Source organism: Trachemys scripta, chromosome 4 (assembly GCF_013100865.1).
Source record: "Trachemys scripta elegans isolate TJP31775 chromosome 4, CAS_Tse_1.0, whole genome shotgun sequence".
NCBI lineage: Eukaryota > Metazoa > Chordata > Testudines > Emydidae > Trachemys > Trachemys scripta.
Window position 1 is genome coordinate 5,757,760 of NC_048301.1, and position 143,996 is coordinate 5,901,755.

Below are 143,996 nucleotides of genomic sequence, written 5' to 3' on the forward strand. Positions count from 1 at the left end.
TGGAATGCCAACCATTCCAGGCGTTGCAGACCCCCAGATCCTTCCAGCTTGCATGTCACATCCCATTACAAAACCCTGGCTTCAGTTGCTTATTATTTATAACAATTTCCCCATTTGGGCTGAAAATTTCCTGGCAGGGTGTCTTCCTCAGGCCGAATGTTCTTTGAAAATTTCATCCAAAACCGTTCCGCTCTTTCCAAGGACAAGGCTAGAGAAAAATATTTTGCATAATGTGTGTTTAAAAAATCCTGGTGACTTTTTCTTTGGGAACCTGTAGCACCCCCTGTGCCTTGAAGCAGGCATTTGAGTGGCCTTTGTGTCAAGGGTATGACTTGCCAAGCCCATGAAATGCCAGCGAAATGTGACCAAGTTATAAGCCTTTGAAAAGTCACAATATGTAGAGACCTGTTAGAGGTTCTCAGGTAAATTGTCTGAAGATTTCATCCACACTCCATGTGCTTTACGCCAAGACTGAGCAGGGCTGGAATCGCAAGTTTAGAGGGGCCACCACTGCAACCCCATCTCCACGCACGTGCCGCCACGTCCCGTCCCAGTCAAGGAGGTTTATTCTTTTATAAGAAAGGTTAAGAAAGGAACAGAACACAGGCTTAAGTCAATACTTGGCCCCCAGGCTTCAGGGCCACCCCTCCCAGGGGTCTCTGGCTTTCCTGCTCCTGGCAGCTTCCTTGCCTCCTCCGGCCTCACTCCCTTCTTGGAGCAGCAGCTGTGAGGTTGTTTCCTTGATCCCCCAGTCCCTGGCCCCTTTGCTCCAGGGACCCACCACAGGAGTTAGCACCACTCCAGTGTGGCCTCTGCTGACCAGAGCTCAGCCTGTCCCGGTCCTTCCTCCCCAGCTGCCTTCTCGTCGCCCTTTATAGGCCCAGGTGTAGCCCCACCCTCTTGAATTAGCTGGGTGAGGCTCAGCTGCTCCAGTCCAGGAGCGCTGGGCTCAGCCTATGCAAAGGGACCTGCTCCCCTGTGACAGAGCTGCTGTGGGCTGGGCACTGGAGTTCTACACAGGCACTGGGCCTGTGCTCTCAGGGACCCTCCTGCTGGGCCCAGGGTGGAGGAGGAAGCCACCCGACTCTAATGCAGAAGGGAGAAGTGCTGGATCTTGAGGTGGGAGGAGTAGACTAGGACAAAGCATCTAGGAGGGAATCTGGGACTGATTGAGCAAGGCTACTAGGACTGGGGTATTCGAGGGCGGCGGAGTTGAGGAATAGCTGAGAGCTTGGGGCTGCAGTGAGGGAAGGGGGTTATGGAAAGGGGGTAAATGGGGATGGGTGGTAGGGGGGTGGAGAGAGGTTGGGGATTCAGGTGAGGGAAACGGGGTTGGGGAAGTGGCATGGTGGGACACTGGGAATGGGGATGTGTGGGTGAGTTGGCTGGAGACTGGGGGAGAATAGGGCAGGGGTGCCTGCCAGCTCCACATTTCCCTCTTATCTGTGTGCCCAAATATTGGGGGGCTCTTGCCTCTGTAGGGACATCTGAGCCCCTTTCCCTGCCCCCCTCATGTGAGCAGGGTTATGGGGGATTTGCACCTCTGGTGTTGTCTGAGCCCTTCTTGCTGCCCCCCAGCAAAGGTTCTGGAGGTCTGGAGTTTTGACTCCCACACCTAACCCCCAGGTGAGCCAGGTTCTGGTGGGGCTTTGTGGACGCTCAGAGACTCCCTTCCTGCTCCCCATGTAAGCCAGAATCTGGGGAAGTCCTGCCCCTTTGAGTGGTGAGGTGAGGATAGGCATACTTCATGCATATCCCAGGCTCTAAAGCACTCAGGAGGGAGATGGGAACACTCACTGAGGGGAATGGAGCAGTTCCCACATCTCAGAGCTATCCTGTCAGGTTTCTTCATCTCCATGGTGTGTTCTCATTCTGCCGAGAACATCCCATTGGACTGAATGGGGCACATCACAACCTTCAGCACCCCCTGCACAGCAGATGGATGTGTAGAGATCCCGTTCCCTCCAGCATCCCTTTAAGCTTCCTGTTTTACACTACACACTTGCATCAGTGCAGCTGCATCGGCAGAGCTCTCCCGTCGGCTTAAGAACTCCACCTCTGTGAGAGGCAGTAGCTATGTGAGTGGGAGAAGCTCTCCTGCCGACATAGGATTGTCTACACAGGGAGTTAAGGTCAGTGTAACTATGCCACTCAGGGGTGTGGATTTTTCACACCCCTGAGCAACGTAGTTCTACCGAAGTAAGTGGGTAGTGTAGACCAGGTCTAAGTACTCGAAAATCCTCATGCTTGCATGGATTGTCTTGAAATTTGCGGTGCCTTGTGAAAGTACAGAGAAGGGTTAATAACCCCAAACTGGGATCATTTGAGCTAGGAGTTCCAGAGATATAAGTCCCCCCAAAATAACCATTTTTAAAAGAAGTTTCTAGTTGGGGCTTTTTTGCTCAGAACTACAGATCAAAGTATTGCTGTGATGTCGGTCAAAATGGTCTCAGCGGGTCAGTTTTTAGCCAAGAGGGCGGGGGGGGGGGGGGGGAATGAGGGTTTCTATGCAGCCACTTAGTGCTTGCGTGGGTAGTTTGAGGGAATGTGTCGATGCAATTGCCCTAATGAACACTCCTCCATTGATGTTTTGTACATTTGTACACCTGTGCAATAAGGATTTAATAATTCAAGTTGCTTGCTACAAGTTGTCTTTGTTGTAACATGATGTGTTTTATGGAGGCGTAGTGTGAATTCAGCAGAATACTCAGCAGCCAGTCTAACAAGTTTTTGTTATCTCAGGTTGGGAGAAGCCAGAGGACTTTGTACATGGTTGGTGGAGGGTGGGACAGGGGGAAGACAGGGAGAGGAAGAGAGGTGGCAGCTGCAGAGGGGGAAGAAATGAGGATGGGTGGTAGGCAAGCCTTGTATTGGTGGTTTGAGAAAATCTGTAGCCAGTTTGAATGTGGTGTTTCCAAAGATGCCAGTTTGAAACTCACGGTGCAGGTACCTTGATAGCTGCAGAAAGAGAAGTTTGTGCCATGCCAGAGTTCCCAGTGTAGATTCTGGGTGATTCCTGGATCACAAGATTGCAGAAATTTGTAGGAGAGCAAGGAGAACATCAAGACTTGGGGACTTCTGACGACAGCCTGATTTGGGTGGAGAGACGTAGCCTGCATTACACTGTCTAACTGGTGACCTAAGAAGTTGAGATCTACCGGATGTGTGGCGATTCATTCAAGACTTATTCCTAGTATACACCTCATTTAATATATGAAAGCAGACTTGGACCAAAGAGAGATTTGTGTCTCGGAGCTGTGAGAGTTTTTTCTAATTTGGCTGATTATTTCTCTGAACTCTTGCTACAGCAACAATATGAAAGCAATTAGCAAGTGTTGGAAGAACATAACATTGGAAGGACTCATAGGATCATAGAGCCGCAGGGTGAGGAGGGGCCACATGGGTCATCTAGTCTAACCCCCTGCCAAGATGCAGGATATGTTGGGCCTAAACCATCCAAGACAGGTGGCTATACTGTCTTTTTGAAAACCTCCAGTGAAGAGATTCCACGACTTCCCCTGGCTGACCGGAAAATGTGTACTGTGTGGCACAGAAACATTGCAAGCTCTGACACGTTGCTGTTTTTCGGAGATGGGGTCCCTCTGTCGGAGAGGGGTCAGGACCTTTCTCTCAAACATACAATTGTCAGCATTTTGGAACGGAAACCCTGTCTGTGATTTCTCTCACCAGCCGTGCCACAAACACCATCCTCCATCCATGGTGAAACACGACCAGGAACACCGTTCCAGTGTAACCAATTGTCCTTCGCTCCAGGCACCGCATGTGAATCAGGTTATTGGTGGGGAGGTGAAGTAACAGCAATAGAAGCGTTTGTAGACAGGATACTGGTCTAGATGGACCCTTGGTCTGACCCAGTAGGGCCATTCTTATGTTCTTGTATGCTAGGAGTGAAGACTTCAGGGAGAGGCATTCCCTGCTTGAGGTGGGGGGCCCTGGGTGTAGTAGCAAGGAGGGGCCAGGTTGGAGAGGGTGTCACAGTGAATGGGTCAGGAACATAGCTGGGAGGTGTGTCAGTGCAGGCCTGGTGGGGCCCAACTGGTGTGTGTGGGCAGGAAGGGCTGGCTTAGTATGCTAATTGTGAGCCACGATATGTACAACTGCCTAAGTGACTACTAACTCCTGCCAACAACGTATTGAAAAAGAACTAGGAAATTCAGTGGCAAAAAACTTCTAGCACAGTGGTTCTCAAACTAGGCCCGCCGCTTGTGCAAGGAAAGCCCCTGGTGGGCTGGGTCAGTTTGTTTACCTGCCGCTTCTGCAGGTTCGGCCAATTGTAGCTCCCACTGGCCGCGGTTCGCCGCTCCAGGCCAATGGGGGCTGCAGGAAGCAGCGTGAGCCAAGGGACGTGCTGGCCGCCCTTCCTGCAGCCCCCATTGACCTGGGACGGCGAACCACGGCCAGTGGGAGTCGTGATCCGCTGAACCTGTGGACTTGGCAGGTAAACAAACCATTCCGGCTCGCCAGGGGCTTTCCCTGAACAAGCGGCGGCCCTCGTTTGAGAACCACTGCTCTAGCAGAATATTGAGTTGAGCAAAACTCAAACTTGTGAAAACTTCAGCTCTGCCCCATTGATACTCACACCTCTGCCTACCCCACGGCTCTTCACCGCCTTTTACAACCCATTCACTCTCACTGGCAGGATTCCCTCTAACACTATTCAAAGGCAAAAAGGGAGGAAAAGAAGGTTGCCCAATCTGTATTTCCTCTGTTGCCCTGGAACGGGCAGTGACCAGTGGGTATTTGCATACATGCCAGGTGCAGCCAGTGTGTTAGGTGTACAGACGCTCCCTGACTTACGCAATCGTTCCGTTCCAGAACGCCTTGCATAACCCGAATTTGACGTAAGTCGGAAACGTATATTGTGCAAGCATAAAAAACAATTACAACAAAAATATTGCAGTTCCCTTACTCCTATTGTTATCCTGGCACACTGAAGGCTCATTTTGGTGGTGGATGACAATGGGCTCAATTGGTAGATGAGGAAGGAGAGGAGGAGACAGGCATGATTTGAATGAAATAATAGGGTGAAATAACAGAAATACAGTATCACTGAAATTACACGAGATTGAGAGGCTGTGAGAGAGCAAAGCCTTCCCTTGTAGGAAATGCTACTGTTGTATTCCTCCGCACACCGCACTACAGTACTTTGCGTTCCTGTATGCAACGCAATATTTTCCGCAACTCAAAAATTTTATTTATGCCTTATGAAACTTTTTGCATAAGGTCAAATTTGCGTAAGTCGGATCTTGCATAACCTGGGGAGCATCTGTACCTATACTAAATGATGGAGTCAGCTATTGGGCCTGCATGGTAAAGGTGTGTGTTTGACCCGAGGACAGGTGCGAGTTACTTTACAGTGTGCGGCAGAGCTGTGATTGTGATATGAGGAGATCGGTGTTTTGCGCAGTCTGACGTGTGTGAGCAAAGAGAAGGGTGGCGTGTGCACTGTCAGGAGCCCCTGTGCATTGTTTCATTGCAGAATTGTTTGTTAAATAATGATCAGGGCACAGGGGGTTATTATAAAGGGTACTGTCAGTAGTAAGCTGGGATATGAGAGCAATTTAAGCATTTTTTTTTAATCTGCATGCAGTCCGGGTAAAGTGAGTGCGCTCAGTGTGAGAAGGAGGAGCTGTAGTGAATGGCGGAGGCCGTAGTTCCCTTTGCTTGGTAGAGGTGTATTTGCAAGATCTGTAGATTACTTTGCAGTGTGTGACAGAGCTGCAACTGTGATACGAGATCGATGTTTTGTACCCTCTGCTGGGTGTGAGCAAAGGGAGGAGCTGCACATGTACCGGCTGGACGCAGTATGTCTCGTTTCTACACAGAACTGTGTAGGTTATGTCAGTAGCAGGGCCTAGTGTGTTAGACTGCAAAGGGTATGGTCAGCTGTGAGGTGGAATACCAGAGGATGGGTAGGTGACCGTGTAGGTTGAGATGGTAGCCTGTCAGTAAGCGTAAGGGGGCTGTAAAGGGCTGTGAAGTGGTTCTTAAATTGTACCGGTGTGTGCTCCTTTCTGGGGAGCGCTAAGCGTGCAAATGTATGCCCAGGATCTGTAACCTCCTCAATCATACCGGGCCCAGGCCAGCATGAGAATGTGCGTTCTGAGGTAACTTTTTCTGTAAACAGGAGACAACAAGCTTCTCATCTGTTCAGATAAAGGGTAATTCATGCTGACATTGATGGAACTTCTAGGATTGGCACACGAATACCCGAGAGTTATCCAGTGTTTTATTATTTGTGTTGTGGTTGCGGCCTTGGGGCACTTCTGCATCACAGCACGGGTCTCTTTGGGCTGGCCATGCTGAAGCCTAAAGAAAAGACAGCCCCTGCTCGAGAGCACTTCCTAGCTGTGTAATGCTCGTGAACAACATGACTTCACAAACCGTCGTTGCCTGAATGTGTCACGTTGTATCCCTAAAAAATTCAACAAATAATTGTCTTGCTATCTAAATGGGCCCAGTGTGTTAGACTGCCGTCCAGTCTGACTCCTAAATAATGATAATTGTCTGCAACAGGAGTGAACCATCCTCAGCACAAACTATAAAGGGTTGATTGGCCACGGACTTATTCAGAGAGAAGGTTGTGAACAGTTAAAGCACTTAGAACACGTAAAGACAAAGATCACTTCCTGCACTGTCTTGAACCAGAAGCTAGCAGGAACCTCCTCAGAAGCAGAGTCAAATGTTCTACAAACTTTAGTCCTGACATGGGATTTGCTCCAGTGAAATATGGCGCAGAAGTCATCACGTCCATCTTGTTGATTCGGAGCTGACCACAACCACCTGTTGTCTTAGCCACCATTGCCATTAATTCATGTGTTGACTCATATAGCTCCCTCAAAACTTTGAGGACCTGCCATCAGCCTTAAACCTGCATGGATGTCTATAACCAAAAAAAACCCAACTTGCAACTTACCAGGTTGAAAAAGGTTCTAACAGGTGCAAATACGCAGTGCATGCGTCATATTCGGACCAACAGCTATGTCCTCACAGGCGTGCTGGCAAATTTCAGCAGTCCTGATTTACGTTCACTTATTTGCGGCCTGGGACACAGATCCGGGATGAGGCTTAGCAGGCTGCTGACTGGCATAGCCAGCATAGCGGCTGCACTGCAGAAATTTGGCATTGCCCCATGTTCACAGTGTGACGGCAAGGCAGCAATGCAGATAGTCATACACATGAACAATTAGACGATTGGAGGGTGGCTTGCAACATCTCGCTACCCTCCACGCGGCGTCAGTCAGATGGCTGAACAATCCAGATATCGACTTGTGACGCGTACGGAAAAAGATGCCCGACCACCTGTATTAGTGAGAGGCCCTGCGGACCTCTCGGACTTGAACCTCTGAGTGAAACTGACCAAGTGACTCCCTTTCACACCCTGGTGTCCTGAGCTTCCGGGGTCTGTTTCCAAACCCCACCACGGACCAACAGCTGAAGACTTCTGTTTGCTCTGCTAACTGCTGATTTCCGTCCCTCCTGGTGCAGTGACGCGAGGAGGGACGGGGGAGTGAGTATAGCCAGTTATCCAATCCAATCCACTCAACCCCCAGCGTGCTCAGTTGGCACTGGGCTGCAACTGACCTGCTCCCAGCTTGCCCTCCCCAGTACGAGGCCCGCCTGACTGTCTGCCTTCATTAATGTAGCAGGTTCACTCCTGCTCTAAAATGCCTTCTGTTAATTGGAACAGCTGCATAATTGGGATGCGAGACTGTCTACTGGGGCTTCCTTATTAAGTGGATTCCACTGTGCCCATGTTGCGTATCCCTGTACTATTTTAATAAGAGATTTAAGAAGGCATTTAATAGCTGGATTTGTTACCTTGGGTAGTTGCTTTCTCTGTGGGTCAGCCGTTGACTGCATCGCTGTTATGCAGGTCAGAGTATCTCCACTGCAAATCCGTTTTTGTTAGAAGAGATTTTCTTTGGCTATTTCATGAAATCCAAACGATTCCCCTGTCACAAACAAAATCACTGCATTGCATACTAACCCGAGCCTTAGACTCTGCCTTCCTTAAGTCTTCATTTGTAGCTTGGCATTTCTGTGTTTAATTTGAATTTATAATAGCTTCATCCAGGATCCATTGTATGGATTACAGTTCCATTTGGAATCTATTCAATAATATCAAAATAAACACTGGGCCATCCTCACAAGAAACTTCCAAATGAATATATCTGCCAAGCTCTGACTGAATACAAATAGCTTCCTAGTACTGGAAATTATGAGGCTTTTTTGTGTGTGTTTGTGCTTTGCCATGTAACAAATGTGGTTGGTTCCTGGCAGCAACAAACCGTACTTTGCTTGATATCCTTTTTCTTTTGCTATGTATTTTTGTAATGCAGACTATTCAATAAACTCCCTTTTGAACAGCGCTAAGGTATGGTGGGGAAGAGACCCTCCACTAGCCATTTCCTTGCTTTCAAGCCTTTGTGCGGGGTCAGGGGAGGGGTTGCCAATGAGCAAGCGCAACTGTCTTGTGTCAGTTTGTTTTGAGGCGTCACCCTCACATACAAGTGGTTTGTCCTTAGCAGAAGGCTTTGCATGCTTTCTGCAAATTACACAAAACATGTAGGGGCAGATCCTCCGCTCCATTGAACTACCTGACTGCAATGGAACTGTGCTGATTTTACAGGAGCTGACGATCTAGCGCTTAACCTTTCTGGCATGGAACGCCTGGATATTTAGCTTTCCGTGAATTTTGGGAAGTTTGTCTGTATTTCTAGAATGCCTCAGCATACTCTTCTGTTCCATACGTGCACTTGGTCAAGGGCCTACAGTTATCCCCTCTGCTGTGTCAGGCAGATTATTACTATTGTTTTTTTCTTTCCAGAAATACCTGGAAGAGGGTGGTTTCCACTACAAACAGTTTAATTTTTTTTTTTTTTAATCAAGCAGATCTGTGTATAGATAGTTTGTGTGCAAGTCAAGGATTGATTCTGGCCCTAACAACATCAGCAAAACATGCAGTTTGCAAGGCTTTGCCCGTAATGGACCACTTGAGAAGGATCGTCTTCCTCCTGAGATCAGAGGAAATCACGTTTTGCTGCAACAGCAATCAATCCAATTGTAGGAGTTTGGGGTTGGTTTTTTTTACTCCAAAACTTATGCTGGGTGGATTGATAAATTCAATGATCACTTGCCTTTCTGGCCAAGTTAAGCACCTTTCAATAACCTGACGGCCAATGAAAGGCCAAGCTCCAACCTTGCTCTTCTCCAGCGACCACAGGCACTAACAGACAAACCGGGGCTCAGCCTTTGGCATGCTCAGCTGTGCGTTCCTCCCTCGTCCCATCCTCTTCTCTCAAGGCAGCTCCCATTTGGCAGGTGTCAAATAGGCCCGTTCCCCTCTGACTGGCCGCTCAGCTAGAATGCTCTGTTCTCCTCTTCCTCCTCCTTTTCCCATGAAGTGGCTCAGTTCTCTTTGCTACGCTCTTGCGCGGCCTCTCTGGTGACCAGCTGGTGTCCTGCTGTGTTTAATGCCACTCAGTCCACTCTCAACCTCCTTTGTCCAGCAGGCAAGAAACATAACACGCTACTAGGCCAGACAGCACTTGGCCTGTGCCTCTGTTAGCATCGTTGTTGTTATCCCAGTATTGCCACCCCCAAGCACCCAAAAAATCCTAAATCATGCCCTGAAAATCATGAGATTTAAAAAAAATAATACATGTGGGTTTTTTTTAATTAGCTTCTAGGTTCTGAGCTGTTAAGGGTGCACTAGAATGATGTTTTTCTCTGCAACCATGAGGACTAGACACTTTTTTAAAAAAGGAAAACTGAGATTCTGATATAATCCCTTGACTCCTGGAGCTGGTGCTTTGATGTTTTTGTGTGAGACAGATGGTAAAATTCTAAGAATTGGCCACACCAGGAACCCACTGTGCTAGCCTCTGTACACAGTTCTGAACAGCAGGATTTTTCCCATCCTCTCCTGTGCTCTCCATCAATTAGCAAACACCTTATTACTCTTTTCCAAGAATACTTCTGTTGATCTGAGATTGTTTATCCTCCTTTTGGCAGGTGAAAATGCTCTTGTGACCTCACCCAATCAATCACTCACATTCTTTGATTTTTGCCAGCACTTCAGAGACCATCCACAATAATACCAAACTCATTAGCGGAAGCGAGGATTAAAAGATAAATCTTGAGTCTTCACATTTTCAGATGTCTTATCTGCTTATGATCGGACCATACAAAGGTAGGGCACAGGCTAGGAATGTCCCTACGCTAAACAATCACAATTCCAGGTAATATAGTTGTCACGCTTCTCAAATGCCAAATCTAAATTTAACAGTGAGATGGGGTTTATTATTTTTTCATTTGCTATGCAAATCAGAGTGAAGTCATCAGAAGGAACAAAAGAACTGAGGGGAAATGCCGTTCAAAAGGCATTGTGGGCTAATCAAATGTCATTCTTTGTTCAACATTTCGTTTTAAAAAAAAAACCCTCTGTCATCCTCGAACTGCATGAAAACACAAAGTTAGACAAGACAATTCCCCTCTGAGTCTGCAGGAACAGATGCAGAGCTGTATATTATCCGCATACAAATGCTAACCAAGCCTCCATCCATGACTGATGCCAGCAAGAGGCCTCTTATTCTGGAAGTGGCAAAAGGAATGGCGACTAAGAGCAGGAACCTGCGAATCAAGAGGCGAATTCAGATGAAAGCCTGCTCTGTAAATCTCACTGCTGCATTTTAAAATCACTCTTATTGTTAATGACACATTCGGCATTGGTTTGTCGTGACCCCTTTATAGGGAAAGTGGCAGATAAACATTAGAACAACCCGCCTACTGCAGTGCTGATCTATATTGTTGTCCTCGGTTGCACAAACGAACCAAAAGACCTAACAAGTAGCAGCCTGGCCACAAGTCCTCTGAAGCCATCTCCCCACCCCCACGAGGTTTCGGACTGTCTGAGTTCATTAGGGCCAGGCTGAGTCCAGAATTTTATTTGAAATGGTGTTGGTGGATCAGAAGGTAGTGGTCTCTCTGAGTCCATACTGCCCCACAGTTCTGCTGAATGCATTGGGCCCAATTCTCCACACCATTGAGGTGGTGATGCAACATAAAGAAACGGCCCATAGGCTTTTGCTACTGGGGCTGTGAAAATGTACTCCTGCCTATTTCTTGTCATGATAGATTCCACAGCACTGTTTACAAAAGGTTCTACGGTCTGCTAAATTCTACCTACATTCCCCATGCAGTTTTAATTATATAGGGTTTTCATGACTTCCTGTCCTAAACTGGTGCAGTGTGCCATTACACATGTAATGCAACAGCTGCAGCAGGGGTTGTCAGTGGGGCTAGCCGGAAAACTGGAACTCCAGTGTGTGAAACATTTTGAGGTTTCAAAATCTGTTTTTGTTCTGCAGCGGAAAACACAAACAAGAATTGGCAACTCCTGACAAAAAATATTTTGTCCAAAAGTTTACAACCAACTTTGGCGGCAGCAGGAATTGAACCTGGGACCTCTGCTTCTAAAAGTATGACCTTATCCTCCCTGAGCTAAAAGGCATACCTTTGTGCCCCCTTTAGAGGTAAGTGTATTACATTAGTTTGTGTGTTTAGTGTGGGTCTCTATTCAAGGCTCCTATTCAAGCGTATTCCTGCTGTTATTAATTTATTAGGTTCCACATAAAGTTTATTTTCAGATCTTAGGAAGCCCTGACTGGGGTGTTCTCAACATGATGAAATAATCGCAGGAAAACAGCTGTATGTAGGCTGGCTTAGAACTGGCTGTACTGGGAAAATAGCTTGCCAAGCTCCTCAGGCTTTTTAGCCTTCATAGACCAGGGTTATTTTAAGTGTTTGTTGAGGGGGAAAGGCTGTCGAGAGCTGGAGCGGCCAAGAAGAGGTCAGAGCGGATGGAGATCTGATGTCTCAGAGGGGCTTAAAATTACTGAGCTGAGAACGGGCTGTGGGAAGATGGGGAGAGGCCTAGACTGATTGTAGTGGGGAGAGAGCAACAATGTGACTTCTTTGGACATGTTTGGCTGCTGTGGTGATAAGCATCCTAGAAACATTTCCTCTGCTTCCACCTCTGGGGGAAATGAGCTGGGGCTGCCATCAAGGGCTGCAGAGAGGCAGGAGAGGCCACGCAGGCCCCTTCTCCTGATGTCGGGAGCCCCAGTGCACTGGTAAGAGTGTTGTCCTCCACTAACAGGAGGACCAGCCCTAGCGACCAGCAAAGGGGCCGTGACACTCCCCAGGAGTGAGGAACCTCGCTTAGCATGAGGAAGCCATGGGTCAGGCACTGCCTTCCTGCTCTGCAGCCCCATTCTCCCTTCACAGGTTAGCGACAGGCACACTCCAACCTCCGAGCGTTCCCCTGGGGCGCCCAGCCCCAGATCCACTGGATACTCGCAGAATTCCCGGATTCTCTGCTCCCGAAGGACAGCACCCCCCAGCTGGCCAGTTACACCATCGGTCACAGCTCTGCGTAACACCCAGCACTTGGACGCATTTAGAGTAAAACCCGGTATGAGTTTATTTATCAAAGAAGAGAGATGCCAGTGGAAACAAAGGGCTACATACAATTACATCATAACTTGCATACTAGAGCCTAAACTTAACTGACAAGACATTCCCCTATCTCAGAAAGGTTAACTCACCCAACGTTTCTCTCCCAGCATCTAACAGCCAGCCGGGCTGTGCTCCTACGTTCATAAGACAAGCCAGCTGGCAGCTTGTCTCCTGGCTGAAGGATAGCACGGTTTCCCTTTGCAACCCCAGATATATCAAAACAGTCCTTTGATCGTTAAACCGAACCCCCTCCTGCTGTGTGTTCCTCTCGATAGATTTTGCAATTTCTTAATCTTGTTAAGCTGGTGGCTCAGAATGCAAAGAGGCCTTCATTGTGCAGTATACAATACACAATTTGCATTTAACCAGACAGATAGATAAGCATCTCCTGCCTGTCTGAAATGACCGTGTTTGTCACCCCCAGTGACCTGCTTTAACTCACAGACTTTAAGAACATAATTTCCAGTCTAGGCACATAACTCCTTCAATATCATCCTTGCCTACCTTTTGCAATGGTTCTGACAACCCGTGGGCCACTAGCTTCCTTTAGTGAATTATTATGCATATAACTGAGCTAGGGATCCCTGTAACTCTCTATGCACCCACTGTGCGCTCCACCAATTGGCATCAAGAAATGCCTGGGTCACAGAGGCTGGAGGGGAAGCTAGACATATTGAGTAGCTAGAATGGGTTGCTTCCATCTCCACTGGGCCTGAAGCCATCTCTGTGGGTTGGGCAGTGATAGGGCACATTGGATAGTGGGGAGAGAGGGAGAATATGGTTTAGGACTGTTTATATTGTAAGCTTGTCAGGGCAGGGGCAGGGCCTACCCATGTGTTTGCACTGCACCTGGCACAACAGGGCCCTGATCATGACCGAGAGCTCTGGAATATCAATGCATTGCTGTAACAACAATTAAACAAATGAAATCAGAGAGTGACAAAGACTCGTAGCAGCATCCCTCAAAGATCAAGATAGGAAGGAAAGTATGGGACAAGGCAGGGCGTGGGAATAAGGTTAAAGAAAGTCTGATGGGAAGGAAATGAATTATTTATTCAGAAGCCCTTACACAAATGTACCAGATGAATGAACTCGGAATCACCATGCTTTTTTCTAGCTTGCCAGTGGAGCAAACGTTCTGTGGCCTTCCTAGGGCCTGATCTTGCAAACTCTTACACCCCTGTGTAAAATTATTCCACCAGAGTCAATGGGTCTCACTTCGGAATGAAGTTATATGTTCATGTGAATGGCTGTAGGTTCGAGCCCCTCGTTTAGACTGGCCGTTACAGCAGACAGCACGTCGCTATCACATGGCAAAGTTGGCACATCTAGAGAAAATGAAAGGTTGTGTTAAAAAAAAAAAAAACAAACAAACAAACAAAAAAAACCCACCGCCTTCCTGAGGTTTAAAAAGCAATTGTGAGCTGACAATTGCATTATGGCTTAGGAGGAAAGTATCATTAATGACTATCTCAGTAGTGAGATTTGCACTAAATCTCCTCTTTTTGATGTACTTCTGAGTAGGTATCTTGAAGTCCCACTTCCTCCCTCATGTTCAAATCAGTAAATACCTATTCCACTTGGGCTTTCAGTTTAAAATAGAATTTCTCCAATAGCATGCCGTTCTGTGTCACGGATGCGATATTAGGGAAGGAATCTGTCTCAAACTGCAGCAGAAGAAACAGCCGATTCTTATTAAAAGTTTAAGCTTAAAAGAAAGAAAAGACCTGCATGTGGATTTTATGTGTGCTAATGCATTCTGTTAGATGACACCTGGTACTGTGTAAGTGAATGGTAGCAGCATGTAACTACAAAAAGAAGAACAGGAGTACTTGTGGCACCTTAGAGACTAACAAATTTATTAGAGCATAAGCTTTCGTGGACTACAGCCCACTTCTTCGGATGCATATAGAATGGAACATATAATGAGGAGATATATATACACACATACAGAGAGCATAAACAGGTGGGAGTTGTCTTACCAACTCTGAGAGGCCAATTAATTAAGAGAAAAAAAGCTTTTGAAGTGATAATCAAGCTAGCCCAGTACAGACAGTGTGATAAGAAGTGTGAGAGTACTTACAAGGGGAGATAGAGTCAACGTTTGTAATGGCTCAGCCATTCCCAGTCCTTATTCAAACCGGAGTTGATTGTGTCTAGTTTGCATATCAAGTAACTGCATTTCACAGGACCAAGTAAATACAATACCATGAAACTGCATAGGAATTGCATCTTTCCTGCAGCTCCTTTGGTAATTGCTTTTAGTGACAATCATAAGAACATAAGAACGGCCGTACTGTGTCAGACCAAAAGTCCATCTAGCCCAGTATCCTGTCTTCCGACAGTGGCCAATGCCAGGGCCCCAGAGGGAATGAACAGAACAGGTAATCATCAAGTGATCCAGACCCTGTTGCCCACTCCCAGCCTCTGGCAAACAGAGCCTAGGGACACCATCCCTACCCATTTTGGCTAATAGCCATTGATGGACCTATCCTCCATGAACTTATCTAGCTCCTTTTTGAACCCTGTTATAGTCTTGGTCTTCATGCAATCATGTGATGACAACATTATTTAGGAAACAGAAATAGCTCTATGTTTTTCCTGGGATTTTTCCCTTCTCCTGCTTTGGAATCTCTTAGCAGGGACACCTGCATCCATACAGAATCCCAATCCAGGATCAGGGCTTTTGTTTGTTTAATTAGCTATTGAAATATCATGTTTGGAAAGATGCCCAATGCTCTAAAAGATGAAGTCCTTTAACCCCAGAACAGAAGAAGCACAGGCAGTGGTTAGTATAAGCCACCCCATTCCCCACACTACCTTGCTGATACTCGTGAACCCTGGCGGACCAGCTATGGAGTTTGAGAAGGCCTGTCGCTCAGGTTCCATGCCTGTTCAGTCCTCTGCCTTTCTGCACCTGATGCCTTTATAGGTGCTAATTCCTGCCAGGTGAGGTGGTTGTTTTGTGACTGGGGAGATGGGGGAAACAGCTCTACTAGGAATAGAACTAAAAGCTGGAGCTAATTTCACACAGGCACCTGAGCAGCTGTCCAATGGACTCTATGAATCACATGTTAATAACCTTTGGTCACTGCTGACCTGGGCTGAATTTAAGCCTCCCATGCAGGGGATAGAATCCAGGGACCTTTCTCAACCCCAAGAGCCACCTTGGTTCTTGCATGTGAATTTCCTACCACTATCTAGAACCGGCTCTCTGATATAATCAAATAATTTCACGTGATGCTAATGTAGCTTCTTCCCATGGCCAGCCAAATGAGCGTAAGTGGGGAGATTCCAGGAGTGAATTCCAAAGAGTGGCCAAGCATTTAGTTGTGTGATTCCCATTAGAGTTATTGGAGCTTTATCATTATACAGTGCCAGGAAAATGTGGCCTCTGCAAGAGATCATAGGCAATGTGAGCACTAAATGTCCCCAAGTCATGATCCTGGTACCTTCTGATACAATTGTCACAATACCCCTGCTCAGGTCTTCAGTAGGAAATTAACCTCAGAGGCAGAAGCGTGACTCTTTATTGCTGGAGCAGCAAACAGGTCCAGTGGCAGAGGGTCTCATGTTGTGATCGTATAGTTGTTAGTACGCTGCATTGTGCTCACCTTGGCTTGAATCGGAGTCAAGGCAACCTTTTCATCGGCTCCAGACTTGGCACTTGCCTCTTCCCAGCCATGAGCCACGAAAAAGGCTCTTTCTTTAACAAGCACTCGGGGCAGTTCTCTGACGTGTGTAACGCAAGAGGTCAGACAAGATGATCACAACTGTCCCTTCTGTCCTTGGAATCTATGACTCTAAAGGACGGGCTCCATAGCAAGGGGGCGAGTAGTGAGCTCATAACCTTCTTTACATGCTCAAGACACTAGAGGGGGATAAAGACACACCTGGCCAGTAGGTTACTACAATACTTCTGTTCCTGGGTTTCTCTAGTAATATATTTACACAAGGCTTCAGTGTAAAATGGGTCTTTAAGCACCCCTCACCCTATCACGCCCATCCAGGCTGGTACTATATGTCACGTTTTGCTATTTGCTTACATTCTCTGTTTTTAATGCTACCTGTTGAAGACAGACCTTTGACAGGATGTTCTGTCAGGTTTGACCATTGTGTCAACGGACGTCCTCACGGTGGCAAAGCCTGGGAACAAATCCTCCCCCGACAGGAACGCTCCACTGAATATTTCCCTCAGTGCCAACGAGAGAGGCCAGGAGGACGTGACAATGCCAGCACTGTTGGCTCCTCACGCATAGCAGCATTCTGAGCTCGTTGCTCACGGGGAAAGCGGGTTTCTAATGCCTTGGCTGCCTTCCTATCATTTCTGTGGCTCCATGCCTTCCCCTTCTGGAGCCCTGCACACGTTTTCATGCTCAAATGGGCCTGCACAAAGCTTTCTCACTGTGACATTGTCACCACATGGCGCCTTTTGAATTTTCAAAGTGAATCATTAACAGCCATTGGGCTGGCTGTAGGCAGCAGCTTTAAACCGAGGCGATTTAGGGATAATCAGGGGGTGCGGGAGGGGCACTTTCCTTTCCTGAATTTTTGAACATGGCTGAAAATCCCTAAAATGGATGCGGGTGGGGGTTGGCTTAAAATCAACTAGATGCTTATGTACAGATACTTTCCATGAATTTTGGTTTCATCGAAAGTCCCAATTTTCCATCTGAAAAAAAGTTTTGATGGAAAATTTTCAACCAGCACTACAGCCAATGAGACATTCACACCACTCAATGCACCTTGTCCCAGTATGGGATGAGTGCCACACCAACGGTGAATTGACAGTGCGGGGTGGGACGGGCGAGCTGTGCATAGGAGAGAGGGTGCTGTGAAATGCTCTGAACAAGGTAGGACGGTTTAAGGCTATTTCTATGGTAACAAGCATAGCCAATGTAATCATGCCACGGGCGTGGAATTCCATTCCCAGTTCTGCGGCAGGTCCCCTGGAGGAAGTCACGTAGGCCCAGATCCTTAATGGTATAGAGGTGCCAAACTCCCATGGGCATTCAGAAAACTCATATGGGAGTTTGGCACCTACATACCTTTAAGGATCTGGACTTCAGTCTCTCTATGCTTCAGCTGCCCACCTGTAGCATGGGAATGAGAGAGCTTCCTGACCTCCCTGACCTGTAAGGCTAAATCCATTAATGCCTATGAAGCACTTACCACCTATGGTGATGAGGGCTGTATGGTTATTTAGATATAAGAAGGCAGCATTGAGGAGGAGAGAGCTGACATGGGCGTGGGACGTTCTGTGGCTCTGTTCTAGAGAAGAAACGGTGCTGGTAGAAGAAAAGGAAACCTTGGGTCCCAAACCAATTTACTTGTTTGAGCTGTAAAGAGATTCCATTTGGAGGTGGAAAGTGGATGCCGTTGGGCCTAGCAGATTATCAGAACACCTTGTGTCGGGTTCAAAAGGACCTTGGCAGTGTCCGGATCAGATTTTTAAATCTCTTTTTTCTATATTTGGCTAACTTATTAACAACACCTTCCCACCTCCCCAAGATGCAGTCTATCTCCACTGTGAACGTGTGCTTCTCCCTCCGGAACTTTGGGGGAAACACGGCAGAATTGTCGGTATCTTGGCATTTCCTTGTTCCTAAGCAAAGAGACACTCCACTCCTCCGGCACTGATCTGGAAACCTATAGGATTTACGTCTCTCTTTCTACTTCCTGCGGGGACAATGGGCATGATCCAAAGGCCATTGAAATGAACAGACAGCATAGTGTTTATGTTACATATGGCTGCAATGTTGAAAGCTATGTTCTTCCTACTTCACAGCTTTTCCTGCAATTCAGGAAGGATATTTTGCTGATTTTTTAAAAAAAATATTGACTGCTTTCTTTTTATGAATCCAAACATTGTGAAGTTAGCTAAATGAGTGGGACCTGTGTAGTCATGTGGTATCTGAGCACCCCCCAAGCATGAATGAGTATAACCGCGCCACCCTCTATGAGGTGAGGAACTGTTACTGTTCCCATTTCACAGATAGAAACGGCATGGCTTGTCCAAGCTCACACAGGGAATCGGTAGCAGATGAAGGAATTGAATGCAGTTCTCCTGAGCCCACGTCCAGTGGCTTGAACCTTAAACCCATCCTTCCTCTGTATTCACCAGCAAATAGGACTTTGGAAAACAAACCTGCCTTTTCAGTTATCTGGACACACAAAACATGGGCTGTAAAGTAGGCAGAGCAAATTCAAACGTTTTTAAAATGTGGCAAAATATTAACGTTTTTAGGCTGAAATCAACCTTTATTTTCCAGCTATTGAGGGTCAGACTCTACCATCCTTACTCACATTCAGGAGAACCTTCCTTCGGGAGTAATCCCATTCATTTCAATTTGGCTTTACTTGCAGAGTAAGGTATTTCTCAGGGGGAGCGAGTGCAAGTGGCTGACTCTTGTCCTAATTGATCATTATGGAGGATGAGCTGACGCTGCTATTTTAATATCACTGACATTACAGGATAGGAACCTCTATACAGAGCCACACAAACTCCAACACTGACAACTTCTATAATGGTCCCTCCACGGTCTTCTGCTTTTAAGTTGTTTTTTAGGGTTGGCCTAACTTGCAAAATTGTATTCCTGTTGTTGAACATTTAGTGGCTGAAGGCCTCAGCAGGTTTAAAATAAACAAAAGGAAGTATTTCTTCACACAACACACAGTCAATCTGTGGAACTCCTTGCCAGAGGATATTGTGAAAGCCAAGACCATAACAGGGTTCAAACAAGAACTAGATAAATTCATGGAGGATAGATCCATCAATGGCTATTAGCCAGGATGGATAGGAATGGTGTCCCTAACCTTTGTTTGCCAGAGGCTGGGAATGGGTGACAGGGGATGGATCACTTGATGATTACCTGTTCTGTTCATTCCCTCTGAAGCACCTGGCATTGACCATTGTCGGAGGACAGAATACTGAGCTAGATGGACCTTTGGTCTGACCCAGTATGGCCGTTCTTATGTTCTTGTGTTCATGCTGGACCACATTGTGTGAAGCACTGTGCAGACATCTAACAAATGACATTAACTGTCGAGTCTCTGCTCCCTAGCAATACTGCAGCGGCTGATGCTTTGAGCTTCCGCTATTAGGACAAGTTCAGCCCATCCAGAAGAAAACAGATTTTTTTTTCTACAGCAGTAGGGGATTGAGGGAGCTAGCTGGGGCTGACCTCTTTCCTCCCAGAGCTCAGATCTTCCCCCCGCCCCGTAGCCTAATGCTACCTGGGGAACCCTCCTGGGAATTAGAGCCAGGACCCCTGGGAAGAAAGCAACTCCCTCCAGAAGCAAACATGGACAGATCCAGGGTCCCTCCCCTTTGACATCAGAGATGGTCCAGTGGTAAGGGTGCTAGCCGAAGACATGGGGATACAGTTAAACTCTCTACAGGCCCACCGGCCAAGGGTCTCGGAGCCCAAGGAGGAACAGATACACTGCTATTTTGAGTGCTAGCGTGTGAGCCTGGGTCAGCAGGCAGGGCTCTGAGATTCACTGCCATAAGATTATTTTTTTTACAGTGTAGCTGTACCCTTGGAAACGTGAGTGCAATTCCATACTCCACAAACCCCTTGGGGGACCTTGGGCAACCAACTTAGCTGATTCGTGCCTCAGTTTCCCCATCTGTAAAACGGCAATAATACCACCTTCGGAGGGGTTGTGAGGACAAATCCATTAAAGATTGTGAAGTACTCAGATACTGTGGTGATGGGGCCACATACATACAGGTAGAAAGATAGAAATCAGTGGATAGACCTGCATGAAACTAAGTAACACAGCAGCGAAGAAACGTTTGTAGGCTTAAAAAAAATTCCATTTGATTTACATATCTCAGCTGGATATCCCCCAGGCATCTTTTAGTGCCGTTGCTTGCCGATCAGCCATTGCCTGCAGATGGCTTAGACAGAGACACAACTGTGCAAAAGGTTGTTACTTGCGTCTCGGTTTTTTGGCATTTAAAATAGTCGATGAAAATTATTATTTTCTTTCTGCAGCACCTGGCTGTGCTGCTCCATGGTGGCTGTGCTGCTCGGATAATTTTATTTCAAAGATAATGAACTGTAGATAGTCTGTGGAATGGTTTAATATGTTATCTTCAAAGCGAACTCCTTATACATTCCAGTCCCTAGACAGCCTGGGACTATTAGGTCGTTCTAAGTTGAATACATTACATGAAAACCTCTCCTGTTTCAAGGCTGTGCAAAGGTGAAATCAGATACAAAACCATTAGATTTAAGGACCAGGCTTTTTCCAGCTCTTAAACAGACATATAACAATCCCCTGGCTCCTCACCTCAAGGGCTTGGCTTCTCTTAATTGCTGTTTCTATGTGTATTTGTAACTGGGTTCATGCTTGAAAACAGGCTTCTCTTTTGTGCTCTGAGAGTGTATAACACCATATACCTACCTGGTTAACAGAGATCTCTCCCAGAGAAAGAGTGACAGGTTGATTATTGAGGTTTTAATTGGATTTTCAAGGTCATTTAGAATTGTTAGTTAATTAGGTGGCTGATGAGAATAGAGAACCCTACAGCAGACTCGGCGCTCGGAAATACTTCTAGGCTGGAATTCAGTCTCTGCAGCAACCCAGCTAAAGGCCTACACACCACCTAAATCCTCAAAATAGGTCTGAAATTACGCCCGTCCTTTGGAGTGGCCCCTCTATGCTGGAGTGAGTTTCACCCCCACACTAGACCCTCAGCTGGCGGAAATTAGCGTAAGAACATAAGAATGGCCATACCAGGTCAGACCAATGGTCCATCTAGCCCAGTATCCAGTGGCCAATGCCAGGTGCTTCAAAGGGAATGAACAGAACAGGCAATCATCGAGTGATCCATCCATCCATTGACAGCAATGGGTCGCAGTCCAGTACCTTAACCATAAGACGATCCCTCTTCTGCATGTCCCCCTGGGGGGAGGGATAGCTCAGTGGTTTGAGCATTGGCCTGCTAAACCCAGGGTTGTGAGTTCAATCCTTGAGGGGGCCACTTAGGGATCTGGGGCAAAATCAGTACTTGGTCCTGCTAGTGAAGGCAGGGGGCTGGACTCGATGACCTTTCAAGGTCCCTTCCAGTTCTAGGAGATGGGATATCTCCATTAATAATAATAAATGTCTGCCGTAACCATTCTACAGCTAGGATGGTGTCTCAGGCTACATCTACATTGCACTGTAGACCTGGGTCTGTGGGACCTGGGCTTGTGGACACGGCGTTTCCAAGCCCATGCTTGAGCATCCACACTGCATTGTAGACCTGGGTTTACAATTGCGGGACCCAGGTCTCACAGTCAAGCTAACGTGTCCCTTCTGACGCGGGTCTGCGGCTTGAGCTATGTCCACTCAGCAAAATGCCAGTATTTGGACTTGAGTCACACGGGGCCCCAGGCTCTGATCCGCTCTCTTCAGCAGGGTCTAGGACCTGGGTCCTGAGCGCTTGCTGACCAGAGTCAGACTGATTTGTGTGTGAACAGAAGGGGCACTTGGGCTCAAACCTGATACAGAGCCTGGGCTTAGTGTGCCTATGTTACACAACCCTTTTCATTTCGCACCATTAGCAGTTGAGACGCCATGCACAGACGCCTGGCGTCGGGGTGAGGAATAAGGCGGAGGGAGTTTAACTCTTCTAGAAGTATTTTAGCAGAATGGTTAATCCCTTAAAATGTAGCACCGATATTGTCAGCACCGATAAATTCATTAAAACTACTCATCTACATTTCAACCTGTGACTTATACAGGGGGAAATAACACTTTAAAATATGTTTTTTAAAAAAAATGAGTTCCTGGGTGTCCCTTAGCTTTGTGCCATTGTTTAACAAGCGCATATATTTAATCAATGAAATCATCCACTTGTAATTAACTACTAGGAAACATCATCCTTGTCAACTGACCTTTCTGTTTGATGGGACAAATATAATTACATTGTCCCTTCCATTTGGTTTAGCAAACAACCAGAAAATGTTCTTTAATAAACTGCTACATTGAGATGGCAGTTTATGGTGGTTTAAAAGAATGTTTAATCTTAGTTAATTAATACTGTCTAATCTACCAGAACTAATGAACTTTCCACTACAATAGTAGGTCACGGCCATTGTCTTCAATGACACACAAACATTACTAGTTGCAAATCCATCAGAATTTAAATGACACAGGATAGAAGTCAATGTTGACGTTTACTAAGTGTATTTTTTTTTAATGTTTGTTCATTTCCCTATAATGACATAGTAGGGATAAGAAACATGCTGACCAAGCTGGTATTCTGTAGCTCCACAGGAAACCGCCAACGTGGGACCCTTGCCAACGTACGGGAATAACGCACTGAGATGGTCAATCTATAACACAGTGAAATTATCAATCATGATAATTAATTAGTATTATTAATTATTATGAGTATTTACTATTTGGATTACAGTTATGCCCCAACTGACAGCAGGGTCCCCAGCGTGCTAGGCACTGGACAAACACATCATAAGACAGCTTTCAGCACCAGAGAGCTGCCAGTCTAAACAGCCAAGACAGATGGGAGGGGAAACTGAGCCACGGAGCGATGCTGAGACTTGCCCGGAGTCAGACAGCAGATCAGTGATAGATCTGGAATTTGAACCCATTTCTCTTGATTCCTAGTATAGACTAATGAACAGTCCACTAGACCACCCTGCCACCCCACTAGCTGTCAACTGTACTTGAGCCTATATGTTTCCTCATCTTTATTAACAGAGGCTAAAACCCTGATCCTGCAGCTGGCTCCATGGGGGACAAAACTCCCACACCACAGATCCAGTTGCTGGACTAGGGCCTGATAACTCTACCCACTACTCTGTCTCCTACAAAATTCAACACTCTTATTTATTGAGAGAATTATTACGGAGTTCTGTAACTGGAAAGGAGCAGGATGATGTCCTTGTAGCATCTGAGGATGAGGAAGTACCTTCTTGTCCATTAGGAACAAAGGAGGATGTTAAACATGTAGCAGGCATAAACATCTATAAATCAGCAGGCCTGGATAACTTGTACCTAAGAGTTCTAAAAGAGCTGGCTGAGGAGATCTAGCCCACTGATGTTAATTTTTAATAAATAATGGAATACCAGGGAAATTTCAGAAGACTGGAAGTATGCTAATATTTTGCCGATATTCAATTGGGTTAACCCAGGTAACTACATGCCGGTTAGCCTGACATCAATCCCATGCATAGTAATGAAAGCTGATATGGGATTCGATTAATAAAGAATAAGGAATACAATGGCAGTCAGCATGGTTTTGTGGAAAATTGGTCTTGTCAAACAAACCTGATTTGGTTGATAAAGATAACTACGTAGATGTAATGTAGTTGGACTTTTGTAAGCATTTGACTAGGCACCCCATGATAGTCCAATTAAAAAAATAACACTCTATCAATAAAGCATGTTACATGGAGTAAGCACTGGACAGCTGACAAATGTCAAAGAGTAGTTGTCAATGAGAATCACTATCCAATGGGGATGTATAGCATGGCAGGCACTCACCGCTGCTGCACCTCCTGCAGGTCGTCCAGGAATTAGCTCAGTTCCAGCCTCGAAGCACCTCCTGCTGGCCAGTGTCTTCCTCCCAGTGCCTGCTTCCTCCTGATCGCCACCATTTATAGCATTTCAGGCCCCGCGTCCCTCCTGGACCCCAGTGCCCCTTACCTTGGGGTGCTGCCCCACAGCAGTGCCCCCACACTTTGGGTCTCCCCTTCCCTGGGGAACCCCAATCCCCTAAGCCCACCTCATCTCAGTAACCCACTGCCAGTTCTCATCTAGTCCCTTCCCTCATGGGCAAAATGCAGTCTGAAGTAGCCACTCATCGGCCAGGGGTCTTGGACCTGATGCCTTTCCAGCCCCAGCTGCCTCTTTGCAGCCCTAGTACCTCTCCTGGCCTTTAGCAAGGCCTCAGTTGGGGACTCACCACGCCAGAGTTCCTCAGCTCTTCCTGCCTTTCCCCCAGCCCTGCTCTGCCCCAGGTACCCTGCTTGCTCTCCTAGGCAGCCTGGTCCTCTCTGCTCCCCAGCTAAAACAAGAGTCTTCTCACACTCTCCCAGCCTGCCCTTTTATCAGGGCCAGCTGTGCCCTAATTGGGTGTAACCACGCCTGTGGCTTACTTACCAAAGCAGCCTCCTTTGGTTGCTTTTAACCCCTTTCTAATCGGAGTGGGGTAACCAACCTGCTACAGGATGTTTCTAGTGGGGTTCTGAATTGATCAGTACTATGCCCAATGCTAGTCAACGTTGTCATGAATGATCTGGAAATATAAAAATCATGGCTGATTAAATTTGTGGCTGTGCCGGTGTGTAGAAACCCCACACCGGAAGTGAAGGGGTTAAAGAGCAATGCTGGGCCCAGATGGCCCTGCCCAGCACCTACAGAGCATGCTCCAGCTGAAGGTGGATCTTAAAAGGGGGGAAAGGCAGGGCAAGGAGACAGACCCAGAAAGCTGCTGAAGGAGGATGCTACAGAAACCTTTTCCTGGTAGCAAGAGCTGGCCTGCTCAGCCCAAAGAGGCTGAAGATTCAGTTGTTCTCCTTTTCTTTGCAACAGTGACAGACTGTAGGACTTTGAGGGGGCAGTGAGTGGGAGAAAGGGGCCTAAGGAGGCAGCCATAAGGCACTGCACATTTTTGCTTCTCACGCGGCCCTAGGCTGGGGTCCACTGGTGTGGGAGAGCCAGAGCGCCACTACCAGCCACCTTTGTTAAGGAGGGCACAAAACCCCTGTCTTCCAGTCTCCCCCTTGGGAGACTCTACGGCTGGGACTGAACAGCTGCGGGGGTCACTAAACAGACTGAAGGTCCTCCTTTCCCACCTCAGGGAAGGCCTGGCACCCGATATATTCCTTGGGACGCTGTTACCCCGGAGAGGGATACGGCTAATCGGCGAACTGAGCGGAGAGTTGGGTCAACACCACAGGATGCGACAGGGGCCAGTGAGAGACAGTAGAGAGGGGATAGGTAGAGTCAGAGAACCCTAACCACTAGGACACACTGCCAGTGAGCGCTGTCCATCCCCGGCTGACACAAAGATTGGTGGAGTGGCAAATAACGATGGCAGACAGGGCAGTCAGACAGAACAATCTGGATCACTTAGAAAGCCAGGCCCATTCAAACCAAATGTGTTTTAACACAGCCAAATGCAAAGTTATCCATCTAGGAACAAGGATTGCAGGCCATACCTACAGCATGGCGGACTCAGAAGAGTTAGGGGTCATAGTGGAGAGGTAACCGAACCTGAGCTCCCAGGCAATGCTAGGGCAAGAAGTGATAATGTGATCCTAGGAGGTATAAACGGGATAGTAGTAAGCAGGAGTACGGAGATGATTTTACCGCTGTATATGGCCAGGCTGAGACTGATAATGAAATACTGTGCACCATTCTGGTGTCCTTATTTTTACAAGGATGTTGGAAAATTGGAGTGGGTGCAGGAAAGAGCCACAAAAATTATTTGAGGACTGAAGAAAATGATTCACAGTGAGAGACTTAAAAAGCTAAGTCTGATTAGCTTAGGGCTTGTCTACATTACCCGCAGGATCGAAAGACAGCGATCGATCCAGTGAGGGGTCAATTTATCGGGTCTAGTCTAGACGCAATAAATCAACCCCCGAGCGCCCTCCCGTCGACTCCAGTACTCCACCAGGGCGAGAGGCGCAGGTGAAGTCGACAGGAGACACTGCAGTAAGTAAAGTAAAGTAAAGTACGTCAACTTCAGATAGGTTATTCACTAGCTGAAGTTGCATAACTTAGATGGAGTTCCACACCGTCCCCCAATGAAGACCACGCCTTAGCCAGAAAGACAACTAAGCGGTGACTTAATTTCAGTATGTTGATACCTTCACAGGGAGAAAATACCGGCTGTGGAAGGACTCTTCAATCTACTAGAGACAGGCAGAATAAGAAGCAGTTGGAAGCTGAAGCCAGACAATTTAAAATTAGAATTTAGGCACAGATTTTTAACAATGAGGATGATTAAGCATTGGCAGAAACTACTGAGGGAAACAGTGGAGTCTCCATTTCTTAATGTCTTCCAATCTGATGCCTTTATGGAAGATGCTTTGGTCAACCACAAATCAATACAGAGGGAAGTGGGTGAAACTTAGGGGATGTCTACACTGCAGTTAGACACCCACTGCTGGCCCATGCCAGCTGACTCAGGCTAACAAGGCTCAGGTTGTTTAATTGTGGTGTAGACATTTGGGCTCAGGCTGCAGCCCGAGCTCTGGGACCCCCCGACCTTGTGGAGTCCTAGATCCTGGGCTCCAGACCAAGCCCAAACATCAGCACCATAGTTAAACAGCCCCTCACCCCAAGCCCCGTGAGCAAGAGACAGCTGGCCTGTGATATGCAGGAAGCTAGACTAGATGATCTAATGGTCCCTTCTGCCCTGAAATTCTAGGTATCTATGAGTGCGTAATGCACATGCTTAAGTTCTATTGAAGTCAATGGGTCAGAATCATGATTTAAGTGCTTTCCAGAGCTGAACCCTTGATGACTATTGAAACGCTCTGGATGTAGCTGAGGTATTGGCTGTTCAGCTATCATTGCTCATATGAATCCATGAAATACGATTATTTATCACTTGTATTACCATCACCCCCCATTGTGCAAGGCGCTGTACAAACACAGGAAATGAAGACCATACTTGTCATGCCACTTTTTGGCCCTATTATGAATCTGAAGATTTTTTTGATAGGGAGGAATTTAAAAATGGACCATCTGGCTTGGCTGAAGTAAGCACCTTTACATATTCTGTAAACAGAAATTATGGGCTTAATCCAGGTATTACTGGGTGGAATTCTCTGGCCTGTGTTATACAGGAGGTTAGATTAGATGACCCCAATGGACCTTTCTGGCCCTAACACATATGACTGTGTGCAAAACAAATGTCACCTGTATTGAACTGGCAGGCTAAAGAAAAAAAAACTCTTCTTGCAAGATTTCCAGCCAAGTTTTGTAGACCTACAATAAATAAACACCCAAATCCTTTCAGCCAAGTGCTTTTCTTCACTCAAAGCTGTGAACCTTAAAACTTTGCCCATCTCTTGTTGATGTTCATCTGCTTAAACACCTCTCCAATTACTAGACACAAATATATAGCAGATGCAAACTCGATGAAATTAGGTTCTGGACCAGTTTGTGAGAAACGTGAATATTTGGAACCTTTCAGCCAGTTGGTTTTATGATTCTTTTCCCCATTAAAACTCTTTTCCTGGCAAACAGAATATTCTCTACTGGATTTGGCTTGTGCAATAAAATAACTCGTTAGCAGAATTACATAAGTGCCCGTGGCTATTTATTTGCAGTCATGAATATAAGGTAGGATCAGAAGCTAAAATAGGGAAAAGGCAAGTTAAAAATTACTTAGACAAGTTAGATGTCTTCAAGTCACCAGGGCCTGATGAAATGCATCCTAAAATACTCCAGGAGCTGACTGAGGAGATATCTGAGCCATTAGCAGTTATCTTTGAAAAGTCCTGGAAGACTGGAGAGATTCCAGAAGACTGGAAAAGGGCAAATAAGGTGCCAATCTATTAAAAGGGGAATAAGGATAAACCGGAGAATTACAGATCTGTGCGCTTAACTTCAGTACCTGGAAAAACAATGAAGCAAGTAATTAAGCAATCAATTTACAAACACCTAGAAGATAATAAGGTGATAAGTAACAGTCAGCATGGATTTGTGAATAAAAAATTGTGTCAAACCAACCTAATAGCTTACTTTGACATGGTAACAAGCCTTGTGGATAGGGGGGAAGTGATAAACATGGTATATCTTGACTTTACTAAAGCTTTTAATACTCTCTTGCATGACCTCCTCATAAACAAACTAGGGAATACACCTAGATGGAGCTACTATAAGGTGGGTGCAGAACTGGTTGGAAAACCATTCCCAGAGCGTAGTTGTCAGTGGTTCACAGTCAAGCTGGAAGGGCATATCAAATGGGGTCCCACAGGAATCAGTTCTGGGTCCAGTTCTGTTCAATATCGTCCTCAGTGATTTAAATAATGGCGTAGAGAGTACACTTATAAAGTTTGCAGATGATACCAAGCTAGGAGAGGTTGTAAGTGCTTTAGAGGACATGATTAAAATTCAACATGATCTGGACAAACTGGAGAAATGGTCTGAAGTAAATAGGATGACATTCAGTAAGGACAAATGCAAAGTACTGCACTTAGAAGGAACAATCAGTTGCACACATACAAAATGGGAAATGACTGCCTAGGAAGTAGTACTGCAGAAAGGGATCTGGTGCACGACAGGCTAAATATGAGTCAACAGTGTAACATTGTTGCAAAGAAAGCAAACATCATTCTGGGATGTATTAGCAGGAGTGTTGTAAGCAAGACAAGAGGAGTAATTCTTCTGCTCTACTCTGTGCTGATTAGGCCTCAACTGGAGTATTGTGTCCAGTTCTGGGTGCCACAATTCAGGAAAGATGTGAACAAATTGGAGAAAATCATTTTTGTTGGTCTTTTCTGGACTAAAGGTCTAGAAAACATGACCTATGAGGGAAGATTGAAAAAAATGGGTTTGTTTAGTCTGGAGAAGAGAAGACTGAGAGGGGATATAACAGTTTTCAAGTACATAAAAGGTTGTTACAAGGAGGAGGGAGGAAAATTGCTCTTCTTAGCCTCTGAGGATAGGACTAGAAGCAAATTGCAGCAAGGGAGGTTTTGGTTGGACATTAGGAAAAACTTCCTAACTGTCAGAGTGATTAAGCACTAGAAGAAATTGCCTAGGGAGGTTGTGGAATCTCCATCATTGGAGATTTTTAAGAGCAGGTTGGACAAACACCTGTCAGGGATGGTCTAGATAATACTTAGTCCTGCCAGGAGTGCAGGGGACTGAACTAGATGACCTCTTGAGGTCCCTTCCAGTCCTATGATTCTATGATTTTTAAGAGCAGGTTAGACAAACATCTGTCAGGGATGGTATAGATCAGTTTTTCTCAACCAGGGGTACACATACTGCTGGGGGTACGCAGAGGTCTTCCAGGGGTACATTAACTCCTCTAGAAATTTGCCTAGTTTTACAACAGGCTACATAAAAATCACTAGTGAAGTCAGTACAAACTAAAATTTCATACCATGACTTGTTTATACTGCTCTGTATACGGCACACTGAAATGTAAGTACAATATTTATATTCCAGTGGATTTATTTTGTAACTATATGGTAAAAATTAGAAAGCAATTGTTCAGTAACAGGGTGCTTGCCACTTTTGTATTTTTATGTCTGATTTTGTTAGCAAGTAATTTTTAAGTGAGGTGAAACTTGGGGGTGTGCAAGACAAATCAGACTCCTGAAAGGGGTATGGTCATCTGGAAAGGTTGAGATCCGCCGATCTAGATAATTCTTAGTCCAGCCATGCGGGCAGGGGACTGGACTAGATGACCTCTCGAAGTCCCTTCCAGTTCTAGAATTCTATGGTCCTCGCTGCTAGGAGGAGAAATGGCATCTGCTTCAGCCACCCAAGGAAAAAGAGGAAGAGATTAAGGCTCATTTGTGTAAGTGTTTCTCTGATGCTCTATCCCTCCATGCACACATTGGCCAAATAGGACCCCTGAAGACCCATTAAGCATGTGACAGGGTGCTCAGGTCCTTTGGCATCTCCTACCCTGCCACAGCCTGCTGCAGGTTGCCCCACCAATGCAGCCAACGTGGGGTTAGTTCCCGGGCAGGATTCGGAGACAGCTCCAGGAGTCACTGTAGGCTGGGAGTTAAGGTAGTGCTGTTGTGCCTGTTTAGACTCTACACTTGAAGGAACCGTGTGCCCTTCCCTGAAGGGACAGAGATACAGGGGTTGGGGGTGTAAATTAGAAGCCAGAACAGGGGATCTGGGGGAAATGCAAGAGCTGCCCTGGATGGTTTGGGTGTCTTGTTTGCGTCCAGCTTTCCCAGCTGGGTAGCAGGGATGTGCAGTGCTATAGTAATGAAACCTGATCCCTTGCAATGAGCCCATGCCCAGAGTGGGCGAGCTTGTATTCAGATCTGGGTTCCCCTCTCATCACTCCGCCCTGGTCCGTCTACATTATCCTATATCCATCTTCTAACTTAGCACCCATCAGCACAGTGCCTGATCCCCAGTTCTTTGTCCCTTCCAGCCTTCTACGCTGGCTTCTGCAAAAGCCTGGGGAAATGGGTGAGATTTCCAGTGTGTCCTAAACGATTGGAAAACATACCTTACCGTGATAGATCCAAGGAGCTCAATCTATTCAGCTAAGAAAGGGCAGGTTAAGGGGTGACTTAATTACAGTCTATAAGAACCCACCCACTTAAATATTTAAATCTAGATTGCATGTTTTTCCAAGAGATCTGCTCTCGTTCAGACAGAAATTAGATCAGGGAATTCCTATGGGCTGTATTATACAGGAGGTCAGACAAGATGTTCATGATGGTTACTCCTGGCACATCTGGTCTTGTGGGGAGCAGGAAACCATGCCCCTTAAGGAAACATCAAAATCAGTACCTACAACTCCACTTGGCACTCAGTTGTCAGCCCGCGCCCGCCACCCAGCACAGGTACCATCCACTCTTGGGGTGGGACACGGCCTGGCACGTGGACAGCTGCATTCTGCGCTAGCTGCAATGGCCCAAATGCTCTGTAGGCGCAGCACTTTATCCCAGTCCATGTTGAGATGACAGAAGCAAGGATAAGGTCTGGTGAAGTCTGCACGCTGAGAAAAGGTCCTACCTCCCGGATGGAAATGAGCCAAAGTGAGCCGGGCAGTCAGAAGTCGCTAGGGGAAAAGAGGACAAACTAACCTGCCCAACACACTGGAACAGTATCACCTCGCAGTCCAGGGAGATGATTGGTTTTTATTGCAGCAGCACTTAGAGGACCCTGTCAAGCACAAGGTCCCTCTAGGCTGGGCTCTGCACACGTGCCTAATAAGAAACAATCCCTGGCCCACTGACTTTACAATCTAAATAGACAAAGACTAGATTATTATCTCCATTTTACAGAGAGATGACGTGACCTGTCTGAGGTCACCCAGGGACTCTGTGGAAGAGTTGGGAATTAAATCTAGATGTCCCACACAAGTCCATCCTCCAAGAGTTATTAATACAATATTTACCCATTCTATTTGCTTCCCCCCGACCTATGCGCTTTTGACAAGAGGACTAGGAAGATGAGGGGTTTGCTCACTAGGCAATCTTGATCTCTCTCTTTTTTGGGTTTTTCTTTTGTTTTGTTTTTGCATTCTTAAAGTTCAGGCTAATATAAAGTTTTAAATCTAACCGGTGTGATCAGGTCTGGTTATTTTCATTTGATTTCCTCGCCACATCTTTTCCTCTCCATTTCCCTTGTTCATTGTGTTCATTACGTCCTTAAAAGATATTTTAAATTAATTTACAGCACGGTGTGAACGCTAGTAAAAATATTAGCTTTCAAAGAGTGATGTCAATGAAGGAAGCATGCTCATTCTTCCTTGAAGAAAGTATATTATAAAACCTATAACCCATAAAACAAAAGCTAACTTGCATTTTTCTGCTCTTTAAATCCATTCCTGAGCTAATGCAGTGGATTTTAGCACTTAATTTATAATAAATATGCATGGAAAAGCCAGAACACCTAACCAAACAGGCTTAGTTACAGTGTTACCCATGAGGAAATTATTAGTATATCAAAAGTAATAGTCACACTCTGCAGCAAATACAAAAGGGGCTCATGCCAACTCCTGTCGAAATGATTTTTCTGCTTCTGAGTTACGGGGGAAAGCCAGGCTGCTGGAGCTGACCGTGCCAGTGCAGCGATCATTCTGATGCAACAACAGGTGACTGCTAATGGTATTTGGTTACTAGGTTGTAAACCTCTTTCTGCAGCACAATGTAAGAGCTCAGAGGTCCTGCAGCCACCTCACCTCTGTGGTGTATTGAGGATGCCGAGCGAATTATTGGGTGCGCTCGTCACATAGCGGTGCTATGCGGAGGGAACAAAGGGCCATCTTTCTTGTCCACTGCCCGCCTTTTGCACAGCCTGTATATTCAACAGAGCAGGGGGACTTCTGCCAGATCACTCCTCCGCCATACCTGGAGGAACTCACCAGAATAGGTGGCACCACAGCCACGTTGTGGGGAGCATGCTGCACCCATGGGAGAGATGTCTCAGACGGGGCTCCCACAAGTGCAACTGCTGAGGTGGATTCCCCGCCCCCACAATGCTCTGTACCATGGGCTGTCCTAAAACCATCCTCGAGCCCTACACAGGGGCAGCTTGCCACATGCTGCAGTAATAGTGCTTATTGAGTGGCCAGTTACAGTAACTCAATAAAGAAGAAAAGTTTTTTGTATGAAACACCTAAGCAGACAGGAGAGCACTAGGTAAAAAGCAGGCGGAGGATGGCTCCTGGAGAGTGGTAGAGAGTCTGCATGACGAAGAAGTTTTCTAGGAAGGTCAGGGGGCAGGAGATGATAGTTACGATCCCCTAATTTTAAAGAGCAGCATCGTGAAAAGCCAACAGGTGAGAATGTTTGGAGTGAAGGATCTTTGGCCGATGGCAAAGTTGTTGGTTTTTTTAATGCGTGTGGGGGGGGGAGGTTGTTTTGGTAGCAAAGCACCAGAAGACAAAAGATGAGTCTTGTGGGAGATCTTCTTCTTCGTCCAAACTGTAGGGGCTCCAGACATTTCCCAGTGATCCGAACTGCTTCCTAGAGCCAATCATTTTCTCTGCCCTCGCTCTCAGAATTGCTGTCACTTTCACCCTTCACCCGTCCCACCTTGTAGAGTCACCTGGGCCCAGGTCCAGAAAGGAGTCCAGGTGTTGTGATGTTGAGGGTTGCAGCCCCTAACTTTTAGGCACAAGAACAACCCTGTAACTCACAGTGCCCGAGTTAGGCATCTAGGCTGCCTGTACAACCAATGCCTGAGAATACAATTGACAAAGTCAGCATGCTCGGCGGGGAGCCGCCTGCACTAGCCAATGATCATAGAATCATAGATTTATAGAATATTAGGGTTGGAAGAGACCTCAAAGCAGGACCAACACCAACTAAATCATCCCAGCCAGGGCTTTGTCAAGCTGGGCCTTAAAAACCTCTAAGGATGGATATTCCACCACCTCCCTAGGTAACCCATTCCAGTGCTTCACCACCCTCTTAGTGAAAGAATGTTTCCTAATATCCAACCTAGACCTCCCCCACTGCAACTTGAGACCATTGCTCCTTGTTCTGTCATCTGCTACCACTTTGACCAGCCTAGCTCCATCCTCTTGATTTAGTTGGGGATTGGTCCTGCTTTGAGCAGGGGGTTGGACTAGATGACCTCCTGAGGTCCCTTCCACCCCTGATATTCTATGATTCTTTGGAACCCCCCTTCAGGTAGTTGAAGGCTGCTGTCAAATTCCCCCTCATTCTTCTCTTCTGCAGACTAAATAACCCCAGTTCCCTCAGCCTCTCCTTGTAAGTCATGTGCCCCAATCCCCTAATAATTTCCGTTGCCCTCCGCTGGACTCTCTCCAATTTGTCCACATCTTTTCTGTAGTGGGGGGGACCAAAACTGGAGGCAATAGTCCAGATGTGGCCTCACCAGTGCCGAATAGAGGGGAATAATCACTTCCCTCGATCTGCTGGCAATGCTCTTACTAATACAGCCCAATATGCCATTGGCCTTCTTGGCAACAAGGGCACACTGCTGACTCATATCCAGCTTCTCATCCACTGTTATCCCCAGGTCCTTTTCTGCAGAATTAGCCAGTCGGTTCCCAGCCTGTAGCAGTGCATGGGATTCTTCTCTGATTCTTCAACCAGAGGGATGTGTCAGAAGCCCTGCCCCCTCACAGAGATAAGCCCAAAGTCTGCCTTGCAGGGAGATGCCTATCTCTGCTTGCAATCTGCAGATAGGCGGAAGATAGGCATTCAGCCACCTGGGTTGTGTGTGAGGCCTGAAACAAAATGGCTCAGAGAAGGAGGCCCTCCCTCATAACTTTTAGCCCACTGGGTAGGGTATGCCCTCAGTGTGTGGGAGACCCCCAGTTCAAATCCCCCCCTCTCCTTGAGGAGAAGGGATTTGAAACACGGATCTGCCACCTCTCCAGTGAGAACCCTACCATCTGGACTATAATGTTTTTCCAGCTCTTTTTTTTCTGACCCAATTAATATTTAATTCTCCAATGAGGTAATGAAAGAGCTGATCCCCTGCAAACAGTAACAAGACCAGAGAAGTCCCAGAAACTCTAAAAGGTGGGGAACAAAACCAGCACGACTTGCTCGCAGGTGGCTCGCCGTTGCTCAGGCTCTGAGGCTCGTTAGGAGGGGTTGAGTGTGGGTGAAGGCAGGAAACACGACCTCTGTGGCACGCTCTCATTTAACTCCAGCAAATACACAGCAGAAATGAAGGCTTCTCCTTGAAATCAGTCAGGTTACAGCAGCTCAAATAGGAGTAATGCATTGGTAAATCAGGCTGCCAGTGTGTTGTGTTACTTGCTAAGTAATTTATAATGATCTATAGAAAGACCATGGTTCAGATACGTAAGGAGAAGGGGCAGAGTTAAGGTTACATTTGCACTTTCTACCTCAGTCCTCTATTTCCTGGCTTTTGTGGCTTTCTTGAACTTGACTTTGCAGTGACGCTAGCGTTTTGCATGGAGCAGTATTTTATGCAGGTAGCAAACAGCTGATCTAAAGTGGAATGAAAGCTAAAGTTACCTTCAGCATATCTGTAAACTAATGGATATTGTGACTGACTCTGGGAATTGCTTTCAGCAGGTTCCACTCATAAAATATCTTAAAACCTATCAATATAATAAATCCACTCTCAAGTTCCTATTCATAGCCTAATAAAGCTGTCAGAGTAAAATGTTTGCAGAAGAAATTTCCATTGAAAGGTGTCTTCTGCCAGAAGTTAAAAAGTACAATTGTTTTATCTGAGTCTGTGGTAGCCTATGAAGTGAATCCAAATTGATTTGGAGGGGAAATCTGCCAAGATTGTAATTCCCCCTTTTCAAGTAGACAGACTTCCTTTGAAGAGGAGGACAGTTTTATTATTATTAATTAAGACATTGCAATCAAGAAAGGAGTCGATTCTTTGATCTCTGGATCAGCTACAATGCACTAGACATGGCAGAAATGACTAGAGGCTTCTGCAAGTCTCTTTGAAACACATCATTGTGATTTTCTTTTGTAACAAAATAGGTGTTATACATGCTGAAATGACAACCTTAACCAAGCTAAGGAACATCTTCCCGACCTCCCTTTGCACATTGTGTTCTTTTCATAAGTACAAATGAAAACACAAGTGGTAACAGAGAAACGTGCAGAAACAAAAAAGACACTTTTCTTTGTTGAGCTTAAAAGGAACATTGCGGTACTCGTGTTTGTAAGAATACAATTGGGTCACTGGATGTAAAACATCGAGTCTACCCAGTCGTTATTACTTAGATCAATATGTTGACAGGGCTTTCCCAGTACTGACTAACCTGAAAATAAGAGCATGGCCAAAGATATTTTAATGTAGTAAATCAGAGGCTGGGCTCAGAAATAGGTCTAGTCTAAGTCGAATACCTTGGTGTTCATCTCAAAACAAGGAGAGGGTGAGAAACATAAGCACTATATCAAGTGTAGCTAAAAACTAAACTGTACTTCAATGGTCAGCTCTTTGGAACATGAACTGTCTTTTTTTGTTATGTGTTTGTATAGCACCTAAAACAATGGGGTCATGGTCCAGAAATGTGACTTCTAGGCACTACAATAATACAAATAATTAATAGAAAAAAATGATATTAGAATTCAACAATATAATATTCAGGACTATTCCAATTATTTTTGATTGAATTATCTATTTGAGTTAGTGTTACCAATTCTCCTGATTGTATTGTGATAAATTGGGATAGGTGGTGGGATGGGGGGTTCTTAAAGCTTTAGCTCCTGGAGTCTTGTGATTATGGTAGAATCTCAGCTTTTCTATACAAATCAAAGTAAGTTTTCTGCCCTTGTGGTTATGGAGAAAAGTTGGGAAATGTGACTCCTAAAGGCTGAAAAACCAGAAGGGAAATAATAAGAACCTACAAAGTATTGTTTTTTAAATCTCATGATTTTTAAGCCAATCTCCTGATTTTGGGGCCTGTCTCTCAATTTTTGAATGCTGCTGAGTTGAGGATTGATCTTTCTCCTGTTGGCTACCAGCTTTCGAGATCTAGACGTGGTCTGGTCTTACATTCTTCCTATGTTTTAGGTATGATCTATGCAGCTATGGCCAATCCAGTTGACCTGTAAATTGACTGACCTGAAAATAAAATTATGCATCCACTCAGGTTGCACATATTTTTTTCAAAACAATGCACGTGCGGGGTGGGTAGCAATTTACTGAAAGATGGATTAGCCCACCTGTTACTGCTAACCCCAGGAGCAAGGTGGAAGCAGATGTGTCAATCATGTGCATGCAATTTGAGTGCTTTTTTTTATTTTTTGCAAAGCACATTAAATTATTGCAAGGGCAACCCCTGAATTCTCCCAGGCGACCTGCATTTTCAGTTCTTTAGCATTCCACTACCATGCATGGTTTTCAGCTGCTCTCATTCATGCTGAGTGGCACTTGACTCCACAATAAAGCAATGACTCAGCATGGGGGTTGGGTGTTATTCACTGGGAGTAAGACGATCACAATATAGCCCTCAGAAAGCAAGTCAATATTAAGCATTTTAAATCCAAATTATAGATTCAATGGGCCATATTGTTCCCTGGTGCTCAGCACTGTGACATCAGGGAAAAATTTGTCCCTGTAGCCCAAAGCCAGAATATTTCCTAGAGCTAAGTATTCTATCCACACCCAAACAGCCTCTGTGGCTGCAGGCAGGCTCTGGGAAGCTTTTTGTGTTTCTGTGGATCATTATCCAGGAGGGTAACTTCCAATTCCAATACATTATTTCACCTCCACGGCTGTCTCTGGCTCTCAGGCTCAGATATGCCAGGTTGGTTAGTATTTAAGCAGCTTCCAGATCAGAGTTCTCTCTGATTCTGTCCTCTGCCTCCCCAAAAGTGCCGGTGGGAGAACATCACAGCATTAAATTATGCTGATTGACTCAGCCTCTGCTGTTTAGCATAGTGCACGATGCTGAAATGGACGTGCTGCTCAGCATTGGCCTGTCATTTGCAGAGCACCCACCGTTCCATCTGAAATCCGTGGGATCTGGAGGTACCTTGCACCTCTAAGAAACAGGCCCAGCATGTTTATTGCCAAGTAAGGCTTTTGGTACTCTCTCGTATGACCTCCTCATAAACAAACTAGGGAATACACCTAGATGGAGCTACTATAAGGTGGGTGCAGAACTGGTTGGAAAACCATTCCCAGAGAGTAGTTATCAGTGGTTCACAGTCATGCTGGAAGGGCATAACGAGTGGGATCCCGCAGTGATCAGTTCTGGCTCTGATTCTGTTGAATATCTTCATCAGTGGTTTAGATAATGGCATAGAGAGTACACTTATAAAGTTTGTGGACTATACCAAGTTGGGAGGGGTTGCAAGTGCTTTGGAGGACAGGATTAAGATTCAAAATGATCTGGAGAAACTGGAGAAATGGCCTGAAGTAGATAGGATGAAATTCAATGAGGACAAATGCAAAGTACTTCATTTAGGAAGGAACAATCAGTTGCACACATACAAAATGGGAAATGACTGCCTAGGAATCATAGAATCATAGAATATCAGGGTTGGAAGGGACCTTAGGAGGTCATCTAGTCCAACCCCCTGCTCAAGGCAGGACCAATCCCCAACTAAATCATCCCAGCCAGGGCTTTGTCAAGCCTGACCTTAAAAACCTCTATGGAAGGAGATTCCACCACTTCCCTAGGTATCCCATCCAGTGCTAAGGAAGGAATACTGCGGGAAGGGATCTGGGGGTCATAGTGGATCACAGGCTAAATATGAGTCTACAGTGTTACACGGTTGCAAAAAAAGCAAACATCATTCTGGGATGTATTAGCAGGCGTGTTGTAAGCAAGACATGAGAAGTAATCCTTCCGCTTTACTCCACGTTTATATGGCCTCAACTGGAGTGTTGTGTCCAATTCTGGGCACCACATTTCAGGAAGGATGTGGAGAGATCTGGAGAGAGTCCAGAGAAGAATGACAAAAATGATTAAAGGCCTAGAAAACATGATCTGTGAGGGAAGATTGGAAAAAATTGGGTTTGTTTAGTCGGGAGAAGAGAAGATAGAGAGGGGACATGATAACAGTTTCCAAGTACATAAAAGGTTGTTACAAGGAGGAGGGAGAAAAATTGTTGTTCTTAATCTCTGAGGATAGGACAAGAAGCAATGGGCTTAAATTGCAGCAAGGGCGGTTTAGGTTGGACATTAGGAAAAACGTCCTAACTGTCAGGGTGGTTAAGCACTGGAACAAATGGCCTGTCAGGGATGGTCTAGATAATACTTAGTCCTGCCATGAGTCCAGGGGACTGGACTAGCCAGAATCATAGAATATCAGGGTTGGAAGGGACCTCAGGAGGTATCTAGTCCAATCCCCTGCTCAAAGCAGGACCAACACCAACTAAATCATCCCAGCCAGGGCTTTGGCAAGCCTGACCTCTCAAGGTCCCTTCCAGTCCTACAGTTCTATGATTCTATGAAGTACAGTATGTCAGCAAATCTGCTACATCACATCCCCACAACCTATGCCATGCTAAATGTGTTACACCCCTGCAGGTGGGCTCCTAGCCTGCGTGGCAGCAAATTACTTATTTCATACACAGATCCCAACATAGCACTGGGAGCGTGGACCGTTTTGCTTCTCTAGTGGTGCCTTTTTCATACCACGTTTCCCTTCAGCTTTCTATCTGTTTGTGGGAGACGGCCCAGCCATGCCAACCCACACTGGAACTGAACTCGCAAGCTAGCAAGGTTATGCCTTTTCAGGACTTGAAAAGATCCAGGTGCGACGGGGACTGGTGCTGACAACAGAGCAGATGGCTCTCTTCTGATTTGCTATTTCTCCAATGCTCCAGCATAATGGTTATCCATTAATAAGGTACTCAGTTGAAAACACCAGAAGAATTGACAGGGGCAGATTATATTTAGCCCAGTGTCATGACCAGAATTCCAAAAATGTAGGTAATTTTCTGCTTCCCTAAATTCCTCTATGATTAACAATGTGAACCTATTGTATAAAACTTGCATAAGAAGTTCCCAGGCTTAATGCTTTCCCCCCTTCTGCACTGCTAAGCTGCTGCTGTTTCACACTAGAGGTAATTGTGTTTTTAATTGTGGATAAAATGGTCTCCGTATATAGCATTTGCAAAGCACTTTAGGATCCTCTGAATGGAAGGTGTTGTGTAAGTGTGAGTCATTCTCCTGAACTAGAGACACCGTACTCTGAACCTTTGCATTGTACCTTCAGAATCTCGGCCGTTTCCTTCCTGTAGCAATATGACTGCTGCATCTCTAGTGCTTCCTCTCCCGTTACTGTGTGGGGCGCCTGTGGAAATATTGATAATGAAAACGTTAAAGCAAAAATAAAAATGAATTCTTGCTCTTTCTAGCTCCCTTTTATTTCCAGCAAAATGCTCCTTCCCTTGCTTTCCATTCCGGAATAACCTAAGAAACACTCTTGATAATTACTTGGGACGGAGAGGGGGGAATTTCAGTAATTTACCATGAATAATTTAGGTTAATGTTCAGAAAAGTGGGGAACAAGCAGGGCCGCCCAGAGGATTCAGGGGGTTTGAGGGTCTTCGGCGGCAGGGGGCCCCCGCCGCCGAATTACCACCGAAGACCCGGCACTTTGGTGGTGGGTCCCGGGGCGGAAGGATCCCCCGCCGCCGAACTGCTGCTGAAGACCCGGAGTGGAAGAAGCTCCGGGGGCCCGGACCCCGCGAGAGTTTTCCGGGGGCACCGGAGCGAATGAAGGACCCTGCTCCAGGGGCCCTGAAAAACTCTTGTGGGGGGGCCTGGGGCAAATTGCCCCACTGCCCCCCCCCCCAGGTGGTCCTGGGAACAAGGCCCAGATCTTCAAAAGTATTTAGGATCCTAACTGTCCATTGATGTTTGTAGGGTTCTTTGGAGGATCTGGTCCCAAAGCCCAAAAGAATCTTGAACTATTGGCCTTCCATTAGACTGTCACGGATGTCTGGCCCCTTTAAATGGAGTAGGTGCAGCATCCCTGATGACCAAGCAGGAGCAGCCAGTTGGTGGCCTGATGGGGGCGGGGGGACACCTGGCTTTGAGAGTCAGCAAGGACTTGCAGAGAGGAAAGAGAAGTTCCAGCTAAGCAGCGACAAGCAGGCTGGAAAGGGAGCCTGTAGAAAGGGTCTGCGCTGGAAAGCTGCATGAGATGCCTTCAGGGTGAAGGAAGACCTGGGGAGGGCAGTGACATGAGCCTGAACCAGCTGTGAGTCCCTCGAGGTGGAGGGCGCAAAGCGCAGTGGGAGAGAAGGTGGCCCAGGAAAGACTGTGGTATGAACTCTGAAATACTATGATTATCACCAAATGGGAGGACATTAATTTGGGCTGACCATGGGGGGAACCTGGGGACTGCTCCCCCAGGAAAAGATCATCAAAGCCCTGAAGAGCCTGGTGCAGTGGAATGGGATTGATTAAAAAAAACAAAAACATACCGGCAATGGAGTTGCTTAAAATGCTAAAAGGAATCTGTGAAGTTATCATTAAGGGACCAGCAAAGGGCGTAATCCTGGCAACAACTGTGGGTCAAGACCTTGGCTAGCAGAAGATGCATTTGGATGAGCCAGACGTAGACCCAGTGCCACAAAGGGTGTGTCTACACTGCAATAAGACACCCGCGGCTGGGCCGTGCCCGCTGATTCAACTGCAGTTTAGACATTTGGGCTCGGGCTGGACCTTGCAACGTGGGAGGGTCCCAGAGCTCAGACTCCCGCCTGAGCATCTACACTGCACTTAAACAGCCCCCCAGGTCCGTCACGGGTGTCTCATTGCAGTGTAGACCTACCCTCGCCGACTAAGGCAGTAGGCTGGACTCTGACCTAAAGTCCAGTGAAGTCAATGGAAAGTCTCCTGTTGATTCCACTGGGCTCTGGACCCAGCCCCTGTAGAAAGCAGATAAGAGCGGTAGTTCAAGTTTTGCTATCTTTTTCCCTTGTCCCTCTGAAAAACCCATCCTGTCTTTCTCTATTTTGAGAGACATTCTGCTTCAAGTTGCAATTATTTTTGTTTATACATGTAAGTATTTTCCAGGTTTCTGGCCAGTTGAGCAAAAAGATTAGATTTAATTGGCACGGTCATGCATGAAATTATTTCTTTTCAGGCAAGTAATGTTACCAATTGACATCAAGTGAAGAAATGATTAGCTTAATGCTAGTGAAATGTATGAAGTTAAAACCTTTTGACTCAATATAACTACGGAAGTTCTTTGACATACTTCTGGAACTTTAATTTTCTGCGTGTGGGTTGCAAGAGCAGTCTACCTTTCCTAAGAAAGCCATGGAAGTGAGTGCATCTTCTGCCCGAGATGGCAAAAATAACACTGCCCAAAGATTTGTTTTCCTGTTGGAGCATTTGATAATATGTACGTAGTTTACACTCTCCATCAACTACAAGACTTGGTCAAAAAAATGGGTGGGGGGGAGGCATGAGGTTCTTGTGATTATGGAATTCAAGAATAATGGGTCTTCCCCACCTGCAGTAGCTCTGGGTACAGGTGGGTGTGGATTGAGAAACACTGTCCGTTCCGCAGCCTGACAAAGTGTTCTCTCTTGGGGGCTGGTACCAGCTGTGACAAGCTTCAGAAGAGGCAGGTGCTGCCATGTGAGGACTTTGGCTCCCTGGAGGTTGGGATTTTTTTAGACACTCTGGCATCATTCCATTAGTCTGGTAAATCGGCTTGTGCCAAACATTCATAGCAGGAGATTCTGGGGGGAGCAAACCTCTGCCAGATTTCCCCAGGGGATTTTCCCCAAATCAGACGTTCTGGGAGGTGACAATTCACCCCCAAGGAATGGCCAGCAGTTCTACCCACCTTCCCTGCCCCCTGCAGATTCCCCAGAATCTTAAGGAAACCAGAAGAAGCCACGCAGACACCCTAGGGCCCTCCACCACTTCCCCAGCTGCCTGGCAGGTTTCTCTCCATTGTCATCATGCTGCTAGGCCTGTTACCTAGCTGCAGCTGCCTCTAGGCATACCACCGTACTTCCCGCTCTGCAAATGGGATTCCCCAGTGGGCAGGGAGCTGTGGAATAGTCCACACAGCTATCAGCTGCATTGATTTCCACCCACTTTTCCATTGGTCGCCAGCGGGATTGATGTATACCTCTTCCTGACCTAAATATCCCTGACCTCAGCTGGCTCTGGGTTGGGGTGGTCCTACAGAGGAAGCTGAGTCTGGGAGGGATGACGAGGATCCACATGAAGGGTCTCTTCCCACATTGGACATAGTGAGGAGGAGACTAGGCCCCGTTACTGAACACTCACATGCAGCCCTATGAGAATGAGTGTGCTGAACGCTGGGGAGAGAGAACTGATCCTGCTGTCACCAGATGCACCTGCTGCGAGAGGAATGGAGCCCAGTGGCTTCTGCTTTGATCTATCAAAGTGTTAAGTAAATTTTCAAGAGACAATTCTGCAAATCAAGGCAGGGATTGGAGCTCTTGGCCTCCCTTCACCAGAGGGCTACAGGTGCATTCTGATGAATTTTAGCATGATTTTTCTTGGTCCTCTTCATCCAATTGCTTCCCTGTAGGACCCAGAGGGGGCTCAAAAGAACCATTCCATCCCCGTGTCTCCCCACCCCCATCTTGCAGAAACATCTTGCATCAAATTAACAGCAGATCCGGGACTTGTGCTCAGGAATGCTGACACCCCCTCCTCTGCCCTACTCACTCTACAGACACAGCCTGCAGTTCCCAGCCAAGGTCCGGAGGCTGCATCCATGGGGTTCCGGCTTTGTCTTTCTACAGGCAACCGTTCAGCTAATAAAAGTGGCGGATCTCAAAACTAATTGGGAAATTGATTCATCAATTACACTAATTGAATGGATAATATGATCTGATTCAAAACATTAGCGATAATGCAATCTGTCTAGGCATGCCTCAAACACGTCTGAGTTGCCAGGGGCTGTCCTTACAGTGATCCATGAGTTGGAGAATAGACTGGAAGTAGGAGGGAAAACATTCAGAAGTGTAGCTGTGTCCTGATGGCAGCTGAAGGACCAGAATGGAAATCTCCCAAGAGAACTCTTTGTGGAGGGATCTATTGTACTTCCGGATTATTATTTTTTTCTGTGTTAGTGATATCATGAAATACAGTCAGAACCTCCCACCACTTCCTGCTAGAGCCCCTATGCACAAAGAGCTACAGCCTTCGCCTAGCAGCCTACATTTCCAGAGGACCCGTTGTGACAATCTGCAGGGGTTCCCAGAATTGTGAGTGACTGTGCTACCCCTTTCAGCCTCGGCAAGTGGGAGTTGTGCGTGACAGCGCCCTGACACACCAGCTCGTATGCCTTGCCAGCAAACTCTTCAGGACTCTGCCAGTCCAAACCGTGCCTTGCGGGTAACCACCAGCGAACCCCCAACTCCCAAGTTCTCCAGAGATGTCTCCCTGCTGTGTCCAGCCCCGTTACTGAACACTCACAGAAGTTAAGTCTCTTGCTTCTTTAACGAATGCACTGGAGCCTGTTAGCTAGACAGGGTTAACACATCCTCCCCTTCAATCAGTGCCCTGACTGATTGATAGTAAAAGTAAAACAGGTGCATTGAAAAGGACATAGTTATTAAGTGATACCAAGCACCAGGGATAAAGATAGAAATGGTTACACACAAGCAAAAGTAAACATACGCTCCTCAGACTAAAACTTGGTTTAACAAATTAGCTCCAAATTTGTTCAAAGACGTGTTTCTCGCCACAGCTCCTGTCCGCGTGGCTGACCAGACTCTCTTCACAGAGCTCAAAGTGCTCAGTTCCTTTGGCCCTTCGGATCAAGGATGCCAAAATGGCTTTTTCTCTCCCCTTACGCCTTCCCAAAGTTCATTGACCCTGCTTCAAGAGGCAGGAGGGTTTCCTGGAGGCACAGTCTCCATCCCCCGTGAAGATTAAGTGGTCATCTTTCCCCATTTGCTCTCCTGATAGATTTGCTTACCTTGCATGTAAATGTACTTTCATTGTCTCTGACTGATGAACAGGCTGGTCAGACAAGCAAATACGCATTCCTTTGTCTAGGGCAGACTGGGCTTGTGCATAGCTTGCCAAACACATTTTAAGAAAGTAATTCTAGCACGTATTTTGACCCTTTGTACACACCCCACATATACACCTGTGACATGCTCAGGGCACAGTCTAGACTGATAAATAGCTGTGTCACCCCAGACTTCTTACCTGGGGTGCTCTTTACACTGCTTTGCTGCTGTGGTCGCCAGGCTAGATGACTCAGAAGCAGCCGCCAACATGTAAGTCACTCTCAGCTATGCCTGTGTGTGAGCTGCAGGCTGCCAGCTCCACGTTGGCTCTCATTAGCCTGAAGTACACTGCAGGGTGACCCCAGCACACCCCCAGTGCCAGACTTTTCCCCAGAGGTATACATCTTGTACTGGCCAGCCCTCTCACCTGTCACCTGTCAGGGATGGTCCAGATAATACTTAGTCCTGCCATGCATGCAGGGGACTGGACCAGATGACCTCTCGCGGTCCCTTCCAGTCCTACCATTCTATGATTCTCCTGGACAATACAAGCTCATACAAAGTCCTCAGTCTATTCATAGAAATGATATGCACAAATCCTGATACTCCAAATGGAATTTCCCAAGCACGTCTATCCAAACACCCTGGTTTAGATAAACCAATAAAACGAGTTTCTCATCTACACAGAGAGATTTCTAAGTGAATACAAGTAATGAGGCGTAAAAGTCAGAAATGGTTACACGAGAAATAAAGATAAAAACGCAACTAATGCCTAACTTAACAAACTAGGTTAAATTCAAAGTAAAGTTTCTCTCACCATCTGCTCTTGATAGTCTGACTGGCCGAACGTCTAGGCCAGGACCCCTTCTTCTGTGTAATGGCTGCTTCCTTCGTTCCCTCTGGTGCAGTGAATCGATGGACAAAGAGTGAGAGAGGTGAAGGGGAGCCTTGTGGTGTTTGTTCTTCATTTTTTATTGTGGCAGCCCTTCTCTTAGAAACTATTTCTAGCTGAGTTTCAGGAGCCCAAAAGTCTACAGCGCAGCATATCTCCTGCTGGTTTTCCCACCTGTTGCAACTCTCTTTATATTTGATGACTCTATTTACTGCTTAAATGCAAATTAAGCTGAGCACACATTCCTTTGTTTGAGACAGACCCGTTTCCCAACGTCTGTTTGGAACATGTGTTAATAACACCCTACAATGGAATCTTATAACTTCCCCCATATAGCGTTGCCACACGTATTTTACCAGGACAGTATTGCCCAGCAAATCATGAGTTCTCCAATGATACTTCACAAGGCATGCTTGGTACAAAGCTTATTACAATAGGGTGCAAGGGGTGAACATAGGGTAGAGACTGTCACACCACCACAGCTGGATTTTCGGGAGCAGTGTGTTACCAGTTTATATATGATGCCTTATATGACCATATCTTGTAGATACAGCTTACGACAAGAGTGTGTTAGGTGTAGCAAGTATGTCAGGCCTGACAAGAGTTGCTGAGCCAGAGAAGTAAACCGCCAATGGGCCTCTGCATCACACCTGCCTTCTTTTTTATGGATGCAACTGAAAGTCAGTTGGAGGCAAGAATCTTCACACTCACCCTTCTGACTCCCTAACTGCATGCATGTCTTCTGTGTGTGTAAAGTTTGAGTTACAGAGAGGGTGGGGAACACACACACTAAACAGGTAAGGCAGCCTTAAAAGCCAGTTCAGATTTTGTTCTATCATCCACCCTGCGTTTTTTTTTAATCAAAATTGGAAAACATCATCATCAATTGCTCATTCTGATCCATTTGGAAAACTCCAGCCAGGTTTTGGAACATACCACTGCCGAGAAACAGCATTATTGATGGTGTCTAATGATTTACTCGTGGCCAGAGATGGAGGATCTTGGCCACTTTTAGTGGCACTTGTTCTTTCCGCTGCATTTGATGCGGTAGGTCATGGTTAAGCTGGGTGATTGGTTAGAATAAATTGTACAATAATTATAATGTGGTCTTGGAGGAGGAAGAAGACAGAAGTCACAAACGTAGAGGAAAAATAATGTCCGGAGTCAGAGATTGCATTATTTTATTCAAAAGATTCTTCATTCTTCAGCTAAGAATGAGTGAGGAGTTCCACATATTTAAAAAAAAAGAACCGTAGGCTGGAGTTAACATCATAAGCAACCTGAATAAGTTAGCATTAATATTCAGCTGAAATAGAGACATGCTAGGGAGACAAAAATATACAGTCAAAATGGCAAGAGTTGGAATAATTTTTGAAAAAAAGCAACTAGGAAAGGAGGTTACATAGGATGTTGCTTAGCACAGCAATGCCTCACTCATCCCCTATAATCAACATTTTCTGACTGGCAAAACAAAACAAAAAAACCCACAATAAAATAGAAACTTTTTTGCAAGCCTTGTAGAAAAAAGATTAAACAAGCTGCAAATCAACTGCTGCCTTATTGATCTACACGTCTTGAAGAACTTGCAATAATTGAAAAAAGTTAAAGTTAGAGTGGAGGTGCGTGTCCTCTGTGTTTGTCATGACAGTCAGACCTATATTTAGATATATTCTGATTAAAGGGAAAGCTTTAAGTTTAGCATTTTCCAGGAAATCTGCACTGATTAGCCAGTTGGGAGACCTTAGCTAAGGCCCAGGGCTCCACGGATGTATGAGGTGGTAGAATGCCTGAATATAATTCTGCCAAACTAATCAACTGCCTTGTTTGGTTCATATTCAGAGTCTCAGGATTGCTGAGTCACTTCATTTCCCAAGCTCTGTCTTGTCTATGGGCTCTGCCACCAAACTGCCGTGTATTTATGATGTGTTTTCAGGGGTGAAAGTAACATAAAAGTCTTACCGGTCCGGGGGCGGGGCATCGGACGGAAGGGGCGGGGCTGGGTGTCAGCCTCCCCCAGCCAGCCCTTCAGCACTGCCGGGCCCGCGCCACCCTGGGGTCCAGCAGCGATTTAAAGGGCCCAGGGCTCCAGCCTCTGCTACTGTAGTGGTGGCAGCAGCCAGGAACCTGGGGCCCTTTTAAATTGCCGGGCCCTAGGGCAGCTGCCCCTTTTGCCCCCCCACCCCACCCCGCGGTGGCCCTGGGGGGCACAGAAGAAGCAGCGATGTTAAATCACTGCCGTGGCAGTGCTTTAAGGACCCTACCAGCAGGGCCGGCGATGGGGTGGGCAAAAGGGGCAGTGATGACAGCGCTTTAATGTGGGCTGCGTATGGGCCTGTACCGGCTGCCACTTCTTACTGATACGCCATCTCTTGGGTAAATTAAAGGCCCACTTTCATCTCTGTGTGTTTTCCTTCAAAGCGTGTTTGGAGGCTGATTTAGTGTACAATGATATATTTCCCTGCCGTTCTGAGTTCTAGGTGCAATGACAACACAGTAGAGCAGTTCGATATCAACTCAGTTTCACAGGTTAGCCTGAGTTAGGGGGGTAGGGGAATTCCATGGGTGATAAACACGGGTAATGCAGCAGATACCAGCTACGGAGAATGTGTCCATTATTTGGATCTCTTGTGCAACATCAGAAACAAACTCAACCAACTCCGCAGGGGAATCCCACTGGCAACAATTAATGCAACCATGGTACTTGCAATGCAGTCATTAACTGTGATTAGTTGTATTATAGTAGTAACTTCAGGTAGGCCCCACTCCAGATCAGGGGCCTGTTGTACCAGGGCAGGGGTAGGCAACCTATGGCACGCGTGCCGAAGGCAGCACGCGAGCTGATTTTCAGTGGCACTCACATTGCCCGGGTCCTGGCCACCGGTCTGGGGGGCTCTGCACTTTAATTTAATTTTAAATGAAGCTTCTTAAACATTTTAAAAACCTTATTTACTTTACATACAACAATAGTTTAATTATATATTATAGACTTATAGAAAGAGACCTTCTAAAAACGTTAAAATGTACGACTGGCACGCGAAATCTTAAATGAGAGTGAAAAAATGAAGACTCGGCACACCGCTTCTGAAAGGTTGCCGACCCCTGTACTAGGGGCTGCTGATAGTAAGAGACAGACCCTGCCCTGAATTGCTTGTAATCTAAATAGACATTTTATATATGGGGAACTCAGGTGCAGAGAGATTGACTTGCCGGAGGCTACATGGGGCTGGGAATTGAATCCTGGTGTCTTGAGTCCAGTCTAGTGTCTTAAGTGAAAATCTCTCCTTCCTTTTTATTGCCGCTTCCTTTATGAACTCTATTTTTCACTGGTTTGTAGCTCAGACAAAACTATTCCCTTTGAATTGAAACCTGCTTTGAGCTCTCAGCTAGGGACATTCTAGGACAATCTGAAACACTAGATAAAGATAATATTGCATAGTTTTTCACATGCATTTTTATATTTAAGTGTTTTTCCCTATTAATTAAGCTGTTATTTTATGTGTTTGGTCACGTTGCAATAGCAATGTGTGTCATGTCTGCTTCACACACAAAATTCTACTGGCTTGTGCCAAAATGTGACTAGGGAAAAGGTCTCTATGCATAGTCCTTAGAATATAAACATCATCCCTCTGTTTTTAGAACAGCAAACCACACGTGGTAATGCAGGAACAAATTTTCTTTCTACTATTTGGGGAACGAGAAGGAAGAAAGTGCAGCAGAAATCAAAATCTACATAAATGGACAAAATTAAAAAGCTAACCTCAAAGTATGAAGCCATTGCAATATATTTCTTCCTCTGCACCAGCCCGATCACAATTCTTTGCTCCCTAAAGCTTGGCACAATTAATCAGCGTTGTTATAACAGAATTACATTAACTTTTTACAACTCCTCCCGCTGAACCATTGAACGCAAGAACCCTGCAAAATGTCAAGTGGAATAGACAAAGCAGCTGACTTGGGCAATAGTTAGCAACATCTTGTAGAATACCGTCTCCTATAAAATGCCAGTAATTGGACCAGCTGGTACAAATTGGTATAGTCCTTATTTTGATGGAGCATTGCTGATTTACACCTGCTGAGGATGGATCCATTTTCTTGACCTGAGAAAAACGGGCTGCAATTAGGAACATAGGAATCGCCATACTGGATCAAACCTAGGGGCCAGTGGCCAACACCCAATGTGTCAAAGGGAGGTGCAAGAAATGCCACAGTAAGCAGATGTGGGTTAATCTGTCCTCCCCCCACACACACACACACACATACACCATGAAGGTCTCACACTAATCCCCAATAGTTAGAGATTGGTTTACACTCCGAAATATCAGATATCTCCCTCCCAGTACTTTTTATTATCTTTAGCTATTATAACTCTGGATATTCTTGTTATTCATAGAAATGTTCAATATCTCTTTGAATATTGTAAAGTTGTGGCCTCTATGACATAATGTGGCAATGAGTATAGTCAGTCTATAAGCATTGGGGGGGGGGGGCAAAAAGCAGTATTGAATTTCTCCACACTGTCCGCTTGTCCTTGTGTCTCCTTCTCATAACACTGGAACTAGGGGTCACCAAATGAAATTAATAGGCAGCAGATTTAAAACAAACAAAAGGAAGTATTTTTTCATACAACACACAGTCAACCTGTGGAACTCCTTGCCAGAGGATGCTGTGAAGGCAAAGACTGTAACAGGGTTAAAAAAAAAAACTAGATAAGTTCATGGAGGATAGGTCCATCAATGGCTATTAGCCAGGATGGACAGGGATGGTGTCCCTAGCCTCTGTTTGTCAGAAGCTGGGAGTGGACGACATGGGATGGATCCCTTGATGATTACCTGTTCTGTTCATTCCCTCTGGAGCACCTGGCATTGGCCATAGTCAGAAGACGGGATACCGGGCTAGATGGACCTTTGGTCTCAGGGGCAGCTCCAGGCACCAGCGCAGCAAGGGTGGATCCATTTTGCGGGAGGCGCCCTGCTGGTCACTGTGAGGGTGGCAGTCAGGCCACGGTTGGCGACGTTTCTGAGGGAGGTCCACTGATCCTGCGGATTTGGCGGCAATTCGGCGGTGGGTATGCCGGCGCGGGACCAGCAGATCACCCGTAGAACCACTGCCGAATCCGCGTGACTGGGGTGGACCTCCCACAGAAACGCTGCCTGACTGCCGTGCTTGGGGCGGCAAAAAACACAGAGCTGCCCGTGTTTGGTCTGACCCAGTATGGTCGTTCTTTTGTTCTTATGTTATGAGACAGGGAGACCAGAAGTTCCTCTTCCCCCTTCTCTAGATCATTCATTTTAGAGACTTTTATCATGTCTCCTCTTGTTTATTTGCTTTCTAGGATAAACAATCCCAGTCTTTTCACTCTCATAGTTTTTCCAAGCCCTGATTGTTCTTGTTACCGTTTTCTGTACCCCCTTCTTGAGGTGGGGTGATCAGTGTTCCATGTGGGATTCCCAATGAGGCCACACCATTGATTTAAATAAAGGCATTAGGATATCCTCCATATTATTCTCCGTTCCATTTCTTATGCATCCTCGCATCTTGTTTGCTTTTCTGACCACACTGAGTGAAGGTCTCCATTGTATTGTCTACAATCACACGCAGGTCCCTTTCCTGAGTTAATTCAGGTAGTGTAGGGCACTGTAGGGAGTGCAAGTTATTCAGCAATTTCCCTCCGATCTGAATTACTTTGAACATAAGAATGGCCATCCTGGGTTAGACCAAAGGGTTAGACCATCTAGCCCAGTATCCTGTCTTCCAACAGTGTCCCAATGCCAGGTGTCCCAGAAGGAATGAACAGAACAGGTAATCATCAAGTGATCCATCCCCTGTTGCTCATTCCCAGCTTCTGGCAAATAGAGGCTAGGGACACCATCCCTGCCCATCCTGGCTAATAGCCATTGATGGACTTATCCTCCATGAATGTATCCACATCATTTTTTAACCCTGTTATAGTCTTGGCCTTCACAGCATCCTCTGGCAAGGAGTTCCACAGGTTGACTGTGCGTCGTGTGAAGAAATACTTCCTTTTGTTTGTTTTAAACCTGCGGCCTATTAAACATTGTATTTATTAACAATGAACTTCATTGGCCATCATGTTGCCAAGTCACCTCGCTTGGTTTGACCCCTCTGAAGTTCCTTACAGTCTTCTCTGGACTTGACTAACCTGAATAACTTGTGTCATGTGCGCATTTAACTACTTCATTGATCACCCTCCTATTACCTATAAACATATTTAGAAAAGCCCACAGGACCTAGTACGGAATCCTGAGGCCCCCGCTGTTAATCTTTTGCCATGATGGACCATGTATTCCCACTCTTTTGGCCCCAGGGCCAATGGTTCTATGTCGGTGGGGCTCCACCACCCCCATTCTCTTTCTGGTCTCCTCCGAATCCCCCTCCCAGGGTGAGGAAGGGCTCCTTGTGGAGCTGTGGAGTCTGAATCCCATGCACAGACTTCCCATGTCTTGGCCCCCTCTTTTGCTGCATGGCTCCTGCTGCCTTCCCCATGCTGGAGAAGAGGATGGGTTTTGTCCCGCAAGCTAATAGTGAGGTGTTGCTCAGTGCCCTGATTAAGGAGTGATGCACAGCAGAACTGCCTCAGGGAGGAATTATTACGCAGTCACAATTCCTCCTTTGCTGCCTCTTTGCTCCTGGGTGGGGGAAATAATTTGCTACAGCCCTTTCCTGGGTCTAGTATATCCCCCACCTTGTGCTGGCTCAGCTCTGCTGAAGGCCCCCTCTCAGCCCACTCCATCTCCTTCCAGCCCACCTGCTCAGGGGGGAGTATCAGGTACACAGCTGCTGACCTCCCCTTCCCTGTGCCTGGACCCAGGTCTGGACAGCTGTACCCGAGCTGCAGAAGGGGCTGGGGACAGGGGCTGCCTTTCTCCCCTGGGCGGTACAATCTGTCTCTACATGGTTCCCAGCATTGCTTACTGAAGACCTGCTCTTTGGCTCTGGGTGTCTAATGGGAGACACCCTAGCTGACTTTCTCCAGTGCGGTTGCCCTGAAACAAAATCACTTTTCCTATTGATCTGGAGACAGTCAATTATTTTTCCTGTCGGCAACCAATCTGAAGCCATTTGAAAAATGAAAAAATAACCCAAACCTGGTATTAGGCGCAATTAAAACTGTCCCTTTCTGGTGTAGACGGTAAAATATTGGTTTCTTAATAGCAAATTCAGCCCCTTCGAAGCCAATAAAGTGCTATGCAGATGAGTGCACTTTTTTCTGCAGACCTCATGGAAAGCGGTAAAAGAGAAAGAGACGTTATGTGGTAAAAACATCAGAATGTTTGAAATATGAGAATATTATAATTGTAGTTTAATATGCTAATGGGAACTTAGAAGAATTAAAGTAATTTGCCCATATATTACTAAATCCTCAGTGACAGGTAATATGGGAGTCTGGACACCATTATTAATTGGAAACATCGCCTAGAATTTATTGGACATCATTATTGAATGGAAACATTGCTTGGAATTGAGGGCAATAAACTCCCCCAACTACAGTTTATTTTTTCCAGTTGTTTCTTGAAGCCATTTCGAGCACATGAAATGTGTGGTTTCTGCAAGCAGAGTTAATTGAAACCAATAGTTTTTCATTTTATGTCTTGAATCCTTTGAGGTTCGGGAGCCGGAAATTAGAGTCAAAGAGTAATTGCTGGCTACTGAGATTGGGTATATGCTTGGGCACGTACATTGAGACCTGCAGCTCTACAGCAGGGAGATCACGCCACGGTAAGTTTCGCCACTGGGGGCTTCATGTAGCCTGACTCTGTTCTATGAAGGTTCTTGTCCCAAGCTCTTCACCATGGTATCTGGCGCCCAAATCCTCAAAGGGATTTAGGTGCCTAACTCCCATGGATTTTAATAGGAGTTAGGTGCCTAAACACCTTTGAGGATCTGGACAAGTGTCTAATCCCTCTAGCTGCTGAAGTCCTGGACTTCTCTACATCCAGAACTCCACCGGTTTCATTTAGGGAATGATTTTAAGCAGATTCAGTTAAACCAGTGCAGGAGGCTGTCTGGATCGTCTTCATTCAGTTTCAGCCCCAGCTTTATTTTGGTTTTGCTTACGCTGATTTGGAAGAGGTTTACATGAACTGCAGCGAGCCACTTTTATATCAACACAAGCGTCCACATTAATTCAACCAGTGCACATTCGTGTTTTCTAGACAAGGATTGGAGATCGCTGAGCTGCTTCTCTGGAGCACAGGGCTTTTCTCAGTGCCCATCGACGTCCTCACCCCCGACTCAGATTTTAAAGGCCAGAAGAGGCCAGTAGAGCACCCAGTCTGACCTCCTGCTTAACACAGGCCCGTAGATGTCGCCCAGTTACATTGAGCCTAATAACTTGTGTTTAGCTAAAGCAAACCTGCCAGAAAGGGATCCAGTCTAGATTTGCCACTTTGCCCCAGTGATTCAGTGATAGTTCAGTGATGGAGAAGCTGGGCTGCATGGTGGAGTGCAAAGGGGAGCGGGTGTTACATTGTCTGCAAAGGTAGCATGTCTAGCAGGCTTCCCCTGCGCTCCCCAGAGCGAGGTGACATTTTCCCTCCTCCAGATACTTACTTCTACATCACCCCTGCCATGCAGAGAGGCATCGGCCATGACGCTGTCCAGCCTCTGGTGTTTTGAATAGATCTGGTCAGGATTGACTCTTCCAATGGAAATCTTGTCCCCCTGAAATCGCTGATTCCCCAAACCCAAAACTTTGCAGAGAAGGGTCAATTTTGATTAATCTCCTGATTAAAATAAAAATGGGGTGGGCAGAAGGGGGGATTCGTCAAAATGTCCTATTTTCCTGTTTTGGTTTGAAACAAATTTTTGGTTTGAAACTATAGTTAATTTATACTTAAAGTTGGGGGGAAATGAAAAAGTCAAAACCGAAATAACACATTTAGAAATGATCAAAATGAAATGTTCTGATTGACTCAATCTGAATTTTTTCCCCCTACTTTCAGCTGATGACAACTTTTGCAATTTTGACTTTTTGTCCCACTTTGGAGAGGGGGATTTTTTTTCAAAATCTTGAAAATTCTCACAGGATGGGAAAATTGTTTCCCATTTGAGACCTACATTCATGTGGCCTTTCAGAAGCCATGGCCATGTGAGGAGGCTGAATTTGAGACAGCCCCTGAACATGATCTTTATAAAGGAACTGAACACATTTGGGGAGTTAAAGTTGCCAGAATCCGACAGCCTTCTTGAAGTGACCCCAGCTCTCGAAGTTGAGCATCTGTCCTGGCTCAAAGCAATCATAGTAACTCCTCGCCTGGTTCTGTGAGATGATGAAACCAATGTTCCTGTTGGCTCCTACGGGAACTCTCAGCACACCTGAAAATCAGACCATCAGAGCATGCTGTAAATATACAGAAACAGGTGAGGAAGGAATATCCTGAGTCTATCCCAACAAAGAAATAACCCAGTCCGGTGTCAAAGTCCTTCCTGACCCCTCCAAAGTGATGGAAATTCGGTGGGTTGTTTGGTGTCTAGTTAGAACGTTGGCAGTGTTGGAGAAAGGACTAACTCTGACTGAACAAGGAGCACACACCTCCGGAAGCATTGATGTGCTGCTTTCTAGCTTGCGGTTTCAATTAGTGGCCAACACCTGGGTCATTAGGGGAAAGGGAATGGCTCAGAACATAGTTTGGATTTATACTCTGGGCAAGAGGCCACACTCCTAAAATTGATCAAAGCAGGTAGGTATATGATTCAGAGGAAAGCTAATACACAGATTTGTACTCTGATTTGCTAAGAACTTGAAGAGTGGCAAGAGGCATGATCTGCTTTAGTGATTGTGTAGCTAGAACTGCTTTAGCTTTGCCTTCTATTGTCTTGTCTCTAAGTGACAAGAGCTATGTAGTATCAGTAATTGCATATAGGTGCTCCCCGTGGTTTATGGGTACCATGATAAATCTCTTCCCCATTCTCCATGACTGCACACGAGTTAAAGATACTTCCCAACGCCCATCAGGGCTGAGGAACTCTAGTTCCAGGCATCTCCCAGGCAGCTCTTCTTACAGGGATGCACAAGGTAAGGAGAACATCTCCATAGCCCAAATATGCAACATATAGCAGCACCGAGGAAAAACACGGGATGAGATCTATGAATGTACTGGGAAACGGGTCTTGTAGGCTATGACCATGAACTCCTAAAAGAGTACCCTTCCTCAGTGCTCTGTTTATGGAGGGGATGATAAGATGACATTGCCTACAATGGCATGCGGCCCATTGGCGAATGTCAGTAGCAAAAATCCCCAATGGTCGGAGATGGGACACTAGATGGGGAGGGCTCTGAGTTACTATAGAGAATTCTTTCCCAGGTATCTGGGCCCACATGCTCAGGGTCTAACTGATCACCATATTTTGGGTTAGGAAGGAATTTCCCCCCAGGTGAGATTGACAGAGACCCTGTGGATTTTTCACCTTCCTCTTCAGCTTGGGGCATGGGTCACTGGGAGGATTAAACTAGTGTAAATGGTGAATTATCTGTAACTTGAAGTCTTTAAACCATGATTTGAGGACTTCGGTAACACAGCCAGAGATTAGGAGTCTGTCACAGGAGTGGGTGAGGTTCTGTGGCCTGCAATATGCATCAGGTCAGACTAGATGATCACGATGGTCCCTTCTGACCTTCAAGCTATGTATTTAAGAGTGCTCTGGTGGGCAGGAGGAGACCAAAATTCAGCAAAGTCTCTATCTGATAGCAAGAATTGTCACAGTGAAACACCTGCCATAACCCAAGATCTCATTAGTGCCCTGGCTAATTGTGTGTATTTTTCTTCAGTCCAAATCTGGATTTCTTTGACTCTGGTTAGACACTAACTAACGGAAAAGCAAATGCTTTTGCATGTGTCCTGATTTTATTTTTTTAATTCTTGGACTGTCTTTATTTATTTTTCATTGCTGCTTCATGTAAAGGAATCTGGATCCTTCCCAATCTGGGAGACTTCGTTAGGGGTCATCAGATCCCTGGACAATGTCAGTGAAATATGGAGGACAAAATCTAGCAAAATTCTTCAGAGATATTTTTCCATTGTTCAGCCAGCTCTGCTGGTCATACCCAAACCCCCTACCGTGAGCTCATGTGCAGGCCTGCACTACTATTGTCAGTATTGGAGGCATATTACTGCTAGAAACGGGTTGCTTCCTGGGAGCCTGATCAACGATGTACTAAGCACCTTCCATTCCTATTGACTTCAAAGGGAGCTAAAATAGTTTAGCAGCCCTCACGATCAGACTTTGGTACCCAGTGCATCATATACAGTAACCAGTTCAACAACCATCAGGAAATGCATGGGATTGATCCATCCTAGAGTTACCTATATTATCATTCTCCCATGTTTTCCCCTATGCTGCCTTTTACTTGTGGGAAAATTGCCCATCAAAATCTGGAAAGACAACGCTTTCAAATCCCTCTGAAGACTCAACTTTGCCATGATTCCTACACAATCTCACCTGCTCACCCTGGCTAGGTGGCTCAGACTACTCCCTATTATCACAGAATGTGCTCATTTTACTGTTACCTTGTCCTTGCTACACTTCCCATGCAGCCCTCGTTCATCTGCCTCTTGTGTCCTGTCAACAAAACTAAAATGGGAGCCAGGGTGTCACAACAGGGGTGACCAGGGTGGCCATGCCCCTCCCACTTTTTACCAGCCATAAGGGCGAGCGACAGGAGGAGGGGGCAGAGAGGAGCAAGTGGGGGGCAGGGTATTGGGGGAAGAAGCAGCATGGGAGCAGGGCCTCAGAGAAAGAGGGGGAAGGGGTGGCGGGAGGGGAGGAACTCGGGGAAAAGGGGTGGCACAGCACAGGGTGGGGCTATGGTTTGGTCGCCTGTGGCCCTCTCACTTGTAGGGCGTTTCCACCACTCCTGATGTGAGCTCTCTTGGTCAGGGACTGTATTTTTCATTAGTTGTTTGTACAGCCCCTAAGCACCATGGGACCCTGATCCTGGATGGGATCTCTCAGCTCTATTGTAATCCAAATAAATAATGCTGCATGCAGTAATTACCTAGCCCCTCGTTAATAATCCCCTTCCTGAAGCAATTGTCATCTGTGAAAGGTCTAAAGCTCTTTTTGTGTGGTGACGGTTTCATGAAAATGTCTCTAGTCCTAGTCGACAAGGTGGCATAGGGGTAAGTGCTGGTGACCTGCCTTGCTTTCATACACACATGGAAGCAGAGTCATCCCTGATGTAAGTCTGTAGTGTTACAGCAGGGATCCATTTGGCCCATGTTTGTTTAAAGAACAAGGGTGGTAAATGTTTTGCAAGAGGAGAAGGAGGTAATTATGAATTGCCCATCACGGTCTCCTGACAACCGTATCCTAAATGGAAGAAAAGCCTGTTTCATTAAAAGCTGTTTCTCAGGAAAGTGAATAAAAGATTGTAGCTAGCAATAAAAAAAACCCAAACAGGTGTTTTTATAAACTTGATTGCCCTCAAGCCACATGATTAAAATGTACTGCGTCTAAAACTGTAGAAAAAGACAACGAGACGAATCTCAGGCCATGGCCTGGCATTGTGCCCAGCACACAGAAAAACTATAGGAAATTCACGTTTCCCTAGTGATGAGAATCTGAGCCAAACCAACAAGTCTGGAGTTAACTTATGAAAGAGGAACAGGACAAGCCACTGCTCTCAAGAGGCCGGGGGGCCATCGGTGGCTCTGCGTTTGCCTTGGGAGTGTTTTCTCCTGTCTCCCTCTTCAGACATATGCGCTGCTGTCCGAGAGAGCAGCTGCAGTGCTGCCTTCTCCATCTACTCAGCTCAAGGCTTGCAACACTGAGCCTGATCTGTAGTGTGCATGTGCACAAACAGAACATGGAGGAGGTGCCGGGCCCTCTCTGCAAAGAAACGCCGTGCCCAAAGCTCTTGCCAGCAGGAGCCATTACAGGAGAATGGGGGAAGAGTTAGCAATGCCCGATGGCGTCATGGCCACCTGCCCTTCCCATATTGCTAAATGGGACCTGGCTGCATCCTGGTGAGATGGGAGAGGCATCCAGGGGACAGTTCCAGTATGGGAAAGTCTGAGACCCTCTGGTTTATGTAAGATCGCCAATGCATTTGCAGGACAGAGATTTCAATTTCTTTGTATATGTCTCCCTCCTGGGAGGGACAGCTCAGTGGTTTGAGCATTGGCCTACTAACTCCAGGGTTTTGAGTTCAATCCTTGAGGGGGCCATTTAGGGGTCTGGGGCAAAAATCTGTCAGGGACAGTACTTGGTCCTGCTGTGAAGGCAGGGGACTGGCCTCAATGACCTTTCAAGGTCCCTTCCAGTTCTAGGAGATAGGTATATCTCCATGTTTTTTAAAAAAAATGTGTTGCAGGGGATTAATGTGGTTGGGGAAGAGGGCTGGATGAAGTGTGTGTGCATGTGTATATATCTATTGGATGTAGACTTGCCCCTTCACTTTCTCTCCATTTGCTTTAAAGCATCCACACACTTGCTGGGGTACCGGTGATCTAACCAGCAGTAGTGTAAGTCAGTATATGCCATCACTAAGGTACAGTAGTAAATGAAGCATAAGGTAAGTGTAACAGGGTGGCTTGTCTCTTAAGGGCTGGAGGCCTGGGGCCAGCCAACCTTGATGACTAAAGAGGCACACCTGAGCAAGAGCAAGTGATTCTCCTATCAAAGCAGTAGAAGGCTGCAGTGAAGGGAACTAAAGGAGACAAGAGACTGTTTCTGCTGGAGCTTCCTCACTCCTGGGTCCGGGAGCTGGGACTGACATTCCAGCCAGGTAGGGCCTGGGAGTGGCCTGCCAAAGCAGGAAAGCCCCAGGTAGGAAGAGACACTTGGGCTTCGGGTGGATTTTTGTTGGACTTGAATTTGGGGCTTGGAGTTTTATTTAGATTTTATGTTTATGTTCCAAAGCCTAGACCCCTGGGAGGGGTATTTTTGGCCACAGAAAGAAGTGTGGTGTTTATTGAGCAGTCCAAGAGGGGAGACTGAGGCCATAGACTGCTTGCAGGACTACATGGAGGCTACCACGGCTTGCCCAGCAGTGGCCACTCATTCACAATAAATAGAGCCCTACCAAATTCACAGCCATGTAAAATGTTTCACGGAGCGTGAAATCTGGTCTTTTGTGTGCTTTTACCCTATTCTATACAGATTTCATGGGGGACACCAGTGTTTCTCAAATTGGGGGTCCTGACCCACAAGGGAGTTGCAGGGGGGTTGCAAGCTTATTTTAGGGGGGGTCACAGTATTGCCACCCTTACTTCTTGCACTGCCTTCAGAGCTGGGTGGCCGGAGAGCGGCAGCTATTGACTGGGCACCCAGCTCTGAAGGCAGCACCCTGCCAGGAGCAGTGCAGAAGTAAGGGTGGCAATACCACACCATGTCACCCTCGCTTCTGTGCTGCTGCCTTCAGAGCTGGGTGGTCGGAGAATGGTGGCTGCTGACTGAGGGCCCAGCTTTGCATACAGCCGTGCAGCAGTCAGGGTGGCAATACCACACCAGGCCATCCTTACTTCTGTGCTGCTGCTGGTGGCGGCTCTGCCTTCAGAGCTGGGCTCCTGGTTCGCAGCCGCCTCTCTCCAGCTGCCCAGCTCTGAAGGCAGCGCTGCTGCCAGCAGCAGCACAGAAGCAAGGGTAGCAGTATCACGACCCCCCCTATAATAACCTTGCAACGCCCCCATAACTTCTTTTGGGGCCAGGACCTCTACAATTACAGCACTGTGAAATTTCAGATTTAAATAGCTGAAATCATGACATTTATTATTTATAAAATCCTATGACCCTGATATTGACCAAAACGGACCGTGAATTTGGTAGGGCCCTAACAATATGTCATTCCAAGGAAAGGTACTAGTCACTCATTCTTGGTCACTTTTCCAACTTAGCTCAGCCTGGGGTTGGCTGGCATAAAACATGGTCGCCTCCCAGAGCAAAAATGCTGCTCCCACATCCATCAGAACAACAGCCAGGCCCCATTCCAGCTCCACTCTGTGCTCACCAAGAAGGAGACCACGTACTGCCTGGGCGTCCCACCATCTCCATTCTGAGCAGTGAGAGCCAACCCATAGCTCTGGTCTCTCTTATGGCAGCTCCCGTCCAACAAGCCATTGGAACAGTCCATTGCTTGTGCACTTGCAGTGCAATGGTACGTTCGCCATGTGTGGAATTGCAATGAAATGGGAACCCTTTGAACAAAAATGTCTTGGCTTCAGTTCCTGAGAGCCTCACTCCCAATTCCAGTCTTACCAGGGGCTCCCTCCACACAATACTGTGTGAGTATATGCAATATAGAAAGCAACTTTTCTCTCCTCTGGCGCGACAAAGGTTATATCTCAGGCCAAAGGTCTGACTTTCTAAATATATTCCACTCCAGTTAGTAACCTTTCATAGCAAATAAAGCAAGAGAGGGATCAGCTGTCAGTCATGTCAGCTGTTGTTAGAAAATGTGTCAATACGGGAACGAACCAGCAGGTAAGACTGTTGTAATACTGTGCTCAAGACAGAAAATGTCAAGGGATTGGAAAGACACATAGGAATTGACCAGTGACCGTAATGTTCTACTCTAAGGAAGACATTGTGTTATTTTCAAGTAAACTTTTTCTAAACTGCAAAGCAACTATACTTGGCCAGATCCTCAGCGGGTGTAAATCACTTCAGGAGAGCAGTGGCCATTTAAACCAGCTTAATCTCTGGCCCACTGTGTATACGTACCTCAGAAAAACCAGCTACGTAGGGATCCAGATCTAGGACATTGCTAGGGCAGATCTCAGCTGGTGTGGCTTAGTACTTACCAACTCATAGAAATCGGTTCCTGCTGGAGGTTAGCTGAGAAGGGTTAACGGAGTCACCTCCCTGGATGCAAAGGCGCCATGGCTTAGGAAGAATCGTGCTTCCATGCCAAAGCATGTTTCTCTTCTCCACACTCCCTGGCAAGTCATGCCCTTCACAGATAATAGACACTAGGGGTACAGCTGCAGTGTAATCCAAAACCTGCGGCACCAAGTCTCAGAGCCTGAGTCAATGGACTTGAGCCTGCAGGGTTTGGGCTAAATATTGCAGGGTAGACTTATGTGCTCGGGCTGGAGCGCGGGGTCTGAGATCTTCCTCCATGTGGAGTTTTGGAGCCCAGCTCTAGCCTAAGCCTGAATGTCTACACTGCAAGGTTTAGCCTTGAAGCTCCAGCCCCGCAAGCCTAAGTCAGCTGACCTGGGCCAGCCCTGGCCATGCCACAGGTCTTCTATTGCCGTGCAGACGTACCCTAGGAGACCCAAAGCAAAACGAGTGGCTCACTAGGAAGTTTGAAAAAAAGTCACCCTCAGTGGAACTTCTCTGAGCTGCCACTGCTGCGAGAGAATCATTCTGCACCCACCACTGTGATTAGGGTGACCAGATGTCCTGTTTTTAAAGGGACCGTCCCGTATTTAAACCCTCCAGCAGGTGTCCCGACTTTTTCTTAAAAATGGACAAATTGTTCCGTATTTTCTGTCTCCCGCCACCCTCCCCATCAGTACTGGCAGGTACTGCTGCTGGCCGGGTCCCGCCCACCCATCAGTGTTGAGTGGGTGGGTGGGGGTCCAGTGGCTGACGATGAGGAGATCACTATTATGCCCCCCTTAATCTCCTCTTTTCGAGTCTAAACATACCCAGTGCCTTTAGCCCTTGCTCGTATGGCTGCATTCCATCCCTTTGATCATCTTTGGGACTCACCTCTGGATCTTTTCCAGTTTCTCTACATCCTTTCTATACCCGGGTGACCAAAACTGGACACAGTCCTCTAGCTGAGCTCAGTAGAGTGCTCCTATCACCTCCCGTGACTTCCACACTATGCCTCTGTTAATGCAACCTACAATTACATTCGCTTTTTTTGCAAGAGCATCACATTGTTAACTCGTGTTGAGTGATCCACCACAACTCCCAGATCCTTTTCAACAGAGCTGCTGCCAAGCCAGTTATCCCCCATTCTGTATCTGGGCATTTGGTTTTTCTTCCTTAATTGTAGCACCTCGCATTTGTCTTTGTTGAATTTCATTGTGTTGTCTATAGCCCAGTTCTCCAATTGATCAAAATGCCTTTGAATTTTAGATCTACCCTCCTAACTGTTTGCAACCCTGCTGGCTTTGGGTCATCTGCTAATCTGATCAGTGTGCTCTCTATTCCTAAATCCAGGTCATTAATAACAATGTTAAATGACACCAGACCCAGAACAGATCCCTGTGGAACCCCACTTAAGACCTCCCTCCAATCTGACATCATTCCATTAATAGCTACTCTTTGTTTGCAGTTGTTTAACCAATTATATAGCCACCTAATGGCAGCTCCTTCAAACCTGTATTTCACCAGCTTACCTGTCAGAATGCCATATTGGACTGTGTCAAAAGCCTGGCTAAAGTCCAGGTACATTATGTCCACCACATTCCCCCTATCCACCAAACCAGTTGGCTTGTCAAAGAAGGAAAACAAGCTGGTTTGACATGATTTGTTCTTAGTAAATCCAGGGTGGCTCCTAGCGATCACCCCTTCATCCTCCATGTATTCACAAATTGAGTGTTTTATTCATTGCTCTAGTAGCTTCCCAGGTATTGAGGTCAGGCTGACTGGTCTGTAGTTTACCAGCTCCTCCTTTCCCCCCTTTTTAAAGAAAGGCACTACGTTAGCCCTTCTGCAGTCTTCTGGGACCTCTCCAGTTATCCATGAGTTTGTCAATACTATTGCCAGTGGCTCCGAGATTTCTTCAGCTAATTCCTTCAGTATTCTTGGGTGAATATCACCCAGCCCTGTTGATGTGAATTCATTCAAATTGGTCAGAAGAACTCTGACATATCCTTTACTTATCCCAATCTGTATGGGGGGATAGCTCAGTGGTTTGAGCATTGGCCTGCTAAACCCAGGGTTGAGAATTCAATCCTTGAAGAAGCCACTTAGGGATCCGGGGCAAAAATCAGTACTTGGTCCTGCTAGTGAAGGCAGGGGGCTGGACTTAATGACCTTTCAAGGTCCCTTCCAGTTCTAGGAGATGGGATATCGCCATTAATTTAATTTTAAAAATCCTTTCCCTTTCATTGTCTGTAACTTTGCTAGCGTCCGGTCACATATTATTTTTTGTGTGAAGACTGAAGCAAAGTAGACATCGAGCGGCTCTGCCTTCCTGTGACTTTTCCATTACCAGGTCTCCTTCTCCATCGAGCAGCAGGCCCACCCTGTCCTTGATCTTTCGTTATTGTCTGATGTATTTGAAGAACCCCACCTTGCTGTCGCTAACATTCCTTGCCAGCTGTAACTCATGGTTTGCCTTGGCTTTCCTGGTTTTGTCCCTACACGCTCGCTCTATTCCCATGTCTACTTCTTGTGACATGCCCCTCCTTCCATTTCCTGTATTGATCCCTTTGGGGTTTTAGATCACTAACAGGCCCCTGATGCAACCACATTGGCCTTCTGTGTCTCTTCTTATCTCTCCTCTGCATTAGAATAGCTTAATATTGAGCCTCTAGTCTTACAGCTTTTAAAAACTGCCAGCCTCTTTAACTCCTTTTCTTCCTAATTGGGCTTTCCATGGGACCTTGCCTATTTCTCTGAGTTGGCAGAAATCTGCTTTTCTGAAGTCCAATGTCCTTGTTTTGCTGTTCTCATGTCCTCCTTGCAATAGGCCCTGGGTATATTACACAGCTTCATATGTGTTCGTTGAACAGGGACACTTGTGGTGTGAAAAATGTTTCTCTGGAGTCTGGGTCTTGACAAAAAAATTGACCACCCCCAGGGTCAAGAGTCTAACTGTCTTGCCCAACTTAACACAGGAAGTTTATGGTGGCTCAAGGAATTGAACTCTGGTCTTCTAAGAACAAAGCTAGGGACCTAATCACTGGACCATCCTTCTTCTCTAAATGAGCTGCCTAGGACAGCCATCTTGAAACTAACACATTAGTTTTCTTTTACCTGACGGACTTTTATATTGATGAGCTTTTTTGACTGAACAATGCTTCAACTGGCACAGCAGCCCAGAAGTGATTACAAATTACTGTGACTTCTTTCTGTGTGCTGGGGAAGGCGTTTTCATTTCATACCTCATTACAGCTAGCTGCAGCCCCTACAATTAGCCCGGCATCCTTAAGACAAAGCTAAGGAAGTTGTAGACGCCGTGGTTTGTTGGTTTCAGTGCGGATCTACCGTACCTCAAAAATGTAATTGGGGGGAGAGGACGTTCACACTACTGTTGTATTCCATGCCTTCGTGAAATCTCATGGCTACAGCCCACAATTTAATAGCCCGTTTAAAAACATTCAGTATGGAAAAAATACCAAACCGAGCGAAATCCTTGAACAGAAAGTTGGCCAAAGATATTCCTGTGCAACGCACACACATTCTGTAGAAACTTCTGATTAATCAACCAATTTTAATATAGAAGGACGTTACCACTTGTTCTTCCGCCCCTTCCCTGTCCAGAGTCCCATTGATCGGAAGGAAGCCCCTTCAAGAACAGCATAGGTTAGTGCTGGCTGACAACCGCACAGACTTTAAGGTCAGAAGGGACCATCATGATCACCTAGTCTGACCTCCTGCACATAACAGGCCACCGAATCTCACCCACCCACTCCTCTGATTATTAAACACCCTCAAGGGCCTACTGTCCTTCCCTCCTATCCTTCTCCACTGTCAAAAGACTAAGCCCAACAACTGTCAAAGAGCACATGCAGATGGCAGTCCCATCTGTGTCAGCCTAGTGCCAGCTCAGGCAGTCTGCCACTTCGTTGAGGGGAAACACAGCGAGCTCAAGAGTGACTCGAGGTTAGGTGGGGCTCAGCCAGTGAATTTGTGATTGTGAAGGAGGATCGTTCTGTTTGTCACAGCTCAGAGCCAAGTCCATTCTGTAAGCTGCATCTGAGGTAAAGAAAAGGTCAGAGTCACTGAATTATTTCAACAACAATTGGGTCCCCCATGTTGGATAGCATGTTCCACCAGGGTCTGAGGGCCCACATGTTGCTGATGTCTCATTCAACTACACACCAGAGCATATCACATAGCTTCCCTTAGGCCCCCGAGTCGCTATTCTTCTCTGCTCTAGCAGCAGCCTTCAGGGGAGCGACTTCTCCACCAGCCAGAGAACAACTGAAGGTTGACAGATGGTGATGCCCTTATATGGGAGAATATGGCACCATCAGAAGCTTTCCTGTTCTGTCTCCATCTTCTGACCAGAAGAAGATAAAACCCCAAGAGTTTAGGTTGGAATAGACCATCAAAAAGGGATATTCCAATTATTCTCAGATAAGAAATGGGTGCACATCACCCTAGAGAGGAGCATGTCACAAAACAAAGAATATTCACATAATTTTCAAATGTATGAACCCAGGCATTGCCAGACTGGATCAGACCCATGGTCCAGTGTTCTCTCACCAACAGTGGTCAGATGCTTCAGAGGAAGGGGCAGGAAAGCCCACAAAAGGCCAATGTGGGGTAATCCTCTCTCCGTGAAGTTCTCATCCCAATCCCTACTAGTTAGAGATTGGCTTTAAGGCCTGAAGCACCAGATTTACATTCCTTCCCATACTCTTTGTTAGCATTAACTGCGTGATAAATCTGGATGTTCTGGTTATCCGAACAAACGTCCCATTCCTCTTTGAATCTTTGCAAACTTCCTGGCTTCAGCGATAGCCTGTGAAGCCAATTTGCTCTGGCTGTGTTTGCCTTCTTTTAAGAATATTTTGCTCACTGGTTTGCTGGTGGTAATGTTCACAATCGCAGCACATTTTAAGCAAGTCTTGCAGAACATTCACAGACAGCAACATTTTCAACTAGTAAGCGCTGTTTGCATGGGAGACCTATTTCTCAGAGCGATGCCCATCCAATGGAAGTCATGGAACAGAAACATACAGTGGGACCAAAATGTGCAATCGCAAAGCCTGAAAGTGGATTAACAAATACTTGCAATGATCAAAAGTTCACCATGGAAATTATATGATGAAAAACTGTGAATAACAAATAAATTCAAGAAAAACATGATCTGGACAAGTTGTGAAAATAAAGTTTTCATCAAACCAATTATTTGTTAAGGATTATTTGCCGATCTTTAGGTGGTGCTGTGATGCAGAGCTCACTGGTCAGTGTTGGGTTTTACTCCCTGTTTCCAGCTAAAAACATTACAGTCTTTCCTAATATTTATTTTTTCATGAAAAAACCTGCCTGGTGGTAGAATATTCAAAAGCACTCAGTGTTGGCCTAACTCAGGTCCCCTCAAGTTAACGGGAATTTTGCCTTTGACCCAGGTCTTGTGCTTTACAAGGGTGAATTCCACCCTGTGTGATCAGTCACTTACATGATCTGGCATTGATTGTGCTTCTTAAACCTTCTAAACTACTGCTCCTGCCCACAATTAATTTTATTTTGTCCACTCTAGTGGACCAAAGTTCACTTTCTGAGAACATTCATATGAAAACTTGGATTCCACAAGCATTCACATGACTTGACGACACTTCAGCTCATCTGTCTCCTTAGGCTTGTTGGTGCTTCCTTTGTAGTGTTGCCCCCTGTAGCCATCTAGAACACACCTCGCTGGAAGAAACCTGTGCCACATACCCTTGGACTGAGATTGAAGAGGTATCTTTGATCTCATAAAGTACACTCTCCTTCAAGGCTGAAGTGTCCTTATCCCCTTGGAGTGAACTGCTTGGAACTCTCACACAACTGTAGAATATCCCGTAAAACAAGATTTTTTTTAAAAAATGGAGGGAAATGAGTTTAAAAGTTTAAAAGAAATTCTAGATTTACACTTCCCATAAGCTGAATAGATAATGCATCCTCTGTTGAGTCACAGAAAGCAGAAATAAATCTTACATGTTCAAAGAGGAGGTTCTGCCTCTGACCTGTCTTGTGGGAGTTCCATCTCTCCCCACTCAACCTGGTGTCCAAGCCTCAGGTGTTAGATGATTTAATCTAATATGGTAATGGACTCTTTCCCCCAAAACTGATCTTTTTTTTCAAAGCCGCCTTCCTCTCTCCTCAGCCAAGCTACTTACACCCCATGGGAGATCCTCTAGTTCCAGGAACAGGTATGTCCCTCCCCAGCTTGTTCTGCCTAACCCATCCAATTGACTGGTTTCCGGTTCTTGAGGAAAGTAGTTCCATCTGGCTGGGTGGAATTTTTTTCTAAAACTAAAACTCTCCTCCCTTGGATCTGAAATATTTCCTGGTAGACCAACGTCAGTCTCTTGCAGTTCAGAAAAGCAAATAGAAACATGTGCTAACGCACAGTCAAAGCAAACTCCTATTTAGCAGCCGTGAAACTACTCACAAATAGTTCTTCAGACTATTCACTCGGTTCTGCTCTGTGACTTCTTTTAGAATAAGTTGTCATCCAAAGTTCAATCCCTATGTAATGTCTAGCCACACTTGCTTTAAACCACTGCTGATCATTTTTCTTCCCCACATCCCTTGAATTTAATTAATAATTAAATTTTAACAAATGCAAAATCCTGCAGCTTCAAAGGGCACGGTGATGTGTGCAAGCATTTGCAGGTCATTTGAATTGCAATTCAAGTGTATTCTGCTCATTTGCAAGCCTTCCGAAGATCAAAGAATCATTTATAACCCTGAGCTCTGTCGTTACCCAAATGACATTAAGGGTTGAAGAAAACCTTTTCCAAATGGCTGGTTTTATATTGTCGTTCTATAACATTATGATTGGAGGCAGCAGAAGACCCAGCAAACCTTTTCGTTCTGTGCTTGAACTAAAAAACCAACTACATAGCTAATACAAAACCATGGGCCGGTGCAAAGCTACTGATGATCTAGCCACTGAATTAGGCTCATAAAAGTAGACTGTCTTAGGCTAGTTTGTGAGAAAAATCCATTGAGTAAAAAAAGGGGGGAGGGAGCCCATAGAATAGTTAAAATAAATCATTATCCCAAGTTTTTCCTGTATCCTAATAGCGAACACCTTTGATTCCCAACTATGAAAAAACAACATATCTAGGGGAAAGAGTGACAGCTCTTGTTTGTATTTAGTTTCCAAACAAATACAATTGGTTGTGCATGAAAACCTGCACTGGAAGTAGTTTGAGGGGCATCTCTTTAGCTGGTGTGAACTATGTAGCTCTGTTGACAAATGGAGGGTTCAATCATCTGAAAGTGCCCCCACAAACAGTTTGTATGTTCAGAAGTCAGTTGTCCAGCTGCTCAGAGAAGAAGCAAAAAGGGGATGGAACTATATATAGGGAGCTAGATTGGTTGAACTGTTACCCAGGGTTTTCGGAACCCAAAACAGTGGTAACTTAACTATGTCACTCCAGGCGATGTCAGGAATAAATCAGTGGGAACACAGCAACTTCCATCTGATAAATGATTGATACAAGCAAGCCTGCTCTTATCTAAAACTACTATTAATTAGATCAGTGGTCCCCAGCCTTTTTCGTCTGTATGCAGCTGTCTGACCTTGTCTCACAAAGGCGTAAGATTATTCCTAGCTATGTGATGTTTGGTTTTCAGTTGGCAGTGACAGAACATACAAAATGGCTGACTGCAGTACTGTCAAGTTCTGGGGTTCAAGCAGGAATGTCAAATTCCGGGGCAACAGAAGCAGTTTGGGGATATCTTTTCCCATCATTCCACCATCTGTAATTCTCAGGGACCCTGTAGGATGAGTACCACATCGCCCTGCATCTGGAGGTTCTCAAACTGTGTGGTCGATTTTTAGTCTTCATTGTTTATTCCAGATTTCAGTAAAGTTTTACAGTTTACAGAGAACAAGGAAAGTTGTCCAGGCAGCCTTTTAATAAGTGAGAACTTTAATTGGATGATGGAAGGAAGAAGACAAGTTTAATAAATGTTAGGCCATTTTCCAGACCCGGGGCACTAATATACCTTCGGATTCCATTTATTTGGTGTATTCATATCACGCTTTCGGCTGTCCTGACATGTTTCATTTGTCTAGCTGTTGTTTTTTGTATCATCTGTCAGTTTATCATCCAGCCACAAATTTATTACCAATTCAAATCTCTTTAAGGAATTGGAGCAGAATCCTAATAATGAATTTGTTGCTAACTGGTGCCTGATAGAATATCTCCTGGTAGTGATTAAGCATGTTAGCCTGGCGGCAAGCTATCTACCAGTATTGCTGCTCCCTGTGAAAGGCATTTCCCTTTTCCTGTTAGCTGAATATCTACTAAAGCCCTGCCAGCTCCTTTGAAAAACCATAGACCCAGGTAAGAGGAAATAATGTCTCTTCTCCAGCCAGTCCTAGCTGATCTGCTGTGCAGTATGTACTGTGTGTAGGGTGATGAAGTCAGTACGACTGGATGTATCAGTTCACTGCAACCAGAGAATCGACCATGCAGAAGCAAAAGAAGGGTTGTGCGCTTGGGTTTCAGAGCATGGGTTTAGAAGTAGGTAAGCGTATCCCTATTCACTTTGTATGATCACAAAGTACACAACACTCCTCTGCAGGAGCCATATACATATACATTGGTTAAACCCACTCTCGCAGTCAAAGATTGTGTGCCAGCCATTTTAGGGAGAAAGAGTAACACCTATCACTCATTTCATCAGGAACACAAGGGTGAAGAAGTATAAGGTTGGCCTCAGGTTACAAAATCTAAGCCACCAGTCAATGATAATGGAATGGTTAGTTGATTTCAATAAATTGGCCAGTGCATTTCACTTTCGGAGAGTGTCTGGTAGCCAGTGTAATCTATTCCGCCTGGAGGCACTGTGTCAAATCCATGAAAGAGCTTGTGAAGCATCAAGAGGGATTCTTATTAAATTGTAAGGGTTCTTTGTGCTGGAGTCAGACTTTCAATATTTCATGGCTGAAGTTCCCTTTTTTACCTGCAGTGCACCGTAAACCAATGCAGCCAGGAAGAAAAGATGGATCTCTGTTGCGACAGCTATTAGTCTTGAAGTTAAGAGTGGTTTGTTTTGTTTTTCCCCACAGTGCCTCGATGTCTAAAGATGCAGCTGAAGATAAGAAACTGCATGAACTGGGCCTGTCCTTTTGGAAAATGGGCCAACTTTTGTATATACTCAAGTAACACCTAATTTGTGTATCCAATGCAGGGATTGGCAACCATATGTCATTCTGTATGTGTGTGGATCTGTCCATGCAACCTTTACTGGTGCACGCAGATCAGGTGTTTTGATCACACAGATCAAATACACCCTTTCTCCCCTCAACTAAAAAACATGCAAATATTTAAGTGTTGGACCTATTCTTTCTTTCTATATACCAGATGCTTGTGCACCAACTTTAATCTAGAAGACAGGTGCATAATACGTTTTAATGGCTGGAAGTTGAAGCCAGCGAAGTTCATACTGGAAATAAGATGTAAATTTTTAATGCCAGAGTAATTAACCATTGGGGCAGCTTATAAAGGGAACTGGTAAATTCTCCATCAGTCAGAGTCTTTGTATCAAGACTGGATGTCTTTCTAAAATACACGCTCTCGTTCAACCAAAAGTTATTGGGCTCAATGCAGGAATCAGTGGGGATAAAATTAAATGGCTTGTGTAATTCAGGAGGTCAGGAAGGACGATCTAAATAATTAAAATCTAAGTTACTTGAGTTCCTATTCCAGTTTGGGGACCACAGAGGGTTTGTTTTTTGAAAAAGGCCTCTCTGCAAAAATCAATTCTTCATAGATGACTGAGTCAATTTTTGATTTTTTTCACCTTGTTAAAAGCTGTGGAGGTTTTACACTTAAGGAAGTAGATGCAGCCAATGGAGCCAGTCAGTTTCACTTCAAGACAAGAATGATTCCAGGTTTGGAAAACATGCCTCACAGAGAGAGACTTTAGAAGCTCAGTCAATTTCATTTACTCAAAAGAAGGTGAAGAGGTAGCTTGGAAATGATCTACAACAGTGGTTCCCAAATTAGGGGCACGGCTTGTTCAGGGTAAGCCCCGGTGGGCCAAGCCAGTTTGTTAACGGCCGCGGCCGCAGGTTTGGCTGATCACAGCTCCCAGTGGCTGCGGTTCACTGCTCCAGGCCAATGGGGGCTGCGGGAAGCGGCGGCCAGCACGTCCCTCGGCCCGCGCCGCTTCCTGCAGCTCCCATTGGCCGAGAACGGCGAACCGTGGCCACTGGGAGCCACGATCGGCCGAATCTGCAGACACGGCAGGTAAACAAACCAGCCCGGCCCGCCAGGGGCTTTCCCTGAACAAGCCGTGCCCCTAGTTTGGGAATCACTAGTCTACAGGTACCCACATGGGGAAGAGATTTCTGGTAGTAAACCAGTAGCCACAGATGGGCCATGGCCCACCCACTTAGCATCCAGGCCCACACAAATCGCGCCTCAACCCTGCTCCCCAGCAGGAGCGCTGGGCAGAGTGGGGTTGGAACCTGCTCCGCGGCAGGAGCACTGAGCAAGGAAAGCCCCCACACCTGGACCCCGCTCCCTGGTAGGTGCGCTGGATGGGGCAAGCCCCTGCACCCCAACCTCATTTCCCTGGCAGGAGCATGGGGGGGACTGCAGTTGGAAGGGGTGTGGAGGGACCCCCCACTTCTCCTGGTTCAGGGCCCCACAAAACTGTAATCTCCCTCTGTGGGACGAGGTGGGCCCCCTGTCATTGCCTGCACACCTGAAAGCTGGGGCCTACCCAGTTCTCCTATCCAAGCTATGCCACTGTAGTAAACAGCTCTTTAATCTAACATGAAAAGATATAAGGAAATCCAATGGTTGGACGCTGACGTAGATAAATTCAGACTAGTAATATGGTGCAAAATTTAGGTGTTGGAAACTAATCACTTGGAGTCTTTACATCAAGACTGGATGCCTTTCTAAAAGATAAGTTCTAGCTCAACCACAAGATATGGGCTTGGTGCAGGAATTACAGGGTAAGGATCTATGGTCCGGGCTATTAAAAGACCAGACTAGATTATCACAATCAGCCTGTCTGCTCTGGCAGGACCCAGGAAGTGAGTGCACCACGGATGGAAATCGTATTCATACAAAAATTGCTACAGTGTCTTGAAATAACAATTGTAGAAAACGTTGATCCTGGAGTCAATATCGGGGCAAGCAGAAATATTAATGGTACTGGCCTGAGAGATGAAAAAAATAACAAGGGGCCAAAAGACAAAAGGGCAATGAACATTGCAGAAAGTGGTTTATACAGAGCTAGAGAAGAGAGGGGCACAAACTGCATAAAGTGGTTCTGGAACAAACCTCCCCGAGATGCAGGTATTTGGTTTGCCCCATTATAAAAAACAGGCGATATTCAGGTTTGGGTTTGGACTTCCAGCATTTCCCTAATTCTGTGGGGTTGAGTGTGTGTGGGGGGAGAGGGATTTCAGACCTTTTCCAGTATGATGCTATTTAAATGTTATGTGCCAATATCTCTCCTCCTCCTCTCCTGTCCTCCCACAGTATTAATTGTCGAGGTGAGCCCAAGTCACGTTAAGGTAATTCCTGGAATTAGATGCAAATCTGGACTTTCACAGCTTGGGCTTATCTCTAAATAAATGCTTCTGTTCATTTTAACAGGAATTCAGTACACGTGCCCTGTGCGGGTACCACACCAGATCTGCCCTTTTTTTCAGAAGAAAAAGTAGATTTTCTATGAAAAGAAATCTCTCCTAGAGGAAATAGTAACTATTTTCACCCTGAACTGAAAAAAAATTGCCAGCTGGTAGCATCAATAGTGATTCCTACCGTCATAGCCTATTATTGGCTCCAATTATGGACATTCAGGGTGTGTCCCACTCCCATTAGAGTCAATGAACAGACTCAGGCCAGGTCTACACTAACCCCCTAATTCGAACTAAGGTACGCAACTTCAGCTACGTGAATAACGTAGCTGAAGTTTGAAGTACCTTAGTTCGAACTTACCTTGGTCCACACTCGGCAGGCAGGCTCCCCCGTCGACTCCGCGGTACTCCTCTCGCCGAGCTGGTGTACCGCAGTCGACGGCGAGTACTTCCGGGTTCGACTTATCGCGTCCAGAGAAGACGCGATAAGTCGAACCCAGAAGTTCGATTGCTCGCCGCCGAACTACCGGGTAAGTGTAGCCAAGGTCTCAGTGACCTCAGTGGTAATTGAATCAGGCCCTAAATGATGTAGACCCAGCACAGCAGTGGGGCTCTTGTCAAAATCATGCTGCTGGCTACAGCAACCCAGTGCACGGTCCTCCATTTCCCCCCCTCCTAAGTAGTTGATCTAATGTCAATAGGGAAAAATCCTTTTCTGGTGTCCTGGGCATAAGAACAGAGTTAGCAGTTCAGGAATTAGGTGATGGACCATTACTAGGGCAATTTGTGTGTAAAAATAAAGCACAAGATAAGGGATCTCCAAATCATACCTCAGACCACCACTGATAATAACTAAGCAATAAAGAGCTTGTATTTGGCACTGATGCGAACACTGCTGGAAAGCTGTGTTCAGTTCTGGTGTCTACAAGTTCAAGAAGGATGTTAAGGGGTTCAGAGAAGAGCCATGAGAATGATTAAAGGTTTGGAAACAATGCCTGATCGTCAGAGACTCCAGGAGCTCCACCCGTTTAGCTTAACGAAGGGAAGGTTAAGGGGTGACTTGATCACAGTCTGGAAGTACCAACATGGGGAACAGAAAATTGATAATAAAGGGCTCATTAATCTAGCGGAGAAAGGTCTAATAAGATCCAATGACTGGAAGTTGGTGCTGGACAAATTCAGACTAGAAATAAAGCACAAATATTCAACAGTGTGAGTAATTAACTGCTGGGACAATTTACCAAGGGTTGTGGTGGATTTCCCAACACTAGAAATATTAAAATCAAGATTGGATGTTTTTCTAAAAGTTGTATGCTTTATTTCAAACAGGAATTAATTCAGGGAAGTTCTCTGGCCTCTGTATACAGGGGGTCGGACTAGACGCTCCTAATGGTCCATTCTGGCTTTATATTGATGAATCTATTTTTTAAAATAAAATCTACCTTCCTAATTTCTTAAGGGATGGGTCCAAGCATCCCTTTGTTTAGCTTTATTTCTTCCTTTCAAACAGTAACAAAATGCTTAGGACTTCTTTTGCTGCAGTTCACACACAAAAAAAGCAGGTGTCAATTATGGACCATCTAATGAACTTGATGAAGGAGAAACGAACTGTCAGTGAATCACTTGCTATTACTCTCTGTCTACAGCTGGGAAGGAATGCTGCTCTGTTTATATGGCTTGTGTTTCTTTATGCACAGTGTGGTGTAATTTAGAGACTTTGTTCCTACTGTTTGCTTTTCCTCTAACTGGTTAATGCTGGGGTTGTGTATGATTCCAGCAGCAAGCCCTCTTAAATATCTCTCCGGGAGTCATTCTGTCATGTAGGCTTGTTACAGAAACTTTGCACACTTGACTACAACCATGCAGCAGCATGTGGGAGCCAAAGCTTTGTAAGGGAAAGTCAGGGTGTCTGTATGTCTGAGCAGGTGGGAAAGCTGCTCTTTGTTCAGCGTGGGATCTCTCTCCTTAATGCAGCCATGCATACGTAATGCAATCGAATAAGTGGAAGGACTGAGAGTTCAAAGAGATTGGCCCAAAGCCTCCCACCCAGTACAAATCCCCAGTATGGGAGGGGCATTGGGTACCTCCAGAGTGAGAGGGGGCTGGGGAAGAAGAAACCCTCCCCGAAGCTGTGGAGCAGCGGCACTTGGTTTTATACGTCAGTATAGGGGGAACGTGAACACAGACTGAGGCAGCACGGATCTCCCCACTCCTGCACCGATGCAGGACTCAGCCATCTCCAGGCCAGTCCCTCTTCCCCTAGGGCCCACTGGAAGGTGATCCCCAGGACTGAGGAGCTGTACGGGGGCAGAGAGCAGGCCGGTGCAGGTGCGGGGAAGGGCTGAGATACGCACATCGTCCCACTTCTGGCTTGGCAGAGACCAGACAATCAAGTTTGGAGGCCCTTCAGTGCTGAGGATTTTCATTACAGAAGGTCCCCCGAAGAAAGTCCTTGGTAGCTGCCAGGGACCTGAGAGTGTGTGTCGGGGTTACGTAGGTCCGAGCTGCACCAGAGGAACACGGTTGTAACCTCCAGTGTTTTCCAGGACCCTGTGGATTCCCCTGCATGGGGCAAGCCCCTCTCTGAAGGAACAATACGTGGGATCTCTGCAAAGGGACTTGGACAGTTTCCCCCTCTCTAAACCAGCTCCCCTGGGTTTTGCCAGGGAACCATTTGGACTATCATCCAGCTACCCTCTACCTATCGTACTTACACAGCCCTCGTTATCATAGTATGTGAACGCCTCATCAGGGTCAGTGCAAGGAAGTTTCATGTCCTAGACAAAACTTCCACCTTGCGCCCTCCCGCCCCTGAGCCCTGCGGCAGCTCCCCCCCCCCCCCCCAGCCCTGAGGCACACACCCCCGTGGCACTCCCCCTCCCTCTGCCCTGAGGCGCCCCCCCTGTGGCAACCCCCCCACCCTCCGGGGAGCTGTGCGGCAGCTCCCCACCCCAGCTCACCTCTGCTACGCCCCCTCCCCAAGCGCGCGGTTGCCGCTCTACTTCTCCTGCCTCCCAGGCTTGCAGCGCCAATCAGCTGTTTGGCGCCGCAAGCCTGGGAGGGGAGGAGAATTAGAGCGGGGGCGGCGTGCTCCTGGAGGAGACAGAGCAGAGGTGAGCTGGGGTGGGGAGCTGCCGCACAGCTCCCCGGGGAGGGGGTTGCCATGGGGGGGAACGCCTCAGGACGGGGGGGGAGAACTGCTGCAGGGCTCCCCAACCCAGCTCACCTCTGCTACGCCCCCTCCCGGAGCATGCCGCCCCCGCCGGCAACGACAATAATTGCATGGAGCAGCCGCTGCGCTGGGAGTCTGAGTCGCCCGTGTCAGCGCACTGCCAGCAGCCCAACCCAGGAACGCTGTAAAAAAAAAATTGGGGGCACCGCTTTTTGGCGCCCCCAAATCTTGGCGCCCTAGGCAACCGCCTAGTTTGCCTTAATGGTAGCACCGGCCCTGTGCCTCATGATCTTTAATGTATTTCATGTGCACATGCTTATTGCGCATTTTAATCACAGTTTATCGGAAGCTGTCCCTAAGCCTGCTGAAACCTTTGGTAAACTCTCCTAGATTTGAACAGGGAAAGGACAGGGCCGGATTTTGCTTCAGCACTAAGTGAGAAGCAGAGCGTAGTGTTAGAAACCGGCTCTGACATAAACCGCAGGCAGAAACTGATCAGAAGAGAAAAGGTAATTTACCGCTAACTGTAACATTGCTAAATCATCTTAGGAGAATGACCCTTTGTCTCGGCAGGTTATTGTACTTGTCAAACGGAGCCAGGAACGTCCTTCACGAAAAAAGAAAATGAATCAAATACATGACAGATACATTGTCCAAGGGAGAATTACATTTTCTAGGAATGATTAATTATCATAGAAGCAGTGTGCGGAGAAACCAGGGGTGAGTCCANGCCCCCAAATCTTGGCGCCCTAGGCAACCGCCTAGTTTGCCTTAATGGTAGCACCGGCCCTGCGCCTCATGATCTTTAATGTATTTCATGTGCACATGCTTATTGCGCATTTTAATCACAGTTTATCGGAAGCTGTCCCTAAGCCTGCTGAAACCTTTGGTAAACTCTCCTAGATTTGAACAGGGAAAGGACAGGGCCGGATTTTGCTTCAGCACTAAGTGAGAAGCAGAGCGTAGTGTTAGAAACCGGCTCTGACATAAACCGCAGGCAGAAACTGATCAGAAGAGAAAAGGTAATTTACCGCTAACTGTAACATTGCTAAATCATCTTAGGAGAATGACCCTTTGTCTCGGCAGGTTATTGTACTTGTCAAACGGAGCCAGGAACGTCCTTCACGAAAAAAGAAAATGAATCAAATACATGACAGATACATTGTCCAAGGGAGAATTACATTTTCTAGGAATGATTAATTATCATAGAAGCAGTGTGCGGAGAAACCAGGGGTGAGTCCACCACGGCCTCTGCTATTGTTCGCCTGCCGAGCAGCAGCACGTTAGTTTGGTTGCAACTTGGTCCAGGTTCTCCTCTGACATCGACCAGTGCAAATGCATGGACCTCAATGAGTGCAGACTCTGCCGAGGACACTGGCGCTGACTAGGCCCAGATGGCTGTCGCCTGCACAAAGAAAACAAAGTGAAACAAGAGAGACAAAGTCATATAATTTCTTTTATGGAGAGTAATATTCCGAGTTATTTGTACCATCATCAGGTACAAGTTTTCCAGACAGAATCTTGATTGGCCAGCTGGTGCTGTCCCTTTAAAGTAAACCCCCTCTGTCGGCATCAAACCAGAAATCCCACTCAGCAGCTTCCTAACCGCACTCGACGCAACAGACCGTTTCTTAGTCGCCAGCATAATAAAGATTGTATTCATCACATCCCAGAACAGCACTCAGACGCACATCGAGTCCTGTCAGGACTGGAACAGGGGAAAACCAGCTTGATAATTCTCTCGGCAAATAGAGCCACTATGATATTGAGTTCCATTAGGAGACATCCAAGCTGTATATGCTTTGAGGATACGAGCAAAGGGCCGTATCCTCCCCTATAGCCACATGCGCACAACTCATGATAAGAGCAGCCGGGCAAAGGCAGCTTCAGCCTCACTTTCACACTGATTCCGGGGCTGTACAGGGCAGGGCCTCTGACTCCTTTCCCCTCTCTTTGCTGTAGGTTAGTGGTTGTGACCAATATGGCAATATCCTGCAATATCTGTGGGAGAATTCCCTGTATTGAGTTTCTGTATCATTGTGGGCCAGGGATTGTCTGATGGGGGAGGTGATCACACCTCTTTAGGAACAGCGGGGAGTGAGTAGGCAAATTCTCTCCGGTGGTAACACCTCCAGAGAAGTACTGCCACCTGCAGAGGCTCGCATTTACTGGTTCAAACTGGATTATCCACAGACCAACAGCAGATGAAAGGACTTTTGGATAACTAGCCTGAGTCGAAGCTGACTTGGGGCTTGTCGGATCTAGTGTGAGGTCCCAGGCCTGCGAGTTCCTAGACATCCTGGCCTCCACATCCTGGCCTCCCCTCAATGTCCACTGAAACCTGGTGGGCTGAGAAGCTAGGACGACTATAGGCTCAGCCAAGGAACCTCCCACGGGAGCCCTGATTGGCGGATCACTCAGCTTTGCTGATTGGTCCAACCAGGCTATTTAAAGCCAGGAGGAGGCACTGGAAGTTGTCTGAGGACTAGGGGATTTCTTGTTGTGCCTGTGTTGGACCCTGCTTGTGCCCGCCTCCTGCACCCAACCCTGTTCGTGATACCTGCTCCACTCCTGCCTCACCCCTGCCTTTGCTCTTGTTCCCACCACGCTTCTGCTCCAGGCCTGATCCTTGCCTCTCCTCCACTTCCTGCCCATACACTTCACCTTCAAATGCCAGTTACCAGCCCTGGCTCCAATCCTGGCCTGTGACTTCTGACTCCAACTTGACCCCCGGATCTGGCAGTTGACTCTGGTGCTGGCCCTCAGCTCTATTCCGCAAATGAGATGCCTGCTCCACCCACTAGACCTAATGCCTGCTCTGACTACTAGTCCAGATTGCCTATGTTGCAGGCCATGACATCCAGCAAACAGACAGGACATCTGTCCGAGGGGCCTCCTATCCTTCCTGGGGAGGGTTGGAAAGACTTTAGCCTACTGAGTCCCCCAGAAGAATGATGAGTGACCTCTGGTAATGTTTAGCATGTGCGTGGGAACTTTAATTGTTTTTAATATGTTTTCTTTGTAGTACTTTTACCTTAAGAATCAACGTGTTTGCTTATGTAACCCCCCACCTGGGTGTGGTGTTCTATCCCATCTAGTGGCACCGAGACCACTTAGAGACAGAGATAAAATGACTGCGCTCTACAGCCATAGCTAACAGCCAGTTGGCTTTTAGCTCATGTGGTAGAGGCTCATGCACTAAGCTCCCGACGGCCGGGATCTGTCGGTGTTACACTTAGAAAGAGCTCTGCGGTAACTTGCGCTGTTCAGATCCTCTGGTAACATAGCAAAGCACAGATGCTGGCTTGGTTAGGCAATCTGGCTTCCTGGGGATATCACAGTGTAGGCAGGGAACTGTGGAGCCTGAAACAACACCAGTCAGGAGGGAGAGAGATGCAAGTCTGGGCCCAAGGGAGGTGATGATTGAGGAGCAGGGAGACTAGATCATAGAATCATAGAATCATAGAATATCAGAGTTGGAAGGGACCTCAAGAGGTCATCTAGTCCAACCCCCTGCTCAAAGCAGGACCAATTCCCAACTAAGTCATCCCAGCCAGGGCTTTGTCAAGCCGGGCCTTAAAAACCTCCAAGGAAGGAGACTCCACCACCTCCCTAGATAACGCATTCCAGTGTTTCACCACCCTCCTAGTGAAATAGTTTTTCCTAATATCCAACCTGGACCTCCCCCACTGCAACTTGAGACCATTACTCCTTGTTCTGTCATCTGCCACCACTGAGAACAGCCGAACTCCATCCTCTTTGAAACTCCCATTCAGGTAGTTGAAGGCTGCTATCAAATCCCCCCTCATTCTTCTCTCCTGGAGACTAAACAATCCCAGTTCCCTCAGGCTCTCCTCATAAGTCATGTGCTCCAGACCCCTAATCATTTTTGTTGCCCTCCGTTGGATTCTTTCCAATTTTTCCACATCCTTCTTGTAGTGTGGGGCCCAAAACTGGACACAGTATTCCAGATGAGGCCTCACCAATGTCGAATAAAGGGGAACGATCACGTTCCTCGATCTGCTGGCAATGCCCCTACTTATACAGCCCAAAATGCCATTAGCCTTCTTGGCAACAAGACCACACTGTTGACTCATATCCAGCTTCTCGTCCACTGTGACCCCTAGGTCCTTTTCTGCAGAACTGCTACCTAGCCATTCGGTCCCTAGTCTGTAGCAGTGCATGGGATTCTTCCGTCCTAAGTGCAGGACTCTGCACTTGTCCTTGTTGAACCTCATCAGGTTTTTTTTGGCCCAATCCTCTAATTTGTCTAGGACCTCTAATTTGTCAAGTATCCTCAAAGGACTACGGAGGAGGAATACAGGTGTAGTTGCCCGTGACAATGGTACTGGAAAAAACCCTGATATTTCACTCTGCTGATAATAATAAATAGAGCTGGGCTTGTTTTTTCTGTGAGTGCTGGTGGTTTTAGTACAGTTCAATCTGAGAAGACACTGCAACGCTGCCCAGCTGTCAGAAACGAGGATGGGAAAGAGATTTTACAGAAGCTCAGCTAATTTTACTCCAGGAATTGCGTAGCTTCAAATATAAGGAACTATTGCAGCATGTAAAGCTATTGAAAGATACCAATTCCTCTCCCTGACCCTGTTTCATTTTAAAAAGCAACAGAGGGTCCTGTGGCACCTTTAAGACTAACAGAAGTATTGGGAGCATAAGCTTTCGTGGGTAAGAACCTCACTTCTTCAGATGCTTAGCTGTGTGGAAATTAGCACATATTCCTCCATTTAGTCCTCTGCATGTGATCCTGCTTGGCTCCTGCTCTCAGCCAAGCTGCAAGGATTCAGGGATTCATAGCTATATCCTACAAGCTGGATTCTTCTCGGCCAAAAGCTGGACTGCTGCGCATCACTTAAGCCACAACTTCCATAGCTGAAGATAAATTAAAGGATGGGTTCACTTGAAATGTGTTGCCATTTCATAGATTTGCAGTAGCAGATGTGTACATGAAAGCAAGTCCCGTGGAGTATCTAGGTAATAAGCTGACAGGATACAGCATATAAAAGATGTGTTTGGGCATAAAGGGTCCTTGCAAACCCAACAATGGATACAGTTCCTCTCCTCATCTTTCATCTTTAACTTTTACTTCATTTGCCACTGTAACAAGAAATACAGTGGAATGCATTGAAAGCTGAAGACAACAGAAATGATGAGGGATGTTGTCATAGGTTTCACCCCCACTCTGAACTTAGGGTACAGATGTGGGGACCTGCATGAGAACCCCTAAGCTTAATTACCAGCTTAGATCAGTGTGCTGCCACCACCAAATTGTTTAAACAACCGTTTATGAGTCATTTGCGAACTCTGTCTTTCCCCAAAAATATCTCCCTCCCAAGGACTATAACCCTTCCCTGGGTAGCCTTGAAAGACTTCTCCACTAATTTCCTGGTAAATACTGATCCAAACCCCTTGGATCTTAAAACAAGGAAAAATCAATCAGGTTCTTAAAAAGAAGACTTTTAATTAAGGAAAAGGGGTGAAAGGAATACCTCTGTGACATTAGCATATAAACTACTCTCACAGACAACAGATTCAAAACACAGAGGATGTTCCCCTGGTCAAAAACCTTAGTTACAAAAAAGAAAACCAAATTTGATTATCCCTCTAATGCAAAAAGACAAATTCACAAAAAGAAATAAACATAAGCTAATTCATTCCTTCTCTAATACTCACTACCCTGGTTGATTCCTGGATCTTTTCACTCCGGCACAAAACTTAATGGAATGAACAAAAGAAGAACTTCCCTCCTTCCTCTTGAAACATCTTGTCCCCCCATTGGTTCCTCTGGTCAGGTGTCAGCTAGCCTATGTGAACTTCTTAACCCTTTACAGGTAAAAGAGGAATTAACTCTTAACTGTCTGTTTATGACAGGTGTGGAACAGCTTCTATACCAGGAGAGACTAAAAAGACTGGGACTGTTTGGCTTAGAAAAGAGCTGACTGAGGAGGGATGAGAGGTCTATAAAATCATGAATGGTGTAGAGAAAATGAATAAGGAAGTGTTATTTACCCCTTCACATAACACACAAACCAGGGCTCACCCAATGAAATTAACAGGTAGCAGGCTTAAAACAAACATAAGGAAGTACTTCTCACACAGTAACCTTCGGAACTCCTTGCCAAGGGATATTGTGAAGGCCAAAAGTATAACTTGGTTCAAAAAAGAGCTAGATAAGTTCATGGAGGACAGGTCCATCAATGGCTATTAGCCAAGATGGTCAGGGATGCAACCCCATGCTCTGGGTGTCCCTAAACCTCTGACTGCCAGAAGCTGAGTCTGGACAACAGGGGATGGATCACTTGAGAAGTTGCCCATTTCTGCTCATTCCCTCTGAAACATCTGGCACTGCTGTCAGAAGACAGGATACTGGGCTAGCTGGACCATTGATCTGACCCAGTGTGGCTGTTCCTATGTTATTAAGACAAGCAAACTGAGGTTTCTTTTCACAAGTGGCTGCTCAAGTTCGGAAGAATTAGAAATAAAACCTTGAGGTCTAGAATTTTTTCAGGTTTTGTTTTTCACTAATGAGGCTCTCCAGTGGACTTTAATGCGGATAGGTCTTGAATGATTAAGTAAGAGCTTTTCACCTCCAGCTAGATGGTAGTTGTCAGCCCACCAGCAAAGTACAGTACTTGTGAATATTTTCACACCTCGTGCAATGAATAAAATATATATTCAATATTCAAACAGCTGAGGAGTTACTGTATTGCCCATCTGAATTATGAAAGAAGTTATTTCAAATTACACTTATCACCATTGTTGGAAAAATATATTAATATTGCATGGAAAACTATTTCTCACTCCCATCTCCCAGGTCACATAAGAGTTTATTTACCGAAACAATGCAGGAGTAGAAGCAAGGATGGTTGAGGCATGTAGCCAAATATAATAAAGAATTATGGTCAGAGGTAGATTACCTCATGGGCCAATATGGGGGACCCAGAAAATCTCCCCCCTCAGGGCCTTAGCGGGCGGGGACTGGAAAGGAATGAGGGGAAAGGGAAGGGGTGGCATGAGGAAGGCCCACAGAGGAAGGGGCAGAAAGGGGAGAGGCCAGGGGTGGAATTGAGGTGGGGGCGCGGGGAAGGGATGGAATTGGATGGAGCTGTGGGCAGGGCCGCATGCAGTCAGGGCAGAACAGGGGCAGGACCACGGTTCTGGCATCGGGGTCCCCCCATTTGTTCTGACCCACGGCCCCTGGAGACCTAAATCTGGCTCTGATTACAGTAGCTTTGGTCTGAAAATTGTAGTCTCCTTAAATGGGTAGGTTTGAAAACAGAATGAGTCTTGTCTCTGAGTAGTCTCATGACCTAGGATGTCAAGCATAGCCCAGCAAGTGGCTAAGTACCAGCGCTGGATGAAGGAGTTAATATGAATGTTATTTGTTACTAGCACTGGTTGGGAAATCCTGAAAATCATCCACGGGAAATGATGATGATGATGATGATTTTATTTATTATTTGTATTGGAGCCTTGTCATGGACCAGGGCCCCACTGTGCTAGGTGCTGTACAGACACAGAACAAAAGACAGCCCCTGCCCCAAAGAGCTGATCATCTAAAAGTGGAGACAGATACAGACAGGCCAATGGGGAGGTACAAGGAAACAATGTGACAACAGGGGTCAGCATGTCAGGCAGTGCACTCAGCACACAAGGTGCCCTGGCGCTTGTGCAGGCATCCTGGCAAAGAAGAGGGTTTTGAAGGAGACACTGAATTAGTTTTAAGACATCAGGAATTGTAACATTCAAAAACCAGTAGGCGAACACTTCAACCTCCCTGGTCACTCAGTAACAGACTTAAAGGTGGCAATTTTGCAAGAGAAAAGCTTCAAAAACAGACTCCAATGAGAAACTGCCGAACTAGAATTAATATGCAAACTAGATACCATTAACTTGAATAGGGACTGGGAGTGGCTGGGTCATTATACAAATTGAAGCTATTTCCCCATGTTAAGTATCCTCACACCTTCTTGTCAACTGTCTGGAATGGGCCATCTTGATTATCACTATAAAAGTTTTTTTTCTCCTGCTGATAATAGCGCATCTTAATTAATTAGCCTCTTAGAGTTGGTATGGAGTTTCATGTTCTCTGTATGTGTATATATATCTCCTCGCTATATGTTCCATTCTATGCATCAGATGAAGTGGGCTGTAGCCCATGAAAGCTTATGCTCAAATAAATTTGTTAGTCTCTAAGGTGCCACAAGTACTCCTGTTCTTTTTGCAGGTACAGACTAACACGGCTGCTAATCTGAAACCTGAATTAGTTTTGCAGATGTTTACAGGGAGTTCCTCCTAAGCATGAGAGGCAGCAGCGGAGAAAGCCTGAAGGGGCTTGCTTAGAAATCTTGTGCTGTCCATACAAAGGACACACAAGACAGTCCCTGCTCCAATGAGCACTGACAATTGAACTATAAGACAAGAGACAACAGCTAAATACAGAGAGACCGGGGAGAGTATAAGGAACCAATGAGACAACACTGGTCAGCATGACAGGTAGGGGTGTCCGCTCACCAAAAATGTTCCCTGTTTCTTTCCTTTTCCTTTCTTTTCTTTAACAAACTATAGAATGACAATATTATTGAGATGGGTTTTGAAAAAAATCCAGTTTATAACCTCCCTCTCATCCCACCCCCCGAAAAGCCAAAATGTTCAGCAAACAATTACTGAAAAAAGCTGGGGGAAATGCTGATTTCAATACGCTCTATTTGTTAATGGACTGATTGTGATACTTTTACCCATGTTGGGTAGTCGTGTAACTCACTAGCGAGCATGTCACAGGCCTGTTCTGTGCCGACCTACAGAAGAGCTGAGTTGTTGCGTCCCCTACTTACAGAGGTTTGCCCCTTTTAACTCAGACTGTGGGTCTGGAGGTCCCCAGATCAATCCCACAAGTGCTGGCAAAGAAGGCAGCTGTCATGCTTGCTTTAAAAGTAGGGCCACTCACGGAGAAAGGTGCGTTTCAGTATGAATGAGAATCACAATCTAGTCTTCTGCATGCATCCCCCTTCTAAGGCTAGCAAATAATTCACTGACTGATGCTGATGTACTTTGAATGAATTCATCATTTGAAAGCATCTGCCAAATAGTTTGGACAAATAATTTTCATCCCGTGGGTGGTTCCCAAACTGTTTGCTTGATCTGTTCTTGACTCATTGTTTGTGATGTGTAAGTGGCCACCAACTCACATGGTATTGTTTCCGCTCCCTGATTGTATCACTTGAACTTTTTAAACAGGGGAATAATGAATCTCAAATAGCGATTAGTGAACAATACAGAACGGTTTCAAAGAAATAATCTTTTATGTTAAAATGTCAGGATTCATGAGCATGAGGGTGAATAGCCGGCGACTGTCAGAACACCCACAAATAATAAGAATAGCAAACCTGAATGCAGGGTTTTTATTCCTGAAAATATGTAATCCATCCATTTGTACATTATTCACACAGGTCTGCTAAGTACAACTGCAGCTTGAAGTAATTGGTGCAATCCACCAATATTACATGTACTAAGACATTGAAGAACCAGCCCTTCTATTTTCTCAAATTTCCTTGCTTTAAAATGTCACGGGCGTGATACTTTCATGTGCTGCTGCAAGGCCAGCTGGGAAGTCTTGAGCCTCCTCCCCTCCGCATGAAATCAGGGGGAGGAGACATTTGTTTACATTTGCATGGCCGCCTGCAGCTCCCGCTGGCCGCGGTTTTCCATGCTGGCCAAAGGGAGCTGAGGGGTTGGGGGTGGGCCACAGGGAAGTGCTGGCTGCCACTTCCCGCAGCTCCCATTGGCCAGGAACGGCCAGGAACGGCGAACTGTGGCCATTGGGAGCTGTAGGCGGCCAGCAAATGTAAACATAGATTCATAGATTCTAGGACTGGAAGGGACCTCGAGAGGTCATCGAGTCCAGTCCCCTGCCCGCATGGCAGGACCAAATACTGTCTATCTCGCACCCGCTATCGGATTCCCTTGATGGCTGCGTGAGGTCCGCGGACCGCAGGTTGCCCACCACTGATGTAGACACTACCTATGCTAATCCACCTCCCCAAGAGCGGTAGCTACATTTTCCGAATTTTTCTGTTGACCTAGCACTATCTACACAGGGCTTAACTACGTGTGGATTTTTCACAGCCCTGAGCAGTGCAGTTATGCTGATTGAATTTTCTAGTGTAGACCAGGTGTCAGACACCCCTCCCTTTCTTTTAGCCTTTAGAAAAAGCTAGAATCCTTTCACACGCTGCAGAGTCATCTGAAGTAGCAACGTGTGTTGCTGTGATGCCTCCTTCATATTTGTGAATGGGAACTGAGTTGTTGTATGTTCCATGGTCTGTTCTGGGTGACCACAGTCACACACGGGAGACTCTTCACTTTTCCATCTGCATCTTTCATGGTTTTTGCAGGATGCAGTTTAGGGTTGACCAGGAGCTTCATGGGAGATCCAAGCCAGGGATCTTCTGTGTTGAATCTGTCATGAAGGGTTTATTTGTGACTTCTTGTGAACAACTGCAAACAAAGAGCAACTGTTAGTGGAATGATGTCAGATTGGAGGGCGGTCTCAAGTGGGGTTCCACGGGGATCTGTTCTGGGTCCAGTGTTGTTTAACATCTTTATTAATGCCCTGGATGTAGGGCTAGAGAGCATACACATTTGAAGATGACACAAAGCTATACTTGCAAACACTTAGGGGGGTAGAGTTAAAATTCAATGGAATCTTGATAAATTGGAGAACTGGGTTATAGGCAACAAAATGAAATGCAACAAAGACAAATGCAAGGTGCTATACTTAGGGAAGAAAAACCAAATGCACAGATACAGAATGGGGGATAACTGGCTTGGCAGAAGCACTGCTAAGAAGTAGCAGGGAGTTGTGGTGGATCACAACCACAACATGAGTCAGCAATGCGATGCTGTTGCAAAAAGAGCAAATGCAACTGTAGGTTGCATTAACAGCGGCATAACATGGAAGTCACGGGAGGCGATAGTACCACTCTGCTTGGCACTGGGTAGGCCTCAGCTGGAGAACTGTGTCCAGTTTTGGTCACCAATGTACTGAAAGGATGTAGAGAAACTGGACAGGGTCCAGAAGCAAGCGACAAAGATGGTCAAAGGGATGGAATGCAGACGTATGAGCAAAGGCTGAAGGAACTGGGTATGCTTAGTTAGGAAAAGGGGACGTGATAGCGGTCTTCAAATTCGTGAACGGCTACCATAAAAAAGATGGAGAAGAGTTGTTCTCTCTTGCCGCAGAGGGCAGGACAAGAGGCGATGGGGGTCAAACTACGGCACAACAGATTTAGATTCAATCTCAGGAAAATCTTCCTAACTGTAAGAACAGGATGACAATGGAACAGACGCCTAGGAGTGTTGTGGAAGCTCCTGTACTGGAGGTTTTCAAAAGGAGGCTGGACACCCACCTGTCTTGGATGGTTTAGACAAAACAAATCCTACCTCTTGGCAGGGGTTAGACTAGATGACCCTTGCGGTCCCTTCTAACCCCATGGTTCTATGATTCTTTACTTGCACCCAGATTGTGTCCCATCACATGTACCTACAGGTGAAACCAGAAGAAGTATTGTAGATATCTTGAAACCTTGGCTACATCATGTTCCTTACATCCCTGCACACACTGGCCTCATCGTGGGGATCTCAAACACTGCTCCCCACAGAAGAGGTGTACCCCTGCAGCACTGTTCAACCCTTTACAGCTACCCGGTACACGGCCCCCTGCAGGGGAAGGGGACCAAGGAATGGCCAAGACAAAGCCAGGGCCGTGGGCTTCATTGTTTCATGCACTAACTCCAAGTAGACAATATGGAAAAGGCCTGAGTTGGGAATGAAATAGCAGCTCACTCCTCCCCTTCCCGACGTGCACTGTGGGTAAGCTTCTAATACCCTTATCCACAGTAAATAGTACCTTACTCACATGGAAATGAACAGGACTCCTCAAGGAGTAAGACTCAGTGGCTATAAAGGTATCTGAATCGAGCCCGGACTATCTTGGATTTCCTTCTCCTCTCCAGGAGATAGGATCAGGTGGCCATTTCTCTGTCAGCCAAGTCCAGAGTCTGCCATTAAATCTACTGAACCCATCACCTCTCTCTGGTGAACTTTTCCAGCACGCCGGCTTAGAGACCAACTGTATTGTTTCTTCAGTGAAAGTGACAGAAATTAATGTGCCTCCTACAGAGGGTCAATAATTATAGCAATCTTGCAAGCCTGACTGTATACTAGGGAGTGAGCGGTTGCTGCTCCTTGGACTTGATTGCAGGTTGGATTTGTTTACGTAAAAGCCTTCTGGCCTCCCCAGTCACACATAACTGCAGCTTTAGTTGTTTAGGCCTCGATTTTTGTTGTTGTTGCTAAATGACACTCAGGATTGACAGTGGATTTTAGTTACAGTGTGAAGGCCAATGCAGGACTAGCTCTTCCAAAGGGCTCTGCACCCCCAGTTGGGTCCAAGTTTTCTGAGGTGCACCGTACCCATGAGCTCCCATTGTTTTCGTTACTCCCACTGGAAGATGAAAATCAAGTTGCTTCCTTTGGGTGTGCAAATGGGATGTGTGGATGCTGCATATTTTGAAAATCCAGCCAGTAAACTCCAGTACTGCTTCATAAAGTGGGAAGGACTCTGGACATGTCTACATTGTTTTGTTGGGAAAAGAGCCATTCCATCAAGGAAAGTAAATAGCTTTTCCAGCCTTCTATCCAAGAATCGTAGGACAGAAACGCCAGAACGGTAACACCTGCTTCTGCTGCTACCATCGCAGTGGATACATTGACAAGGGTATGTTGACGCTGATTAATAATTCCACTTACACTGAATATTTCCAGATGACTCTGTGTCTATTATATGGTACCCCTATGTTCAGTCAAATTCTTTACACCGCATTGCACACACCTGGCAATCCAGGGCCTAATTATACCATTCTTCAGGGACAGGCTTGATCATTGCCCCATGTGAACTGATCCACCCCAAAACTGCAGGAGGCGAAGGAATCGCCTCCAAGTTGGGGGAAGGGGACACCGCTTGGGGACATGAGAGGGAGACCTGGTTAAACTTTTATCACCAGAACTTTTTTTCAGTGAAGAATCGCCTTTAGATCAAACCAAAAATTGTTAGAGGGCTTATTCGCCTGTATATCTATATCCTTACAGAAATGTTCATGCTAAATTTCCATTTTGGTCAACATCTTCCACTTTTTCAATGAAAAACCTGAAGCCAAAAACCACAACTTGGCTTGTAAAAATGTTGAGGGTTTTTTGTTCCATTTTTTGGGGGGTTGGTAACAATGTTGAGGGTTTGGGTGTGGTTTTCAGTAAAAATGTTTCATTTGGATTTTCAAAAGCTGAAGGAATTTTTTGGTTGGTTGGTATTTTTTTAACCAAAAGTCAACATTTTGTACCAAAAATGTTTTTTTTAAACATGGACACTGTAGAACTGATGAATTAAATTGTTTTTAATTGTTCACTTTATTAATGTAACTTCATAAGTAAAGTTTTATGAATGAAACAATATTCATTCATAAAACCGGTTACCCCAATAACTGGCTAATTAACAATTAAGATGCTTGTTAAGAGCCATAGCTGTTCAGTCAGCTGCCTTTGTAAGTTTCACTATCAATCCAATTCCTGCTTAAATCACTCAGGCTACATCTACAGTACAGGGTGGGGTCGATTTAAGATACGCAAATTCAGCTATGTGAATAGCGTAGCTGAATTCGACGTATTGCAGCCGACTTATCCTGCTGTGAGGACGGCAGCAAAATCGACCTCTGTAGCTTCCCGTCGACGGCGCTTACTCCCACCTGCGCTGGTGGAGTAAGAGCATAGATTCGGGGATCAATTGTCGCGTCCCAATGGGACGCGATAAATCGATCCCCGAGAGGTCGATTTCTACCCGCAGATTCAGGCGGGTAGTGTAGACCCAGCCTGAGACTTGCACTGTTTCAGTATTGTAACTTCTGTTCACCATTTATTACACTTGCCTACAGTGTAACTTCTGTTCACTGTTTGCCATCTGTTATACTTGTCTATATTGTAACTTCTGTTCACTGTTTGCCATATTGTAATTCAAACCCCATTTTAAAACGCTTACTCCATTTTGTAAAGGCTTGCTGCAACCTTCATTTTTGCAAACCCTGCTGTAATCTTATTAGTTTAGTTTAGATGTGTGAATGAGGTATGTATGGATGATGGAATCAACCTCCAACCCCAGCCTGTCCTGATTAAATAGGGTTCAAACACCAACGGCTGAAAATGCAAACAAGAGCCCTAACAAAGTAAGAAGAATCCACCCTAAAAAGAAAAGGTACAATAGAAGAAAGATTAAAGCCCGGTCCGAGTCTAAAAGTCATGTCTGCATTTGACGGGTGATCAATCACCAAACCTGGAGGCAGCGTGACACAGCAAGACCTATAGGCTCTGGATTCGAACTAAAGCCTACAAAAAGGATGGGTGAGATGGAAAACTTTGGAGGAGAGTAATATTCTGCTGCCAACATGGAAGGGCATCGGTGCATGCCCAACAGAGACCCAGCTCGTCCTTGTGCCTGGCTTTCCTGGCCAGTTAGCCACCACAAGCTACGAACCCAAGCTGCAAACTCAAGCCACAGACTCAAGCAGGACTGGTAACTATGCAGCAGCTGCAGAACATCTGATGGATGTGTGTGTGTGTGTGTGAATGTGTGTGTGTGTGTGTGTGTGTAGGTATTAGGTATAATGTGGGTGTGTGAGGATTAAGATATTAGTTATTGGTCATAAATCAAATTGTTATCATAATAAATGTGGTATCTTTATCTTGTCCCCTTTAATAAGATCCTGCTAGTTTTTATTCGTATAACAACAATTTCCTGGTTTTGTCTTCAGTTTTTCACCACAAAACTGAAAAAGGTTTACAGGAATTGTAAAAAGAAAAATATTCAAAAATTTCCACAAAAGTCACATTTTTTCAACAGTTCAGGTCATTATAACTGCTTTTGTAATGCTTTGGGGTTATTTCTGGAAGAGCCTTTTACATAATAGGCCAGCATTAGGCCCAATATATGGTAAAAATGTAGGTATACCTGACAGATATATTCTGGGTCACATCCTCAGCTGGAGTAAATCAGTGTGGTCCATTAACTTCAATGGAGCCCTGCTCTCAGTCGAGGCCTCTAAGCACTACTATAATACAAATAACACCATTCTTCTAACTCTTATTTTTGGGAATAAGACCCTCTCAAGATTTGTAGGTTTATGAATCAAGGCTCAATCCTGAAAATATTTACTAGTGGACAAAGCCTTTACTACTGTGAATAGTTCCATTGCTGTGCCCAATAATAAGCATTAATCTGTGCTTCTGGCTATGACAGATACTTTCCATCTTACTAGTAACTAGGGCTGGGTGGCAAGACGTTTCTCAGTCCTGTGAGAATTTTCAACATTACAAAAGAAAAATCCCAGTCCCAAATTAGGATGAAAAGTCAAAATTTTGAACATTTTTGCAAAGCAAATATCCAAAAACAAATTTGGTTCAGGTTAATGGAAAAACGTTTCATTGTGATCATCTAGAAACATTTTGTTACAACTTTGACCTTTCGTTAAGCCTTTTTAAACTACAATTTCAAAACAAAAAGTCAATTAGACTTGAATAACTGAAACTTTCCAGTTTGACAATCTTCAAACCCTTTATATGCAAACTTTTTGGAGTCAGGTGTTTCGTTGAACCCAACACTGGTTTTCAAACAATTTTGGTTTTGACTACTTGACATTCTCCACCAAAAAAAAAGTTTCATCAAAAAATTCCCGACCGGCTCTACCAGTAACCCAAAGTTTGCTCCACTCCAGCTGATGAGATGGCACATGAGGGAATAATTATAAATTTTCTAAAATTGGAAATTCACTCATTATCATTTTTAGTCTACATACTTGACACTGGTTGCATGAACTGGCTAAGAACATGAAAACAACACAAAGGACTGACTTTTCTGGCTGCAGTGAAGAGAGATCTTTGTGATAAAGGCTCTCTGACCCCCAAATGAGCTTCCCCAATGTAAACTAATGAAAGGTTTTAGCCAACAGAAATGCAAATCCGCTGCTTTCCTTTGATCTGAAATTCATTACGAAAAACTGGAGGAAATACATTTATCTCTTCGTAGTTCAATCCTTTGGGAGGCATATAACTGTCGTAAAGCCTGTGTGGGTTTTAAATGACACTTTAATGACTATGGGAGAAGATCAGAATTGGTCCACTTGAAAAGGCGTCCAACATTAAAAGAAAGATGGAACTGAATTATTCAACCTGCCTGCAGTGTTATTGGATAACTGATTGCCAGTTATTGAGCTTAAAAAATGCAGGTGTTGCAATAATCATAATATATTGTTGTATATAACTCTTCAGTTTCAGCTCCAAGGGGTATTAAATCAGCTTATTATAAGGCATGAATAATTTTTTTGTTTTGTTTGGCAGCTGTTTCTTTTTAAACTAATACGAACACCATTGTAGATTTTAGCAGGCTGCCAAAAATGACTTGCCTTTGCCTTTGCTTGGTGGAGTATTTGATAATGTTCTTCTGTATTTTTAACTCCTGTTGCTCCCACCAGAAAAGTAAATGAAAGTAAAGATGCTATAACTAGTGTTTTAATAATCCAAAGGGTGAGTTTCCTTGGAGCCTAACTAGAAAGCCAGTTTTATTTTGAAAAGCATTACTGTTTAAGATAAAACCGTTATAAGGCAATGCAATGAAACAGAAGTACAAGTCTGTGGCGGGGGGCCTGCCAACACCCCTGCAACAGAGCCATGATGGGGTGACACAGCAAGAGGCTCCCCACACAGCACTCACCATTGGTGTGGGAGTGGGGTGGGGGATGGCCTCATTCCGGCATGGAAAGCTGGTGTTTAACAACTATTGGTTTTATTTCAGCATTCTATAGCGCTAATGCAGCGGCAACCAGAGCGAGGTGTGGGCTGCCCTCCCTGCCTTCCAAAAGAAACCTTTGCTCTCTACAGCCACGCCCTTACACAACAACGATACCAGCTTGGGATAGGAGGTAGACAGAGCTAGGGCTCTCAATTGCCTTAATCTTGCCCCTGTGCCAGATCTCTAGCTCCCTGCAAATCTGTCACCCAATCAGTGGTGACCTTTCCATTGTAATCTGTTGACCAGGGTGTGGCAAAGACTGTCCTGGCTTCAGTAGAAACAGCCCTGCTCTGCTAATCAGCTGCTAGTGCACACATCCTGCTCAGGGGCTTTGCATTCGCTGATATCTTTTCGCTGGTCACATCTGGAGATGTCTGCAAGGTATCCACCTCGTCATCAGGGCGTCAGCTTCTGTAACGTGTCAGTATTCCCTGCTGTCCTTTAATGCAATCGGCAGGGGAGGAAGTGAAAGGGGAGATAATGTGAAACCTCACTGCTTTGCATTCTGAGACTGGTTTGTTATTGCACAAAACGCTTCTCTTGAACCTCTCGACAGGAAGATGTCAGGCCTTTAAATGGTGCAATTAATGCCAGTGTCTACTGCAGACAAAATACATTGGGTGTAATTGATTTGCCAAGAGGATATTATTTTATATCCCACTTCACAGGCTTTGTTCTTAACGGTAAAAGAGGAGAGATGAATGTAGGGTGACCAGATGTCCCGATTTTATAGGGACAGTCCCAATTTTGGGGTCTTTTTCTTATATAGGCTCCTATCACTCCCCACCCGCTGTCCCGATTTTTCACATTTGCTGTCTGGTCACCCTAGATGAATGTGCACAGATTGTTTGTGACTCTGTAGCTTGGTCTGGATCTCTCATCAAATTAGCGCTTAAATCTGGACTATTTATTTCAAATTCTTCAATCCGCTCTCAAAAATGTTTTCTCTCCAACTTCTAATTATTGACCTCCAAGTTGTAAAAGCTCCTTCTGCCTTCCAGGACATCTCAGGCTGGCTGTTGGATAGCTCTCTTCCCTGGTGAGCTCTGTATCTGCTGCTCTGGGTCATGTGGGAGCCGTCCTGGGGGCAGCCATTTTGAAGCTGTAGGTGTGGTGAAAGTGTAGCCCAGGGGTTCTCAAACAGGGGGTCACGAGTTTATTACAGGGGGGTCGCGCGCTGTCAGCCTCCACCCAAAATCCCGCTTTGCCTCCAGCATTTATAATGGTGCTAAATATATTAAATGGTGTTTTTCATTTACAAGGCGGGGGGGGATCACACTCAGAGGCTTGGTATGTGAAAGGGGTCACCAGTACAAAAGTTTGAACCCACTGGTGTAGCCCATTGGTGAGCGTGTAATACAGATCCCCCTCGCTGCTGGCCCACAGAGGATGAGTTGTTGCAGCTCCCAGCTAGCCAGCCTTGGCTTCTCATGCTGTTAGTTTGGGCAGTCCCTGGTTCAATCCCTCATGTGTTGGTCATCACAGAAGGGGATGCCTTTAAAGGGACAAAAGGTGATTCAGTCTGGGTAGAGTATAGGACAAGGATAAACTAGATTAAAACACTCCTAGGGCAAACTGTGCCTACATTCTTCTGCTTAGTGAGCCTGATTCTCAGCTCAGTGATGCAGGTTGAGGAGGGGGCCCATTGGATGCTCCTGCTCTACGGTGGGAGTGTGTCCATCTCCAAATCAACTCCATTTAGATCTCCTATTTTCCAATGCGAGATTGGCAAAATAAGTTTTATTTAACGATTCGAGTCAAATGACAGGGTTGGGTCTTTATTTAGCTTGTTCCGAGAGCTGTTATGCCGAATATCCATTGAACGCGGTACCTCTGGTGGCTGCAAATGGCAATCACCGTGTTTAGTCACGTTAGTGGTGTGTTAGATCATAAGGCGGCTAAACGGGGGTGATGGCAGTAACTCAGAGGCTTAACATGCTAGAAAATGCTCTTTTATTACCGCTAGCTATTGTGGGTGAAATTTGTTGTGCTGGAAGAGTTACGCTCAGGGTAACAATGCCGTTCACATGCCATTGCTCATGCTGCTACAGCTCTCTTTGGAAGGTGTCTTCCTATGGAGATAGATCTTTCTAAAGAAAATTGACAGGCAGTTTACATGTGGGGTAAATTTTTCCCTCGGTTATCGCGTCTCCACGTTTCTCTGGGCAGAAATTGACCTAGTATTTACTGACGCAAAATTCTGTGGTCTGGATCTCCAGCTGGGGTGACTGGTGTAGCTCCATCAATATCCAAGGAGCTCAGCTGAGTAACCTGCCTAAGACACTAATAGCAGGCAGCAAAACTATCCCAGTTACCCATAGACATCTCTGAATATCCCCGTGTTTACGCTAAACCGTTACTGTGCTTAGAATCTAATGTAGCAGTAAACTTCAGCTCTGGCTGTCCAGCTATCTGCCTACCGCGGCCATCGCTAAAAACTATTCGCTTGCTTTACCTCACTAATATTATCTCAGTGTTTGCAATATTCCCCATATGCCAAATACTGAGACAGCATTAACCAGTAATCTAGAAAGGTTTTAAAGATGATTCTCTCTCTCTCTCCATATATACAATGGAGAGAGAGAGAGAGAGAGAGAGAATCTACTGAATTTGAACAAAGTGGGAGTTTTTGCATTGGCTTCTGTTGGGCCAAGATCTCACCCCAAGAAGTTGGTGGTTTTGCGTTGTTTTTGTTTTAAACCCACCAAAATTGCAACTTCATCTCTTCAGAGCAGGAGAATTTGTGAACTCCAGTTATAGGGCTCGAGTCTTCTCTTGCTTCTCGAGTCTGATGAACTTGCTCCTGGTGTAATTCCGTTGAGCAAGGGGGGAGAGTCGGGTCTAGAATGGAAAAGCTATTCACACAGCTCGACTGAGCATCAATTACACAGTAATGTGAAGTGCATTTTACATGTCTTTACAAAAGCAATAAGAGTTCCCATCACAGCAGGAGATCTCACATTTCTTCTCTCCAGCTATGCAGCTTCATAAAAATAGTAACAGCAAGGATTTCAGCAAATCTTCATTTCCTTTTCAGTGATGGCCCGTCTCTTTCCTTTTTCTCCTATAGACGTTAGCCAAGTGGCACAGGACCCAGCAAACAGAGGAGTTTGAGTGGATATTTGTAAGAGGAGTTTGGAGGAAGAAGTGTGTGGTGGTGGTGGTCTGTGTGTGTTTCTTGACAGGCGCTTAGGCGGGAAGGCTATGACCGCTACAGAGGCAGCAATGATAGTGACCCAAGAAGACAATGAAGACCCAAAAAGAGACACTGAAGATGACAGGATGTGGAAGCTGCAGGATGTACATGATCCTGGAGCGGGCACCCGACAGGTGCTTCATTTATATGAAGTGCCACCGGATAGATCTGATGGAAGAGAAGATCCGCGGTTGGGAGATGCAGGTGGAAACAATGGTTGAGTTTTGAAAGGGATTCAAGCAGATGGTGGAGGGAAGGTGAGAGGAGGCTGAAGGGAAAACTTGAGACTTGCAGATGCAAGCTGGACTGGAGAACTGTGAGGGTAGATTGCTGGATGAGGAAAGTGGCCAGTGGAAGCATGTGACTATGAGAACCAGAGGAAAAGACCGGGTAGTGAAGCAGAAATAGAACCGAGGAACTGGTTTGCTGAGTTGGAAAATAAAGAAGGGGCACAGCAGGCAGTAACAGAAAATGAGAGAACAAGGAAGAAGAGAAGAGCGACTAGTCCTGCAAGGAGAGGGAAAAGTCAATGGAAATAGCCAGAGTTCACAGCCCCAGGAGGACAGAGGATGACTCACAGAAGATTGTAAATTGGATCAAAAGACAAGAGGACTTGCAGTCAGAAAGAACAGAAGGAGGAAGGCTGGAGAATTGCACCAACGCCAGGAAGAGGCAGGTCTACATGACTGGGGGCACCCTAATAAGAACAGACAGGCCTGTCACCAGAGCTGATCTGGAGAACAGAAGGGTGTGCTGTCCGCTGGGAGCTAAGATACGGGAAGTGGACCTGAGGCAGAAGAGGATCTAATGGGAGCAAGAAAGAATCCACTGAATATCCTTCCTGTGGGAATAAATGACACTGCTAGATTCTCACTGGAATGCATCAAGGGGGAGACTATGCCAGGCTTGGGAAGATGCTTAAAGAAATGGAGGCTGTGATGTGATGTGGCTGTGAAAATAGGTAATGCAATCCTAGGATGCATCAGGCGAGGTATTTCCAGTAGAGACAGGAAAGTGTTCGTACCATTACACAAGGCACTGGTGAGACCTCATCTGGAATACAGTGTGAAATTCTGGTCTCCCATGTTTACGATGAATTCAAACTGAAGCAGATGCAGAGTAGGGCTACAGAGTAGAGGAATGGGGAACCTATCTTATGTGAGGAGACTTAAGGAGCTTGGGTTGCTTAGCCTACCCAAACGAAGGCTGAGCGGGGATATGATTGCTCTGTATAAATACATCAGAGGGATAAACTCCAGACAGGGAGATAAATTATTTAAGCTAAGGCTCAAGAACAAATTTAATTTAATTAATGGAGACATCCCATCTCCTAGAACTGGAAGGGACCTTGAAAGGCCATCGAGTCCAGCCCCCTGCCTTCACTAGCAGGACCAAGTACTGATTTTGCCCCAGATCCCCAAGTGGCCCCCTCAAGGATTGAACTCATAACCCTGGGTTTTGCAGGCCAATGCTCAAACCACTGAGCTATCCCACACTGGCAATTGACAAGCTTAGGCTTGAAATTAGAGAAAGGTTTCTAACCAGTAGAGGAGTGACGTTCTGGAACCACTCCCAAGGGGAGCAGTGGGGGCAAAAAAACATACCTGGTTTCAAGATGGAGCTTGGTACATTTATGGAGGGGGTGGTATGATGAGACTGTCTTCAAGGCATGTGGCCCACTTGCAACTGCTAGAAGCAAATATCTCCAGCAGCCAAAGATGGGACACTAGATGGGGAGGGACTACAGAGAAAGCTTTCCCAGGTGTCTGGCTGGTGGATCTTGCTGATGTGCTCAGGGTTGGGAAGGAATTTTCCCACAGGTCATATTGGCAGAAACCCTTGGGGGTTTTCGCCTTCCTCTGCAGCATGGGGACAGGGTCACTTGCTGGTTTAAAGTAGAGTAAACGGTGGATTCTCTGTAGCTTGAAGCATGATTTGAGGACTTGAGTAACTCAGCCAGAGGTCCTAGGTCTATTACAGGAGTGGGCGAGGTTCTGTGGCCTGCAAAGTGCAGGAGGTCGGACTAGATGATCACAATGGTTTCTTCTGACCTTAAAATCTGTGATCCTATGAGAAGTCCCATCAAAGCTGTATGATTAAAGTTAAGCAAATTAAAGGTATTTAAGCACCCATATCTCATTTTCCAAAGGGATTTAGGCACTTAGGAGTCACAGTTCCATTGACAGCTGGTGGGATTTAGAATCCTAAGTGCCTAAATCACTGTTGAAAATGAGATCTAGGCTCCTGAATCAGTTAGGCGCTGCAATGCTGAGCACAGCAATGCCTACAGACCTACAAATCTAAATGCTTTTCTAGATCAGGGCTTATGCGTGCAAGGCTCCAAGCCCCACACAACTGATAATTCACCATACTGGTGTAGATCCTGATTCAGTCGGGTGCTTAACCACATGCCTAACTGAAGTACAGGAGTAGTCCTGTTGGAATCGGGGCCTTAGGTCTTTTCTAACCATCACAATATCAAATATTTTTCTACCATAAAGTTTCAAATATTGTGGCTGTGTCATGGAATTACATACAGTCCCCCAGAATTTTTTACGTGTATTTGTTTCAGTCTCTGCCTTTCCCCTAGCCAAGGAGACAGTGTGGTCCCAACTGTGGGTTTAAAAAATATAAAGGTGCTGATGTAAGGCAATCTGCAATGGGGCTCATTCTTTCTTCCCATCACAGGATGGATTAATACTTCCATCAGATTTTGACAGCGTTAGAAACAGCAAAGCCATCACTCTTCTGTGAATGCATCTCAGAGGCAGATCCTGAGCGGCAGCAAAAAGGCTGTACCTGTATTTTGGAACCAGGTGTTATGGCTGAAATTAATGGCAGTGGAATCCAGGCAGTGTCTACGAGATGAAGTCATTAATCACCAATGGACAAGTTGCTGGGATTTCATAGAATGGCACAACCGTAATTCATTCAGGTCTCTGACCTACGTGGGTGGAAGGCTCCGAGGGAAAGAAATTTGAAGTCTCTAATAATATTCTAATTTCCAGTGGAATTCTCTCCCGAGTTTGAAGGTAAAGTCCCTTCTTTGACATGTGTCCTATTCTTTATGGGCATGAATAATGCCTGCTGACTCTGTTTCTAGTACTCTGAACAAGTTTAACAGTGCTGCTGAATGAGAAATAAAAGATGTATACGTTCAGAAAGCATTTTACCAAACGCTTTCTTTTATTGAGCACTAAGGTAAGGGAACGTGATGCTTCGGAGTGAAACAAGATACTAAAAACAGCGCAGGTGAGTGATGAGCAAATTGAGGCAAATTGGGGGCATCGATTCCAGCACATGCCCTGACGTTTCCACTCTGATCCAGCTCTTCTTAGGACTCCCTTGGAGACTGGGCCTGAAGTCGTGTGAGATCTAACTTTCCCAAGAGATTTCCAGTGTTTCCAGATCTCTACCCAACTAGAACTAAGCCAAGAAGAGCCGTGCAAGTGCCAGTCGAAGCCAAACCCAGGTTGTGCTGAAAATTAAATCTGAAATGGAGTCTGGGTTTGGTTGAAGTTCTGGGTGAAGATATAGGGTGATGCTCCTTCTGGACTAGACTGCAGGTAAGCACTTCCCCAGCGGGAGCATTGGAAGGCATCCCTTGGGACTATGGATGGACCAGTAGCATGTGGTTGCACCTCGCTGTCTGTGCAGGAGGGATGTCACAAATTAGAGCAGTGTTTGGCTTCTGCCATCTACATCAGTGGTCATTTGGCCGCCAGAGCACCCAAAGAATCCCAAGAGCGGAAAGGGGGCTTGAGGTCCCCTTTGCCTACCCTCCTCCTGGAGGTCTCTACCATGACATTTCAGAAAGCTAGTGCTTATACGAACATGTATGTGCTCTGCACCTCTGCAATGTGCAGAAGGCACACACCCACTGTGCCACCCCATCGGAGGGCAGCATGTCCCTGGCACATCTACCTCTCCACCCTTCCCTGCCACCAGGGAGCAGGCCCAGTGCTTGGGGAAGTCCAGCCACTTAAATGTGAGTAGCTTCTGTCGCAGCTAAATTCTGGTCCTTAACTCAAACCATGTCATCTCTCCCTCGTATCAGAGCAGAGTCGTCCTTTTTATCGCCAGAACCAGAGTGCAATACAGGGCCGTGCAGCCTCTTGGTCTCACAGGGCCAGGAATCAGGTTGTCATGCATTTGTACATCTCCCTGCTGGAGGCTTTAGGTATTACGGCAATCAATGAATAAGAATAACACCGTGAGCATTTCCATGGCCACACAGGATGAACCCAGAATCTGCTTTGAGGAATAACCTGTAAAATATAGTTCAGGTCTCTATTTCTCCCTCTTCCAAAGTAGCAGAGTTTATGAGCTTTCTGCAGTTCCCACAGTGGCGCAATCCTGGAACTCATTAGCAGTTCTGGTTTGAGGTCTGAAACCTGTACGGGAATGGACTAAATAACATGGGACTGGGAAGACGGTGAGGATTACTTCCAGGAACTGTTTGTCTGGCATGGACTAAGGAATCTCCTGCCTGAGATTTGCAAATTAGTGAAATCCCAAAGTTCCCAAAAGAGAAGTACTGTGCTAAACCAGACGTAATGATTTCAGATAATGGCTCGTGTCATTCGGCCATCCTCACTGCTGCCAAAAATAGTCACAGGCACCTCGCTAGTGTACCCAGGATAGATCCATCGAAGTCAGCAGAGCTAGGGTAATTTACACCAGCTGTGTACCTGGCTTGTGACATACAGATCTACAACCCAATAGAACTGTACTGTGCACGACACTTCTGCCAAACTGTATTCCCGCTGCCTGTACAGAACGATAGAATACACGTGAAAAGAACAGGAGTACTTGTGGCACCTTAGAGACTAACAAATTTATTAGAGCATAAGCTTTCGTGGGCTACAGCCCACTTCTTCGGATGCATACAGAGTGGAATAAATATTGAGGAGATATATATACACACATACAGAGAGCATAAACAGGTGGGAGTTGTCTTACCAACTCTGAGAGGCCAATTAAGTAAGAGAAAAAAAACTTTTGACGTGATAATCAAGCTAGCCCAGTACAGATAGTTTGATAAGAAGTGTGAGAGTACTTACAAGGGGAGATAGCTTCAATGTTTGTAATGGCTCAGCCATTCCCAGTCCTTATTCAATCCTGAGTTGATTGTGTCTAGTTTGCATATCAATTCCAGTCTGCTGAGCTGTAAGTATTCTCACACTTCTTATCAAACTGTCTGTACTGGGCTATCTTGATTATCACTTCAAAAGTGTTTTTTCTCTTACTTAATTGCCTCTCAGAGTTGGTAAGACAACTCCCACCTGTTCATGCTCTCTGTATGTGTGTATATATATCTCCTCAATATTTATTCCATTCTATATGCATCCGAAGAAGTGGGCTGTAGTCCACGAAAGCTTATGCTCTAATAAATTTGTTAGTCTCTAAGGTGCCACAAGTACTCCTGTTCCTTTTGCGGATACAGACTAACACGGCTGCTACTCTGAATACAAGTGGAGCTTCAAATGGAAGAAGTGAAAGGAGATTGGAGTGAAGAGGTAGCATCAAGGGCGGAATGATGCATTTTCAGCTGAGATGTGAAATTTGCCATGGCAGAGACCCCCTAGGCACTGTGTGTCAGGTGATGGGAGCTGTGGAGAAGACGCTGTGGAAGGATTATGGGACGGGGCAGTGGGCAAGCCTGGGACAGATGAGCAAACAGAGCAGGGAGGGGAGCTGAGGAAGACAAGGTCTGTGAGGTAGGCCCGAGCGAGTCCCAGGGGCAACACGTAGCAGAACTTCCAGAGGTTGGCTGGTAAAAGGTGTCTTTTCCTAGCACTCCCTGAGGATAGCAGAGCTGCTCTGGGTCACTTCCAAGCAGCCAGCTCACAGAGAGGTGCTGTCTGTGGTGTATAAACTGGAGGACAAAAGTAGAAGAATGCAGGGTCAGGCGACAGCATCCGATCTCTTTTCGTAATGCAGCTTTAGACAAAGACAAAGCAAGAGCAAGTTCAGTTCTAGTAACGTTATTGTCCTCCCTGGATTTAGACCTGTCACAGTCTTCAACCCCTCAGCCGGGTAAGCCTGGGCGTTTTATTCCAAGGACTGTAGCCCTCTCTCCTTCAGTCATTTGCTGAGACCAAGGAGCCGGCAGCTAAATATGCCACTTGTGATTAGAGGACTAGATGGAGCCTTTTCCTGGTGACGCTCCCACAGCTCATTGTTTTTCCTTTCCTATCAGTGAGTCGCTGTTTCCCCTCCAGAGACAGAAGCAACAGATACACGAATCCCAAAATAACTTGTCTGGGGAGGCTGCTCTAACTAGGGCAGACTGCACGTACAAAGCCTTTTGGCGAAACTTGGGCCTGCTCCAACTGATTAGCTTCCCTAGCATGATGATTTGCATAATATGCCCCATGATGCTTTGCAGTAGCCTTTTGCTTCCAATGCCTTTTTTCCTCAAGTGAGTATGCTTCTGAATCTGGCATTTCAAGCGTCTTTCATTTACAACATCTACCTTGCAGAAAGAATCCCCTCAGACTTGGCAGTGAAGTTGCTAGAAACGCACTAAATCTGTTTAGCTTGGAAGTGCCCAGTGCTTAAGAATTCATTTCTCCTTCTGCCAGGAAAAACTAAGCAACACCAAGCATGTAATAGGTTCAAAAGGGCCCTGTGGACTTTCAGTGTGCTTTCGAAAGAGCTTTGGTTTTGTTGGTTAATTATTTTAGCTTTATCGCTGGGAAAAAAACCCTCTATATTTTTAAAAGTTGTGTGAACAGTTCTTACAAAAGAAGGACCCTAGTGGTTGAAGTCTTGATGACAGAGCAATAAAAATGCAGAACAGCTGCAGATATAGATTTCAAAATTCAGGAGGAAAATGTGCATCAACACGGCCTGCAGACACTAATTGTACTGCTCCTGCTGGGTTCAAAGCCCTGCACAGCAGCTACCTTCCCATCTTCCAGTGCTGACGACCTGCACAACCAGACTTGTCGCTATTTGTCTCGGTTCTTGTGTGGTGTCCATCACGGTCGTATCTGAGCATCTCCTAAGAAATAGCAGCGACAATATCGCCATCTCTTCCTTCTGAGCCGGTAGGAGCAGTGGGGCACATGGGGCTGGATTGCCACAGCCCTTGCTGGGCAGAGCAGGATGGTAAGAGGGGGTAACCACTTTTCCCTACAGGGAGCCGGAAAAAGGGATGAAGCAGGTACTCCCCACCCAGCGCAAGTAGTCGAGCAGAGGCGGAATCGCGACTAAGTCACTGTTTGATCTCCAGTCTGCTACAGCCGCTCCAACTCCAGGCAGACTGTGGCATTACATTCTAGTTCCTCATTACTGGCTCAGAGTTGTGCTTGGTTTTGTGGTCGGAAGATGCTTCTTCTGGAGCTGAAGAGATGAATGGGGCAAGGTTAGAGCTCTTTCCAATCTCTTCTACCCATTTCAGCATATAAACTCCATAAGTGCCTGGATGCCTTGTGTATCTTCAGCGCTAGGAATTAGAAGTCAGCATGTGCCAATACTTAACATATTATAGTATCCAAAATATCCAATTTCCCCCCATACATACAGCAGGAAACATCTCAGATAGCTCATGTCCACAGACCGCAGCCTATCAAGCTGACCAATGTTGTCTGATTCTTTCCTTGCACTCCCCGATCAATCTGTCTGTATCCATCTGTTGTCGCTCGCCTTTCACTTAGATTGTAAGATCCTTGGGGCCCGGGCCACCTTTTAGCTCTGTTTGTACACTGCCTAGCACAATGGGGTCATGGCCTGTGACTGGGGCCCCTAGCTGCTACGGAAATACTGCTACGAATGATTCTTATTAGAAAATGTCAGCTTTATAGTGGAGACCACTGTAAGCGATTCTGAATATGTTTGCAGCCCTCTCTCCTACTGAGATCTCTAACGTTAGGTGGGCCCTTTAATGGCTCAATCCAGCAAAACCATTAAGCATGTGCGTAGCTACAAGCATGTGCATAGATGTGAAGCATTTTCGGGGTGTCCAGAATGAGAAGTCACCATGTTACCCACCTGCCTAGTGAGAGAGATTTGCTGGTGCTATATTGCATGACGGCTTCCTACCACCCCAGTTTTCAGCCAGCCCAGCAAATGCCTCAGGACTCTGCCAGTCCAAACTTTGCCTTGCAGGGTTAACCCTTGAGGCTCTTCAGCTCCAAACCCCCTTGGAAGAGAGGTCCCATGCAGCAGCCAGCCCGCCACTGGATACCCACAGCAATACCAAGTCCGCTGGCTCCATATAGACGGAATTCACACCAGCCTGATGGCTTAGTGGAGGATGCTCACCTCCCTTTAGTATAACAGCATGGAGACGAATTTATAAGAAAACAAGAACGTTGGTTAAGAAAGAACAGAGATTTAAGTGCTACTCGGCGGAAAGAATAGAAACAGAAAATGGCTACAAGTAAAACAAAAGAATAACATACTTCTGAGAGTCTACATGCCACCTTGGCAGGCTCCGAGCTTTGTCTAAGGCAGTTTTCACACCTACAGCTACTTTTCAAGGTCACCTACCCACAGAGTTGGGGATCCAGCATTCCTGGGTGCAGAGAGCTCTTCAGTGATGTAAAATGCCCTTATGCTTCTCTTTCAAATTCCCCGAAGTTCATTGCCTTTGGCTGAAGAGTCAGGATGCCCCCCGGGGGTCAGACTGTGGTGTCCTCCAGTGTGCTGACGCCAAGTTGTTTCATCAAGCTCCTAATAACTTCAGGTGCAAATGAACTGCCCCTGGTGCCTGGCATTCCCATGCTCCCATTCCCATTGGGAACAGAGGCAGATCACTCTTTTGTCTAGGACAACCTTGTTTATCAAGTCTGCCCCCAAATCATATTTTGGGGACATATTTCCAGCGCACGTCCATAGCTCTTTGCACACCTCCAGCCATCATGCAGTGATGTTGACTGGTGTGTCACCACGTTCCATTCGATACTGCACAGGACACTATTTACAGAATAATCTGATGACTATAATGTGTCAGACGTAGCGAGTGTGTCAGGCCCGGTAGGAGTTCAAAGAACAGCGGGCCCTCTGCTAGTCGCAGTAGTCCCACTGATTCCAAAGGCACCACTTCTATGGTTAACATTAGACTTATGCTTAAGTGCTTTGCTTGATGGGGTCAGAGTGTTCTGCACCCTGAGTGGCCGTGCCCTAAGCTAGCAGACAAGGGCCTAACCAGATCAAAGCCTGGAAACTGAAGTTAGAAATATTTAAATTGGAAATAAAACATAACCTTTTTTAACAGAGAGGGTAATTTAATCACTGGAACAGCTCCCCATTGGGAGTCATGAATTGGACTCGATAAATCTATATCAGCTGCCTTTCTAAAAGAACACTCTAGTTCAACCACAAGTTATTGGAGTAGATGCACGAATCACCAGGAGAAATTATCCAGCCAGTGTCATGCAGGAGGCCAGACTTAAAAGCCATGACTCTATAGTAATAGCGACATGTTTTTATTGTCAGCCGCAAACGCCTTGTCACGGTTCTATATATTGTAAATGTGATGGGGTGCTGGTTCCTGCCATGATTTACATCCTGGAGCACTTGTTCCCACACATGTTCCCCAACAGCTGCCATCTTAGCCTTGCTCCTCAGCCAAAGGGCAGGCTTCCCAGATGGTCTGGAGGGGTTTAAAGCTTCTTTTGATCGTTGAGAATGTTCCCATAGAGGCTGGGAGGGAAAAACAGAAGAGGGAAACGTGAATAATTAGAAGAAAACACATTTGAGAAATCCCTGCATGAAAGTCCCAATAGAGGACGTTAAAGGAAACAAAAAAGTGGAAACTTACAGCCAAGTGAGCAAAGAAGTTGAGATTGTGATTAAGCAGGAGACTGGGAGTTTGGAAGACCTAGTTTTCATCCCACTTTAGGTATGTAATTGTTTTGCAACTTTATGCAATTCACTTAGTTTCTAGGTTCCTCAATTGCCTCATCTGTACTTGAAATATAATCAAACCTAACCTCGCCAGAGCGCATCTGAGATCCTGACGTGGAAGGTGTAGTTCTGAACAGCTGCAAACTATCATCATGGATTATTATTTGCTAATAAAGACAACTATCTCTAAGCAGATCATGATAAAGAGGTCATCTCCCCTCCAGAGCTACTAAATTGAAATCTTTAGATGTCTGTGTGGATTGTAATGGGAAGACTTATGAGAGCTATGCTGACAGGAGCTTTAGCTGCTGCTAGGGCTGGTCAAAGCATAGGGACCAGACAAAAAGCAGTCCAGTGGGCCTCCAGGATGGGTGTTTAGCATTGAGTTACAGAACCACAAGGGAGCCATTCAGGCAAACAGCCTGACAGACAGGGCTGGTGAAGCCTTGATCATGTCTTCAGCAAAGTCTGATGGTGCGGGAGGGATTCAGAGTCAATGAGTGAGTTGGTGAGAGGAGGAAAATACATATTCCAGGCCATGGCTTTATGACCTCTGAAAACATCGCCTTTGGGTGAAGTCTTTGCTGTAGTTGTGCCGTACCACTATAGTGACTGGCTTCAATTTTTCAAACTGCAAGTGAATAGTGACTTATGACTCTTCCATCGCATGGAAAGACATAGCAGATGGCACATGCCCTGCAATGATATTTGTGACTCGGTTTATTCCATTTCTGTGAATGTTCATAGGAGTGGATATTTCTTTGCATTCATGTTCACTGAGGGCTTGGTCCTGCCCCCACGTGACTTGAATGGTGCAGAATCAAGCACTGAAAGAGGAAGTGTTGTCAACAGATGTGTCATTTTCAATTAATAGAGTCCAGCTTGTAAGAGTATTTGCTCTAGTATCCGTGCCAGAAGTATCCACATGGCTACCTTGAAAGCTCTTTCTGGGTAGAGTCATTCACACCGGGAGCAAAGGCAAATGCCATGTGTCTTAGCTGATCAGTCACAAGTAGAATTACAGATAGCAAGTACTTGAAGCAATAGTGGCAGTGAACAATTTAAGATGCAAAGAATCCTTAGGATGAAATGTGTTAGCCCAAATCACTCACCGAGTAACTTTCAGCAACAAAATATTCTTACAAGCTGGACTCCATTCCTGGAAAATTTGCAAACAGAAAATGGAGAATTGTTACAATATTTGTTCAGTGCATATCGTTCATTCTGTGCTAATTAACAGTTCATTCCTATACTCCCCTTTACTGCAAATGCTGGGGGAGGTGGAAGGAGGGAGGAGGGTTAATTAATCCCCAAGCGTTGTCAGAATGCTGAGTTACAAGTTAAACAGTTACTGTGGCTTGCCAAGTGTTCTGATGGAGTTGTTCAGATGTTCAGGGGTCTACAGGGCTGGGAGTGGAGCAATGCCAGGCTAGAGAACCACCCCCCCCCCCCCCACACACACACACACACATACACCTGCAGGGTATATTCCCAATGCATAGCCCAGGAGATGGGAGAACGAGCGGCACGTGGCGCCTGGAGGTAAGGCTGACGATGGGAACTGCACAAGAAGTAGCAGCAGCTTTGTGAAGGCTGCTCTAGTTTTGTATCTACACACACACACACACACACACACGCACACCTTTGGGAATTGAAAGCACTTAGAGAGAATGATTGAACAGAACATTAAGTGACCAATAGAGAGAGAGAGCGTGCTAAGCCAGTGACCATGCCCCAAACGGACGTGCTTCCAAACTAGTAAGAGGCGATCCAGGGGGAACATAATTTGAGGTCAGTAGACGCTGCTGTTTGTTTAAAGCATCCGGAGAATACCCAGCTGCTATGGAAAGGAGGCAATAACAACATCCAGCCACCTCATTCCTTGCCATGAACCCAGTCCAGCTCCTATTGAAGTCAGTGCCAAAACTCCCATTGACTTCAGTCGAGTGGGCCCGAGGGCATGGTGCACGACAAGATGTCACATTTCCCATCGCGCTGGAACTCAGACCTGGGAACCGATACAGCAAAAAGTGTTAAAAATTCCACAATAGACGAGTGTATTTGTCCTCCACAACCGCACGTTCCTTTCGAGCTGCGCTTCTTGGTGGGGATTTAGGCTGGGGGGTTTTTTATCTGCTCCTCTCACACTTGGTTCAAGATTCAATCCTTTTGAAACAGAAAATATCATTTCCTGGGGGATGGGGAAACATTTTTTTGCATGTTCTGGCCTCTTGATCAATGACACGTACGAATAGGAATGAACAAGAAAAATACACTAACGGGGTCTAATCTGTGCCCTGGTTATTAACATTCGCATTCACTTTAAAAGCCATAATAAAGCTGTACAAGAGCAGCCCATTTAGAAAAAAAAAAGACTAATGGGACCAGATGGTTTTTCGGGAGCTTTTAAATATGAGTCAGGCTGCATTTTGTGTAGGGACAAATAGAGCAGCGGAGCGATGACGACTGGAGCATACATTTGTGCACATAACTCAAACACGGGCCCTTTGAAGCTGTTCGCATGAGTCGCCAAGCCTGGGATAGTCTCCGCAGAGTGACTCCTTCACTGGTCAAGAGAGTACGTACAAATATATGAAAGGGATTGGGATTCAGGCGGGGCAACGTGAGGTATCGTCAACGCCCTTCTAATTCTGATCCACCCAAGGCCAGTGCAAGGAAGTTTCGCACCCCCACCCCAGCAAACTCCCCCCCCCCCCCCCACCCCTAACCCCGCCCCCCGCCCGGCGCCCCCCCCCGCCCCGCACGCCCCCCCCCCCCCCCCCAAGAGCCACCCCCCCCCGGGGGAGAGTTCCCCCCCCCCCCCGCGGAAGCTAACCCCACTCAGGGAGCCTCCCCACTCTGCGGCAGCTAACCCCGCCTGGGGAGACGACCCCCGCCCACGGAAGCTAACCCCGCCTGGGGAGCCCCCCCCTCCGTGGCAGCTAACCCTGCCTGGGGAGACCCCCCGCCGCGGAAGCCAACTCTGCTAGGGGAGCCCGCCCCAGCTCACCTCAGCTCCGCCTCCTCCGCTGAGCACGCCGGCGCCGCTCTAATTCTCCTCCCCTCGCAGGCTTGCGGCGCCAATTGGAGGAGACTTAGAGCGGGGGCTGTGTGCTCAGCGGAGGAGGCAGAGTGGAGGTGATCTGGGGCGGGAAGCGGTTCCCCTGTGCGCCCCTCCCCCGTTACTGCGGGCGGCCCTCCCTGCGCCCCGCCCCCGCCCCAGCTCACCTCCACTCCACCTCCTCACCTGAGCGGGCTTTTAGGTGCCCGCCTAGTTTGCCTAAATGGTTGCACCGGCCCTGGATCCACCCTATCACCGGCTTAGCCATGCTAACTGGCTATGGTAGCTATGCCTTGGCACAGCCCAGTCCCTGCCTTTACCACCCACCTGATTGTTTTGGGGGGTGGGGAGGAGGAAAGAAGCAGCAGCTATGCAGAGCCTGTTTCCCTTCCCACCCTGCGACCTATGGTATGGATACTTCCCCCGCCCCAGCCCGAGTCCCCCTTATTCCTTTGCAAGGCCACTGACAGTCCGAGCCACTCTTTGTAAGTGATCTGGTTCAGAACCAGAATGAATGATCCATGGAGAAGAAACCTCTGACTGCGAGACCTTTCATGTCTTTGCAAAGCAGCCTAATTACTCAGCACCATCATCAATAATAGCGGTAATTAATAATGGCTCAGGATTCGGGATGGAAAAAAGAAAGGTTCTGCCCTTGAGCCTAGGAAGTGCAGTATTCGTCTTGTGAAAGGCAGAAGAGACAGCAAGCAGTGAGATGAATTCTGAAACCTCTCAGGGTATGTCTTCACTACCGGCTGGACACCACGGTAAGTAGATCTAAGTACATCGACTTCAGCTACGTTATTCACATAGCTGAAGTTGCGTAACTTAGATCGCCCCCCCCCCCCCCCCAGTGTAGACCAGGCCTTAGAGAAAACAACGGTAACCGAAAGCTCTGACTCAAACAGACTCACCGGACTATGATTTCATTTCTGAAAATTCAGAAAATAATTCCTGTCAACACTGCTACTGCCTTGAATCTATGCTGTCAACTGGTCTACAGGCACAGTGGGTCATTTGCGACATGCGGTGCTGGATTTCTGATGCAGTTTGATGCATGGAATACACACCACGCAGCAGGGCCAAGAAACAGATTTCTCTCTGAAAAGGGAAGGAGGAAGACCCAATAACTTTGGGGAAAGCAGATAATTTGCTGCTACCTGCACGTTCGAATAAGAAAGAGTCTTTCTTCCGCTAGTCTTTACTAGTCCACTTTCAGTGCATCACACGGATACTATATGTTGATTTGTCTTGCTGCTGCATCTAGGAGCCCTAGTCCTAGATCAGGACCCTATTGTGCTAGGCGCGGTACAAAAAGACGGTGCCTTCCCCAAAGAGCTGCAAATCTTAGTATAGGACGGGAGATAACAGATGGGTACAGACAGATGGGGGACAACAGGGAAACAATGAGACAGTATTGGTCAGCATGATAGGATGTGGTCTGAACACACCAGGACCCTAACTGTGATCAAGCTTTCTGTAGGCTTCACCAATTTGTTTCCAGGTGTCTGGGTTTTCAACAGAAAGTTGAAATTTTCCATGGAAGCAGACACTTTTCATGAGCAGCTTTGTTTAGTTGAAAACCCAATATTCCATTAAAAAAAAAAGTTTTAATGCAAAATTTTCAACCAGCCCTTAATAATGAAACTAAAATAAAGGTGGGCTAGTTTTTCTATCTTCCAACCAATAGGTTCATTCAGGTACAGCAGTTTGGATTCAGATACTTTGACATATGACATTTATTTTTTTAATCTAATATTATAAATTATACGATTATCAAACAAGATCTTAGCCAATCACAGCGGCTTTAGTAGGAAACCAGGCAGGAGGCTAATTCTGTACATGAATGGAGGATAAAGTTGACCTGCTTTAAACCTTCCAGTTTTGCCTTAAGTAACTAATACAGTGAGAGTTCATGTGATGTTCCCTCTACTTAGAGTAGCTACTTAGTGTGGGGAATACCAGACAATCCTATAGTAACATTATATGTAATCTAGGACAATTGGCCAGCAGTTTTTGCTTTGCTTTTAAAGATACTTACAAGCAACCAGTAAAGCCATAACCATACAGTTACAAAGAAAAACTGAGTAGCTTTGTATAACACACACAGAACAGCTGATTTCAGTTGAGACCACTTGTCAGGTGTGTCATGATCCAGCCTGATCATGGCCTGAAGATAAAAAATACTTCAATTATCAAACAGAACAGAAGGAAGACAAAGGCGTCTCAATGAGGAGCAGTGATAGGAGACGGCACCTTTTCCACTAGACCCCCTCATTTGTAGTGTCCCGTAAGGATCAATGGTCCTCTCTGGTCCTTTTCAACATCTACAAGCAGTGACGAGGTGAACGGGTCAGATGACGTGGACTTGAGTGCCAGCAATATGCTGAACACACACAGCTCTGCCTTGGCTGCACCACATCACTACGCCAAATGTCCCTGTGCTTGGATGAGATCAGCTAACGGCTGAAGAACAGCTTGCTGAGGCCGAACCACAGCAAGGTAGAGGCGATGCTGGTGGACAGAGGAAAGCAGTCTGAAGAGTTTGCAGCCATGATGCAGTCTCCTTTGATTGAAGGTTCACACTCAACCGGTCAATCCAGTAGGCAGGGGAGAAGTCCTCTTGCATTCCGCGCTGACACTGAATTCTCCCATAGCAGCATCCGTGAGTAATGCTTTGTATTATCTCCAGTCAGCTGAGAGATCCCATTCCACCCTGGCAGACGATGACCTGGCCTCTGTTGTTCATACCTTCATCACCTCTGCACTGGACTGTAGCAATGCAGTATTCCTGGGCAGGAAACCTTCAGCACTTAGGAGACTCCAACTAATACAGACTGTTGCAGCACATCTCCTCAGCACCACAGGGTACCGGGATCACATCAGACCCGTCCTCCGTTCTCTACACTGGGGTCCCGTAGAATGTTGAGTCACGTTGACCTTATCTTCCAGGCACTCAATGGCCTACGCCCAGGATACGCAAAAGACCTTCTAAATGTAGTCCCAATGGAACTCTCAACAAGACGGGTAAAACTCGTCTGGGTGGAAGACAGAGCTGTTTTGAGGGCCCGTGGAATGAACTCCTCTGGGAACTAAGAACCACCACAGACCTCACCACTTCCCACTCTAAGTTCACGGTGCATTTCTTTGACCTTGTCTTCTCTAACAAAGGGACACGTATATTTAAAAAAAACCACCACCACCTGGCAAAACAAGATCCTCCCCTCTACAGGCTGCTCCCCCGTGGGGAGAGGATGAGAGAACACGTGACAGATGTTAATCACATTGGTCAATGCATGACTGGAAGGTGCTCGGGTCCTGCGGTGATAGGTTCTCATATTGCGCTCATCTAGAACAGGATAGGAGAAAAGTTTTCACAAGCCATTTGTCAACGTCTCCATTTCCAGCCAGCATTGCAGGGCTTTTGCATGGCATGTTTTAAATTGAGCTGCTAAGTAATCATAACAAAAGCAAAGAAAAACCAGTCCTCCCCCATCCTTTTCGGCTGTAACCAGAGAGTGCTCCTGTTCTGCTGTTTATTGCCAAGACAAAATTAGAAAAATATCTTTGCAGCTTTTTTTGAAAAATTGAATAGAGACCTCCCCAGTAATTAAGTCTAGCTGGTACATGCATTTTAAAGTGATTGATACAGGCCAGCCAGGAGAAAAACAACCAATCTCCAGTGATCCAAATCCTTAATTATAAATTGACAGTTTTTAAGTACAACCACCGTGTGTGAGAATCCCCTGACAGCAGCTCCGAAAAGAGCTCCCCTCCATAAGATTTACCATTTTTTTCACAGTCAATAATCTTGTAACTAAAGTGCCCAGATCTTTTACTTGTGTCTAAGGAGAAGAAAGATGGGCTCCTAGCTGAACCACTGGGCCTGCGATTGAAGAAATCTGGGTCCAGCTGTAAAAGGAGGACAGTAATACCTGATTTCCCCAGCCTTCGTCCGTATTCTTGATCCAGATTGGGGGCAGGGGTGTGGGTGTGTGTGGTGTGGGTGTGTGGGTGTGTGTGTGTGAGTGTGAGAGAGAGAGAGAGAGTGAGAGTCAGTGATGTGTGTTTGAGTCCCTCTCTGTTTCTGATCCACAGAGACTGTTTTCATACTCCAGCTGAGAGCCTGGCTTTTTAAGTTCAAGCTGTTTCCCAGTTCAGTTCCTGATGGTAGCTATCACATATGTACAGCACCTAGCATCCTGGGGCCCTGATTTTGGCTGGGACCTGTGCGTGCTGCTGTATTACAAATAATAATAGTAATTCAGCCCCCTTAGCACAATCTTGTAGAATGGCTTAACAGACCCTTACCTGGGCTGGTATCAGTGTCCCTGAGAATGACACTCCGGCGGCTGGTATTATCTTTTCCATTACAAGATAACCTGTTCCGTAACTGCATGTTGGTTCCTAAGTGACAACGTTTGTCAGTGACTACCATTGCTGATTATACTTTGCCCGGAGCACTTAGCAGTCCCTTTGCAGGCTCTTCTGCTAAGCACGTGTGTTGACGATACAAGAAATAGTCACAGACTGTTCCTGGGCCTACTCACAGCAATCCACTGCATGTTGCAACATGCCATCGCAAGAACCAGTCACAACTCGCAGCTGCACACTCCTCCTCCGATCAACACCGTGATCTCACAGCAACAACAGCCGCGGTTCAGCCATTCAAACACCGGGCCTGTCCACGCACCAGTTCTTCAGTCACAAAGAAAAACACAAACGGGCCAGATCCTTACTCAGGCTTCTTATGCACCCGCACGGAGGGCTGGAATAATTGCAGTAATTTCATTTACCAGCGTGCAAAGACCAGCAGCATACGAGTCACTGGGCACCCGGTCAGGAGTGGGGAGGAGGTGAAACCAGGGCAAGCCACAGAAGGGAGTAAATCCTGAAAGGCACAACAGAGCCCAGTGTAAGGACGGGAGGATCTGGCCCGTTTAATCAATGTACTGCTTTGAATGAACGTGCTGATGAGGGGCATGATCAGTCAATGGGAGATTCCTTGGACAGGCGTGCGGGGCTGGACATCAATGTAAATAAACATGTTCTTCCCCAATGCCCAGATGGAAGAGTATATGCGCACACACACACACACACACACACACACACACACACACACATAGAGCCCCTGCTTTTTATCTGAGGCACAGATCTTGCCATCAGATCCACACAGGTTCGCCCATGCAAATCAAACTGCAGGATCCGGGGCCTTGAACACATGGTTCTCAAAGCCGGTCCGCCGCTTGTTCAGGGAAAGCCCCTGGCAGGCCGGGCTGGTTTGTTTACTTGCCATGTCTGCAGGTTTGGCCAATCGTGGCTCCCACTGGCCGTGGTTCACCACTCCAGGCCAATGGGGGCTATGGGAAGCAGCGCGGGCCGAGGGATGTGCTGGACGCCGCTTCCCGCAGCCCCCATTGGCCTGGAGCGGCGAAGTGCAGCCAGTGGGCGCCGTGATTGTCCGAACCTGCGGATGCGGCAGGTAAACAAACCTGTCCGGCCTGCCAGGGGCTTTCCCTGAACAAGCAGCGGACTGGCTTTGAGAACCACTGTTGCAGACGACACAGATGTCCCACTATAAAGTGCCTTGCAGCCTCAGCTGACAGTATATTAGAGCGTGTGTTCTTGCTTCGCCCAGGTATGGACAGGCAAAGTGACTGGTGTATAACCTAGAGTCTCTCCCCTTTCTCAGGCATCGTATAGGACAATATTTCTGGGACCTGTTTCAGAGCTACCTCCCGAGTGTGTGATCGGAATCTCTTCCACCTGGGCACATGTTGGGATATGCCTTGGGAAACTGGCTGCTCCATATGAAGTGGGTGATTTTAGTATCTCTGTGTGAGCCTGAGGTCGAGCCCAAGTTCTCCTCCACCCTCTGCTGCCCAGAGATGAGACTGGTTGGATTTAGTGTAGCAGCAGCTGTGTTTGAGTTTGTTTGGGGTCAGGACAGCAGTGGAGACACGTATGGGCATTTTCTTTTTGTTCCTGATACATTCATCCTCTTGTGAAAGCTCAGAGGAGCCTTGCAAAGCTGCAGTTAATGATTTTCATTTTAATCACAAAGGTTAACCAGAAAGGAGCTTTACTCACCACAAATAATCTCATACAGAGATCTCTGCTTTAAAAGGCACTGCACCACGAGGCAAACGCATAAACACAAAGTGTGGGCTTGCTTCTGCAACCCAGGTGCTTGGATACTACAGCAATGTATCTAGTTATTTAAAGTCCAAAGCAAGCTAGCCAGCCCTGGAGGAAGAAGGCATTGCTTGGAATCATATGGCTGAGCAAGGGATGTAGCTACCAGCAGCAGAAAAACAATCTAAGAGTCTAAAGCCAGAAGAAGCCATTATAACTAGTCTGACTTCTTGCATAACACGCTGGCCAAAGAGTTCCACACAGCGATTCCTGCATCAAGCCCAATAACTGTGGTTATGAAACCCATGGTCAAATTACAAGCTATCACTTTACATTATAAGGAGTTTCCCTGGACCTGCTGGTGGCCTAGGGGTGCTGAGGGAAGCTGTATCATCTAGGTCTTGTTGGGCACCCTGCAAAACAGCCAGTCTGGAGCCAGTTGGGTCCTTTGCCTTAGAAAGCAGCCTGCTTTTGTTTCTCCCTGAATTCGGCTGATGTGTGTTAGATTTCTGGATTCTGAGCTATAAGGTTGTAGGTGGCAACCTTCCAGGAAGAGTATTTCTGTACGGTTTGTTTCTAACTCTGTGTATGCCATGAGCATAGCAATAACTTGTGGCTCACCCTGGGCTTGTCTTGTGGAAAGACAGCCAGCTTTGATTTCAAAACTCCAGGTGATGGCAAATGTACCACATCCCTTGGGAAGCTGTTGATATTGATCTACCAGTTTATATTCTTGTGCTATGGAACAACCCCGGTTCTTAATCCCTTCATGGCTTTAGAGGCTTCATGACAGCTGGGTGAAACTCCAGGGCTCAGGGTGCTGGTGCAGAGCCACTGGCAAACATCAGTTTGGATTTCTATTTGCGCAACTCAGCCATTCTGATTTGCATTTTGGGTTTGGACTCAGCTAAAATGCTCGCCCCCGACTCAGCTCGGACACGCTCACAACTCGTCCGACTGTCCCCCAAACCTGGGCCTGATTCTGAGTCTTTAACGACACCCTTTGACAAGTGAATTTTGCCTGGGTTTAAATTTCACTTTGAAAATTTCCCCTGGCTTTACTGTCGGTACCTGATTTTCAGCCTGGCTCCGAGCCAGTGCTTAATTGGGCACATGAAATATTGCATCGTAATGCATTACAGGGGCTATTGGCAGCACTTAGTTGTCTGATCGTTGGCTGAGATCCGTAGCTATTGTAAATCGGCAGAGTTGCGTTGGAATCAATGGCACCACACCACTTGATGCCGTTACTGATTACTGCTGCCACTGTGATCGTACCTACGGACCCCAAGCAGGAGGCAGGGCTCATCTTTGAGAGGCACAGTAAAAAATTGCAGGGAGGCCCCAATGTAATCTGTGGTTTCTGCAATGAACAACAGGTGACTCGACAGACAAAGGACAGGCAGTGAGGATGGAAGGACAAGGTAATAGTGGAAATAGGTGTGCTTGAATCAGTAAGCAGGATCTGGTCCGGACGTAGCCAATGCAAGCAGTAACAGTTTGTAGGCATCATGGCAGAGGGAGACTTCAAGATGGGATATCCAAGAAGCTAAGGTTTTTGACAGGGAGTTTTTCCCATGTCTGGGCAGGGCCGACCTCTAGGGAAAATGGCGCCCTTGGCGAACTTGTATTTTGACACCCCAGGCTTTTGGCCCCAGAGCCTGGTTGGGCTGCACAGGGAGGAGTTTCTGAGCCTGGGAGCTCCCTCGGCCATACATCCCCTGAACACACAGCAGGAGGCGAGCAGGTGCCTGTGTCCACAGGAAAGGGGCACTTAGGACTAGTCCGCTGGCTCCATAGGGGTGACCAGGGACTCCAGCCATGGGCTCACCTGCCCTCACCCCCACTCGGCAGCCCAGGCCCGCCAGCTTGCAGTACTTGCATGGTGCTCTCCTGACCACAGGGCCCTGGGTGGTCACCCACATTGCCCACCCGTAAGGCCAGCCCTGTGCCTAGGGGGGCATGAGAGAAAGTGCAGAGTTGCCTGTGGGTAACGCAGGCAATCAAGGCCAGCCTCCTTCATTTTCATACTAATGAATAAGTGATCACACTTCAAAGGGAGGGTGAGGCTAAATGATGGTGTTTTCGTAAAGAAACTTGTGCTTGGCATTGTGCAGAAGAGGAAGCCAATGGTGGGGACCAGAATGGTGGGCTGGTCAGATGAGCCGAGGGGCAGCCTTTGGAACTGAGGTGAGGGGAACAAGGTTGGAGGTGTCACCAGTTGTGCCCACAATGAACAGCAGCTGCAGTTATTTAGGGGTAAAAAATGGCCTCCACTGATTCAAAGGCCACCACAGGAAATCAGGCCTTTAATGTGTACTGCCATGGAACTGCTACGGAGCCATCCACCTACCAACTTCTCCAAGGACTCGCTGCAGGCAGAAATCTCCCTGCAGTGATGTGGGTGGCGTTCCTCCTGATTTTCGCCAGTGGGAATCAGGCCCGTGCTTGGGGTGGTTATAACTGAGCTCCACCCTCCTGAGTGCGTCTGTAAACTCAGCACGATTGATCAATCATTAAAAAAGCAGCTTCTTCAGCTCACCATGCCCTCCTGCTCGGGGTGATCGTCAGGATGTGGCTGGTACAATGTTTAGAGGTAGCCAACTACTTGAAAATGCCCTGGCTTCTTCTATGTCCTTGTGATGGGATGTCCACCCCACATAAGATTGGAAGCGGTTAAGGTTCCTAGGCTGGCCAATTAACTCCCCAGGCTGCACCTGGAGGAGAAGCCAGGGAGCAGAGAACTAGCTGATTGCACCCAGGCTCACCAGTGCAGGAACAGGAGGGGCCTATAAAACCAGGAAGCTGGCTCCTGACAGGGGGTGCAGCCACTCCCTGAGTGGAGGGAGTTGGGAGGTGGCAAACCCAGAGAGAGGGGATGCCAGAGAAGTAGGAAGAAAGTAGGAAGAAACCCAGGGAAACAGCAACCAGGGGTAGGACTGTGCAGAGACCGTGACTTCTTGTTATAGGGTCCCTGGGCTTGAACCCAGTGTAGAGAGTGGGCCTAGGTTCCCCTACCAGCCACTGGGTAGTAGCGCAGGGTGTTGGAGACACCAGCCAGACGGCTGGTTTGGAAGGGCTTTGAATTCCCCGGAAGGGGAGGACTTTAGTGACCTGGCCGGAGGGTCAAGCCATGCCGAGGAGACGGCAGTCCCTGGAGTGAGAGGGGCCACAGGGTGAAACAGCAGGGGGAGGACAACACTGGAGGGAGAGCGCAAAGCTGGCAGAGCTCATTCCCAGGATGGCCAGCAGGAGGCGCTACTGGCAGTGAGTGACAGTCCTGGTTTCGTGTTTATTACCTCTCTGTCTTCTCTTGCTGGCAGTTCCACAGTGGCATGCGGGGTCCGAATGTTAACAGTGTGCCACTCTCTCTGCCATCTGTGACTTACAGGTCCATCCAGCACGTTACTTCAACCTTCACCTGCCACTTGGCTGAGCGTGATGTGTGCTCTGCTGGAGTTGCAACATGTCGACCCTGATTCTGTTTGCCATTTGCATGACAACGCTGGGTGAATTATTTCATTTGCAAGGCTGATTGCAAATGAGTTGGTCTTCGTTTAGCTCACACCTTCATAATATTCTCTCAGCTCCAGGAAGCTGTTGACCAGAATTCCCATTTTGCGCAGATATTATTTTATGCGGCATGCACGCCCGATGACAGCAGCACTCCTACGTCTGTGCAACGTTGTCTGGCACAACATGATTTACCCCAATCCAGCTCCCTGCTTTCCCCCTTTCTAGCTAGCAGCCCCCTCTAGTCAAAGCCAAAAGCCATAATCGCCCCCCAGGAGCACGTTCAGGTGATTGCAGCATTACCGCCCGCTCCGCTCAGACTGGAAAAATCTGTGAAATCTTCTTTTCTGACTTGACGCAAGAATGGTTGATTAAAATCCAATGAAGACTCTCTGTAGGGTTAAGTCCTGGCACGCTGCCTAAATTCAGTAATGTGCTCAAACCCGCAGGCTTTTCTTCTTTCCTGACATATCATACCACTGAGCATAGACTTCTCCCGGCTTGTTACTTCACATGGTCTGGGATTGAAACATCTATCCTGCTCGGTGCCCAGGAGTACCCAATAAATTAAATACCAGACTCGCCTGCTCGTACGCTGAACGCTGGGGAACCATCCTCATTTTATATCGCTTCTTGAAGGATTGCTTTTCTTCACTTGGAGAAGTAATAGCACAGTGTCCGACAACTATATTAGAGGCACTACGGTTACTTCATAGAGAGACTGCAGCACGAGCAGATCACGCTGTGGAAGCAAACCCGTGTGATTGCGGGCGGGTAGGACGACAGGCTGAATAATGCCCTGCATGTGCCCACGGGACCACACATCCGAACGCTCTTACATGGTAGCCATGCAATGTTATACCACTAGGGCTAGGCAAACGGGGCATTCTGACCCGTTCCCAAAAGATCAGAGAAGTCCTGTTTTCTTCTAGAAGCTGGAAGATTCAAATCCAAGCCATCCAGCAGGCCCGACCAATATTCCCCTGAACAGTTTATTCTGCCGAGACTGCAGGGTGACTATTTTTTACCAGCCTCGGAAGCACATGTTAGTCATGCTGCATGACAACAGCATATTGATGTCAAAGTGCAGCTTTGACCGCGTCGTGCACATATATCGCAGTGAGACTTCTTCTGGCGTTTGTTGTGCTTGCCGGGCCACCTGGCAGCGGCTTCAGCAGCAGAATCAAGGGCCCTAAGTGAAAGAGAGCCATGCTGCAATGTACCGCAGCAGCCGGTAACTGACTTTCTCCCAAGACTGAGCCAGGGACGATGCTGCAGCACTCTGCTACCTTGGCTTTTCGCTCTCGGATTGACCCTGTGGATTCAAAATGGGCATCAGCACCTGCTCCCCATGAACCGTCATACGTGGATTCCCTCAAAACCCGTTCCTATCACTGCCGTTCCTCAATGGATAGCCAGGATGGCTTGGGGGAGCTGTGAGATGCTAACGTTTGGGGTAGCTCAGTGGTTTGAGCATTGGCCTGTGTCACGGAGTATTGGGGGACTCAGGGCCCTGCACCCCCGGCTTCCTGCGATTCACCATGACTCTCAGCCAGCCAGTAAAGCAGAAGGTTTATTTGGATGACAGGAATACCGTCCAAGACAGGTCTTGCAGGCACAGACAACAGGGACCCTCTCAGTTAGGTCCATCTTGGGGTCCCCGGCCATCCCAGCCCAGTCCCCCTTGGGGGGTCAGAGCCATCTCTGCCTCCCAGCCATCTCTCCAGCCTGCTTCCAGCACTCTGCCTTCAGCGACCCCTCCCACAGCCTTTTCAGTTTCCCGGGCTAAGGAGTCGCCTCGCCTTCAACCCCTTCCTGGGTTCTCATGTTACACACTCAGGTATGCGCCCTCGGGCAGATCCCATCCTGCAATGCAGACTATCCCAGCACACTCCCCTGTCAGCATTCACAGACCACAGTGAGAACAGGCCCAGTTCGTCACATCCTGCTAAACCCAGGGTTGAGAGCTCAATCCTTGAGGGGGCCATTGAGGGATCTGGGGCAAAAATCTGTCTGGGGATTGGTCCTGCTTTGAGCAGGGGGTTGGACTAGATGACCTCCTAAGGTCCCTTCCAACCCTAATCTTCTGTGATTCTACTGGCACGGGTGCAGACACCCAGCTCTATAGCCCTGCCTTGGCAGACTCTGTCAAGACAATCACCAGGGTGCCCCATTGCCTGAGAGAGAGGAGCACAAAGATGGAGAGCTGATGGTTTGAGCTTAATCTATCTAAGACAGAAGAGATGGTGGTTGGATGAGAGAATTCTTCCAGGAGTTGGGTAGAAAATATCCCTTCAATGAGGGAATCAGCCCTCTGAGTGTCGCATAGCAGGATCTCTTCTCTTACACATTGCTGGTCCTGGTCAAACAGACAGCAAGAAAGGCCTTCTCCCTCCAGCCACTGTCCAGGAGATTGTCCCCATTCCTTAGTTCTGGGATTCATCAACGCCAGAACAGGCGATGGCAACCTACTGCACCTGGGCCTGAAAGTGAAGGCCGTGCAGTAACTCCAGCATGTTCAGCATGCAGCAGTTCACCTGTTAAGCGAAGAGGCCCATTGCACCGGTGTTCTGCCCACTCCACTTGCTCATCACTTAATCTCAGGTACAGCTCCAGGTCCTGCCCCTAGTGAATAAGATGCTTATTGGATTAGGGTAGGATGTGTCTATGTTAGGGACTGCCTCGCCTTCCATGACCCTGCAAGACAGCTGAGCTGAGCAGGGGTGCTCTTCTTGACAGATGAACAGGAGTACTTATGGCACCTTAGAGACTAACAAATTTATAAGGTGCCATAAGTACTCCTGTTCTTCTTTTTGCGGATACAGACTAACACGGCTGTTACTCTGAAACCTTCTTGACAGATGCCATGGCAAAAAGCTTTGGGGCCTGGGACCTGAGCATTCTCAGTGGAGGACCTTCATCTGCGGAACTCTCCTCCACAGGAGATCACAATGAATGCAACGGAGACAGCTATCAGCTTGCAGGGCAAATCCTATTCTTTCACCTAAGCTTACAGAGGTCGAAATCAGCCCAACTTTGCTCCACAAAGGAGACAGGTGAGGTCATCATCAAAACAAAGAAAACCGTATGAGCTAAGGTATTGGTAATAATCATGGAGCTATCAAATGCCACTCACTTAAGGTGTCCCTCCCCCCACTGCCGCGCTGCTCCTGCTCTCTGCCTTGGAGCTCCTGGCAAGCAGCTCCCGGGAGCCTCCTGCTTGCTGGGCGGGGGGGCACGACAGGGCTCAGGACAAATGGAGCTTGTTGGCAGCTGTTGCTGTGTCTGAAAGCAGGTTTCAGACTGCTGAGTGCCGATCTACTTAAAAGGGCAACATACTTAAAGGGGCAGCCTGTGTCTCTCTCTGTCTCTCTCTCTCTCACACACGTACAGACACATACTATATCTCTGTCTCTCACACACACACAGCGTGTGTCTCTCTCTGTCTCTCACACACACACTGTCTTTCACACTCACCTCCCAACACATACGTGTATTATTATTGTTGTTCTGGTTACTTGATACTTCTTTCAAAGTGTGTTGGTTTAGGGTTTTGACTGGTCTATGCATTTCATAATTTTTATTTCTCTCTTACGCTTAAATTTAATCCTTTGAGTAGTGAGTCCAAAAATGCCTACCCTGTCCTGGCTGGAGTCATTATCCCTATGGGAACTTTTTAAAAATATATATTAGATCTCGGTTTTTGGTTTCTACTGGTGGCTCAGATCCACACATTAGCTCGATATGGTGCACATAACAAAATTCATTCCGCACGTGGAGGGAAAAAATTAGAGAGAACACTGCCCTGCATATAGGGGGATCCATGGCTACCTGCTCCCCACTCCCAGAGAGATCAGACAAACACCTCCACCCCACCACCCAGCGGGGTGCCTCGTGGTTTGGACTGGGTGGGCTTGGGAACAGCACGCAGAACCTCAGTGGCTGTCCATGCCTGAGTTAATACATCTCCTGTCCAGGATTTGCTCCTGCTCCTCCCAGTGGATGGGCAGAGGCATCAATGGAAGCATGACTCCTAAATCAACCGTTCTGCTAGGAGGAGGCAGAGGTCAGGTGGCGCGATGGGGAAGCAGCTCCTCCATGGAGATGGGGGCTGTCTTTCCTCGCGGAGCTGTGGGGCCTGGATTCTGCTCCTGCCTTCTCCGCAGCTGCACTGCCCTCAAGCCCTTCCTCTCTGCCGGAGCATGAGTAGCGACTGCTGCAAGCTGAACCTCACTGCGTTTCCTTGGCCATCTGGACCCATTCACTTGGCTTTGTTTCAGGCCCTCAACTGGCTCCTAGGTTAGAGGAGGGAGAGGAGCAAATATTCAGAAGTTTGGATCTGCTGTAAGCCCTTTCTCAAAGGGAAGATGCACACACACACACACAAAAAAAAACTGGCACCCTGGGCAGGGCACAGTCCTGGGACTCAGACCTCTGCCAGGGACCTGTTGTGTGACCGGGGGCAAGTCACATTCCTGCTCTGTGCCTCAGTTTCCCCTCCCATCCTTGTCTGGCTTGGTTTTTTTAGGTGGGAAGCTTTTGGGGGCAGGGATTGTCTGAGCAGCCTCCAGGACAAAGGGGCCTCAGTTTCAATTAGGGGCGCTAGACACAGCTGACCTACAAATCATCAGAAGTAACGGTGGTGAGGTTGCTCCACAGAAGAGACCCTATTTTGACTCTTCCTTTACATTTGAAAGAACTCCCAAGAACGTGGCTCGTTTGGTCTTTCAAATTACGTTAACAGCCTCTAGAGCTTTGTGTTCTTCTCTTTGTGTTATAAATCTGTTTATTGAGATTATATTTGATTATTTATCAATCATATAATATATTGTGAATGCAGACATATAAAAATAGACCCTGTAACATGTGTGTGGCCAGTTTTGTTTATTTTGTTTTGCATTTTTTCCCATCAATACCTTTCAATTGATAATCTCGTCCTTTGAAAGCTCAATGAGGCAGCAAGTCTCCCGCATTTCTTCATTAGAGACAGATCAGAGCTCCCGGCAGAGTCAGTCATTTGGCCTCTGAAATTGGCTTTTCTATTCAGTCACCATCAGCAGGACGTGGGAAACATTTCCTGTGTCAATGGAAAGAGATTCCATTTAAAGCCCACATCCACGCCCTCCAGATTCATTATTGTTCTCATTGCGATGAATAGCAAATGAATTAGTAATCACTGGCCCTTGTTTTAAAGTCTTGCCCATATTTCTTTCTTCTTTTTTGCTCCTCTGGAAAACTGCTTACAAGTAAAAAAAAAAAAGTATTTAATGAGGCTTCTTCTATTGCATCATCCATCATGGACAGTTATTAAAAGGGATTGGATAGCTGAGAGGATTGCGAATGAAATACGGGAGGTGGCTCCAGTCGGCAGCAAATGAAACTCATTAGCATTCGAGGTCTGGTCAAAGCAAGAGAGGGTAGGGGTGCGAATTGAAAACCAGATGTGGTGCAGGGCAGCACGTACTGCCAATGCCCACACATTACCTGATGAAATGCGAGACATTGGCAGCCATTGATGTCAGTCTGGACTCTTTCACAAGCACTAAAAACCCACTTTATAAAACATAAATCACAGATAGAATCCAGACTGAAATCAAGGTTGTATTTTTTGGAGGTGAAAAACAGCTTGGGAATGGAATAAAAACAGTGGCTGTCAACCTTCCCAGCCTACTGTACCCCTTTCAGGAGTCTGATTTGTCTTGTGTACCCCCAAGCTTCACCTCACTTTAAAACTACTTGCTTACAAAATCAGACATAAGAATACAAAAGTGTCTCAGCCACACTATTACTGAAAAATGGCTGACTTTCTCATTTTACCATATAATTATAAAATATAAACATTGTACTTACATTTCAGTTTGGGGGTAATAAAATGTTACTATCCCTGCTGGGTAATGGAAGGGCAAGAGAAGGGCACCCATTATGTATTGCTGTCGTCCTCACCAAAATTGCAGTCTGGCATGGTTGGGTAGTGGAGCCTGGACGAGGCCTAAGGGAGAAGGAAAAAGCGGAGCTTCTGGGATTAGGCGGGAGTGCTTCTTTGGTGGCAAGGTCAGGGTTCAGCACAAGAGTGATTTTGTGGATTTTGTGTAGATCTCTTTGAGGATCTCTGAGGATTTTGTGTAGATACAGACAATAGTGCAGAGGTATCGTTTGTTGAAGCTGTGAAGGGCGGCATCATAGATGATGCTCACCAGAGTTCTTCCCCCTACCCGGCAACCAAATCAGCGGTGCGATTGCCACTCCTGGGTTAGAGGAGCAAGCCCTGCAGTTTCCCTCGGCGATGGAGATGGATCTGCCCAAGCTCTGAAATCCACCAACCCTGGACAGCAAACCCTGAGTGGGGGTTGCAGTGGAGGAGGGGGAGCTATTGCAGGAATGCATTGATTGGTTGGGAACTCGCACTGGGAGTGGAGGATAGAGTTTCAGACAATTGCCAAGACATCCTGGGGGTGGGGGTGTCTTACTTAATAGATACATACAGATATTGTTGATTTGTTATTACTGGCTTTTCCAAGTGTATTCTGTGTCCCCTTTCCTTCCCCCTCCCTTCCCCCATCCCATAAAGTTTTCTTTGTCTTGTAAAATGGATTCATTGCTTGCATGAGGAAGTTCTGCCTCTCAAGGATTCCCATAGGGCTATTTAGCTTTCCCATATTTCTGGGTGGGGTTGTTTGTTACATTTCCAATCTGTTTAGTTTTTCAAAAGAAGATTGGAAAGTTTTCAGGGTGCTTTGTGGCATCCTTACTGTGAATGAGCCTGTCTTGGTTTTCCAGTGTTTGAGTTTGGGGTTTGACAGTCACACATGCCACAAGGGAGCAGAAAGCAGCACTCTTAAGTCCACCCTAACTAGTGATTGCCTCTCACAAGACATTAAGGCCTCAACTAGAGTATTGTGTCCAGTTCTGGGCACCACAGTTCAGAAAAGAAGGGGACAAATTGGAGAAAGTCCAGAGGAGAGCAACAAAAATTATTAAACGTCTAGAAAATATGATCTTCAAGGAAAGATTGAAAAAAAACCTGGGTTTGTTTAGTCTGGAGAAGAGAAGACTGAGAGGGGACATGATAACAGTTTCCAAGTACATGAAAGGGTGTTACGAGGAGGAGGGTGAAAAATTGTTCTCCTTAACCTCTGAGGCTAGGACAAGAAACAATGGGCTTAAATTGCAGCAAGGGAGGTTTAGGTTGGACATTAGGAAAAACTTAACTATCAGGGTAGTTAAGCACTGGAACTAATTGCCTAGGGAGGTTGTGGAGTCTCTGTCCTTGGAAGTTTTTAAGAACAGGTTAGATACACACCTGTCAGGAATGGTCTAGTTATTACTTAGCCCTGCCTTGAGTGCAGGGCACTGGACTAGATGACCTACTGAGGTCCCTTCCAATCCTACACATCTATGATTCTGTGATTCTATGATTATGTAGCAAGGTGTGACCTGACCTGACATGATACGTAACAGAGCAATGCATCTGCTAAAAGCACAATGTTCCAGTTGCAATAGTAACAACATTTAGATTTATATACTAAATGTGCTATGCCGTCCTTTGTTTTCACAACATTTTAGGAGGTGTCTCGCTGTATGTGAGATTCTTACCTTGAGGCTGGTTTACTGCTTATACCCCCATATACTGGCAATGGGTGTGAGACAAAGAATAGATATATGGTGCAACATACCCCCCTCCGTTTAAATGAGAAGTCATTGCCATCTGGAGTAATTACTTGCTTTGGTGAGCTTGTCTTGATTTTGTACATCTCTTTTTAAATAGTAAATTCATAGGTCCGTTTTTGTATAAACATTGTGCAAAATCCACATCTCATTCCCAATCCAGCATTACTCCTTTCAAATTAGTGGGGTTATTCTGGATTGACACTGGTGTAAATGCGGACAGAATTCAGCTCCAACTCTTTGCAATGTTGTATTGATGCGATAGTGTGTTAGGGTACAATGCAGGGTAGTGGATTTGAATCCCACGTATGCTACTGTAAATCAGACATACCACCACTGAAGTCAGTGGAGTCACATTGCTGCAAAGCTGGTATGGGGAGAGGAGAATCCGGTCCAAGAAGAGGCAGGTGTGGAGAAGTGACAATGCCTATGCTGAAGGATGATCCCTCACTCTCACAGACCTTGGGAGACAGGCCAGTCCTCACCTACAGACAGCCCCCGAACCTGAAACAAATACTCACCAGCAACTACACACCACACAACAAAAACACCAACCCAGGAACCTAACCCTGCTACAAACCCTGGTGCCAACTCTGTCCACATATCTATTCAAGGGACACCATCATAAGACCTAACCACATCAGCCACACCATCAGGGGCTCATTCACCTGCACATCTACCAATGTGATATATGCCATCATGTGCCAGCAATGCCCCTCTTCCAAACCAGACAGTCTCTACGCAAAAGAATAAATGGACACAAATCTGACATCAGGAATCATAACATTCAAAAACCAGTAGGAAAACACTTCAACCTCTCTGGTCACTCAATAACAGACCTAAAAGTGGCAATTCTTCAACAAAAAAACTTCAAAAACAGACTCCAACAGAAAGCTGCAGAATTGGAATTAATTTGCAAACTGGATACCATCAGATTAGGCCTGAATAAAGACTGGGAGTGATTGGATCATTACAAAACCTAAACTTAATTTCCCCATTACTAATTTCTCCCTACTGTTACTCACATCTTCTTGTCAACTGTCTGTAATGGGCCACTCTCTTACCACTTCAAAAGTTATTTTTCCTCCCTTGGTATCCTGCTGTTAATTGATTTATCTCGTTAGACTGACCTCACACTTGGTAAAGCAACCCCCATCCTTTCATGTATTTATACCTGCTCCTGTATTTTTCACTTCATGCATCTAATGAAGTGGACTCTAGCCCACGAAAGCTTATGCTCAAATAAATGTGTTAGTTTCTAAGGTGCCAGAAGGACTCCTCATTGTTTTTGCTGATACAGACTAGCACGGCTGCCCCTCTGAAACCTGTAGTGTCTTTGTCTGTCAAGCATGCTGCTTTGTTAACAGCACGCTGCATTTACTGATTAAAAGACAGCTTTCTGCTGACAGCATCAAGCAAAACTGGTTTATTTTCAGCAACCAGCTGCTGCCTTTTCAGAGAGCAAATTTCCAGCTGAAATAATGCAGCAGACTGGCACTGCAGCAAACAATCTCGGGTCTGCAGTTTGTGGACTGGCAAACACAGACCTAGTCTGCGGCTCTTTGCATCCCCAATAAACCAAATGGTCCATCTCCAGCTTTACAAGAATTGAAAATGATGTCGGCCTGGGAAAGAGTTGGAGAAATGGGTTGCCCACATTTTCATGTCAATGAAAGATCACCTGAAGGTGTTAGATAAATAGTTCTATGTATCTATCTCATCCAATCCAATCCTTTGGTTCCAAGCTTTCTTTCCAAAGAGAAAGATGCATGTCTTGTCTGGAATCAAGGTGAAGAACACTATATTAACCAACCTGCACTAGAAATGGAAACCAAAGATAGCAGGCAATACTTAAGGCCAGATCCTCTGCTGGGACAAATTGGCAACACTCCACTGACTTCTCCTTCTGCCACATTTCGGCTTGGCAGAATTTGTTTTGTATTTTTTTAATAATTTCAAGGGACAATACTGATGCTCGTTTTGAAGCACTTGTTTCAATTGTTATCTATTTTAATTTTCACCGTTGTTGGAAATAATGCAGGGTCGGGTAATAATTACTTAATGACAGTAGATGTTGAGATTCATAAAGTTAAAGCTTTAATGAGTGCTGCATAATTAACTGCAGTTCCAGTTGCGTGAACACCCGAGCTGTCTGCACCGGCAAAGCTGTAAATACAGACTTTACGGAACATTCATTACAACACATTTTATATACATTAAGGAGAAACTCTAGTAAGTTGGCAAGAAGCATTTTTATTACTTAGCCTACTGTAAATTTTGATGATCATCAATGGAATTTTTTTTGTTAGTTTGTGGGGTGTGTATGGTGAAATTGACATATACCAACATTTGCCGATTAAAAATCTAATTATTCCAAGCCTACCCATATTGCATTGACTTCAATTTTAGTAAACCTTCTGAGGATTCTGGGATTTCTGCCCTCAGTTTACACCCAAGCAGGCCCATCACCACATGGTTTTTGTTGTTCTTGACTAGGTTAATCGAGAAGCACAAGAGATCCAATATCTAAGATGTCTGTAAAATCCAATTTGCTGTGCTTGATAAATACACCAATCTGCTCCATACCTCTCCAGAGAAACAAAATAACATGATAAAGACACATAAAAAACAATCTTCTCTAAATCCCAGATACAAGACACCAAATAAAGCCTAGACTTAGGATTCTAGCAGACAAGAGAAAACAAAGAACAGAAAACCAGACAGATAAGAAAGGAGAAGTAGAGGTAGAACTGGGAATGCTATCCTCAGTATTACCACATTTATGGATCAGAAACACTCATTAAATGTTTCCCTCTAAAATGGGAATGTGATGAACCTTCAATTACACCCACTCATCACACACCATTGCAGGCTATATCTTCTAAACCCATCATTACAGAATTTCCAAAATCATTGCTTCATGGTTTTTCATGAGTCCCTGTGGGTTTGTTTACGGCAGGTGGCGGATGGCAATCTCTGTTAATGCATTCCCTGTGCGGCTGGCAAGACTTTCCTAACTTCCACAAGCACCTTTTGTAGGGAGAGTTTGAAACGTGGGGGTTATAATATTGTCCCCTAATGTGTCCTGAACACAGATGCTGAAGGTTAGAAGGATCAAGCTCCCTTTCAGACCCAGGAGGCAGAGTTCTTTGACAAAAACCCAGCTTATCCTGGAGCATATGAAAGTTGATTTTTTTTCAATACGTTAAGGACCAGTGGGGGAATGCCAGGAGGCTGGAAGAAAGCAAATGTTGTGCCAGTATTTAAAAAGAGTAAACGGGATAACCCAAATAATTATAGACCTGTCAGCCTGATGTTGATCCCAAGCAAAATAATGGAACAGCTGATATGGGTCTTGATTAAAAAAGAATTAAAGGAGGGTAATGTAATTCAGGCCAATGAACGTGGGTTTATGGGAACTTGATCCTGCCAAACTAACTTGATATCTTTTTTTTTTTTTTTTTTTGGATAAGGTTAGAAGTTTGGTTGATGAAGTTAACAGTGTTGATGTGATGGACTTGGACTTCTGTGAGGCATTTTACTGTACACATTGGTACTGTGATGCCTCTGAGCCGGAGCCTGCTTAAGCCTGATGAGTCATCTCTGAGCCAGAGAGTGTGATGACTATCAGAGGCAATTACCTACTGGTGGTGTGATAGGCCCCACACCATTCAACCAGGGTGCAGCCAATCCACAGACATGTAATAGATTAGGAAATTGACTTGAGGGGAAGCTAGATGTGGTGTTTAGTGTCTATTTCTCTGTCCCAGGAATTTAGTTGCTAGAGTTTGAATCAAGCAAACAATTCACTGAAGTTCAATCATATGTCAAGCCTTGCATGACAGAATGCATCCAAGACTTTGGGGAACTGCTATCTTTGATACTAATGCTGTCTTGATGCAACCTATAATGCAACTTTATTGCGTGTTTTTAAGATGTATTTTTCTAAGCAGTTACCTGATAGGAATGCTATTACTTGAGATCATCGCTATAATTTTTTTGGACAACTTGGACAAATTTTGAGACTATTCTGCTTCTCAGTTTCTGATTAGACAACAGCTCTGGAAATAATGGAAGAAAATAGTACACCTCTGCCTCGATATAACACGACCCGATATAACACGAATTCGGATAGAACGCGGTAAAGCAGTGCTCCAGGGGGAGGCAGGGCTGCGCACTCCGGCGGATCAAAGCAAGTTCAATAGAACACGGTTTCACCTATAACGCGGTAAGATTTTTTGGCTCCCGAGGACAGCGTTATATTGAGGTAGAGGTGTATTTAATTTTTTTTAATTCTTAAAATGTACAAGTAATTAGAACATTTGGCCTGTATCTTATAAAGACTTAAGCATGTTAGTAGTTGCATTGAACTTAGTAAGGCTACTCACATGCATAAAGTTACTCATGTGCGTAACTCTGCAATTCATTCTTCCTTCTCTATACACTGTGAAATCATGATAAAAACATCTGGCAAATAATTTATTTGCAAAACATCATGAAATTTGTTGAATAAATTATCAGACGAATACTATTTAAGCTGCTCTAAAAGTGATTTAATCCATTTATGTACCACACTTGAGGAGCTTACTGAAGAAATTAGCTGTAAACTCAGAAAAATTCAGATAGTACAAATACATAAAGGCTTGTTCCATAAAGGATTTCAAATCTCTTTGCTGTTATATGAAAAAATAAGAGTGTTGGGCTGGATTTATTTATTCTAGAAGATTCAGAAAGTTGTTTTAATACCTTACCAGGAACTAAGCATCAGAAATAAAAAAGACAAATGAAATACTATAGTAGGATTACTTGCTCCGTGTGCTATCGCAAATCAAGCATTAACACTGAATGCTGCAGGTTATTTGCATGTAATTTAAGTTGAAATATTAGTGCTTCAAAATGAAACTAAGAAGATTCCAAACCTCACTGGCTTGCTATAAAGCTAAACCCAAACCTGCAAAGAAATGCCAAGAGGGAGACGTCTCTGCCCCATGGAACCCCGTTAACTTCAGCGAGGCTCTGGCTGAGCATTCGTCTCTTTACCAGATCAGGGCCTTAATGTTCACAGCAAATCATCAAAACCAATCACATCCCTCCTGCTCCAATGACACGGAAAGGAGAACTGTTCGGGGGATGCAGCCTACACAGATATGCTCTAGTAAAGTTACAAAGTGCTTTAATCTCTGGAAAATTAAAAGAACATTTTTAAAAACAATATTTGGATTAGGCCAAAGAGAATAAAACATTGTGAACTTTACCAGCCTGAACCAGTGTTCTCTGAGAAGTCTCCTTCCAAGGAATTCCAGTATTTTCCATCACATTTTGAAGCACATGAAGCGATTTCTACGAAGAGTCCTCTGACTAGGAAATGGATGGCCCCATGCATCACAAATGAAATTCAAATGCTGTGATGCTAAAAATGCTATCACTCTCCCGATGGATCTCGGTAGTGACAGGCATGAGTTCTAGATGTGGGCGCTACTAAGCCATGATAGGAGTCACAAATTCCATTCCACAAGATGGTAGCAGCAGGCGGTATTATAGTTGAGGTGAGATATCCAGTCTCCAATATGAATAAGTTGCGGGTGAATTAATGCAGCACATGTATCTCGTTCAAACCTGCAAGCTGTGGTGTGAACTAACGGGAAGGGGGTTAAGATTTTATTGTGGGAGGAGAAATGGGAAGCTAAAATATCAAAAAATGTAGAATCTCGTTTATTAGTTGTATCACTCCCTTCTAGATCAAAGAACTCCTTTGGCCCCCATGCTCAGGCAGAAATGGGTAAGAACAGGGCATGTCCAGTGTTTGGATGTTGGGAGGCCCTCGCACACTGTGTAGGAAATTATTTTTAAATAGAAGATGGAAAATGTGGGAATTAAATATCTTAATCAAGAAATTTTGATGGCCCCCTTTCTTCTGCTGTGATCACTGTGCTGCCCAATGAATTCATATTAGATTGTGAAGGGCACAAAATACAATTCTTTAAAATACCAGATGAAAATGACCACACGTAGCTTTTGACTGGTATAAATGGCTACGCCAATCTGTTAGCCTTTCAGTGGGACATTGGGCCCTACGTTCCTTTGGTGCTTTACCCAATGTCTCTATAGTCCTTTATGTGACCTAACACAGATTTAATTTGCTAACCATCTTGACATGATCTACAGTTAATACCAAACAGGCCAGTATCTACACTGAGCCTCTGGGTGGACGGAGGGGAGTGCTACCCTATGGACTAGCACAATAATGGCTATTAGAGTGGAAACACTTTTTTCCTAGGAGGGTGGTGAAGCACTGGAATGGGTTACCTAGGGAGGTGGTGGAATCTCCGTCCTTAGAGGTTAAGAACATAAGGCCCGGCTTGACAAAGCCCTGGCTGGGATGATTTAGTTGGTGTTGGTCCTGCTTTGAGCAGGAGATTGGACTAGATGACCTCCTGAGGTCTCTTCCAACCCTAATCTTCTATGAGTCTAGAGCCTTCTGACACCATTTCCCAGCATACTTGGAGTCAGAAAAGGGAACAGAATGGACTAGAAACACCAGCTGAGGTCAATACAGAGGGAGCTGGGGGTTGGGAAGAGTTGTGAGTGTTTGGGGGTGAGGAATTTGTTGAGGTGTTCAGTATTTATTGGTTACCCTAACCCCTTCCTGCCCCAGATCCCATGTTCCTGCTCCCAATAAAAGTCCCTTTTGTTATACTGTTGTTTTAGGTGGGTCATTTCCTTGCTGGGGTTTGTGCTGATGTACTATATTGTTTTTTGTGTACCAGGGTTTATATTCCTGGTAGCATTAGCCACTTTCCCAAAGGATAGGACCCCGTGTGGGCCAGGGACAGTGAGGAGTCACCTCATGTGGAGGCTCCAGATGTCACAAAAAATAACCCAGATACCAGGCTGTGTGAGGAAGGGGGAGAAGCTACTCCAAGTAGCAAGCTCGGGGCGGGGGGGGCTTGGGCCGCCTCTCGGAGGAGGGTCTGCAGTCTCATATAATAAGCCATCTCTGAAAGACTCCAGGAAGTACAGGTTACGCAAGTGAACGGAAGAAAACAAAAACCTTTATATAGTTATTTAAAATGGGTCCATTACTATTGTCCCGCAGACCCTAAAAAAAGGTCTAATTGCAATTTAGTTTCAGGTAGGGGTGATGGTTCCAAATGATTCTTATCTTAACCACATTTCCCATCACCAGGACATCATCCTCATTTTAATACAGGTAATGGTTGCCCTACAAAATTCCAGTTTCGCTCTGGATGGCTAGACAGCCTTCCCTTAGCCCGTGCAGCATTTCTTCCACTACCTGATATTTTGTACAAGGAATGCCTGTGGAACACGACAAGAGTGAGGCCACATTATTTAGTTACCAAAGGCAAGTGAGAACTTAAGAGCAGCAGTGGGCTTTATATGAGGAGTTAGAATTCATGCAGTTATCATGAAAATATTAGCAACTCATAGAAGTTGGACGTGGACACAGAAGCAGTGAAAGCCAGGAAGCTTTGTATCACGATTTGCATACCTACAGATAGCACCTGAACAACTACTCAACATACAAAAAGAGACTTGATGTTATGCTTCCTCTTCTGATTAAAATGCATCATTTTAGACTTACAGAGACTTGCCACCCTCTCTGATAGGCCAGCATGCAACTGTATTTACATAGCACGTCTCAGAGATACTTCAGCCTGAGCTGTAGTCTCACTCATTATGCCACTGGAATTCAGCCCCCATCCCATATTAAGAATCACTTCTAAAATGGATACGCTGCAGCCAATTTCTTTTCCCTTGGTCACCAGTGATTGCTTAAAGCAACAGAGGGTCCTGTGGCACCTTTAAGACTAACAGAAGTACTGGGAGCATAAGCTTTCGTGGGTAAGAACCTCACTTCTTCAGATGCAAGACTTAAGCAATCACTTCTTCAGTGATTGCTTAAGTCATCCATCAATCTCTCTCCTCCCACCTCTCGTCTGCCGACTGACTGCATCACCTCTGCAATGCACCAGCACCCCACCAACTCGAGCAGGAAGCATGCACCCTTTCCTCGGAAGCGAGCTCAGATCTGGCGCATGCTAGCAAACAGCTTCAGAACTCAGCTCCCAGCTTTCCGGCCAGTAATTTGCCTTGCAGATTTTGTGCCGGATTCAGAGCTGATGAGAGTTACAGAGATCTCCAAATGAAGGTTTGACTGCTTGTGAGCAGCTGGTGCCTTGCATATATGTGTAAGGCAATTATTTTACTAACCTCAGCATTAGTGGCACCCAAAACAGCTTCTGGAGTAATGTCAGGTGTCTTTCCCCACCATAGCCACATTTCCACAAATGCCTTCCAATGCCACGGGTTTGGAGAGGGGCCATTTAAGGGGCTAGCCATTGGTAGAATACATTTTTCTACACACAGTTAACACGTTGGTGTCTAAATACTCCCTGCTAAAACTTAATCCTTTTTGGGTCAAATTGAGGCAAAGATGCATGCAGAAGGGTACCACTTAAGTCATTAGTAACTAATGGTTAATGCGATAGGTGCCTCGCTCCCAGTGGCTTCCAACGGGAGTTGGACATCTAATTGCCCTTTGTGCCTTTTGAGTATTTCTGAACGAGGGCAGCATATTGTGTGGCTATACATTTTGAAAAAACACTATATTGACAAATATTTCTGCGTGCGTTCCACCTGCCAGAAACCCAGATAACAGTACTAAGCAGAAACCAGAATTGTATTTGCATCTGAATTTTTGCTTTTGTTAATTAGGCATATCAGCCCATCATGACTGTTGGAGCTTTATTAACAATTAAGATGCCGTTGCATAGTAAATAAATAAAATAGGAACATTCTGGCTTGTCTACAACAGCTCATTCTTTCTCAACCTCATGATCACACCGAGAAACATCTTTTTTCATTCGTTGTGCCGTCTTCCAGCGAAGAATTGCCGACACCTTTGCTTGTGATAGATTAATATCTAAGATTTAAAAAAAAATCTAGCAATCAATATTTAAAACGATATCAGGGCTTTATCAATATCATCAAATAGCTGTCTCACCAACTGTCCTCTCTACATATATTTTTAGCCTTTTTTTATTGTTAGGTGAATCCCTGATTGAATTCTAAGATCTCGTGCATCAGAGTATTAGCATATTTTGAATATAAATGCAGGCTCTGTTATGGGTTTCAATTTCTCTCTGAATTTTAATTCCGAAGCTGTTCCTTCCCGCATTGTTCATATCAGTAATCAGAATTTTAATCATTTTCATGCAACCATGGATGGATTGTGAGGTGGGAAGGCAGCAAGCACAGCAAAGAAAGTGAAATGCTATTAAAATCCAAGCCTTATTCTAGGCCCATGTTAATTCCATAGTGCACATGTTGTACATAGTTTTCCACTATAAAGCAAACTGATTTTCTAACGACTACAGGGCAGAACACAATGTGATGAGAGTCATAAACAAACTTTGAATAATGCTGGTGATTAATCCTGAGTCTTCCCAGTTTACAAACCGTTATTCAGCATGAAATGTAACTAAGTAACCCCCACCCCCGCCCCAAAAAGCCATTAGCACTGGATTCTGTAGATCTTGACTTAAATGATCCATACCGTCATCAATGGATGGATCAAAGCGTAGTTACTGAGGCAGAGAAGTGTCTCATCAGTTCAATGGGGATAGAAAGAATTCTCAGACACGCAACAGGGATCCAGAGTGGAGATTAAAGCTGTCAACTCTGTACGGGCCGGGCTGTAAAGAAACGACTACCCGCATTGCCTCTGGCCACCTTCTTCCATCGCCTCTGTGAAAGGGAGGACGATGGATGGGATCAGAAAGAGAGTGATTGTGGCAGAAGGACAGGCGTCCAAATATGAATGGGATACATTGGGGGAGGAGGAGGAGGTGTGGGGGCAAAAGGGAGTTAAGAGGAGGGTAGGGCGCAAAAATGAGGGTGGGGACAGGAGGCGTCCAGGAGAGAATTAACATGGTGCTGAGGGAGGAGAATGGGGATGGAAGGGGTGCCGGGGAGAGCGAGTGGGTAATGGGGCAGAAGAGAATTATTGAGTAACGGGGTCCAGGAGAGAATCTTGTGGAAAATTGGTGGGGGCAGGGAGAGAGTGATTGTTATTATGTTTAGTGGAGCAGGGCAGCCTGCCCCTTTAAGCGCCAGCAGAGCCAGGGCACAAGCAAGTCCTGGCCTAAGGAGATGGCCAGAAGCCAGGTGTTGGGAACCAGCTGAGCCAGTTAATAATAGCGGCAGCTGTTGATCGTCTCTTCTTCCCAGCTGTAGTAAAGTAAAGACCCAGCTCTGTAAGGGTGGGGGAGACAGTCACTTTCCTAAGCAGCAGTGGGCAGCTCCAACAGGGCAGGAATGCGCTGACGTCGCCCTGAGGTGAAGGGAGCCCCGTAACCCAGGAGCCACTGGAGGGTCGAGGACCCTGCAGTACCAGTCCTGGTCGGGACAAACACTTTTGTTCCTTTTTAGTATTTCTTGCGTTTGTGTGACGGAGGAATAGAAGAGCCTGCACTGCGGGCTGACACAGAGTTGGGTGTGGCTGACGGCTTGTCACTGGAATTCAGCCACTTCAAAAGCTGGGGACAAGGCCCACCAGACCACACCTGCACAGAGTCTGCGGGTTTGCTTTCCAAAAAGGACCTGATCCATTGACTTCAGTAGGCTTTGGATGGGGCACTATGTTCTCAGGCTGGTATTTCCAAAGGAGTCATGGATTCAGATCCAGATTGAAATCCATGAGAGTCGAGGTTCTTTTGGAAATCACAGCCTCTGTCTCGTGAGGGAAAAACAATTGCCTGTCGTAACCCTGCCGTTTCTTAGCAGCAGCCAAACCCATCGTATGGAATGGAAAAAGGGGAGGGCAAAGTCCTCGAGTTGTCCTCTGCTGGCTAGTATCTGCTGACTTGCCATGAGCCAGGCTTTCCATCTGGTTACACAGTATTTTGCCAAGAATAAAATGCTTTCTAAGGAAGGGCCTGGCTCTTCTCTGTCCTCACTGGAATTCAGCCACTTCAAAACTGTAATTTCCAACGTCTCCACAAAGCCCTACTGGCATATTAGACTTCAAGGACAGGGAACCCTTGTGTCCAATCTCCACCATTCTTTGCAACACTAAGGCCTTGTCCACGCTACAAAGGTTTGGCAGAAAAACAGGGGAGGGGGCCACACAACAGAGCTACTTTTGGCGGCAAAACGCTGCTGTTTTGCTGACAAAATAAAACCACCTCGAGGAGAGGCATGGAGATTATTGCGGCAAAGTTAAAGCGATAAAGCGTCAGTGTAGACGCTGCTGTTTGTTCTGTCAACAGAACCGGCTTCCGCCAGTATCCCACAATGCCTGGCGTGACCACTCAGCTCACGGTTTTGAGCTCTGCTGCCCTGCAGGCATGCGCCCCTCCCCTTTCAAAGCTCCGGGGAAGTATCTGACAGCTGAGCTTGGGGGAACAAAGAGCAAATCATTTGGGAGGAAGGCTCCTGTTCTGCCCGGCACTAGGAACACAGCGGCAGGCAGCCTGCTGCTGCGGGGAATGGGGAGGTGCGGGGGACTGTGGTGCTGCTTTGACATTCCTCAGCATGGAGATCTGACAGAGCGGCTCGGAATGCTGCTCCCAGCAGCTGTGGGAGAACTCGGAGGGAATCACAGAACCATAGGCAGGCAAAGCAGGCTGCTTCGGGAGAGACTGCAGGGCCGAGCAGAGCTGGGGCTGATGTGGGGGGAAGGGGTGTCCCCCTCTCCATCTCAAGATCGGTTGGTCAGCCTGCTGTCTCCCCCCCCACACACACATGTCACTCTCCTCTCCCTCCCCCTCACACTTCAGTTGAAAAGCAGCTGACAAGCTACTAGGATGCCCCTGGAATGACGGGATGTGTGATGCTGTGCCTGCCCCATGAGGCACTGCCAACCCTTCCCAAAGTACCCTGCGGCCAGTTGCACCGTGGGATAGCTACCCACAGTGCACTGCTCTCTGTGTCGATGCAAGAGCTGCTAGTGTGGATGGGCTCTGCCAACACAAGGCGCATAGTGTGGATACGCAACTTTGGTTTAATTAAAGCGCTTTAATTACAGCGGCGTAACTTTTGCCGACAGAACTTTGTAGTGTAGGCAAGGCCTTTGAAGGAGATGAAGATCCTTCCCAGGGCCTTTACACATTCCGGATGTCCCAGGGCGGTAGCTGAGCCGGGTTTTAACGACTGTGCACCTTAAGGTATTGGTTGGATCCATGTCAAAGATCATTACATAGTTTGTGACAAGATTGCAACATTTTAAGATATAAGAATCAACAATTAAATTAAGTTATGATTCTAACAGGATCTCATTCCCCACTTTGGAATCCTAAGCGGCTGTTTGTTCAGTGGTACGGCTCAGATGCTAGGCTGTACAGCCCAGGGGCAGGGGCGCAAATCAGGTGGTCACACGCCTTTAAGTCCCTCCCGCTCCAATCCTGAAGCTGACCATTCACAGGGCCATCCCTCAATATAAATTAGAGCAACCCCAAGGCTGCTATACTTTGTGCTCATTGCCAAATGCATCTAAGGGAGATGCCATACTTCCTTGCCATGTTACATATGCCTGTGAACCGGAGCTGGTCACTTCCAAAGGATTCCCTATGCAGGAAGGGTCATCACATGGCTGGATCACTGCCAGAGAAGTACACCACAGTGGGAGTGGGCACAAGGCTATTCAGCGAACGTATTATTACTGTCTTCTATTGCATTCACACCCAAGGACTCCAGTGAGGGACTAGAGCCCTATAATACTAGACTGCAAAGGAGTAACCCAAAGACCATCCTGCTCCAGAGACCTCACAATCTAGGATTTAGCTGAATAAACAGACCAAGAAGAGGCAGACATGGGAGGATATTACAAGGTAATAGGAAAGACAAGTGTGCTTGCATAATTACAAGAATGGAGAATGTCAGAACTAGAGGCAACATATGTGTCACCATATAGATTACATGATGCACTGGAGTAAGTTAATCTGTCTGCCACTTGTGCATCCAACTTCCAAAAATGTAGACTCTGTTTTGGGAGGCCGTCCATGTCTGGCTCCACAGAGCTGCTTGAACAGGTGTCTGCCCAAATGAACGGCATAAAAAGCAAATATTATTCACAGCTCTGTAACTCCTCACTGGGTGTTTGCACACAGCAGAAATGGATGGGATGAGAGCCCAGCATAAAAACCAAAACCAAACAGAGTTACCAATTAGAGAACACCCTGCTCTGCTGAAATACAGCCTGGCCAGGATGAAGTGTTGGACCAACTTTTCTCTCCACCATCTGCTCCACCAATGTCATTTCATATGGGAGGTAATCCAATAGAAGAAAAAAAATAATATCCTGAAGAGTATCAGGGGGTAGCCGTGTTAGTCTGTATCTACAAAAACAACAAGGAGTCTGGTGGCACATAAATCTGTTAGTCTTTAAGGTGCCACTAAACTCTTTGTTGATCCTGAAGAGAAATTTCTCCCTGCTACAAAGTGTTGTGCCTATCATACGCTGAGTAGTGCAGATGGCTCCGAGTCTTATTTTTCTCTCCAAGAAACTGGCTAGGAACTGGAAATTGTTTTCACTGGAACCGAATGGGCACTAGGGAAGCAATAATTGTCCCCACCTCCGACTGTTACAGCTGGTTCAAGTTCTTTAAATGTGTTAGCCTTAAAATTGCTTCTAGGCCTAGAATAGTTCAGTGAGAGGAGGAGGTGATTAGGGAAGCAGATGCTCGGTGGTGGTCAACACGCACTGGCTGGCAATCAGCATTGACGCTAGGCTGTACAATGGGCTGTCAGGACTGTGCTTCCATTGGACACTGCCCAGGGATTCTAAAACTAGCATCACCAGCAATGCAAGGTCCTAATTGGACGTGGGTTGATAGGATAGAAAGGTATGGCCTATCAGAATGAAAGATGGCCCTAAATCAAAACCAGATCAGCACACTCCTGAACTTTGGATCCAGTTTTTTGCAACATGGACCCATTTCTAATAGGAACCGGATCCATAATACACTTAGAGCCTCTCTCTTTTATAAATTCCCTAATACTTGATGTTTGAGACTGAGTTTTGTTCTGGAGTAGTAGGGTACAGCAGGGAACTGGAAAGATGAAACATCAGTGTCATGTGTAGAACTGGGCAAAGAATTGTGCAGGTTTTTTGGTTCATTGGTATTTCTGAAAAACAAAATCGTTTGGGTCAAACTGAATCCAAACATTCCGAAAAATGTTGAGAAAGAGAAAAAGTCCATTTGGGGATGAATGGAGCGTATAGTTAGTCCTGAAATGTTTTTGTTTCCAGGAGTTTTCAAAGGGCTAGTCACAAAACAGCCAGCAGTGGAAGTGGTGCTAATTCCCGCTCCTGTTCCCTCAACAGCTTTTAACCCAGTGGTTAGGGCAGACCTAGGTTTGGATCCCCACCCTGGAGTAGAGAAGAACCTGCCTGGCTGCTGCAGGACAGGGAGGAGCAAGTTCCTTGTCTCTCAGATCTTTTTGGCTGATACTACACAACTGCTGTTGTATGATATGGACGGCAAGAAACACTACCGATGGCACGAGCCAAAAGCATCACATTCTTCCTTCCCACCAGGGCCGGCTCTACTGTTTTTGCCGCCCCAAGCAGCGTGCCGAATTCCCGCCGTGGACGGCGGGGGCAGTCCGTGTGCCGTTAGGGCGGCACGCACTTTTCCGTGGCGATGGCAATTCGGTGGCAGCTTCTGTCTTCAGCATGCTGCCCTAAGGGCACACGGACTACCCCCACCGTCTGCGGCGACAATTCGGTGCACTGCTTGGGGCGGCAAAAACACATGCCCCTTGCAGATGGCTGCCCCAAGCCCCTGCTTGGAATGCTGGTGCCTGGAGCTGGCCCTGCTTCCCACACGCCTATTCATGCCAAAAATAAGACTAAATAAAACTCTCCTCCTTTTCTATTGCACATAGCTAGCCACCCATTATGCGACTTTCAGAAACTGCTCCTTGCTGCTGCAGTATACTGCTCTGTCCTTCTGGCGTGGAATGGGCAGGTTTCATTGGTTGTTTCACCTCAATGCCCTTGCTTGAACCTTGTCCCCGGTGCCTGAATGCCACCGCGGTGTGCAGAAGTTGTATACTTGAGGCCAAGAAACGTCCCCTGTCCTCAGCCATGAACCCACAATGGACCATCAACTCAATACTTTTGAGTCCTCCTCTAGTCCAGGGGTGCTCAACCGTTTTCTTTCTGAGTCCCCCTCCCCCCCCAATATGCTATAAAAACTCCATGGCCCACCTGTGCCACAAGAACTGCATATAAAAGCCAGGGCCAGCGGGAGGGGGTAGCAAGCAGGGTAATTTCTAGGGGCCTCATGCCACAGGGAGCCCCCCCCATGAAGCTACATTGCTCAGGCTTCAGCTGCAGCCCCGGTGGTTTCAGCCCCATGCAGTGGGGCTTCAGCTTTCTGGCCTGGACCCCAATGAGTCTAACACTGGCCCTGCTTGGCATCCCCCCCTAAAACCTGCTCAGCCTCCCCCCCCCCCCCGGGGCCCCAGACCCCTGGTTGAGAACCACTAATCTAGTCTGTCTATCCATACAAGTAGCTGCTTGTATCCTTGCAGTTGACAACACTTTCAGCTTCATGCCATGTAATCCTTCAGGATTGGCCACCACCGCGGTCTTCTCAGCTGGTGGACTGTCCACGCTAGGGCGCCTAGTCCTGATATTGCTAAAAGTGGGTTAGCTGAACCCATTTTACCATGTGTGGGATATTTTGCCAAGATGTCCTGAGAGCATAGGCGAAGTCACCCAGCATTATGGTGCACCATAATTAAGATTGTGTTAGATAGTTCAGTTTCATCAGAGGCTTTAAGCCTTTGTTTTGTGTGTGTTTAAAAAAAAAACACCATTGAATATAATTGCTGACCACTCTTTGAATGTTTTCTTTTTTATTTCCGTGGTTTTCAGGTTTGGGGAGGAGAATGGGGTGTGTCCTGTGGAAACCTTCTCTGCCATTAAACATAGTTTTTGTTTGCTGATAACAATTACACATAATGCATTTTCCTTTGTATGTCACTAACAGGAGATGGGGCGAGAGCAAACGGGCCACATGTGACTCATTTTGTATTTTAGAGACCCAATTGTTTGATGGAACATTAGCTCTCCCAAGTTCAACCAATCGGCCTTCTGCAGGGCTGCTCAGCTGATGCAAAAGTGTGCGTATGGCCGCTAGACATCGCCAGCTTGGAAGGGGTCGATTCCAGTCTCAGCTGTGTGTGGCTACAGTTTAATTTTGAGACACGGGGCGATGCATGTGGTGCCTCTGAAATTAGAATCTGAAACAAGAACAGTTGCTAGGATATCAAAAAGAACTTGAGCAACAAAGGAGTGGGTTTTTTTAGCAAGCCAACTCATTTACTGCAGGAGAGACTCCCACTTTGTGATATATCTTCCATGGCTGCTATAGACTAAAAACCCAGGCTATCGCATGATGCTAGAGTTCCAGGAGAGGCTTAGGGGTCACTTTCATTATTATTTCTTTGGAATCAGGTGTGCAGCTGCCCTTCACAATGCAGGAATCCCGTGTTTAATTTCCTGCCGATTGAGTTAAAAGCTGTCTCCTGATTTTATAGGATGATATCTTAGAAGACTTTATTTCGTTTAAACACATTCTCCTTCACTGCTATGTATTTTCACTGCAGTCGCTATTTATTTTCTCCAAACTTCTGCATTAACATCATGTTTGCCAGATGGAATTTAAGCAATAATTAAATCTGACTTGGGCTCTAGCAAGTACTTATGGCCTGGGGGCGGCAGGGTCTTCTGAGTGCTGAGAAATTGATTTCTTTGCTAGCAATAGGCACTAACTGCTCTAGATACGCCACTGAACAATTGTGTATAAGATATGAATGGCTTGTATCTCAGCAGGTGCAATATGTCTGATAGAGCTGGACGGCATGGACATTTGGACAGGAATCAACAAGTCAGGTGATTGATAGATTTTCTGAGCTAGGCCTGTGTAGCCTTAATGAATGGTCAGAATGCATTTAAATTGTTTTCTTGTATCCAGCGTGCAGAAAACACCCAGCCTCTGGGATGAGTCTACAATATGGATGTTGCAGAATTGCTGCCTTACCTGTCGGCATGCAGATCCCCAGTGTTTTAAAGGTACTTAGACTTTTCCAAATGGAGTTCAGGCCGTCTTTAATCATGACAAGGCTGAGCAGAGAGAACTGGAGGCAAACTGGACTTTGCCTTTGAATATTTTGACTGTAAATACATGAAGACAATTGCACCTCACGGATTAATGTCCTGAACTGTTAGATAAACTGGCAGTAATTTTTACCCAGCTAAGCTTGGATGATGTATTTACCATTATCCAGGTCTTCAGAACAGGAAAAATGTTCTTAGTACAACAAAGCCAGTTTGTGCCACTAGCTTTGAGTTTGCATAATTATTTCCAAGAGAAACCCATTTTAAGCAGTTTATAAATCAGCTGTAAACATTCACTCCAGACAACCACGATGTTCAGGGTCTGAGCTTCAGAGATACTGTTACGTTTTGAACCTGTAAAATCAAATTATCAGTTTATTCCCCACATCTGAGACATCAC

General features: G+C 46.2%; 1 long non-coding RNA gene across 1 annotated transcript; it reads left to right on the forward strand.

Moving 5' to 3' along the window:
• The first annotated feature begins 9,970 nt into the window (after positions 1–9,970).
• Positions 9,971–70,849, forward strand: LOC117877103. Its single transcript, XR_004645608.1, has 3 exons — positions 9,971–10,216; positions 11,394–11,558; positions 70,404–70,849. It is a non-coding gene; the product is annotated as an uncharacterized LOC117877103 (long non-coding RNA).
• The last annotated feature ends 73,147 nt before the right edge of the window (positions 70,850–143,996 follow it).